The following is a 121,896-nucleotide window of genomic DNA, read 5'->3' as shown; positions in this document are numbered from 1 at the left end:
CGTAATCCCTTCCTCCAGTGATTTTACTGGCATGTCTGGGGTTAATCTGCTCATAATCCATTTTACTGGCATGGCTGGGGTTAATCTGATCATAATCCATTTTACTGGCATGGCTGGGGTTAAACTGCTCATAATCCATTTTTACTGGCATGGCTGGGGTTAATCTGATCATAATCCATTTTACTGGCATGGCTGGGGTTAAACTGCTCATAATCCATTTTTACTGGCATGGCTGGGGTTAATCTGATCATAATCTGTTCCTCCAGTGATTTTACTGGCATGTCTGAGGTTAATGTGCTCAATATCCATTTTGCATTGATTTTACCAACATGTCTGGAGGGGCTGCACTGTGGGAGGAGCTTCCCTTTCACCTTTGCATGACCCTGGGAGGTTGGTGACAGACAGCAGATGGGCTTGTGTTTGTGGGATGAATTCCCCACGTACCTCAGGCCGCCTGTCACTGTTCAGAATAAAAATGTTCCTTCTGATGGAATTATCACAGAAGGAAAATCAGATGTGAATAAAATAAAAGTTCCCGACGAGGATGGGATTCGAACCCACGCGTGCAGAGCACAATGGATTAGCAGTCCATCGCCTTAACCACTCGGCCACCTCGTCACATGCTTCCCCCTCCCCTCACAGTCTCCTTCTAAATCCGAAATCACACAGTGACGTATCTGACACGCCCACACTCCAAACCTGCGCTGCTTTACTGCAATGGGCCGTATCTGTGGCGCTAAATAGAACTTTCCTCTGAGGTTCCTGCTAAAACGGAAGCAACACGCACATTCGCTGGACCGGGAAGAACAGTGCAAAAAAATAAATTATAAAACGGTGTCGTTTCCTATGATTCGTGCTGTGTGCATAGTTCACCAGAGGGTGTCGCTCTAAGCAGAGGGTTGCCTGGGATTCTCAGCCTGTGTAAAGCCTAGCCTACCCCTAGATGTCGCTGTAGGACAGTATTAAACTTGGGCATGCGCATAGACAACTAGATGTCGCAATAGGCTGACAGTTCACCGCTAGAGGTCGCTGTAGGACTGTATTTGTAGGCACACTAGACGTCACTGTAAAATAGTATTTCGCAGCATCTGCCACGAGATGGCGCTACGGGATGACATTCCTCATTTATTTGCTGTGGAAGCGACACCAGCCTGGGGTTACCGACTGATAAATTGGGCTGTGTCTCTCGGTATACACGGACCTGACTCCTGCACCCCCTGCATTTATTGGTCAGAATCCTCCCCCGAGGAGCCCCTGGTACTCATGTAAACCAATTTGCAAATGCAAATATTTGAACAATTATGAAACCGCCGCCAGCCACAACATGGCTTCCACTAAAGCTTTCTGCCAATCGCTTATTTACCGGAAGTTGCTGTCCAGCCAACCGACTGACGCTTATGCCCGGAGGGGCGTGGTTTATCATTCACAACAATAACATTGCGACACAAGGGCCATTTACATAGAGCAGCGAGGAACGCGTGGCGGTTGCCGTGGTTACGTCGTTTTTCTCGCGCGCTTAGGAGCCCAGTGGGAGGAGCTTGGGAGTTAGTGGCGGCGCTCGGGTCTCGCGCGAGTGCCGGGGGGGAGCTGTGTGTGTGTTGAAGTCACCGAGTGCCGCGGAGTGGGACCGGAACTGGAGGGAGGAGGCGGCCCCTGCGGCTCATGGTAAGGGCGTCCTTCTGTTTTCTTGTTTGAGCCCTTTGCCCGCAGTTCTATTCGGAGAGGCACCTGTGCCATCTTTCTCTGACCCCCCCCCTCACGTTTCCATTCAATGGTTTCACCACCCTGATTGTGATATCCGGTGTATTTGCTTTTTGTCACATCCCGCCCTTGGCTTCACTTGCACAATTGCTCCTCCCCTCAGGCTTCATTATTAGCAGCCTCCCCTCAGCCGTATGAAATAATGGTTTATACACAACAATAATCTTGTGAAACATCAGTCACTGCCAATTGAAATCTTCCATCCCAGTTTTAAGAGAGTCTCCCCCCCCCAAAACATTGCTTTTGTTTTGCCTAATGAAAGAGAGTGTAATTTTAAGCAACTTTCCAAATATACTTTAAATACAACTTTCCACCAATTCCTCAGATATAGCGATGGGCCAGTTAATAGTGAATTCTGCACTGAAATCAATTTCTCAAAAGAACAAACAAATGTCTTTATATTTAATTTTGAAATCTGACATGGGGCTAGACATCTTGTCAGTTTCCCAGCTGCCCCCAGTCATGTGACTTGTACTCTGATAAACTTCAGTCACACAGTCACTCTTTACTGCTGTACTGCAAGTTGGAGTGATATCACCCTTCCCCCCCCCGGTAAATTTAGGGTAAAGACACACGTGGAGATCCAGCAGCAAATCACCTCTTCTTCGGGCGACTAATCTCCCCGCTGGCTAGAATTTAAATCACTGGTGGGATGACATTCCTTCAAAAGGAAACTTCGGGCGACTTCGGAAAACGAAGCGCTCCGAGTGCCACCCCACCGGCAATTTACATTCTAGCCAGCTGGAATTCAGTTCGAGGAGATTAGTTGCCTGAAGAAGAGGAGATTTGTCGCCGTGTGACTGAATCTCCACATGTGTCTCTGCCCTAACTGACTTCAGTCACTCTTTACTGCTGTACTGCAAGTTGGAGTGATATCACCCCCGCCCCCAACAACTCCCTAACACAAGATAACAGCTACCTGGTAGATCTAAGAACAACACTCAATAGTAAAATCCAGGTCCCATTGAGACATATTCAGTTACATCGAGTAGGAGAAACAACAGCCTGCCAGAAAGCAGTTCCATCCTAAAGTGCTGGCTCTTTCAGAAATCACATGACCAGGCAAAATGACCTGAGATGCACCTACACACCAATATTACAAATAAATAAAATACACTTGCTGGTTCAGGAATGAAATTTTATATTTTAGAGTGAATTATTTGCAGTGTAATTTAGAAATAAAAACTACATCCTAAAAATCATGACACAATCCCTTTAATCTATGCGGTTGCTGTTAGAAGTCCTATATACAACTCTCTGGTCTTTGGTTCTGCTTTCGGAAACCAGGTGACTAATTGAAATGCCTTTTTTCTCCAGGTCTGTTAATTCGCAGGCTTGTGCTGTATTGTTTCTGGAGTCAGAGCCCAGAGAACAGCACCGCTTTTGATTATTAATTACATTTTCCAATGTGAATAAAACTGCTGCAAATGTTTAATATAAATTGGAGAGTTGTTTAGAATCACATTTTAATTTTCAGGTGATTTTGGGTATGTGGTGGCGTTCCCCTTTATAACAATACTCAGGACCACTCCTGCCATGAGACAAGGTGCGGCAAAAAGCAAATTGTTACTTTAAGAGCCAAATTTCCTGGTTTTAACCAGACGTTCAGTTCCATTAGTGCAGAGAGCACTGTTCGCTCATTCCACTAGCAATGTGGCCCTTCTCTGATGTTAATGTGAGAGGGGGCGGCAGCAGCCCCAGGATCGCCCCTGACAATACTGCTTCCCAATTATTCTTTTCTACTCAAAGCAAGGTCTACTATCTATATAGTAATTGCAAACATAGCGATTTGTTCCCCGAAATCACCCATCTTTAGACGTAATGCTAAAGCCAGATAAGAATGCAGCCTCAAAATAAGCCGTACAGGAGAGTGTGGGACCTATTATTCAGTTATGCTCAGGACCTGGGGTTTTCTGGATAAGCAATTTTCTGTAATTTGGATGTTTATACCCAAAGTCTACTAGTCACATAAACATTATATAAACCCAATAGGCTGGTTATGCTTCCAATAAGGATTAATTATATCTTGGTTTAGATCGAGTGCTAGCTGCTGTTTTATTACAAAAATCCAAATAATCCACATTTTTTAAATAAAATGTGCATTATTTGGGCCTTTCAGTAACTTGGAGCTTTCTGGAAAATGGATTTCCAGACAACGAATCCCATACCTGTACTGGATTCCACAAGTTTGCGCTAGTAGATGACTAAAATGTGGATTATTTGGGTCTTTCTGTAATTCTGAGCTTTCCGGATAAAGGGTTTCCAGACTATGGATCCCATACTGGATGCCAGGGTGTGTAGTAGTAGTAGATGAGTAGCGTGGCACTGAGCTATGGGCAAGTCTGCGCTTTCTCTGCGGTGTCAGGGCTGATATGTTTAATGGTACAGCCGGGTGATTGCATTATTGGAATGTAGAATGGAATGCGCTTCTCCTGGTGATCCAGGTGATGGGATCTAAATTTACGCTGCAAAGATACATCAGACTTAAATAGATACTGACATGTAATATTACTTTTCTATTCTCCACAGGACAGTACTGTAGATGGTGGGTTTTCTTTAACTCTTTGTCCTGCTGGTTTTTCTGCCATGCAGTTGTCTGGTAGGTGGAAAGATTTTGGGGGGGATCTCATCTAACTACAGGTTTTGGCCCATTCATATTGGCATGAAGGAGGCATTGTTACATGAACCAATAACCGCTGCCTGTAAGCGCTAGGAACTAAGTAGTGATGTGTGGGTCAAGAATTTCTCGACCCGCACCGGACCCTAACCTGCCCCCTCCCGAACCGCACCCTGCCCTAACCTGCCCACTCCCGAAACCTGACCCCGGCCCACTCCTGCCCTCTTTTTATAGACCCACGCCCATCCGCCCTGCAGTGATGTCACAAAAGGGGCGGGGCAGGCGGAAGCCTATAAATTTTGGCGCTGGAAGCTGACCCGAAGATTTTATGCAGGAGTTGGCCTGACCCGTGGGTTTCGGGTTGGCCTGCACATCACTAGAGCCAAGATCAAACTACCAGCTCCTGCCCAATTGGTTTAATGGTAACCCAGGTTTGGGACCTGTTATTCTTGGGACCAGGGGTTTTCTGGATAACTGATTACAATTACAGAGAAAAAAGGAAATAGTTTTTTAAACATATGGATTATTTGATTATAATGGTGTCTTCGGAACACAGCCTTTCTGTAATTCGGAGCATTCTGGATAACAGGTTTCCCATACCTGTAGTTACTGAAAAAGGTATTGCTATATTCCTATGGCAGGGTTTTGTCTTGCTCCTTATAGATGTGTTTTTTTTAGTCTGATGGCACACTCTGCCTTGCCTCGGGAAATCATCTTTCTTTGTGCTTTATCTCCCCCCCCCAAGGCTTGGCTTTTCATGTAAGAGTAACAAACTCTTGCAACAGTTTAGGCCTCTTGTAGGAAGTACTGACAAACTGCCCGGCAATTGTATTCATTTTATAAAAAAGGAAATCTGCTCTGGGATTTCCACCCATTGCTCTGTGTATGTAGCTTCTGCCAATCTGCTTTGTGTTCAGTTGTTTTCAGTACAGTGATTACGGGATATTTGGCCTTTGGAGAGGGGGCAGAGATTGCACCAGAGCAGTATAGGGAAAGATTTAATTTTACTTTCACAGTTATGTGGTCCATTTTCCCCCAGCTTTAGGTCTTAAAGGAGTGATTTAACAGACAGAGTTCTCTCTTTTGCTTCCTCACTTCTTCCTGTTAGAGCTGCACTATTCCTGGTCAGGTGATCTCTGAGGCAGCACACAGACCATCACAAAATGGTGGTTGAAGGCAAGAGCTGTAAAAGGGCAATATTTACTTAAATATATATTCCAATTTGATAAGATTCTTTAATATGTCACTTAATTTGAAATAAACTATCAAATTTTGGGGGTTTAGTTTTCCTTTCATTTGGATCTTCATAAGTTGTCTACTAGAAAATCATGAAAACATTAAATAAACCCAATAGGCTGCTTTTGCTCCCAATAAGGGTTAATTATATCTAAGTTTGGATCAAGTACAAGCTGCTGTTTTATTATTACAGAGAAAAAAGAAATCATTTTTAACATTTTGGATTCATTCATTATAATGGAGTCTATGGGAGAAGGCCATTCTGTAATTCATAGCTTTCTGACTAACAGGTTTCCAGGTAACGGATCCCATACCTGTATACCCTATTCCTAGCTACTTTGCCATTGGTCTTCAACGTTTTTGTCATAGTTATTTATTTATTTTTAAATCATTTGCCTTCGTTTTCTACCTCGTTCCAGCTTTTAGATGGAGCCCACTGACCCCAGCAGAATAAAAACGATTTCTCTCGGAGGCTACAATTTTATTGTGATTCTTGCTTTTTATTACTTATCTTTCTATTTAGTCCCTTAATTACATTCTATTTTGACCTTCAAACATATTCCAGTCTCTCAGTCATATTACTGCCTGGTTGCTAGGGTAAATAAGACCCTAGCAACCAGATAGCTGTTGAAGCACTAAACTGGAGAGCTGATGAACAAAAAGCCAAATAACTGAAAAAAACACACAAACAAATAAAAAATGAAGATCAATTACAATTTCTCTTAGATTATCTTTACGTCATACTGAAGGTTAATTTAAAGGTGAACTAACCCTTTTAATTATTTGCATATTTGTGCACAGATATATGAAACATCACCTGCTGTCCACACAATTGGTAAACTGTCTTTTATGTAGCATAATTATTTACTTTGATCTGCTTCTCTACTTAAATTCCCGCTGCTTTGTACAGGTAATTTTGGATATCTGAAAATGACATGGTATTGCTGGACCTGTAATTCTTACTTTATCTGTGCCAGAATTATTTTCAGTGGATAATCTCTTATGCAAGTTTGCATAGGCACTTATTGATGGTGGGAAATCTATCGGTTTTCTTTAAGTTGCGCACATTTTTGTGTGTCACATTGATGCATTTTTTTTTTTCACTTTTTCTGCCAGTTTGTTAATTTTCCACTGAAATAGCAGACTTGCCTACATTCAGCTGTCTGTAATCTGTAATTGGAAGTCTCAGATTTCTCAGGTCTGTTAGTAAGGTTCCATTCCTAGATAAAATCTAAAATCAGTATGTACTGGTATAGGATCCATTATACAGAAACCTATTATTCAGAAAGCTCTGAATAACTGGAAGGCCACCTCTATTTTATAGAAATAAATTAAATTTTGGAAAAATTTTCCTTTTTATCTGCAATAATAAAACACTACCTTGTACTTGATCCAAATGAAGGTATAATTAATTCTTATTGGCATAGACATTGACATATAATTAATCTGTTTTAGAAGCAAAAGCCAATTCTGGATTACAGGTACCTATATATATTTCATGAGTTCTTTGCAGGCAGATATTGGGAGTGGAGGGGGAGCTTTTTTCCCGTGCTCATGAGCAGAATTTGGGCTATGTCACATGGGTTTTTCTAGGTCCAGCTATTAATAGAGCTTAATACAGTATGTCATTAATATTGCCAAAAAAACAGTATACAAAGGAGAAGCATAATGTCAGATCCTTTGTCATATCTGCCATAGTCTTTAAACCTTAAGAGGGGTCGGCTTGGGCCAATAGAACAATGGTTTTCAGAGTTGTTTAGGTTTAAAGGGGATTTAAACTCAAAAAAAAATAAAATTCCATTTTTACTTTCTTTAATGAAAAAGAAATCTATCTCCAATATATTTAAAAAATGTGTACTGTTTTTATAAGAAACCTGACTGTATGTAGTAAAATTCCCCCTTCATTTTACGTACTTTGACTTCTGTGGATAGGAAACTTCAGACGGTCCCTGACTGCTCTGCTGGGAAATGATCATACGTTCAAACGGCAGGGGGGAGCCCTCCACCTTACTTCCCAGAACTTGAGCAGCTTTGTTCGTTTCCCTGTAAAACAGCTGGCAACTGTGTAGAGAAATGTATCCGCAGACCCAGTGCAGTCTGCATATTCTGATTATTAATCAGTCTTGCTATATTGCCTTCTATGGCAGATATTATTTGACTTGTGCTGTTTTGATCATTTATGATGATCCCTAAGCAGCCCAGACCACACAGAGCATGTGCACAGTCTTGGTCTTGCAAAGATGTTTAACAAAGTTACAAGATGGTGAACCCCTGTGGCCAACTTTGAAAGCATAAATTATTTGTTTGATTAGGCTTCTGGTGCAGTAAGCTCATGTTTATTTTTATTATACAAAAAACAGCATTTCTAGTCTTATTCCATTTTAGACATTAGTTCCCCTATAAGTCCCCTTTTTAGCTGCCATGAAGCAGGACAGGACTGCTGATTACAATGGGGATCAGATAGGATCTGTGCAGCCACTGGGACAGAATGCTCTGTTATACAGATAGCTAGAATCTCAGCCATAAAGCAGGACAGGACTGCTGCTTACAATGGGGATCAGATAGGATCTGTGCAGCCACTGGGACAGAATGCTCTGTTATACAAATAGCTAGAATCTCAGCCATAAAGCAGGACAGGACTACTGCTTACAATGGGGATCAGATAGGATCTGTGCAGCCACTGGGACAGAATTCTTTGTTATACAGATAGCTAGAATCTCAGCTGCCATAAAGCAGGGCAGGACTTACAATGATCAGATAGGATCTGCGCAGCCACCATGTAAATGATATCTTTCGATGTATGGTTTATGGAAACATAACCTTTGCCTAAATGTCCTTTGTATTATAAAAGAAAACATAATCCACATAGAATTCAACGCAACACTATTTTAAGTCTGTGACAAAAGTAATTAATTGAGTGTACAAACAGGAGAGAGCCTGCAGTGAGAGGGCCCCTTTAAGCTTATGTATACATTCTATTCTGAGTGTCAGACTGGGAAGGGCAGAATGGTTCATCTTATACAATGATGTTTTACTGGTTCAGATGGTCCTCCTTTCCACCTTGCTGCTAAGATTGTTAAATATTTACTATTTGTTTCCTAGGAGCCCACAATATCTGATATTGGCCGCATGCCTGCTGATTTGCTTCTGTGGTTACTTTGACCCTCGCATACCTGAGGATACGCCCTGGAAATTCCTTAAAGGTATTTCATGTTTGTTCCTTTTTATAAAGCAGCCTGTAATCCGATGTCGCACACCAGCATTGGCTTCTAATGATCATCTCTGCTGAACATTTAAGTATGCCTGTTTTTCCCTTCTTTTGTAGTTATATCGTTTTCTTCTTTATATTTGTTTCACGTCATCGGATTCTCTTCAGCAGTTACATATTGCTTTTTCTTCTGTGTTTTCTGTTTTTGTCCCTTGCAATCTGAATGTATAGCCGATAAACAAGAAACAGCCATAATAAATATTAGCCAGTTTTGTGTAATCATTGTACTGTGGATCAATGAAAATAGACTATCCCTGTGGCACACACGTGATATTGGCATGCATGCTGTTTATTGTGATTATTATGAATGATATACTTCCATTCTACAATTCTGGGTATCCGATATAACGATGGCTAGATTCTCTGCCATAAAGCAGGACAGGACTGCTGCTTGAAATGAGGATCAGATAGGATCTGTGACACTGGGACAGAATGCTCTGTTATACAGATAGCTAGAATTTCAGCCATAAAGCAGGGAAGGACTGCTGCTTACAATGGGGATCAGATAGGATCTGTGCAGCCACTGGGACAGAATGTTCTGTTATACAGATAGCTAGAATCTCAGCCATAAAGCAGGGAAGGACTGCTGCTTACAATGGGAATCAAATAGGATCTGTGCAGCCACTGGGACAGAATGCTCTGTTAAACCCACTCCCTAACATGGCCCTGCTCTACCATGCCTTCTTAAAGGAGACCCAAACGCTCATTAATAAAAAACCCTACCCCACATACACCCCCCCCCCCCAGCCTATGTGTAATCCTCTGTAATTGCCCCCAAGTCTTTGCTTACCTGTCGTTGAAGATTCAGGGCGACATCTTCTTCTCTTTGGTAATCTTCGAGTCTTCTTCCAGAGCTTCGGCAATATCCGTGGCTTTCGGCACAATGCGCCGATACACCACTCTCTTCCCGACGATTACCGAAGAGAAGAGGATGGCGCTCATGAAATTCGATGCCCTGTATCTACTTATCTGTTATCTACTGTGTATCCTGTGCTTAAATGGCTGCCCTCATGGCTACACAGCAGCTTGTTTATATAAACTATAGTAGTACTTATCTGTTATCTACTGTGTATCCTGTGCTTGAATGGCTGCCCCATGGCTACACAGCAGCTTGTTTATATAAACTATAGTAGTACTTATCTGTTATCTACTGTGTATTCTGTGCTTGAATTGCTGCCCCCATGGCTACACAGCAGCTTGTTTATATAAATTATAGTAGTACTTATCTGTTATCTACTGTGTATCATGTGCTTGAATGGCTGCCCCCATGGCTACACAGCAGCTTGTTTATATAAACTATAGTAGTACTTATCTGTTATCTACTGTGTATCCTGTGCTTGAATGGCTGCCCCCATGGCTACACAGCAGCTTGTTTATATAAACTATAGTAGTACTTATCTGTTATCTACTGTGTATCCTGTGCTTGAATGGCTGCCCTCATGGCTACACAGCAGCTTGTTTATATAAACTATAGTAGTACTTATCTGTTATCTTCTGTGTATTCTGTGCTTGAATTGCTGCCCCCATGGCTACACAGCAGCTTGTTTATATAAATTATAGTAGTACTTATCTGTATCTACTGTGTATCCTGTGCTTGAATGGCTGCCCCCATGGCTACACAGCAGCTTGTTTATATAAACTATAGTAGTACTTATCTGTTATCTACTGTGTATCCTGTGGTTGAACAGCTGCCCGCATGGCTACACAGCAGCTTGTTTATATAAACTATAGTAGTACTTATCTGTTATCTACTGTGTATCCTGTGCTTGAATGGCTGCCCCCATGGCTACACAGCAGCTTGTTTATATAAACTATAGTAGTACTTATCTGTTATCTACTGTGTATCCTGTGCTTGAATGGCTGCCCCCATGCTACACAGCAGCTTGTTTATATAAACTTTATTAGAGTTGCTGAAGCAAACAAATCATTGTTACAAGGGATGAGCGATTTTTTTGCTGAGTTTCACCACAGAAATTGTGATTCCAATGGCAAAAAAAAAAAAATTGTCGACCATAGACTTTAATGCATTGTGACAAATTATCGCCTGTGGCGAATTTTTGGCAAAGTAAAACAGGTCAAATTCACCCATCCCTTATTGTTATGAGTGCAGGCCAACAGTACATTATATTTTAATTGATTTAATACACTTTCATTTGTTGGTTGTTACCGTACCTTTAATACACTTATCCTGAAAATGCACACATAACATTATCTGCACTGAAACACCCTACAAAGAAACTGGTTTATTGATTAAAATAAATAGAACACCTATACAGTAAACAGCTAAATCAATTTATTATTGTAGTTGTTTCTTGGTCCTTGCCGAAAGAGAGGTAAAAACACATTTTATATTACAGAGAGTTCAGCAATACGGCAAATATATAAATTCTAGATTGAAAATATTCTTTTGCCCCCATGCTGTATGCCATCTCTTGTCCATATGAATGAATAAAAGTGAGCCGAGTATATTCTGTTCCCTGTTATTTCCCTTTATTATTATGTGCCACGCAGCTGCAAACAATAGAGGTAAGCTCATTTTACGGTCTAATATATGGAAGGATAAATGCTATTAATAGGGTATATTGCCCATTAAGGTTTCCTGCCTTTCAATAGACGGCTCACATCTGGAAATAGGATGCAAACCGAGACGACGATGGTCGTAACATTTTCACCAGCTCAATTCAGGGGAATTCTGAGAATTTCCGGGTAAGAGCATATTGTCTGCCAGGGCCTTCAACTGTTTTATGGGCAGAAAGTAAAAGGCAGCGGAAGTTTCAAGCCTCTATTCATTTTTTTTTTTAAAAGGTAAGTTTTATTTCGTTTTAAACATACACACATAACAGACAGTCAAGCAGACCGGTTCATATAGATTATACATAGGTACATAAAATCGGCTGAACGTACAAGTCAACTACAAGCACCATAAAAGAAACATTGCTATGAGACAATAATGGACTTCTGGGATAATCGAACACCCAAGGGACCTCATCAAGAATGCCTCTATTCATTTTTAGCAAAAATACTAATAATGAGACTGTCCCTTTTCTCAGAGCCCCTGTTCAACCTTGCTGGATGCTGCTCAGTCTCCTATCTCTCTTTCCTGCTGATGCAGGATGGGCAGTGTTTTCCGGATCCCACGGGAAACAAGTTAAAGGGCTTTGCCAAAGAATGGAAAACAAGGAAGGAAATCATTGATGTTTCAACGGACAGATCAGAGGAAAAACAAGTAGGGTGCAAGTCGATCGAATTTGATTCAAAGTATTTTCAAAAAAAAGTGCACCAATTGATTCCAAATAGGTTCTAGGAGGTCCCCCATAGGCTAAAACATAAATTTGGCACGTTTTAGATGGCGAATGGTCGAAGTCAAGAGCCATTACAAGATGAATTTCAATATTTGAATTTTAATTTTTTTTTGTTTCAAATTCAAATCGAATTTGGACTATTCCCTAGTCGAAGTTCACAAAAATAGCTCGAATTCGAATTTTCAAAAAATCTGCCCCTTTGTCATAGGCTAACTAAACAGAGCTCAGTACACAATATTTAAAAGAGTGCACCAATCTGGGAGCACTTCCCATTAATGAATCAAATTTTTACAAAACAATTTTTGTTCTTTCCTGAAAGATGTGTACAGATCACGTACCTTTATTTGTACCTCTTCTCGGCTATATTGTCCACATATGCACAACATGCTTGACCAGCTTGTAGGATTTTTTTTTTTTACCTTACTGGCTGTTAGTTAAATTGGTGGTTCACCTTTAAGTTTACTCTTAGGGGCCCATTTACTTAGCTTGAGTGAAGGAATAGAATAAAAAAACTTCGAATTTCAAATGATTTTTTTGGCTACTTCGACCATTGAGTTGGCTACTTTGACCTACGACTTTGAATCAAACTAAAAATCGTTTGACTATTCGACCATTCGATAGTCGACCATTCGACCATTCGATAGTCGAAGTACTGTCTCTTTAAAAAAAAAACTTCGACCCCCTAGTTCGCCACCTAAAACCTACCGAGGTGCCATGGAAGGTCCCCATAGGCATTCTAACAATTTTTAGGTCGAAGAAAAATCCTTCGATCGATGGATTAAAATCCTTCGATCGAATTATTTGCGGTAAATCCTTCGACTTCGATATTCGAAGGATTTACATTCGGCAGTCGAATATCGAGGGTTAATAACCCTCGATATTCGACCCTATGTAAATCTGCCCCTTAGTATACTATAGAATAGCCAATTCTAAGCAACTTTTCAACTGGTCTTAATTATTTTTTCTGAAGTATTTAATTATTAGCCTTTTTCTTCGGACTCTTTTCGGCTCTCAAATAGGGATCACCGACCCCATCTAACAAAATGAATAATGTAATAGTATTGCCTATTCTTATTGAAATCAGTGCATCGTTGCTAGGGTAATTTGGACCCTAGAAACCAGATTGGAGAAACTGGAAAGCTGCTGAATAAAAAGCTAAATAACTTAACAACCACCAGTAATAAAAGGTGAACAATCTATAACATAGGCCAGATTGCCCTCCAACTTGACACTTATCTGACCAAGCTCCAATTAGCTTTTGTTTGGGATGGATGTCATGTTCAGCCAATGGCTCAACCTTTATGCTCCCAACACTTAGGGGCAGATGTATCAAGGGTCGAATTGAAAAACTGAACTTTTAAATTATAATTTCGAGGTAATTTTAGTGTACTTCAACTAGGGAATAGTCCAAATTCGAATCGAATTTGAAAAAATAGAAAATCTAAATATTGAAATGTATCATGTACTGTGTCTTTAAAAATTCAACTTCAACTATTCACTTTGAATCGAATTTGATCGAATGTTACGAATTCGATTCAAACAATCGAATACAGCACACCCGAAGTTAAAAAATGAAATTTTTTTTTTTAAAATAAAGTTCGGTTGGTCTTTTTTTTATTTGAATTTCGAGTTGATGGGAGTTTAAAATTACTCCCATCAACTCGAAATTGCACCCTTGATAAATCTGCCCCTTAGAGACACATTTATTTCTAATTCATGTGAGTTTTTAAAAACTCCCCTAAACTCCCATAAATCCAACAATCAATTAAAAAAAAAATCAAATTTTTTAAACTTGGATGAATGGAATCGACTAGAAAATTCAAATCGAATTCGATTCAAATTTTAAAAAATCTTATCGGAGAAAGAACTTGTATGTCAGGAAGGCTGCAATAAAATACCTGCCGGGGCCGGTATTACAAATTTACCGGCAATGTAGCTGCCAGTAAATTTGTAATAAGATCAAAAGGAGCCCTCGGCCTGTCCCCAATTCCCTGCAACTTACCTTTTCTTTTGCCTCTTCTAGCGTCCGTGGGTCTCCGTTGTGTGGCCCCGCCCCTTTGATGTCACGCCCGCCCCTTTTGACATCACATCCCACCCATTTGAGGCCCCGCCTCCAGCAGCCGGTAAAATTTTTTATAAAAGGCGGCAACCCTAGTTCTTAAAGAGCCAGAGTATGATAAATCTCGAAAATAGAATTTTTTTTCAAAAAACTCAAATCGAATTTGAATAACTCTACCCCTTAGAGTAGCCAAGTTAGAAGCCCTTGTATTGCCGACTTTGCTACCATTTCTGATCTGAAGGATGTAGCAGAGTCTCATGTCAGACAGGAAGAATGCTTTGCCACAACCCAAAATTCATTTTTTTTTATCATATAATTTATTTTTTTCTATAAAAAGTAATCAAGTAAACCACAATTATTTTCACAGGCTATTTAAACTTCAAAATAGCATTTTTTAAGGATTTGGAACGCTCTCAGTGTTGGCATGCTAGTGCAACTTGAACCTTTTAAAATCACTTGCACATTAGCTAACAAATATAAGTATATAAGGATTTTTTTTGTTTGTTTTGATCTAATGGATTGCAAATGTTGCTTTGTTTTTTATTTTTTTGGTAAAATGGAAAAAAAAATGGAAAACGTTAGCTTTTTCTCTTTTATCAGTTGCTTTCTAGTTTAATGTGATGCCAGTTTCGGTTGTCTTTTGTTAGTTTTGCTTCAGCCGTCAAACAGCTGTGCTGGAGGCCATGACTATGCATGCGTCTTTATTTTGGCAAAAGACAAAATTAATATTTTGCAGCAGTTTGCTGGGGTTAGGAAACCATATCCTATTCATTACATGTTGCATCCAAGTATTTCTGCCTGGAAAACGTATCTCAATACAATAAGTAATGTAGTAATCCTAGCGGTGTTATAAGAACAGTTGTATCTAATGCTGGGAAAAAAATAACAGTCAAGCTGTTCTAAAAAGATAACACTTAGTTGGCCGTGAGGACGGGCAACTCCGATGACCAACTCATTCTTTGGCTAATAGAACTTGGAGCATGGAGAGTCCTTACTAGCTTTTAGCTGGATGAGCCTGCACCATACATTTAAATAATGACTCCATCTTTAGAATTGAGTACAAGCTGTTGATATATTTGTGTTTTTTGGGCCATGGCAAACTCTATTGGCATTTTTCAGTCTCTGGAGAAACCCCAAGATGAGGACACACAGCTATTATTTGCTTGAGTGGAATCCCTCACTAGTGCCCAGGGCTTTGGTCAGTACATAAATCCTTCTATGCCGACTCCTCTATTTTTAAAGGAACAGTAACACCAAGAACTGAAAGTGTATCAAAGTAATTAAAGGAGAATGAAAGGTTAAAATTAAGTAAGCCTTATCAGAAAGGTCCACCTAAATATACCAGTGAACCCTCAAAGTAGCGCTGCTCTGAGTTCTATGTCAAAAGAAACATTGCATTTCTTTCCTTCTGTTGTGTACTCATGGTATTCTGTATCAGTCTTCCTGCCTTTGGCTTAAAAGGAGAACTAAACCCCTTTGGCGCTATTATCCCTCCCCCTCCCCTGTGTTGTCCCTCCTCCCCCCTGGTCTACCCCCCCCTGGCAAATACCTCTAAGTTGCTACTTACCCCTCGGCGCAGGTCCTGTCCACGGAGCTCACAGGCCCCATCTTCTCCCGTGCGGTCTTCTACCTGGATTGCCCGGCGTTTGGTGGCGCATGCGCAGTAGGAGCATTTGCAGGTTCAGCTCTACTGCGCATAACACCATTGTATTGGGCAGGGCTTATCTGTTATGTAGCCTGTGCCTTTTTTCGAACTTGAATGGCTGCCCCCATGGCTACACAGCAGCTTGTTTATATAAACTATAGTAGTACTTATCTGTTATCTACTGTGTATCCTGTGCTTGAATGGCTGTCCCCATGGCTACACAGCAGCTTGTTTATATAAACTATAGTAGTACTTATCTGTTATCTACTGTGTATCCTGTGCTTGAATGGCTGCCCCCATGTCTACACAGCAGCTTGTTTATATAAACTATAGTAGTACTTATCTGTTATCTACTGTGTATCCTGTGCTTGAATGGCTGTCCCCATGGCTACACAGCAGCTTGTTTATATAAACTATAGTAGTACTTATCTGTTATCTACTGTGTATCCTGTGCTTGAATGGCTGCCCCCATGACTACACAGCAGCTTGTTTATATAAACTATAGTAGTCTTTCTGAAGCAAATTCACAGCTTTTACTAGTGCATGCTAACAGTATATTATGTGTTAATTACTTTAAAAAAACTTTCATTTTTGGTGGTACTGTTATTTTAATTCACTAATGTATTTTCCATGTTGATTGAAAGAAGTGCACAACATACACAGCAATTTTTAACTGCCAAGGCTCAAAAATATAAACCACATCCGTTAGTAACTCTAAACCAAAATCAACGTTAAACTACATAAACCAAAAAATGGACAACATAAAACAACTTTATGTATTAACTGAACCTGGCATATAACTATAGAATCATTGTTACATACAATCCACAAAGTCGGTGTCAGTACATTTTTGGTGACACCGACTCCAGATACCCAAAATTGCTTCTGACTCCACGACTTTGATTCCACAGCTCTGCTGGTGCCCTGGTCTCACATTGGCATGTCCTCATAGGGTTGCCACCTGGCCGGTATTTTACCGGCCTAGCCGGCATCATGTTCCCGCCCCCCACCAGCTGGTAACGTTTTTTAGAAAAGGTGTCACCCATAGCAACAAGGGATGCACCGAATCCACTACTTTAGGAAAGGACTGAATCGAAACCATCTTTTGCATATGCAAATTAGGCTAAGGAAGGGTTTAAAAGAACCACTCGCAGAAATACCAACTATTTCCTTGTTCATGTGGTACAAAAGTCACTTGCTTTTACCACACGCTTGGATTTGACCAAATCAGAATCCTCCTGGAAAAGGCTGAATCCCAACCAAATCCTGCATATGACGAGAACTACCTAAATATCCAACCTGCCATTTATTTGCACGGAATCCATTGCTCACTGTGTTTTTTGACTGAAATTCTGCCTATCTCTGTTGATCAGATTCGATTCAAGTAAATGCTGCTTTCTCAGTACAAGTATGGGACTTATTATCCAAAATGTTGGGGACCTGGGGCTTTCTGGATTTTGGATCTTCATACCTTAAGTCTACTACAAAATAACATAAACATTAAATAAACCTATAAGAGATGGCTCTGCTTTCAATAAGGATTAATTGTATCTTAGTTGGGATTAGGGTTGCCGCTTTTTTATTGTGCGTAAATGGGCAGGGAGCGGGCCGGTGACATTGGGGGCGGGGCAGGTGTCGTCGTGGGAGGGGTTTTCTGGTGCAGTTGGGGTGGGGCATGTCATTCACTTCAGTGTCCTGTCCGGAATTTCCTAATTTGGAAATTAGAAATTTTTACATGGGCAGCCCTTCCAAAAACCGGGCTGTCCGGACAGATGGCAACCCTATTTGGGATTAAATACAAGGTACTGTTTTCGTTTTATTATTAAAGAGAAAAAGGAAATCGTTTTTTAACATTGTGGATTATTTGGATAAAATGGAGTCTGTGGGAGATGGCCTTTCCATAATCCGGAGCTTTCTGGATAACTGATTTCCAGATAACGTTCGATTCCCACTAACCTCGCGATAATTTGACGGATTGCACTGAAATGCACTTTTTGAATGCGGCATTTCCCAGGCCAATAGAATCTCAATAGAATATGTCAGGCCAATAGAATCTCCCTCACCATAAATAGCCAATGTAAACCTAGCACAAATTCACCGATAACAAGTGGTTAATGGCTGCCAACAAAGCTATAGACAACTGGTTTGCATTTACAGGACTCCCAAGGATTTATATTAAAAAAGAAAGTTCCTTTGACATGTGGCTCAGACATGAAGAAAATCACTAACAGAACATCTGTTATCAGTTAGCTGGGAGGATAGACCAACGGGAGGAAAGATTATTTTAACCAATGAAAAAGAAAATCAATTTTGCAAGCAGTGAGCCAAGGGGATGAAAAAGCCTTCAGCACATAGTTCCTCATCTCTAAATCTGTCCTCTGTAATGAGCACCTGGTTAATAGGTGCAAAGAATAACAGAGCACTGTCTGTTCTGCAAGGTCACAGGGCAGTTGTTTGATCTAAAAACAAACTAAGTATTTCGGTCTGGGCGCACTTCATTATGTCCGTGGTCTTCCCCCTGCCCCTGAATGATTCTAAATTATTTATTTAACATTATTTATATGCTAACAAAGAATTCATATATTTCGTAGATTCCAAACGTCTCTTCCCAAATCTGAAAGACCAGCCTTTGTACAGATCACGGGCAGATGGGCCTAAAAAGGCAGAAGGAGTTCAGGCTTTCAATTCTTTTGCAACATTTTACAATGTAAATAGTTTGTTCCTATTACAACACTATTTAAAGTAGGTTTTATTCTCGTATGCTATTGAGCAGAGTTTGATGGAGGCCTTTGCCTATCCATTAGACAGTATAATATGAATATAGAGCATCTCTGTAGATTTGTATTTATACTAGATAATGCTGTTGCGTGCACAGTGCATTCCTTCTGTGCACACTTTAAATCAGGGGTCCCCAACCTTTTTTACCCGTGAGCAACAATCAAATGTAAAAAGAGTTGGGGAGCAAGTATGAAAAATGTTCCTGGTGGTGCCAAATAAGGGCTGTGATTTGCTATTGGTAGCCCTTATGTGGACTGGCAGCCTACAGGAGCTTCTGTTTGGCAGTACACTTGGTTTTTCTGCAACTAAAACTTGCCTCCAAGCCTGGAATTCAAAAATAAGCACCTGCTCTGAGGCCACTGGGAGCAACATCCAAGGAGTTGGGGAGCAACATGTTGGTCACGAGCTACCGGTTGGGGATCACTGCTTTAGATAGATAGATAGATATACATACAGGGCCGCCATTATAAATCACGGGGCCCCGTACAACACTGGGCCCTGCCCACCCCAAGCCCCACCCACCCCAGATCCCGCCCACCCACACCACAGTTAAGACCACACAGATATCAGCGCTAAAAAAGTAACACCCCCCCACGCACAAGTTATGAAAAACATTGGTGTCAGGGCCCCACATAAGTTTTTTTAAAAAATCATTGGTCGTCAGAGCCCAGCATAAAAGTTTTTTTTAAAAAAAACCTTAGTGCCAGGACACCCCCCCCCCCCCCATACAAGTTAAAAAGAAACATTTGGATCCCAGAGAATATTTTGTGACTTCAGGTGTTTTCGCGGCTTCTGGACTTCAACTTCGGCTCCTTTTGTGACTTCGGGTCCTTATGCGGCTTCGGGGCTTCAACTTCGGCTCCTTTCGTGACTCTGGGTCTTTTCGTGGCTTAGGGACTTCAAGTTCATCTCCTTTTGTGACTTCGGGTATTCTCGTGGCTTTGGGACTTCAACTTTGGCTCCTTTCATGACTTTGGGTCTTTTTGCGGCTTCAGGACTTTAACTTCGGCTCCTTTTGTGACTTCGGGTCCTTAGGCGGCTTCGGGGCTTCAACTTCTGCTCCTTTCGTGACGCTTTTGGTCTTTTCGCGACTTCGGCTCTTTGGGACTACGGCAGATGCAGCACAGCATCAGTGCGGTCAAGGACGATATGAATGGGAGCCTGTCACCACTATTTGTTGGACATCACTTTCATACGATTGTTGTCATGACCAGAACATCGTCTGATTTGTTCTTTTACTACAGTATCTGAATGGTTAGTGGCAGGTGAGAACATTGCGACATCCGATCGTTTGTCGGATATGAGGCTAAAATCTGCACGTCTATAGCCAGCTTTAGGCCAGTGTTTCCCAAACTGTGGGCAGTGACCGGGGGGCCCAAAACTGACAACCAGTTAGTTTTTCTAAAAATATTTTTTCTATTTGCTTTCCTTACTAACCCTGGTAAGCCAGCCTTGCTGATATTTGAAGTGATCACTTATTTCCCAGCAATACAAAAAAAGTGTATCTTTCTGCTCAAAAAAAGGAATTGAAAGAACTGGCCCTCACAGTTGCACCTTCCCATATATAACTTCCGAATTGATTTATATATGGGAAGGTGCAACTGTGAGGGCCAGTTCTTTCAATTTCTCTTCCTTTTTTGTATATAGTTATTTGGCCTTGCACATCATACACTGTGTTTGATGGTTGGTGCTCCCCAACACCCCACTTTTTCAGATCTTTCTGCTCATCCTCGCATCATGCTGTGATTTTAGTTTCCTTATTTCCCCCACATTTTAATGGTTTAAAGGACACGAAACCAAATCAAACCTCAGAGTGCATTAGCACTGCAAGCTCTTCTCTATATGGTTTTAAGTAAACGCTGCCTTCACGATCCATAAAACACATTCAGGGACCTTCACAACACTGCGCAGGTTTTTAACCCTTTAAGTGCCACAGAACGTAGAATCTACGTTCTGTGGATCAAAGGACCAAAGTGCCACAGATCGTAGATTCTACGTTCTGCAGCACTTCCGGGTTTGCGAGCGGAGGAGCGGCTGTTAGAGCCGCTCGCTCCGCTCCTTCACGATCCCCTGCCCCTAGACAACGAGCAGAGCAGGGGATCGTGTGGCCCCTGGGGCGCGATCGCCCAGGGGCCCCAAAGCAGCAGCAGGGACGCGTTTCCTATGCGTCCTGCTGCTGCCTGCACTGCACTTCCGCCCAGCTCCGCCCCCCCATGGCTGCTGACCGTTGGAGCTGGAGATCTGCTGCGTGGGACCCTTTCTCATCGATCTGATGCATCTACCCCAGGTAAGTGTAACATTTACACACACAAAAACACACAAACACACCAACACACACTTATTACAGTAATATACACTTACATTCACACACACTCACACATAGATTTTTGGGGATTGGCGGGGTCACACACACTCACAGCACCCATGTACACTTGCACACGCGCACACGTGCAAATAACATGCAATTTACCCGTTGTGCACACGCATATGTACATATATGGCTTTGTGGCTTTTTTTTTTTTTTCTTATCGCATCGTATCTTTTTGGGCTAAAAAAAATGTTTTATTGCCGTTCCGAATAGCGTATTCGCTAACCGTACTGTGCAATAGCTTTTGTATGTTATTTTGGTGGTTATATTGCAATTTTGGGTATTTTGGTGCATTTTTAGCCATTTTATTGAATTTTTAGCCATTTTATTGCATTTTCAGCTCTGCATTTGTGTTTACTGGGGTCTCTGTACTGTTAGGGGGGTCTAATGTCGCATATTACACACACCGGGTGCTTATATTGAAGCAGCCAGCGCGCGTCAGCCGTGAAAATGTATATACACTATTGTCATTTGGGGGTCTCTGTGCGCCACATAGTTTGGTATATCTAGGCATATTGGGCATCAAAGTGTTCAGTAGACCCCTGGCGTTCATATTCAGGATGTTTTATGCTGATAAGTTACGAAATGTGGGGCATATAATGGGGTAAAATTCAAGCTTTGTGACGATTTTCAGAAATTTGATAAAAACCGTTATGTTCAGCATTGCTTTGCAGTTTGGCAGTTTGCAGTAGAAACACTTATTTACCCATATTGGATTCGTCAGAATGTGTACTTTCTGAAAATATATGGTTTTCTGGGGTCTCTGTACTGTTAGGTGGTCTAATGTCGCATAATACACACACCGGGTGGTTATATTGCAGCAGCCAGCGCGTCAGCCGTGAAAATGTCTATACATATTGTCATTTGGGGGTCTCTGTGCGCCACATAGTTTGGTATATCTATGCATATTGGGCATCAAACTGTTTAGTAGACCCCTATGTTTATATTTAGGATGCTTTATGCTGGTAATGATACATGGACAATACGATGCTGGAAAGTTGAAGCTTTGAGGCAATTTTCAGAATATTTTACCAAAACCGCCAAATTTGGCAAAGCCTTGCGACTCAGTAGTTTGGAGCAATAAGGCATGGGTACCCATTTTAGATTCTGTAGAATGTGTACTTTCCAAAAATGTATGGGTTTGGGGGGTAAACATATATTTCTGTGTTTTTACCCCACAAAAATGCAGTCAATGTGTTGATCTTTCATTAGCTGAAGTTACCCACAGGACTATTTGTATGCGCTAACTTCATTTTGGGGCCTCTAACTGCCAGATACTTTGGTACACCTATGAACAATGGCCACCAAACTGTTCGGAGGAACCCTGGCAATCATATTTAGGGTGCTTTTTTTTGGTGCGTAACGATACATGGGTGATATGGTGCTGAGAAGTTGAAGCTTGGAGGCAATTTTCAGATATTTCACCAAAACCGACAATTGTGGGAAAGCCTTGCGACTCAGTAGTTTGGAGCAATAAGGCATGGGTACCCATTTTAGATTCAGTAGAATGTGTACTTTCCAAAAATGTATGGGTTTGGGGGGTAAACATATATTTCTGTGTTTTTACCCCACAAAAATGCAGTCAATGTGTTGATTTTTCATTAGATGAAGTTACCCACAGGACTATTTGTATGCGCTAACTTCATTTTGAGGCCTCTAACTGCCAGATACTTTGGTAAACCTATGAACAATGGCCACCAAACTGTTTGGAGGAACCCTGGCAATCATATTTAGGGTGTTTTTTCTTGGTGCGTAATGATACATGGGTGATATGGTGCTGAGAAGTTGAAGCTTTGAGGAAATTTTCAGATATTTCACCAAAACCGACAATTGTGGGAAAGCCTTGCGACTCAGTAGTTTGGACCAGAAAGGCATGGGTACCCATTTTATATTCGGTAGAATGTGTACTTCCCAAAAATATATGGGTTTTGGGGGGTAAACATATATTTCTGTGTTTTTACCCCACAAAAATGCAGTCAATGTGTTGATTTTTCATTACCTGAAGTTACCCACGGGACTGTTTGTATGCGCTAACTTCATTTTGGGGCCTCTACATGCCAGATACTTTGGTAAACTTATGAACAATGGCCACCAAAATGTTCAGAGGAACCCTGGCAATCATATTTAGGGTGCTTTTTCTTAGTACGTAATGATACATGGGTGATATGGTGCTGGGAAGTTGAAGGTTTGAGGCAATTTTCAGATATTTCACCAAAACCGACAATTTTGGGAAAGCCTTGCGACTTGCGTAGTTTGGAGCAGAAAGGCATGGGTACCCATTTTAGATTCTGTAGAATGTGTACTTTCCAAAAATATATGGGTTTGGGGGGTAAATATATATTTCTGTGTTTTTACCCCACAAAAAATGCAGTCAATGTGTTGATTTCTCAGTAGCTGAAGTAAAGTCCTGAACAATTTGGATGTGCTAACTTCATATTGGTGTCTCTAAATGCCAGATACTTTGGTAAACCTATGCATAATGGGTATCAAACTGTTCAGTGGACCCCTGGCAATCATATTGCAGGTGCTTTTTACTTGGTACCTAATATAGTTTGGGATATGCGGAGCAGCAAAATAAAACCTTTGAAATGATTTTTCAAAATTTTGAATTTTATTTTGAAAAACCGCTATGTTCAGACAAGCTTTTCTGTTTGGTAGTTGGGAGTAGAGAGACATAGTTACCCATTTTGTAATCGGCAGAATGTGTACTTTTCAAAAATGTATAGTTTTCTGGGGTAAACCTATGGTTTCAGGATTTTTTGCCTTGGAATCTAAAGCATGCCGTTTTCTGCCTTAGTGCTTTCAAAATTCAGTAATATACTGCCGGGAGTTTTTGCTGTACAGAAATCCTAAATCTCCCTAAAAATATACATATCTGGTATTGGCACGTTCGAGAGACATAAGGCTTTCCAAATCAGTTGGATTTTCATCTGTAAAATGAAATATTTTTCTGGTATAAATTGATATACGATGAAAAATGGTAATTTTTCAATTTTTTTTGGTATTTAGCACAATAAATTTTTTTGCACAGGTGGAAATACTTGAAAACTCAGGTAGATTTAGAAAGCTCAGTTTCTACCGAAAAAAACAATGTATATTTTTCCTAGGTAAACTATAGGTTTCCCCTCAGAAAATGCCCCTAAAGTGAGAGAGCACAAAATGCTTAAAAACGGCTGGCATTTCGCGTAACCAAAATGTGAAATTCTGCTGGCACTTAAAGGGTTAAAATGGGTCTCCAGCATATGCAGTGCAACATAAGTGACCCGAAAATGCTTGCTTCATAAAAATAACATCTGTTTAATCACGATTAGCTCTTAAGAATAGACTTCACTTTCTTTTTCCTTTTGAGCAGCCGTAGTGTTTGGCTTTCAGGAGAAAGGGCAGCTTTTTGTCTTTGACAAAATCAAAGATCTTGGGATTTGTCTCTGGAGGTAAAATTCACTTATTCGTTCAGGTGTAGTAATGTATCTCTAAAAAAATATTTTTGTTTTGTTTTTTTTTAACAGTCCCAGTTACAGGTCTCTTTCACTTACTGATCTAAATTGTTCAGATGAAACACGAAGTGAATCCTTTGCTACTTTTTTTTGTGTGTGTCCTGGATTCATTTATAAGGTAATTTCACTTCAAACTTGTTTGGGGATGATCTTTTCTATTCAAGTTCCCTTTTCCCTGAAGGCGTGAGAATACATCTGGACTGTCAGAGGGCTCCTGAAATCTACACTACAAAGAGACAACTTGTCAGTTTAGTAATCTGGGAAGGGTAAATATTTAGCAATGGCATGACAATGGCAGCAAAGCGAAGAACAAGAGTTTGGCAAAATCATATGGAGATTTGGGTTGCTTTGCTGATAAATGGGAATCCTGCAAATGTAAATGGGAAAACCTTCTGCCTTTGTTTTTTGCAATCAACATTCCCTGATTCTTTAGGCCCTTTGTGACTTGGACAAAGGATAAATTTTGTATCTGCTGCTGACCTGTCCATTTCTGTTTCCAGTCTTGTTATGCTTTAAGTATTGGCAGAAAATGATCATTTATTTGCATCTTATTAAGATGGATGGAGAGGAAATCTCGTGGTTAATAAATGAACAGCCCTATTCTTACTTTAGGCTATCTCTGTGCACAAGGTATGTTAAAAGCACCACCAGAACCTGCAGCAGCAAACCCAGTTTTTGGATCCAGACCCGTGGGTATCTGATATAACCACACATCTCTAATCTCGCTGTACAGTCTATAAGCAAATGTAGTTACTTGACTGTTCCTGCAAAATTGTACTTCACTAAAAACTCATACCCAATAAAGGGCCCTATGAGTCCATCCTTATCATGGGATGGAGACTTAAAGGCGACCCGTCACCCAAAAAAAATTATTCCAAATCCTATTTTGTCAAATAAGTCAAGCAAAATGAACTTTAACTACACTGTATAAATTATTTGAATCTTGTTTCCTTCGGTCTGGGAACTCATAATTATAGCAAGCAGGCAGGAGCCATTTTGTGGACACTGTTATTAAGGCAAGTTTTGCATCATCTCAGAATCTTGTTTGTGCACCAGAATGGGGGACCAGATGTCCACCCCCATGCCCTGGATACACAATTAAATGGTTAAGAGAACTGGGGGAATGTGGGGAGAGCAGTGACATGTAGGAAGTGCTGAATGGAAAGTGAAAGTAATTGCCTGCCCTGCCTCTATGCCTAAGGCATAGAGGAGGGGCAGCAATATTTGACAGCTGAGATTTTTAAATGAATTATGAATGCTACGAATGCTTTAATAAAAAAAAAAGAAATTGGATTTCATATTCGATTTGAAAAGGACTTTTATTATACAGCTTTTTATGTCTGGGTGACGGGTCCACTTTAAGAAAGAATGAAACTGCAAGCCAAGTCAGTAATGCTTATATAGAACTTATATAAAACATTGCCAGGTAGGATTTATCCTTTATTTCTTTCAATATTTTCTTTGGTGGAACAAACTTTGAAGAAAAAAAAATTAAACAAGATTGCAGTATTTTATGGATGTTTTTTTTAAAGGCAGAAAATACAGAAATGTTCCTTAAAGGGGAATGCCACAAAAACATAACTTGAGCTTTTTGAAATGTAAACATAATTTCAAGCAACTTTGCAATATACATCAATTAAAAAATATGCAGACGTTTCATGATTTTTAATGGTTTCTGGCAGTCCCCTAAGCTAAGCCCCCTGCTCTTCTGCTGATCTCTCTGACTACTTTGCTGAGCTGGCTGACTACTGTTACTTTGTATTAACAGCATATGGCTTCAGCCTGCATCCTCCAAACCCCACAATTCCCTGCACAAGTGATTTCAATAAGGAAAGGAACATCACAGTGCAATGCATTGTGGGTTATGTAGTTCCTGCATGCTGTCTGTAAGCTGTGAAGAAGTTGTTACAATTTGTAACATCAGTGTTTAGTCCCTCGCCAGGATTTCAAATGATGCAGAAAGAGAAGAACTGTTAAACAGCTGGATTTCAGCATAGAAAATGGCATTTATTCATAGTATTTGAAGAAACCAATAACGGTGATGGGTATATTAGAGGTTTCTGAGTTATGTGGGCCGAAGTTCCCCTTTAATTTGACTTGCTAGATTTTATCCAACTAAGGTCCATTTATCAAAGGTCGAATTTCAAATTCATGTAGGAAGTTAAGAAAACATTTGAATGACTTATATTCGATTGAATCAAATCGTATTCAATTCATACAAATCAAATTCGTACGGATGAAGGCTGCCAACATCTCCAAATGGCTCAACGGTCCTCTGCTATTGACTTGTACATGAACTCGACAGGTTTTAGGTGCGGAATATTTCGAATTAGAACTGTTTCCATGGTCGAACTGTGATAAAGCTCACATTCAAATTTACATTCGAATAGGGGGATTAAAATTCGAATTTACAATTCGACTCTTGATAAATCTACACCTTAGGGGCACATTTACTAAGGGTTGAATTTCGAAGTGCTAAAACTTTGAAATTCACCATCGAATTGAAAAAATCTTTTTTTTTTGTTTACATTTAGCTGTTTTCAATCTAATTAAAATCGTTTGATCGTTCATAGAAATAGTTTAAATCGAACGATTTCATCGATCGATCTTCAAAAAAAAACCTTTGACTTCTAAAAACGTAGCTAAATGTTGGCTATAGGTTCTAGGAAGTCCCCATAGGCTAACATAGCAATTCGGCAGGTTAAAGGAGGCGAAGTGTCGAATTCGAAGTTTTTTAAAGAGACAGTACTTCGATTTTCGAATAGTCGAATATTCAAAGTTTTTTCAATTCAAATCAAATTTTGGCCTATTTGATGGTCGAAGTACCCAAAAATTATGAAATTTGAAGTTTTTGAATTTGAAAATTCACTTTGATTTCACTTTGACCCTTAGTAAATGTGCCCCTTAAGGTCCAATGCAGATTTTGGGGGATATTTTTGCTTTATCTTTTGCCTGACTTGAAACCTTCTTCAAAATGTTGGTGTGACTGTGTGCTCTCCCCAATCTTTGCCACACTGTGAAATACCTAGCAATCCGTCTGAATTGATAGTGTGAAGCAACACGTTGGTTTGTTTAATCCTGCTGCTTCTCACATCCTTGTGTGTAAATGAGACATTCTGTATGGAGTGTACTTCTTGCTACAGCGGTGCCTGTGAGTTTTTTTTTTACCAGAGAGAGAGAGAGAGAAAGTGAGTGTATGCTGAGGATTTGTGGTTTTCTGGGTAAGGGATCTTTCCATAGTTTGGATCGCCATACCCTAAGTTTACTTTAAAATAAATACATTAACCCAATGGATTTGTTTTGTCTTCCGTAATGGTACATTGTATATAGGTTGGGCTCAACACACACTTATCCAGAAACCTGTTATCCCGAAAGCTCTGAATTACTTAAAGGAGAAGGAAAGCTACAGAGGCATTTTATTGCCAATAGATTAGCTGCAATAGTGCAAGCTGGAATGCTATATTTATTCTGTAGAATGTTTTACCATACCTGAGTAAAAAGCTCTAGAAGCTCTCTGTTTGTTTAGGATAGGAGCTGCAGTATTAATGTGGTGTGACATCACTTCCTGCCTGAGTCTCTCCCTGCTCTGGGCTCAGATTACAGTAGAGAAGGGAGGGGTGGGGGGAGAGGAGCAAACTGAGCATGCTCTTGCCCAGGGCAATGAGGTTTAAGCTGAATGCAGGAAGTCTGATACAGAAGCCCATGTGTACACAATAGAAGGAAAGAAATGCAGTGTTTCTTTTGACAGGGGACTTCAAGCAGCACTACTTTGGGGGTTTACTGGTATATTTAGATGGACCTTTCTGATGAGGCTTATTTAGTTTTAACCTTTCCTTCTCCTTTAAAGGCCGTCTCCCACAGACTCCATTTCTAATCAAATAATCCAAATTTTTTAAAAATGATTTCCTTTTCTCTGTAAAAATAAAACAGTAGCTTGTATTTGATCCAAACTAAGATATAATTAATCCTTATTGGAAGCAGAACCAGCCTATTGGGTTTATTTAATGTTTACATGTTTTTTTAGTAGATATAAGGTATGAAGATCCAAATTACGGAAAGATCCATTATCCGGAAAATCCCAAGTACCATACACAACACAATGGACAAATACAATCCAAGATTACGAGCTCCTATGGTCAACTAAAGCTTGGATTATTTTTGTTATAGGGCTGCTGAACTTCTGGGGAAGTCCAGTAAATTCAGTAAATAAAATATTGTGTTTGTAGCCAGACTGTGTTCTGTTAGGCTTTCGTTTTCCTATAACTAGCCAACGATTTAAATTACACTAGCACAGAAGGTGGCCAAGGGCACCTCTCCACTGGCAAAAAAAAATGCTGGCTCCATATGACTTTAGCCTTTAGCTTCTCAACAGCCAATCAGAGCCCACTGAGCATGTGAGTGTCACAGACACTTTCCAAGATGGTGACCCCCTGTGACAAGTTTGAAGTCCTGGATCATTGCTGCTATTGACAAGCTGACACTTTAGGCTGGTGCAATACGTCCAGTATATAAAATATGCCATTTTTAGCCATATTCATTTTTAGGATTTAGTTCTCCTTTAAATTGCAACATTTTTTTCATCTCTCAAACCCATGTATTCATCGGCAAACCATTTGGGAGGCAGAATCATGCTGCATTTTCTGTCTGGACCCACTTAAGACTTAGGCTTTTTGTACTAATAAAAAAAAAAAAAACAGCGCCGTATAAGTTTCTTTCTTAGAACTGTGACGTGTTCCGAAAGGCCTTGCAAGTTAATACTCCAACTCACTGTGGGCAATTTATCTTAATATTCCCACTTTGCCATGTGTCTGGCAAGGACGCAAGAAAAAGGTGTGACTCAGTATGGCAGCTTCTGCTATTGGCTGATTTTTTTTTTTTTTTTTGTATTATTTTTTTCTAACAAAAGAGAAAAGAAAAAAGCCAGACGAGTGACTAAACTCTGAATTTGTGCTCTAATAAGATTTTCTGCTTGCTTGTCGGCTGGAGCCTTCAATAGCGTTCCGACAAAGCTCTGATCAAATAGAACACGCACTGCAATCCCGCGCCACCCGTTTACTCAGCCTCTCAGAGCTCTTTTGTGAGAGAGAGAGAAAGGGGAGTCGGATGCTTTGTTCATTTCCGTGAGCAGGAAAGGTGCTGGGCCGAAAGCTGAGCCAGAGAAGTGTCCTTTGTGCTTTGCTGAAAAGTTAGTATACACTCCGCTTGCAAATCCCTTTGAAAACAAAAGCAATTAAGGCTGTTGTACAATTTGGACTGGAGGACTCACCTCCCAAGTTGAAGCTTTTTTTTTTATTTTGGTAAAGCAGCCGTTGGTGTGAAATTTCCTAGTTAATTGTTCCAGTTGGAAACTTTTTTTTTTTTTTCCTTACTTTGGGTGGAATTTAAGTAAAAGTATAATTAACTGCTTAAACTGTGTTTCTTGGTACTGACTTAATTGATGTCATAGACAAGAGTAGCCACTTGAGGCTCAAAAGCGACATTGTTTAAAGGATTCATAAATGATGGATCTGCCCAAACCCGTTTCCTGGGGCTGTGTTTGCAGCTTTGTGGTGTGTCCCAAACAGTCCCAATATTGGTCACAGCGAGGACTACCCATAGTTGTACTGACATTATTCTAAATATGCACTGGGCAGTGTATATTATAATATATAATGGGCTTGTTTTGCCTCCAATGAGGATTAATTATATCTTAGTTTGGATCAACTACAAGGTACATGTATGGGATCTGTTATCCAGAATACTTGGGACCTGGGGTTTTCTGGATAAGGAATCTTCTGTAATTTTGGACCTTAAATCTATTAATAATTAAGCATTAAAGGAACAGTAACACCAATAAAATGAGTGTTTTAAAGTAATGAAAATATCATATACCGTATAGGATTGCCACCTTTTCTGAAAAAAATACAGCCTTCCTATATTCTTGCCGTTTTTTCCTATTAATGACATTGGCATCATATTTACCAGCCAGGACGCAACCCTAATCATGTACTGTTGCCCTGCACTGGTAAAACTGAATTGTTTGCTTCAGAAGCACTACTATTGTTTATATAAACAAGCTGCTGTGTAGCAATGGCGGAAACTGAAAAAAGGCTATATGGCACAGGTTAAATAGTGGATAACAAATAGCATCATTATGTTCTACAGAGCTTATCTGTTATCTACTGTGTATCCTGTGCTTGAATGGCTGTCCCCATGGCTACACAGCAGCTTGTTTATATAATCTATAGTAGTACTTATCTGTTATTTACTGTGTATCCTGTGCTTGAATGGCTGCCCCCAAGGCTAGCATAATAGAAGAAAAACTGGCACTCAGAGCTCGATGCATGCGGGCAAAGCCCTGCGTGTTTATTACAATGTAACGTTTCGGGGGCGGGCCCCTTCGTCAGACAGCGACTGACTGACTGTTATCTACTGTGTATCCTGTGCTTGAATGGCTGCCATCATGGCTACACGGTAGCTTGTTTATATAAACTATAGTAGTGTTTCTGAAGCAAACACAGCAATTTTACCAGTCAAGAGCAACACTGCATTATATTTGTATTACTTTAAAAAGCTTTTACTTTTTGATATTACTGTTCCTTTAAATACATCAAATAGGATTGTTTTGCCTTCAATAATGATTAATTATATCTTAAGGTTGCCATACAAGGGCAGATTTAAGCTGCCGATTCGGGTCCTTTAGACCAATTCAGCAACTTATCTGCCAGTGTATGGGGCCCTCTGACAGGCCTACCCAATTGAAAATCGGCCAGATCTCTATCGGGCAGTCTTGATTATTCTGTCAAATCGAGGACCACATTGGCTCATTGATGCAGTCTAGTTATATGCCCTTCTTTGTAGGGCCAAATGATTGCATTACCACGGTATCGCCCACCCAAGTTGGGTGTGTCAGGGGAAAGATCCTTACAGAGTACAGTCACCTTTAGTTTGGATCAAGTACAAGGTACTGTTTTATTATTGCAGAAGAAAGGGGAAATCATCTTTAAAAATTGGAATTATTTGCTTATAATTGAGTCTATGGGATATAGGTTTTCTGGGTTTTTGGATAACGGATACCATACCTGTACTGTTCTATTGCAATCTTTTCAATTGGTTGGATAATATGAAGCCCATGGGAGATGACCATCCCGTAATCTGGGCTTTCTGGATAACCGTTTTCCATATAATTTATCCCACACCCATAATAATCTTTTTGTTCAGGTCCTCTCTTCTATATTTTCCCGTGCCTAATCCAATCACTGGTTGCTGGGGTCAATCGAACCCTAGCAACCAGTTAGCTGCAGACATTTCAAACTGGAGAGCTACTGGCCGAAATCATTAAAAACTCCCAAGATTTAATTATCTAAATAAGACTCATTCTTGTGCATTTTAAGGTTCCTTTAACCCCCTCCTGTCAAATCCTTTGCACAACTCCTGTTTTTAACCACTTCTGACCAGTCCTTTGCTACAATTCCTCATAAATTCACATTCGTTTCTGGAACTTCAGTCGATCACTTAATTATACCGTGTTAGTTGGAGCAATGTTTGTTTTTGGTGTGTCTGGCTGTGTAGCAGTATTGGCTTTTCATAAACTTGGCCTTGGAGATTTATGAGTCTATAAGCCAGCTGTGCATAGTGAGCAATGAACTTTCATAGTGGGCTCCAGTTAGCCGTGTCACTGGCAGGGGGCATAGGCCAGGAAGTAAAATATAAATTATTCACTATTAAAATATTTCCTGCAATTTCCAATGCAGGTTGAAATCTTGTTAAATTCTGCAATTAGGGAGTATGACAGAATGTTTAAAGAAACACTAAAGCCAAATGAACAAATTGCTTTATATTAAAAACTGCCACTAGAAAGTATCCTAAATATTTATATCAGGGTTTTATAAGCGTGTATGAGATTAATATATCTGAGATGAGGCTATTATATATAATAGACGAGGCAGCCTGCTTTTCTAAGTAGTAGTTGTAGGTGTTTGCATATTTCTGATACAGGTGTGGCATCTGTTATCCAGAATGCTTGGGGCCTGTTTTCCAAATAACTGATCTTTCTGTAATTTGGATCTTCATACTTTAAGTCTACTACAAGTATGGGACCTGTTATCCAGAATGCTCGGGACTGTTGTTTTCCAGATAATGGATCTTTCCATAATTTGGATTTTCATACCTACTAGAAAATCATATAAACAATAAATAAACACAATAAGCTGGTTTGCTGCCAATAAGGATCAATTATATCTCAGTTTGGATCAAGTACAAGCTACTGTTCTAATTAGGGATGCACCAAATTTGGTATTTGGCCATTTTCAGCAGGATTCCGTGGAATCCTTGTGCCTGGCCGAACCAAATCCGAATCCTTAAAATCCCTCCACCTCACTGATTTGCATATGCAAATTAGGGTTTGGATTCGGTTTGGTATACAGCCGAATCTTTTACAAAGGATTCGGGGGTTCAGCCGAATCCAAAATAGTGTATGCGGTGCATCCCTAGTTTTGATATTAAGGCGAAAAAGTAAATTAAAAAAAATTGGATTATTTGATTAGAATGGAGTCTATGGGAGAAGTCCTTTCCATAAATCGGAGCTTTCTGGATAACAAGTTTCTGGATAAAGGATTCCATACCTGTACAAAATAAGAGGGGCAGTAGAGTCCTGCGCTGGTCCATTTTTTGGGACCCGAACCTGCAATCCGCAACCCGCATTCTTACCCACTTGGACCCGCTACCCGACCCTACCCGTAAGTACCTTAGCCGCAACCCGGACCCGCTGACCATCAAGAATCAGGAAGTGCTGTCATTGAAAACCGGAAGTGACATCATCGGAAGTAGATGTGATCAGGGGAAAAAGGAGTAAAACAGGAAGTGCTGTCATTGTAAACCGGAAGTGACATCATCGGAAGTAGATGTGGCCAGAAGAAAGGAGTGAATATCGATATTGAGAAGACCCGCAAACCCGCAGAACCGCTGACCCGCGGGTATACCCACACCTGGAACTACTTAACGCAACCCGCAGGGTACCGCAGGTTTTTGCGAGTAACCCGCGGGTACCCGACCCGCTGCAGGACTCTAAGGGGCAGACAATATTTGATTGACAGCTGAGATGTTTAAATGAGCTCACAACAGCTATGAATGCTTTAATAAAAAAATAGAAATTGGATTTCATGTTTAATTTGAAAAGAACTTTTATTATACAGATTTTTGTGTCTGCGTGACAGGTCCAGGGCATCTGCAATTTCTCCTGATTCGCATTCACTTCTTTGGGGACCGGTTGAAAACAATTAGATGTGGTGTTTGCACTGATGACAGCCAGAACATGACATGTACCATTCGTTGGATATAAATCCCTTTTAGCCTTTGTCTCAGCTATGCAAATAAATTGATGGATTCTTCCAGTAAATACAATTACGGTCTGCTTTGCATTATTTATTAGAGCATTTGTCTTGCTAAAAGTGTTGAGTCCTTCATCAGGCTGTTGTAATAAATATGCCTTGTTTAAAGGCCTGTGAGCCCCAGTAGTTCTCCTTGTACATACCAAGGCAGCATGCACTGGGCGGACGTGGGAGTATCACATTGCAACAATAATGAACCTGGTCATTCCAGTTTTTCTTGGACCTTCTCTTAAATTTTCCTAGCGAGGTGCGCAAATATGTGTGTTCTATAGAAACCCATATGGATTAACATAATATGCTACACACACACAGGAAACACAAGTACCAGAAGATGACCTCACAACATAGCTCTTTAGCTGTGCCACTCTCACTCACTGGGACTGGAATAATACTTCGAGCCAGGGAAATAATTTAAAAAACATGTGGCATGGGGCTGTTATCTGTCATATCGGCTGAGGTGCTGTCATGGGAGCTGTCAGGAGTGAGAAATTCAGTTTAGTGTGTTTTGGGGCCTGGGGTGCAGAAACTTAAGTAGAAAGCAGAGGAGATAGATCATCTCTAGTGGAGGAGGGGTCTTAAAGGGGAAAAGTGCTAACATCCCCTTTATAGAGAGCATTATGTACCCCTACTGTAAATTATACTGATATTAGAAGTTACTGGGGGGTTCAGTGACCACATAAAGGCACAAGGCTACAGGATGAATTATACAGGGAACTCTGAGTATCTCTCATGTATTATAAGGGATAATGTACCCCCTACTGTAAATGATAAGGATATTAGAAGTCATTGAGGGGATGTTCTGTGACCATATAAAGACACAAGGCTACAGGCTGAGTTATACAGGGAACTCTGAGTATCACTCATGTATTATAAGGGATAATGTACCCCCTACTGTAAATGATAAGGATATTAGAAGTGATTTAGGGTTTCTGTGACCATATAAAGACACAAGGCTACAGGATGAGTTATACAGGGAACTATGAGTATCATTCGTGTATTATAAATGATAATGTACCCCTACTGTAAATTATAAGGATATTAGTCATTGAGGGGTTCTGTGACCATATAAAGGCACAAGGCTGCAGGCTGAGTTATACAGGGGTATTCTACCCCCAGAGTCTTGTTTTTCTGCCCATGTGCATTCCTATGGCTGGCAATTGCTTAGCTGCTTTTGCTGTTACTGTATGGGACCTGTTATCCAGAATGCTCGGGATTGGGAGTTTCCTGGATAATGGATATTTCCATAATTTGGATCATTATGTCTTAATTCTAGAAAACCATTTAAACATTAAATAAACCAAACAGGAAGGTTTTGCTTCCAATAAGGATTAATAATATCTTAGTTTGGATCAAGTACAAGCTACTGTTTTATTATTACAGAGAAAAAGAAAATCCTTTTTAAAAATGTGGATTATAAAAAGAAAATCCTTTTTAAAAATGTGGATTATTTGGTTAAAATGGAGTCTGATGGGAGACAACCTTTCCATAATTCGGAGATTTCTGTATAACGAGTTTCCGGATGACAGATCCCATACCTGTATTGTTTTTTCACCCAGGAACATAAAGCTGTGCCCTCCAGTTGACAGATTATTTTAAAAATGGTAGAAAACTTGCTTGGCTTCAGTGAAGAGATAATTTAGAAAATACCTTTATATTTAGCTGCCATACAAACCTTCAATTGTTCCTGGTTGTCTCTAATGCTTGTGTCGAATGCAGTGCTTTGAACATTATGGGGTTATTTATCAAAATCTGAAAAGTTTTCACAATTTTCTAAAAACTACTGCTACTGCTGACCAAATCCACACAGATGTTTCCCCCTATTTATCAATAAATGTTCCCAAAAAAAATTCTTGTGTCGGGGAAAAAAACTCTTTAAAATTGTGAAAAAAAACAGAATACCGTAAACTTTCAATTTGACACCTTAATACCACAATTTTTTTCGAATCTGACTCCCGAATACCGCAACTTACAAATCAGGATATCTTCGGGACATCTTCCATTGACTACTACATGAACTTGGCAGGTCTGAGTTGGAGTACTTTTTTTATGCGGACTTTTAGGGTGGTGACATATGGGAAGATTTAGTTGCCCAGAGACACATCTTCTCTAATCGTCGGCGGGATGGCAAACCAATTTGGATTTCCGAAGTCGCCCAACATTTACTTGTGAAGTGTTTTGCAAGATTAGTCGCACGCAGTAGAGAAGATTTGACGCTGGGCAACTAATCTCCCCATCTGCCACCACCTTAACACAATCAGGGTTTAATAAATAACGAAAAATTAGAGGGTTTTTTTCCCCAAGAAATTGGGGTTTTCCGCTTTTAAAAGTGTCCAATCAGAACACATCAGTTAATAAGTGCCGCTCTAGCAGAATTCTGCACTGAAATCCGTTTCTCAAAAGAGCAAACAGATTTTTTTATATTTAATTTTGAAATCTGACATGGGGCTAGACATATTGCCAGTTTCCCAGCTGCCTCCAGTTATGTGACATGTGCTCTGATAAACTTCTTTACTGCTGTACTGCAAGTTGATATCACCCCCTCCTTTATGCCTGGTAGATCTAAGAACAACACTCAATAGTAAAATCCAGGTCCCACTGCGACACATTGTTACATTGAGTAGAGGAATCTACAGCCTGCCAGAAAGCAGTTCCATCCTAAAGTGCTGACTCTTTCTGAAATCACATGACCAGGGAAATTACCTGAGATGCACCTACACACCAATATTACAACTAAAATAAAATACACTTGCTGGTTCAGGAATGACATTTTATATTGTAGAGTGATTTATTTGCAGTGTAAACAGTGTAATTTAGAAACAAAAACGACATCATAAAAATCATGGCAGAATCCCTTTAATAAATAACCCCCTATGTGCCTCTCGGGAAGGAGCATAGTGACCAAAATGCCCTTTCTGTAGCGGCTTCCCTTTAACTGGAATGGGAGTTGTACTGCTTATAGCGGTCGGCTGAAGGTTAAGGTTAAAATTAATTTTTTCCTTTAGCTTCCCCTTCAATTTCATTTTTTTCCTTTAACCCATATGGTCGTAGCATCCCCCTTCTTGCAGTTTTTGCCTTGTGCAGTGTGTATATATATATATATATATATATATATATATATATATATATATATATATATATATATATATATATATATATATATATATATATATATATATATATATATATATATATATATATATATATATACTGTATATATAAATCATGTATTTATCTATTCTGTGCTGTAAGATTTTTTCCAGACTTTGAATGTGTAATTTTTTTCAATTTTTATTTTTTCAATGCCATCTCCCCATCTCTGTACAGATAGAATTATTAACTCCTCTCCAGCCACAGGATCAAAGGCAAAAATAACAGAAACCAGCACTATGGATTTTTTTCGGTGTGTCCCCCCCCCCTGTGGAAGCAGGAAGAGGCTAGAAATTACATGTCACCTTCATATCCTGACTCGCTGACCTTGTGCTCGCATGAAGCTCTCCCCATTCCAGCTGTTACCACTAAATAAGCAGCCCCAGGGGTTAAATGAGAAAAAGGAGGGCTTTCTGCTTTCTGATTGGCCGCTGAGTGCACATCTTTCAGCCCCTTTCATGAGCAGTTCAAGCAATCAACATGTGCTTGTCAGTCAGTCTCCACTCGGCAGCGCTGAAAGGACGGCTCCTCTTCTGCTGCTCTGCTCTTATACTTTGGGGTTTTCTCAGCACTTCTGGGGGGAATCAAATTGAGATTTGAAACTTTTTTTTTTTTTTTTAAATGAAACCATTGATGACTTGAAGAGATCCGTCTTGTCTTAAAGGTACAGTTAATCTGCGGCAGTTGCAATATTTATCTGGGTGTATTGAGATGTAAGGCTGTACCAGATTCCTGTTTGCAGAGGGGGAAAGCGTTTTAGGAATGCAGTCATGGAATGGCATTGTGTGTATCTGTGATATGCCTGTGCTTCTTTCTCTTGGCCTCGCTAAAGTTAAATATTGAATGGCCTCGCTGTCATTACACTAGCAGGCATTTTTTTTCTTCCTTTTTTAACCAACACTATATTTACCTTTCTTTTTCCCTGGGACTATAATCTCCCCGCTGTGCTGCTTTTGTTGGCGTGAGTATCTCTGACACAGACACAGCTAGGGAGATTTAAGGGTTTATTTTATGTACAACAATTGCACTGAAAAGCAATTTGCTCCTCCAGATTGACTGAGAACTTTTCAAACCAGCAGCTAGAGATTGATGCAATTCTACACTTTAGAAAAAGTGTGAATAGCCAAATACAGTAAGTTTAAAATTCTTAGTAAGCATGTTATCCAGAATGTTCAGGACCTGGGGCTTTCCAGATAACAGATTTTTCCGTAATTTGGATCGCCATACCTTGTCTACTAGAAAATTATGTAAACATTAAATAAACCACTAGGTTGGTTTTGCTTCTATTAAGGATTCATTATACAGGTATGGGATCTGTTATCTAGAATGCTCGGGACCTGGGGTTTTCTGGATAACTGATGTTTCCATAATTTGTATCATACCTCAAGTATACTAGAAAATCATGTAAACATTAAATAAACCCCAAAACCTGGTTTTGCCTCCAATACAGATTAATTATATCTTAGTTTGGATGAAGTACAAGGAACTGTTTTATTATTACAGAGATAAAGGAAATCATTTTTAAAAATTTGGATTATTTCATAATAATGGAGTCTATGTGAGACCGCCATTCCGTAATTCTGAGCTTTCTGGATAATGGGTTTCTGAATAACGGAGCCCATACGTGTATCTTCATTTAGATTAAGTACAAGGTACTGTTTAATTATTACAGAGAAAAAGGAAATCAATTTTGTAAATTTGGTTATTTAGCTAATTCGTAGCTTTCTGGATAATGGGTGCATATATATATATATATATATATATATATATATATATATATATATATATATATATATATATATATATATATAGCAACAAAAAAAACGCACTCACAGGACTTGATTAGTGCAAACAAAGTGGTTTTATTCCGATGTTTCGGCTCTAACACTCGAGCCTTCTTCAGGAAGATTTTTTTGTTGCTATTTGTATCATTATATAACCAGCACCCAGGCAGTTGCCTTTTTTTCATGTGAGTGCTCCAGTTTGCTTGTTATATATATATAAATATATATATATATATATAGGCGATGCACTATTTTGGATTTGGCCGAACCCACGAATCCTTTATGTAAAATTCGAACAGCGAACCAAATCCTAATTTGCATATGCAAATTAGGGGTGGAAGGGGGGGAATTGACTTCCTTCTTTTGTGACAAAAAGTCACTGATTTTCCTCCCCACCCCTAATTTGCATATGCAAATTAGGATTCCGATTCGGTTTGGCTGGGACAAAGGATTTGGTTGAATCCAAATCCTGCTGAAAAAGGCTGAATCCCGGTGCATCCCTAGTAAATATAAGCTCTGTCTAGCACTGAGTAATGTCAGTTCATTAAGGGCTCATACGAAGGAGCGATTTTCCTTGCGCTCCCCAGCGTACAGGAGCGCAGGAAGGAAGTAATGTAAATTATTTAAAGGGCCCCATACTGACACAGACATATGTAAGCGCTGAATGCAGGTGGAACACAGCCTGTTGCGTTCCACCTGCTTTCAGCGCTCAGGTGTGTCTGTACAGGGCCAAGGCTTTTGTAGGACGGTGCCTGATCGACAAACCACATCCTACAAGTCGGATGTTTTCATATGGGTTAGAACAGAGGTCCCCAAAAGGTAGATCGGGATCTACCAGAAGACCTTTAGCTGGTGATCAGTAGATCTCAAGACACTGTCCACAAACCGCTTGTCTAAATCACCCTCTTTTTTCATTCACATATTTATTGTAAATATACATTTATAAATAGAGCAATATACACTTTCTTCTAAATCAGAATTAAGTAATATTTTCCAGGGAACAGAATGCTAACAATGCTTTTATGGATGTAGATCATAATGGGACAGTATCACTAAAAGTAGACCTCACATTAGTAAAGTATGGGCACTCCTGGGTTAGAATATAATGGGACTGATACAAAAATCATATGTGTAAACTACATGTGAAATTTTCCATCCGACACTGTTGGATGTGAATGCTGCGTCTTCATCCGACATGAATGGTGTCGGAAAGACTTTTTTTCCTCGTTGAAATATATTGACTGTCTGATGTAAACGCATGAACTAAAGACTGCATCAGACTTATCTGATCTGACTTTACATTCTAGCCCAGGGGCATCAGATTTTGTAGCATCCTACAAAAGCTTGTGTTGTTGTGCGGCATAGCGTGGTGTTGCATGGAGGATCAGATAAAATCTGACTCACAAAATGCCACTTCCCTTCCAGCAGCAGCTGTTCTATTGTAATTGCCGACTATCAGTGTCGTGTAAGTAAGTTTTTGAATGTATGCAGTGATCAATGTGATTGACAAAAAATTTTAGATTTTCCCCTATTTTGGTTCGTCAGATTAGAGATGGCAGGCCCTGCAGTTCTCAGTTGGCCAATGACTTCATGCTTGTCCAAGTTAAAGGGACAGTTCACCTTTAAGGTGACTTTTAGTATGTTATAGAATGCCTAATTCTAAGCAAATGCTTAATTGCCTTTCATTTTTTATATCAGTTTTTTAAATATTTTCTGTCTTTGAACCCTTTTCAGGTTTCAGATGGGGGTCACTGGCCCCATGTAAAAGCAAATGCTCTGCAAGGGCAGGGGCACACGGGGAGATTGTCGACTAATCGCCTTTTCTTTGGGGCGACTAATCGCCTTTTCTTTGGGGCGACTAATCGCCTCTTCTTTGGGGCGACTAATCTCCCCACAAACTGCTTCCCTGTGTCTTCCGCCTGCTTCAATGAAAAAACTTCTTTGGCAATGCACTTGCAGCGCTTCGATTTCCAAGTTGCCCGAAGTAGGAAACTTCGAGCGACTTCGGAAATCGAAGCGACCCAAGTGCATTGCCGCAGGTGTTTTTTAATTGAATCAGGCGGAAGACACGGGGAAGCAGTCGCCCCAAAGAAGAGGTGATTAGTTGCCGGGCAACTAAATCTCCCCGAATCTCCAGGTGTGCCCTTACCCTAAGGCTACAAATGCATTGTTATTGCTACTTTTTATCATTTATCTTTCTATTCAGGCCTCTCCTATTCATGTTCCAGTCTCTTGTTCAAATCAGTGCATGGTTGCTAGGGACCCTAGCAACCAGATTGCTTAAATTACAAACTGGAGAGCTGCTGAATAAAAATCTAAATAACTCAAACCACAAATAAAAAAAAAAAATGAAAGCCAAATGCAGCGGTCTACATCATACTAAACGTTCATTTAAAGGTGAACAACTCCTTTAATCATGGAGCATCACAATAAGGATCATGCAGTTCTGTTGGAAATGAGTAAATTGTATAAAACAAAGGGACAGTTTAATATGCTAATTAAGATGGGTGTGGATGAAGAGCAGGAAAGACCAGCAGATTGTTACTTAGTGATTGGTATCGCCAGTTGCTTTCAGACTTAACCATAGGGTAGGTCACATGGGGAGATTAGTCGCCCGCAATTTTTAAAAAGGAAGTCACAGCGACAAGGCGTTTGTTTTGTGCCGGAAAGATTTTGTGCGATTTTTGATTCCAACAGATTAATATCCCATAGTGCTTCACGCTACGTTCTTCTCTCACACAAGAGCCGGAAGTCGTCTCTGCATTCATTCCCTCGGCGTGTTGTCTCCACGTCGTCATGCCAGCGCAAGAATTTACATACTATCGCGGCTACTAATCTGTGTGTGTGCGCTTGTAGGAGATTTCAGTTCTTCTCTATGTACATGCTATTTCTGACAAATCGCTCCAAAAAAGTTCTCTGTGTGTTTAGTGCGTGTTGATAATAGCTGGCGATTTGCATGTGGCTGCATGCAAAGACAAAATGAACGACTTGTCGCCAGAACTCGCTTTTAGTGTAAGGGAAAGGGCACGTGGGGAGATTTAGTTGCCTGGCAACTAATCGCCTCTTCTTTGGGGCGACTAATCTCCCTGCACGGCTTCCCCCTGTCTTTCGCCGGCTATAATGAAATGTCGCCTGCGGCATGGCACACACGGTGCTTCGAATTCCGAAGTCGACCTAAGTTTTCTGCATGAGGCAACTTCAGGCGACTTCGGAATACGAATCGCTGCTTGTGCCATGCCGCAGGCGACTTTTCATTATAGTCTGCGCAAAACAAAAGGTAGCCATTCGGGGAGATTAGTCGCCCCAAAGAAGAGGCGAATCTCCCAGAATCGCCAGGTGTGCCCTTACCCTTAAAAATCGCATACTGTATAAACATTTGCAATGATACTATTATATAACTGTAAGCAACATTTCAGTCATATTGCATTTAGACACATTGTTTACACATTTGCAATGCAGATATTGTACAATTGTGAAAGTATGATTTTTTTTTTATTGTGTGAACTGGAGGTAAAATAAAAAAAACGTTTTGAGTGCAAAAAAATCGCAGGCGATTAATCTTCCCGTGTTTAGCCCAGTGGGATTTGAAGGGATAAAGGAATAACACCCTTGAAAACATGCAGCACCTTAATAGCCCTCTTTATTTTCTAACAGACAGAGAAGTTGTAAATCATGTTATTTTATTTACCCTTCCAGACTTTTCCAGCGGTTTATCTGTTGACAACATCCCACTGGGATTAAGCTGTAAAGGTGGCGATATCTCTCCCCGATATGCCCACATTGAAGTGGGAGATATTGGGCTGATCCGATCTTGGGCCCTAGGGCCCAACGATCAATCATAATGCATCCGAAATGGGCGGTTGGATTGCAGGACCGCATACTCGCACAGATACAGCTGCGTTCCGGCGGGATTTTTTAAACTTGCCCGATCGGGAAAGCCCGTCGGATGGCCCCACACATGGGCCAATAAGCTGCCGACTTGGTCTGCCAGCAGCTTTTATCGGCCCGTGTATAGGGGCCCTTAATAGCTGCAGTTTCTTGCAACTCGATTGTCCTCTTGAAAAACTGCAAGGCTCGGTACCCTTACACAATCAGGTGGTGCACTTTCATATCAAACACATTTATTGCAAATGCTCTTTTTGTTGGTTGAAGGTCCGGGCATGAAAAATGTACATTTGTTACAGTGGGCCTACAGCTGCTACAGGGGAGGAAAAGTTCTGTAATTATCTTTGATGTAAGTGGACCTACACCCAGAAGGGACCCTAATGCGTCTTTCCTGCTGATTTAAAACAGCTCTTCAGTCACAGTGTGTCCTGCATATATTTTCTGGAAATAGCTGCTAGAGTTCTTTTTTTCTCTTCTCGTATTTAAAGAGTGACGTGGAAACTTCAGGTCACGGATTTCAGAATTTGGTTCTATTTTCTCTTTCTGGCTGCCAGTGAAGGAAGTTAAATCATATTCAAGTGCTAGACAGGCTGGCACCGTGCCATGTGTAATGTAAGTGTTGTGTTTTGTGGGAGGTCATTTTGGAGTTTTCTACACGTCCTTTCATAGAGTGTATTCTAGAACGTTGCTGTATTCGGATTTTTTTGTGACTTGAAAGAGGCCAAATTCTTACTGAAAGTTCTCTTAATGCATTTCCTTACAGAAAGACCATTCATTTCCTAGACTGGAAAAAAAGCATGCTCTACGGAGAGCAAACACACAGCTGCCAGACCAACTAATATGGTTTCCATACTGCCCAGGGAGGCTGCTGAACAATTTTCAGTAATCATTAGGGCTGTACTGTGTTTGTAAGATATTAACACTTTCTTTACTCCCTAGAGCCATTCTTAGTTCACTCTTACATATACGGTTCTTTGCTCTGGTTGTTCGAGTTCATTGGATAATGATTTAGGATGATTGTAGGACATTCTTGTTTTGTTCTTGAGTCACCCCAAAGTTACTTGTCTGTTTTTTGTATTGTTGTCCTGCTGAGTGAAACCCACAGTAAAGTATGGTGGTGGTGGCATCACCCTATGTTAGAGTCCTGCATAGGGTTGCCACCCGGCCGGTATTTTACCGGCCCAGCCGGTAAAACACCTGCCGGGGCCGGTATTACAAATTTACCGGCAATGCAGTTGCCGTTAATTTGTAATACCCTTTAAAAAAAGCCCTCGGCCTGCCCCCAATTCGCGCAGAACATACCTTTTTTTGCAGTGTTCTTGACATCGGGTCGATGTTGCGCCGCCCCCTTTCACGGCACGCTACGTAGCCCCACCCACTTTTACGTCATGACCCACCCCTTTTTGTTCAGGTAGCTGTAGAGTAAATCGCACACCCACGACAGACGTCCAATATAGTGGTACCTGGTGCCCGGTGATGAAGGAATCGGCAAACCTCTCAAGTGGATACGAAAAAGCACACCGGCACACAGGATTTGAAGCTGCAGGGCAAGCCCTTGCAACCCCTTTTTGTGCCCGCCCCCCAACGGCCGGTAATTTTTTTCAATAAAGGTGGCAACCCTAGTCCTGCAGCAGGTCAGGTACCCGCGGGTTACCTGCAAAAAAAAGTGGGTACCCTGTGGAACGAGGTGCGGGTATAGATGTGGGATCGGGTTGTAGGTCTCTTCTTGCTGCGACTCTCTCCCAGTAGTTCGCTTCTGTCACTCTCGGCTATCGGGCACTTTTGATGGTGTCACTTCCGGTTTGCAGCAACATCACTTCCGGTTTGCAGCAACGTCACTTCCTGTTTGAAGGGAGGTTGCAGGTCGGATTGCTGATAAGGCAGTTGCTGGTCCGGGTCGGTTAGAGGATCAAAGTTGGTAAATATGTGGGTTGCGGGGTCGTGTCCGGATCTTAGAATTTGGTTCCGCGCACGACTCTACCCTGTGTCATGAGACTTCTGCATGGACTGGGCATCTTGTTAATACAGTAAGAAGAAAGATACGGCACAATCACTTGGTTTAGTCTTCTAAAAAGCTGGATCTTGGGCAATTATTCTTCATATAGTAGGACAGTGATATCAAACACAAGCCCAAAGTAACCCAGGAGGCTAAAGAACAGAAAGGTAAATGTCCTATACATGATCAAAATCCCGAATTCTAATCCAGCTGATAATGCATGACACTATTATGTAAAATAAATTAGAATTAAATAATGTCTTAATCACTCAGAAGCTAGTAAATACATACATACATACTGATGAAATGAAAGGGTTGTTTGCATGAAGGTTATAATAATATAGTTAGTGCGTTACTGCAGTTGCCTGGTTTTTCCCCATCTGTTCCTGCATTGTAGCTGTTTTTTTAAAACTGAAGAGAAGCATTTGTAGAATTTCCGTGTTATTGCAGACAAAAATCCGTTCTCATTAGGGATGCACCAAATCCACGATTTGGTTTGGCCAAGATATGGCCTTTTTTAGCAGGATTCGGCCATATCCAAGTGCTTGTGGTATAACTTCCCATTCGTGCTCAACTTAGGGTTTGGATTTAGTTTGGTATTCGGCCGAATATTTAACTAAAGATTTGGGATTCAGCTGAATTTAAAATAGTGAATTTGATGCATCCCTAGTTCTTATGTCTGACATTGATCTATAATCCATAATTATATGGACATGGGCTGTATCCTTTTGGATTCAGAAACTGGAGACATTTCAGCCAAAATGGTTGAATACATTCTTGTCCTTTAATGCTTTTTAAATGTCAGGTAATGAATATGAATATGGTATAGTTCATGTTTTAATTAACAGGGGGAAGGGTAATCTCACTAGGATCAGCCCATGGGGGAAGTTCCTGGGGGTGTATGTATTATAAATATCGGTTAGCACACCCTTCTCTAGTGTCGAAATGTTGACATGCCACAATAAAGAAGTATTTTTGGAAAATCTAGAGTGCAACAGAGCACCCACTGCTGGTGGGTGCATGGTGCAAAGGAGCCGTATACATGCCAATTATCGTATGCCACAACAATAGGGTTACGGTGTGCCTACTTCACTGTCCACCTCACAGCAGAGTTCTAGTCTGGTGTAGTTTGTTAAAAAAAACGAGGCCCAATTTCTCTGAAAATTTTTATTCACTGTATATTAGTAACTCTGGTTCGTAGTAGGCAGTGTATTGTGCAGCATCACTCCTTTATATCTTGTCACATGGGTATTTCCTACTGTAATGTCTCTTACTCTGTGTATAGTCAAATTTTACACTGAATAAAGCAAGAACCAGCTCTCCTGTGGACTTAATCCATCTGTAGCCACCAATAACAATTTAAGAGTTAAAGGAAAACTATACCCCCAAAATTAAAACTTGAGCAACAGATTTATATAAAATTAAGTGACATATTAGAGAATCTCATGAAACTGGAATATATATTTAAGTAAATCTTGCCTTTTTACATCTCTTGCCTTGAGCCACCATTTTGTGATGGTCTGTGTGCTGCCTCAGAGATCACCTGACCAGAAATACTGCAGCTCTAACAGGAAGAAGTGTGGAAGCAAGAGACACAACTCTGTCTGTTAATTGGCTCATTTGACCTAACACGTATAGTTTGTTTGGTATGTTTATTTGCACCATGAATCATACGATCCCAGGGGGGCGGCCCTTATTTTTTTTTAAATGGCCATTTTCTATTTATGATTACCCAATGGCACATACTACTAAAAAAGTATATTGTTATGAAAATGGTTTATTTACATGAAGCAGGGTTTTACAAATGAGCTGTTTTATGCAATAGCTTTTTATAGAGACCTACATTGTTTCAGGGGTACAGTTTTCCTTTAACACAGCCAACTAGAATAAAATGTATGTGTGAAAGTCACCCTATATGGAGCACAGAAGCTATGCCCACATGCAACACATTTTCTGCGTTCCTTACATTCCCACTAATGTCTCATGCAGCTGCAAGGTCATTTGATTGCATTTGTCTTTGTCCAGGAGATTAATCGCTAGCGATTAACTGCTTCTCTGGGCAACTAATCTCCTGCACTCTCCAGTAAAAAGCTTTCCCATAGGCAATAATGTGAATCACTGCTGGTAAAACATATGTGTCGCTCCAGTTTCCCAAAATCGCTTGAAGTTTCCTCTTGTATCGATTTTGGGAGACTGGAGCCTATGGGAATGCCTTTAGTGCAGGAGATTAGTTGCCTAGAGAAGCAGCGATTTATAGCTAGCGATTAATCTCCTGGTGTGTCACTGCCCTTTGAGATTTAGCAAGAAACAAGAAAATTATTCCCTGATTTGTACATTACCCATTAAAGGGGTTGGTCTCCTTAGTATGATGTAGAGATGGACATTCTGAGACAATTTGCAAATGGTTTTAATTTTTTATTATTTGTGGTTCAACAGTTTGCAGTTTCAGGATTCTGATTGCTAGGGTTCCAAATTGCCCTAGCAACCATGCATTGATTTGAATAAGAGATTGGATTATGAATAGGAGAGAACCGGAGTATAAACACAAGTAATAAAAAGTAGCAATAATTTACATTTGTAGCTTTACAAAGCCTTTGTTTTTAGACGGGGTCAGTGTCTCATTTGAACACTGGGAAAAGTCAGAAGCAAAAAGCAAATAATTTAAAACGATAAATAATTAATGAAGACCAATTGAAAAGTTGATTCTTTCTAGAGCATACTAAAATGTAACTATATAAAATCATCGTGACCTGAGGACCCACAACCCCTCAAAATGGAAGCTCAACGGATTCACTGGCATTCTGAGAAAAAAAGCCACAAAATGTGTGGATAATAAGTATTTGTGTCTGTAAATAAATTGTCGGATCCAGCTTTTGTTTCAGTTCAAGGGAAGCCAACCCATGTGCTTAAATCTTGTCTCCATTCTTAGCACAGTAGCAAAGAAGAGATTATCAATTTCTTGTGTCTTCTGACTTTAAAGCTTCATAAAATAACCTTTTGCACAGGGATGCACCGATCTTTATAAATTGCAGAGAAAAGAGCAAATGTTAGGCTTAAGAATTCTTCACATTTTTCTTGCAGCGAAGATTGAAGAACTGCTTACGTTTGAACCCAGTAGTAAATATTGACCAGTTGGTAACAGGCAGTTAAAACCATTTTTGGAATGAATCCTCCCCCATCCTCAGTCTCTAGGGAACTGCTGTGTTTTCTTTCTTTAAGTCACTATTAGAGTCCATAGGATAACAGGTGGTGCCTGATGTTTGGGATGGGCTTTGTAGATGGCTCTCTGACAATCTATCAGGCAGGCAGATTTCCATGGAATGCGGCCTATGTTCAGATGCTTTGAGTGTTTCTTCATGTGGCATTTACTTGTACTTGTTTGCAAAGTTATGCCTTCTGGAATCAGAAGGTATTTACTTGTCTCATGCCATACACACAGCACTGCCATACCTCCCAACTGTCCCTTTTTCGGAGGGACAGTCCCTCTTTTGACAGCTCAACCCGCAGTCCCTCATTTGTACTGGAAAGTCCCTCTTTTCTATGCACTGAACAGCCAGAAAAAGAAACAAAGTTTCTCACTTAATTGGCTTTTAGCAGAGGCCAGAACAGGGAACAGGTGCAAATAAGATACTTTGTAACAATTTTGAGAACAAAAACACAGTTTAGATAAGGAGAAATATTTTCAAACTTTCATAACCTGCCAAATTTTGTAAAACAAACATGGTAATTAGGGGGTGTGGCCACAGAAAGGGGTGTGGTCAAAAATTGCTGCGCTACGTGCGGAAAAAAAATTTTTGTCCCTCTTTTTACTTCTAAAATGTTGGGAGGTATGCACTGTCTAGATACCAAAAATGAGAGTCCCATAAGGCATTATGGGCAGAGACATGCAAATCACTCCTTTGTGTCCCTTTGGCCAACTATGCATCCAGAACTGCTGGTTTATAGCACAGATAAAGCCTAATAAAGCTGGCCATAGATGCAAAGATCCGATCGTACGAATCATCGTACGATCGGACTTTCCCATCTCCCAACCCGCCACAAACCCTTCAGATCAAAGTCTTACCAGTCAGATTAGTTAAAGAACAGATCAGCCGATGTTCTGCCCCTGACAGCAATCGTACGATAGTTATGTCCAACCAAAGCTAGTGACAGTCTCCCACTGAAAATCGTACGATCGGCAATACACGCAGAGATATTATCGGCAGCCGACAGAAATTTTCTAACCTGTGTTATCGACCAAACGACCGATCTCCGCCGGACGAAAAATGTCGGGACTCTCCACACACGGTTCGAAAATCGTACGAATCCTCGATTCGTACGATCAGATCTTTGCGTCTATGGCCAGCTTAATTGTTCAGAGCTATATATCCAAAGTTGCAGACAGCCTGTTTCAATCTTGTTAGATCTCATCAGTGCAAGATATTGGAACATGGCTTCTGAGAGGTAGGACTTGGAGAGTAGTGAAATGGGAAACCAAATCTGGTTATGGTGAGAAGGGCTGAAAGGAGCCAAAAAGCCCTTGGCTAGCAATTATATGCAAAGTTATGCCTTCTGGAATCAGAAGTTATTTACTTGTCTCATGCCATACACACAGCACTGCCTAGATACCACAAATGAGAAGGCATAACTGTGCATATAATTGATAGCTATTTTTTAAAATGGCAATTTTCTATTAAGGATTACCCAATGGCACATACTACTAAAAAAAGTATATTATTATGAAAATGGTTTATCAACGTGAAGCAGGGTTTTACATATGAGCAGTGCCGGGCCGAGTCGTCTGGGTGCCCAAGGCAACCCAGCCGACTGTTGCCCTCCTCCACGAGTGTGCGCACAAACAGGCGCGCGTACATGAAGTAGAATGAACTGCTGGAATTGCTGCCGCAGGTAGGGACACAGGGGTCTGAACTAGGGGGAATCCAACAGAAGAGGTACCGTGCCTGGGGCCCCTTCAACTTTGCACCCTGGGCACGTGCCTCTTCTCCCTACCCCTAGTTCCGGCCCTGCATATGAGCTGTTTTATGCAATATCTTTTAATAGAGACCTACATTGTCTAGGTGGGTATAGTTTTTCCTTTAATTATCTCTAAATTTCCTTTGCTATAGTTGATAAACTAATCTCAATGTATTAAAAAAAATCTCACTGTCAAAGTAATTTTACTCAAATAATTTGTGGTAATTGCAGAAAATAAAATCGTAAATGTACCCATAAAATAGTATCTGTCTAGTAGTTTAACCATTATTTTTTTTTCTAACTTAGACCTCTCCTTGCTCGCTACAGATTGGGAGAATGGCATTGAACAGCAGAAACAGTGAATTTTTGGCTCTTAGCAATGGCAACATCCCATCCAAACCCCTGTCAGCAAGCCATCCCGCAGCCAGCGATGGAGACCAGCAGCACCCTTCCACAGACGAAGGAAGACTTAAAGTGAGTCCCAATGGATGCCTTTCACATAATGGGGCGGTGAAGCCTTGTTCTTTGTTTCTAGACAACCAAAGAACTCCAGTTATTTCCCAGTGCTGCCAGCCCTGCTCATACCATCATTCTTTACACAACCATAACAACCTACAAGACTGTGTTCCACGAACTGGTGGAACTGCTGCTTCTGCACTGAATTCTGGCTGCCTACAGCAACGCACAGAGTTCTCCCCAAACTCAGGTTGCCAAAACCATCCACCCATATATCACCCTGCCTGTTGTCTTCAACCCTCACAGTCATTCTGCCTTCATCAGTGCCGTGATCATTTTCAGCATCAGCAAGTGCCACACCATTTAGTAAATTTAAGGTTAGTGATATCTTTCTACCCACATTTTGTTGGTATTCTACCACTTTTGGCGGTACTTCTACCACCATTTTCAGTGGAAACTTTATTACATAGTAATACATTTGAACTTCATATGAGAACTTTATTTTAGAGATACACAGAATCCAGCAGTTATGCTGAAAGAAGAACTATTGTGAAAATGAAAATGTAATATAAGCTTCCTCATACTGAAGTAAGAAACTTTCTGAATCCAATCAATAAAAATTCTGCATTGTTTCGGAAATAATCAAGTTTATATTCACTATTCCTCTCTCAGCATCTGTTTCTCTTCATTCTGTCTTCATGCAGCAGTTGGGTGTCAGATGAATGATCCAATATATCTTATAGGGGGCTTCCTTTCCTAGCAGATGTACTAGAGCTCACTCAAATAACTAATTCCAGTACAAACAAAATCTAACAATAACTGCCTTTTGCACAAATTCTGCATGTAGAGAGACATGCCTACTGGTGATTTAGCTCTAATATATCTTCTAGGCAAAAGGAGCCCCCCTATAAGATATATTGGATCATTCATCTGACACCCAATTTCTGAAAGAAGACAGAATGAGGAGAAACATGCTGAGAGAGGAATAGTGAAGATAAACTTGATTATTTCAAAAACGGTACAGAATTTTTAATTGCCTGTATTTAGAAAGTTTCTTATTTCAGTATGCTGAAGCGTATACTAAATTTTGATTTTCACGATAGTTCCCCTTTAACAAACAGAACCTTTTAATTAATGAGACTTTAAAGCACTGGCTGACTAAAGGTCATACGATTGGCTTGTGTATTCCGATTTAAGGTAGAATCAGTGAGTTAGACCAGGCATCTTTTTACATTAAAAGAAGCAATCGTTTGACCAGGTTGCCTCGATTTGATCATTCAAATGATGTCATACTGGGCTGATCCCATAGACCCCCAAGCCAGTGATTACATTGCATCAGGGGCACATATACAGTTCATCCTGTGCCTCCATATATAGATATTGATTGAGGAGGTAATTATTTTGGTCCATACAGAGGCTAATAGAATGCCAGGTTGCACATGATGTCTTCTCATATCTGGACCTTATCTGGCTGGTTGTCCAGTTTGTTACCATTTTTAGAGGTATCTTGATAGTAATCCATATTTTGATGTCTTAATTGTAGCTGGGGTTAAAATAAAATGTCTCTTTTATCCAAGGACAGCAACTACCTAAATATTTCATATGCTTTTTCTGAATTAAGCGCAATAAGAACAAGGCCTAAAATGAAAATGGTTTGTTTATTATGCCTTGTGAATATTTGATGTACACTTAAAATGCTTGCTTAGTTGCCATCCAACCGCAATGTTTTCATGTTTAAACTTTAAAATGGAACATTTTTTTCCACTAATCACCCAACACAATACGTGTACCAGTAATACACGTCTGTAGGTGGTTTGTTTTATAATGTGATGACACAGTTACAGCTCCTTATCACATTCACACGGTAAATTTGGGTCAATTTTATCTATATCCTATTGTAAACAGTTATGGGACCTGTTATCCAGAATGCTCGGGACCTGGGACTTTTCGGATAATGTTCTTTCCATAGATCTCTATACCTTGAGTCTACTAGAAAATCATGTAAACATTTAATAAACCCAATAGGCTGGTTTTGCTTCCAATAAGGATTAATTATATTTTAGTTGGGATCAAGTACATGCTACTGTTATATTAATACAGAGAAAAAAATTGGATTATTTGGATAAAATGGAGTCTATGAGAGATGGCCTTTCCGTAATTCGGATCTTATTGGATAACAAGTTTCCGGATAACCGATTCTATACCTGTACTTGTTTTGGCTGGTGGGTGAAACCCATATAGATGTGGGGAGAACATACAGATTCCTTTTAGATAGTGTCTGCATATGAATCAATCTCAGGACCCCAGCCCTAAAATGCAGACGTTCAGGTATCGGGTCCATTATATGGAACCCCGGTATTCAGAAAGTTCCGAATTACGGAATAGGTGTCTCCCATACACATTTTATCCAAATAATCCAGATTTTTAAAAATAATGTTGTTTTCTCTGTAATATTAAAACAGTAGCTTGTACTTGATCCAAACTAAGATATAATTAATCCTTTTGGGAAGCAAAACCAGCCTATTGGGTTTATTTAATGTTTAATGATTTTCTAGAAGACTTATGGTATGAAGATCCAAATTATAGAAAGATTCGGCCGAATACCGAACCAAATCCTAATTTGCATATGCAAATTAGAGGTGGGAAGGGAAACATTTTTTTACTTGTTTTGTGACAAAAAGCCACGGATTTCCCTCCCCTAATTTGCATATGCAAATTCAGATTCAATTCAGCCGGGCAGAAGGATTCAGCCGAATCTTGCTGAAAAAGGCAGAATGCTGCCCGAATCCCAAACTGAATTCTGAATTCGGTGCATTCCTAATAGAAAGACCCCTTATCCGGAAAACCCCAGTTTTCGAGCATTCTGGATAAAAGGTCCCATACCTGTACTAACTAATGAGCCTTTGTGTCACCCCTCAATGAAATCTGTGAATGAAGCTGTGGATAGTCTTGCACTGTAATGGCAGCGTTCAGGGGATAACCAAATAATACTTTGACCCAAGCCGTCTCCAGGCTAGGACTTTTTGCGGGAAACCTTAATGGGGAAAAAAAGGCTTTAAACTACAATAGAGGCCTAGCATTGGCGAAGAGCCTTTAACATTTCATCATATTTTAAATTATTTATTTTCTAAGTAATGTAATTCTGAAACATGTAAGAACATAAAGAAACAATTTGATGTATGTGTCTCATACATATAAAATTAAATTTTATATGTATTTTTATACATTTATTTTTTAAAATAACATTTTCATTACTCTAAACACGCTTGTTTATTGCGTTCACTTGCAGGAATGCATATAGTCCTTGGCGGGAATTTAAATAATGAAAACTTTAAATCTGTCTTAGTTGTCTCCATCAGTCCAACAACATTCAGAGCAACCTCAGGTCACCTGCTGCCATTAATCACTTTTAAATGAAACCTTTATACATATCATCTCAAACATTTTACTTGGCCTATGAAGAGTAAGGAGCTTTTAAATGCTGAGATTTGCTTTGTAGAAAGTCTTTTATTTTGCTTTACCCCAGCAACAAATCTTGCAACTCCCTTTTTCTGTAGGCACATAGCAATTTGTATTACTTAAAACTATTTAAAGCTTTCAGAGTCCAATGTTTGTATGTTGACTTTACTACAATAGCAAGTGAATTAGCTGTTTACTCGATGATGAAAAGACTTTGAAAGGATTAGTCGAAACATTTATGATAAAGCATTTTATTTTATAGTCTTCACTTTGAAACCGGGCTGGTTCTTGTACATGAGAGTGTTTGTTTCTTTGCCAAAGAATGTGAGTTTTAAGCATGTTCCACAAGAGAATGGGAGATATAACCTCACTTTATTCTGAAATAGAGACAGATTCCTTTGTCTCCCAGGTAGTATTTCATTTTATTTGTAGTCTTGTTTTACAACATGATGATTCCCAAGGTGAAAAAACCCTCAATCCTTTTACCTCTAAGACCATAAGGAAGGCAAGAGGGGCTAGAAGAGCTGGATTCGGGAAGTTCGGCAAGACAATCTGACAGTTTGCACTGGGTTAAAGGAACAGTAACACCAAAAAATTAAAGTGCAATGAAAATATCATGTACTGTTGCCCTACACTGGTAATACTGATATGTATGCTTCAGAAACACTACTATAGTTCAACAAGCTGCTGTATAGCCATGTCAAAAGGCTATATGGCACAGGTTAAATAGTGGATAACAGATAACACCATTATGTTCTAGAAAGCTGATCTGCTATCTGCTGTGTAACCTGAGCCTTTTCTCCTTTGAATGGCTGCCCCTATTGCTACGCAGCAGCTTGTTTATATAAATAAAAGTATGCTTCAGAAACACTACTATAGTTCATATAAACAAGCTGCTGTGTAGCCATGTTGGAAATTGAAAAAAGTCTATATGGCACAGGTTAAATAGTGGATAACAGATAACACCATTATGTTCTACATAATGTAACCGGAGCCCATACCTCCCAACTGTCCCTTTTTCGGAGGGACAGTCCCTCTTTTGACAGCTCAACCCGCAGTCCTTCATTTGTACTGGAAAGTCCCTCTTTTCTCTGCACTGAACAGCCAGAAAAAGAAACAAAGTTTCTCACTTAATTGGCTTTTAGCAGAGAGCCCAGAACAGCTAACAGGTGCAAATAAGATACTTTGTAACAATTTTGAGACACAAGAACACAGTTTAGATAAGTAGAAATATTTTCAAACTTTCATAACCTGCCAAATTTTGTAAAATGAACATGGTAATTAGGGGGTGTGGCCACAGAAAGGGGTGTGGTCAAAAAATGCTGCGCTACGTGCGGAAAAAACATTTTTGTCCCTCTTTTTACTTCCAGAATGTTGGGAGGTATGGGAGCCTTTTTTCCTTTGAATGGCTGCCCCCATTGCTACACAGCAGCTTGTTTATATAAATTATAGTAGTGTTTCTGAAGCAAACACTGCAGTTTTATCAGTGCAGGGCAACACTGAATTATATTTTTATTTCTCATTTTTTTTATTTTACTGTTCCTTTAACTGGTCCTTGTGCTGTTAATTTGGATCACTGTGCAGTAGTACAGTTTTACTCAGTTGATGGAGCTCTTAAATCAACCCGTGTTCTGTTTTATTCACTGAAATATGGCTCAATCACCAGATTTAATATGGCCAAATTGCACATTCTAGGTGCCTGCACACAAGCTGTTGATTATACAGTTCGCCTTTAATTTACCTTACTGTATAATATGAACTGTGATTAAAGGTAGTTAGAATTTTGCCCACAAAGGAACACCTCACATGAACTACTTTTTCTTTTGTTATAAACTATGCCCACATATTCCAGTCTTTGATCAGTGACATGTCATTGCATGCGAACTAAAGCCAATCGTATTGATTGATAGCAGAACTAATGAGATCATTTAGGTTTGTTTTTTATATGAAAATTCTGAAGTATCTGAGCCAACTCAGTTTTTTTTTCTTTGTTTGCATTGTGTCACCCCATACGAGGATTCCCAGGGTAATTATAAATGATTCATTGTTCACAGCAAATGGTAGATATCTAATTAAATTGCGCAGGAAAAACAGTGACAGATTGCTTATTGGAAAAGGAGCTTTTAATGACCTTCGTTCATACTCTTGTTGATAGAAACCTTTTGTTAAAATATTGATGAAAAACATATGTATTGTATAGATAGTTTGACCAAAAAACAGATACAACACGGCCATCCTTTTAATGAGATGACACCCCTTCATTCAACTAACCAATAACGAAACCAGAGTATCCATGGGATATAATGCAGACTCTCTTTGGATATTTCTCTCATTGGGATCAAACACAATACTCCGTGCTAACCACCGCACTACCATACCGAATCCAAAAAATGTGGTTTGTGTATATCCCTACCCTAATTACTGTATACGTTTCTGCATTATGTCAGTACAGCTATAGGACCTGTTATCCCGAATGCTTGATACCTGTCGTTTTCCGGATTAGGGATCTTTCCATATTTTGGATCTTCATACCTTAGGTCTACTAAAAAATTATATACACATGAATTATACCCAATAGGATTGGTTTGCCTCCAATAAGGATTACTTATATTTTAGTTGGGATTAAGCATAATGTATTGTTTCATTTCTACAGGTATGGGACCTGTTATTCAGAATACTCGGGACCTAGGGCTTTCCAAATAATGGATCCTTCTGTAATTGGAATCTTTATACCTTAAGTCTACTAGAAAATTCACGTAAACATTAAATAAACCCAATAGGCTGGTTTTGCTTCCACTAAAGATTAATTATGTTGGGATCAATTACAAGGTACTGTTTTATTATTACAGAGAAAAAGCAAATGATTTCTAAAAATGTGGATTGTTTGGATAAAATGCAGTCTGATGGGAGACGGCCTTTCTGAAATTCAGAGCTCTCTTTATAATGGGTTTCTGGATAACAAATCTCATACGTGTACAAGGAAAAGGGAAATCATTGTTTAAAATTTTAATTACTTGATTATAATCGAGTCTAAAGGACACTGCCTTTCTCTAATTCTGAGTTTTCCGGATAACTATACAGGGATCCTATACAGGTATAGGATCCCTTATCCGGAAACCTAATATCCAGAAAGCTCCGAATTACGGAATGGCTGTCTCCCATAGACTCCATTTAATCCAAATAATCCAAATTTTTAAAAATGATTTCCTTTTTCTCTGTAATAATAAAACAGTATCTTGTACTTGATCCAAACTAAAATACAATTACTCCTACAAACCAGCCTATTGGGTTTACTTAAAGGGGACCCGTCACCCAAAAAAATGATTCAAAATCCTATTTTATCAGATTAGTCAAGGAAAATGAACTTTAACTACACTATATAAATTATTTGAATCTTGTTTCCATCAGTCTGGGAATTCATAATTATAACAAGCAGGCAGCAGCCATTTTGTGGACACTGTTATTAAGAGAAGTCTTGTATCATCTCAGAATCTTGTTTGTGCATCAGAATGGGGGACCCGATGTCCATCCCCATGTACTGGCTACACAGTTCTATGGTAAAGAGGACTGGGGGAATGTGTGGAGAGCAGTGACATCTAAGAAGTGCTGAATTGAAAGTGAAAGTAATTGCCTGCCCCGCCTCTATGCCACGGGCATAGAGGAGGGGCAGACAATATTTGATTGACAGCTGAGGTTTTTAAATGAGTTTACAACAGCTATGAATGCTTAAATAAAAAATAGAAATTGGATTTCATGTTTAATTTGAAAAGGACTTTTATTATACAGATTTTTGTGTCTGGGTGACAGGTCCACTTTAATGTTTAAATGAATTTCTAAGGCATGAAGTCCCAAATTACAGAAAGATCCATAATCCAGGAAACCCCAGGTCCCAAGCATTCTGGATAACCGGTCCCATGCCTGTATATTGAGTTAAGAGAAATTCATACCCTGTATAAGATATATAACAGGAAAACCTTTCCTGTAATTGTGCGATCGCAAGAACAAGATAGTGAGCAACTACATTTAATTCCCCACACTATGAATAATAAAGGTATGTTAAAACACTGAAAACCTGTTTCCTGAGTCTTCTGCACTTAATGGAAATTATCATCAGTAATTACTTCTCTGAAAAGTCAGTATAAGCTCTGCAAAAGATGATCTCAGACTCCTTCTGGAACGGACTGAGTAATGCACTATTTAGTCCCTAAAATAAGAGACCTGCCCTTTATCAGCCTGTAGTCTTCATCAGGATTTAGATAAATGTGGTTTATAGACTTTAATGCGAAATACGCCTAATAAAGAAAAATATTTTTTATTGTGAATTATGAGCAAATCTCCACATTGCAAACTCCTCCATGTTGATTTTTCTGGCTTGTTTTCAAAGAATGAGTCATGTAGTCCTTCCTTCCAAGAAGCGTTTTATTGTCCGGCTGAATACTTCAAAAGCTTTTATTTGACTTCCAAAACAGCGTCAGCTTCCCCAATGAAATCAAAGCATCTCAGAAATGACAAGTTTCCCTGTATGTACTCAGAGACATTGACAGAAGGCTTGGAAGGTGACAAGAATCAAACGTCCGTGCCAGAAATGGCTTTGGCTTTTGTTCCATTTGTGTGTTTTCTTGGTGCAGTTGAAAATTATTCAATTACTACAGCCTGAGGTGGGTGGTTAATGGTTCTTCATTTGCATACTATTTATTAAGTGCTCATTAAATGACCTGCTCTTTTAATGGATTTGGAGGGGGGCTTCCTTTCCTAGCAGATGAATTAGAGCTCACTCAAATAACTGATTCCAGTATAAACAAAATCTAACACAATAACTGTCTTTTGTACAATTTCTGCATGTAGAGAGACATTATGTCTGGGGATTTTAATAGAGGGAGCTCTACTACATCTTCTAGGTTAAAAGGAGCCCCCTATAAGATATATTGGATCTAAAGGTGGCCATACACGGGCCGATATAAGCTACCGACAGACCGAGTCGGCAGCTTATTGGCCGTGTATGGGGGCCTCTGACGGGCTTCCCCGATTGAGATCTGGCCGAAAGTCGCCCAGATCTCGATCGGATGGGACTAAAAATCCCGTCGGATCGCGGCCGCATCTGTTCGTTGATCCGACCGCCCTTTCACGTTCGCTAGGATTCGTTCGTCGGGCCCTAGGGCCCACGATCAGATCAGCCCGATATTGCCCACCTCATCGACATCGCCAAACGAGCGAATCTCTCCATGTATGGCCACCTTAACTGTCAATGAAATCTGACACCCAACTCCTGCATGAAGAGAGAATGAAGAGAAACAGATGCTCAGAGACAAGTAGTAAAGATAAACTTGATTATTTCATAAAGGGTACTCATTTTTTATTGATTATATTTAGAAAACTTCTTATTTCAGTATGCTGAAGCTTATATTAAATTTTAATTTTTGCAATAGTTTCCCTTTAATATTGGGGTGGTAATTCAATGGCAGAGTCTTCTGCCTACCTTCTAACTAAAAGGCTGTCTGTTACCAATATCAACCAATATCTTCTACATTATGGCCACCTTTCAGCAAGCTAATGTGGGACACAGAGACTTGGTAACCCGTTATTAAAGGTACGGGTATAGGATCAGTTATCCAGAAAACCTTTATCCAGAAAGCTCCGAATTACGGAAAAGCCTTCTCCCATAGTCTCCAAGTAATCCATATTTCTAAAAATGATTTCCTTTTTTTTCTGCAGTAATAAAATATTAACTTGTATATGATCCAAACTAAGATATGATTAAAGGGGTTGTTCACCTTTGAGATAACGTTTAGTATGACGTAGAGTAGAGTGATATTCTGAGACAATTGGTTTTCATTTTTTATTATTTGTGGTTTTTTAGTTATTTAGCTTTTTATTCAGCAGCTTCAATTTGCATCTTAACCAATCTGGTAACCAGGGTCCAAATTCCCCTAGCAACCATGCACTCGAATATGAATAGGAGAGGCCTGAATAAAAGGATCAGTAATAAAAAGTAACAATACATTTATAGCCTTACAGAGCATTTGTTTTTTTTAGAAGGGAGTCAGCAACGCCCATTTGAAAGCTGCAAAGAGTCAGAAAAAAAAGACAAATAACTATAAAACTATAAAAAAATAAATAATGAAAACCAATTGAAAAGTTTCTATGAATTGGCTCTTTTATACCATAATAAAAGTTACCTTAAAGGTGAACCACCCTTTAAGCCTAATTGGAAGCTAAATCAGCCTATTGGGTTTATTTAATATTTACATGATTTTCTAGTAGACTTAAGGTAGGAAGATCTAAATTACGGAAATATCTATTATCCAGAAAACCCCAGCACCAAGGTCCCATATATATATATATATATATATATATATATATATATATATATATATATATATATATATATATGAATTACAAGCTCCAAATTATTGTTTGAATTAATCAGGTGAAATGCAGCCTCTGCCTTTTGATTGACCAAAACAAAATATTAGAAAATATCTGTGTGCTTGTGCGTGTTTCACACGTAAAACTGCAGGATAAACCAGTAAATTTTTCAATGTTTGGAAAATACATTTTGGTGTAAGTTATTTTCCCCCACCTGTTCCCCTTCACCCCCCCCCCCCACTCAATGGCCATGACAAATGGTAGAATGTTCTTTAGGCCTGACTATTACTACTGATTGCTTCTGAACAAGGGATCTCTCAGACATAAGAGTGCCCTTGTTTTACTCTGCAGGAACATTTTTGTTTTCAGAATTTAGGACAAGATCTGTATATTCTGCCATTAAGTTGGAGCAATCCGTCATTTTGACTTAAACTAATGTGAACAAATCCATTTGCTAATAAAGTGTGCGGCTGAAACAGGAGTGAAACTTTAGCTCAGCTTCTACATTAACATCTGGGATCTGTTATGCTCTGCAAAAGGCTCTTACAAAAGACCATTCTGCTTTGCTACGTACAGTTAAGTGAAGTGGGGACATGCATCAATGTTGGACTCTTTGGAGGAGAAATTAATACAACCCCCTACCTTTAACTGCCACATAGCTAGTAAGTGATATCCCACTCAAATTTCCCTTATACATATAAGGTAAAAGGTAAAATATAAGGTAAAAAACACCTATTATCCTGAAATGTTTCCTGAGCTGGAGCTACACAACCTGCCCTTTGGATGAGGAAGACTTGCTGTCAATGACAAGTGCACAATTGTTAATGTGCAGCCATAAGGGCAAGGCCAGACGTGGCGTTTTTTGCGGCATTTTTATGTTGCGTTCTTAAAAAAAAAAAAACAGCCAGACGTAAATACGCCACTAAAACCACATGCGACCGTCAACATGCGTTTTTCAGCATGTAGGATTCTTTTCCCAACATGCACTTCTCATTGTTTTCATTCTTCTATTGAGAATTTGGACGCCATATTTAAAATACGCTGCATATTAACACACAGTGTGGTTTCAAAAGTGCAGATCCCATAGAGTGTATTGATTTGGTAGTTTCTTGACTTCTTGGCGTTTCTGCTAAAAAACGCCAATACTGGTGTCCTGTGGCAGATTTCAGCTTGCAAGCGCCCTTTGTGAATTGCCGTAGTGCGTTTTCATTAGTTTCTGTGGTAGGGCAGTTTATGCGTATTTACACCTGGCTGTTCTTTTTAAAATACGCAACGTAAAAACGCAGCAAAAACACCACGTCTGGCCTTGCCCTAAAAAACATGGGTACTCTCTTGTATTAAACAGGAACAAACCCAACATGTTCTGTTAATAACTTAATAACCATTAAACTTTAACCTTTATAGATCTCCAATCTCCCATTTAAAAAAATTGGACATTATATAATGTTGCAGCTGCAGGCTGAGTTTTACAGGGAACTCTGAGTATCACTCATGTATTATAAGGGGTAATGTACCCCCTACTGTAAATGATAAGGATATTAGAAGTCAGTGAGGTGTTCTGTGACCATATAAAGGCACAAGGCTGAGTTATACAGGGAACTCTGAGTATCACTCATGTATTATAAAGGATAATGTACCCCCTACTGTAAATAATAAGGATATTAGAAGTCACTGAGGGGTTCTGTGACCATATAAAGGCACAAGGCTGCAGGCTGAGTTATACAGGGAACTCTGAGTATCACTCATGTAGTATATGGCATAATGTACCCCCTACTGTAAATGATAAGGATATTAGAAGTCACTGAGGGGTTCTGTGACCATATAAAGGCACAAGGCTGCAGGCTGAGTTATACAGGGAACTCTGAGTATCACTCATGTATTATAAAGGATAATGTACCCCATAGGTACATTTTTTTTTTTTAATTTCAGTATATATATTTTTTTTTTTAAACGCTACATTATTTTTTTATAATAAAGGTCTCTGGTGCCATTTCTGTTGAGGGAAAAAGCCTTTCTGTGCATGACAGTTGAGGATGGGGAGGCCCCCATCTCCTTTCTCTCAGCAGTTTCAAGGAATTGTTCAGTGTAAAAATAAAAACTAGGTAAATAGGCTGTACAAAATAAAAAATGTTTCTAATATAGTTAGTTAGCCAAAAATGTAATGTATAAAGGCTGGAGTGACTGGATGTGTAACATAATAGCCAGAACACTACTTCCTGATTTTCAGTTCTCTGAGTTTCCATTGGTTACCAGGCAACAACCAATCAATGACTTGAGGGGGGCCACATGGGTCATAACTGTTGCTTTTGAATCTGAGCTGCATGCTAATGATCAATTGCAAGCTCACTGAACAGTTATGTCCCATGTGGCCCCCCTTAAAGTCGCTGGAAAGCAGGAAGTAGTATTCTGTTCAGTTATATTAGATATCCGCTCACTCCAGCCTTTATACATTACATTTTTGGCTAACTAACTCTATTAGAAACATTTTTTATTTTGCACAGCCTATCTATTTAGCCATGTTTTATTTTTGATCTGTCCCTTTAATCGTTTTACACAAAAGCAAAGTTGTGTTCCCATACTTTAACTCGCCTGTTAACAGGTGCAGGCAATAGAAGCCCCGAGAATTCTCCAGTGTCTGGGACGACGCATCGTTATGTGAGATGCTGAAATCTGGGTTTATGTGAAGTGTTCGCAGCTCATAAAAATGTGTGAGATGTCGCAATGCAAATTTTTTTTCAGATGAGGTACTGGAGACTTGGCATCGCTGCCTGTGATGTAATGCCTGCTTTACTGCCATACGTTCCTTGGTACCAATTTATGCTCTCGCACTTATGAGAGTTCCAGTGCCAAGTGTTAGCAGATAGCAATATGGCACATGAATTATTAAATTCATATTTTAAGGTGAAAAGCCCTTGGACGCCAGCTCTGGAAAAATTTGGTAGGTACTAATTTTTTTTAATTTTTTTTTTTTGCACAGTCTTGCTGTGACTGTGTAGTTTTTATTAGCCCTAAAGAACTGTAAAATTATTCAGCGTCCCCTTGCAGAGATGTCAGAACAGCGAGAATTTGATCTTGCAGACATGACTGCAGCTTTCCTCTGTATGTGATGTAATGGGGCCTTAACGTTTTATTGCGAGGGGCTTAGTTCATGAAAGGCTGCAGTGGAACCATACCTCTCTTTAAGCTGGTAGAGAAGAACTAATAATGTGTTATTTTTTTTCCCCATATTTAACTGCAGGGGGATAGTGAACATTAATTATGGGTTCAGCATTTAAGACCAAAATTATTATTTTGGTTATAAAGCATGAAGTCAATTGATTTGCAGGAAAGCAAACTGGTTATAGGGCCCTTCGGGTAGGACGACATTTTCAAAAACGCCTGCATCAGATCGCATGCGACGGAAATAAGTTAAGTAATGGAAGTGTTGCATGGTGTCGCATCGTTCATCCGACACGACTGTCGGATGCAGACAAAGCAGACAGTCGTGTTGCGGCGGATTAAAGGAAAACTATACCCCCCAAACAATGTAGGTCTCTATAAAAAGATATTGCATAAAACAGCTCATATGTAAAACCCTGCTTCATGTAAATAAACCATTTTCATAATAATATACTTTTCTAGTAGTATGTGCCATTGGGTAATCATAAATAGAAAATTGCCATTTTAAAAAATAAGGGCCGCCTCCTGGGATCGTAGGATTCACTGTAGTCGCAAACATACCAACAAACCATACATGTTAGGTCACATGAGCCACTTAACAGACAGAGTTGTGTCTTTTGCTTCAACACTTCTTCCTGTTACAGTTAGAGTTGCAGTATTTCTGGTCAGGTGATCTCTGAGGCAGCACACAGACCATCACAAAATGGTGGTTGAAGGCAAGAGATGTAAAAGGGCAATATTTACTTAAATATATATACCAGTTTGGTAAGATTCTTTAATATGCCACTTAATATGAAATGAACTATCTGTTGCTTAAGTGTTCATTTTGGGGGTATAGTTTTCCTTAAACGCTGCGACAATGCATTCACTTACCTTATTTCTGTTGCATGCGATCTAATGCAGGCGTTTGGTTGCAGCGCGTTGGATTGCACCGAAAATGTCCATGTATCCCTACCCTTATACACTGGCGTTTTTTCCTGCAGTGTTTGTGTTTAACTCGCTTTAAAACACAGATTTGAGGACAAATAAATAAATTCACCATTTATTCCATTATGTTCTGCCTGATTATACTCATGAATGTTCTATTGCATTTGTTTAGATGCAGTAAGCATTTTCTTGCGCTGGATGTGCGTTCAGCTATCAATAGAATAGAGGGTCGGTTTTGGAAAGAAGAAAAAACACGCTTAGATAGTTACAGTACACCATTTTTGCACTGTCCCTGGAAAACCTAAAATTGGGGTTTTACTGTATTTATGCTGGAGCTTTACAGCCCTCCTGTAAATAAAAGAAACCTGTTGAATGCATCTAAACCTGTTTTAAGCCTAGGGGCAAACATTCTGATTGGGACAGTTTGCTCCTTTGCAGTGAAGTGCCCAAATACCCCATATTACCTGCCATTGCTGTTGCCTTTCCCTGTGGCTCATAGTTGGAATTGAGTACAAAACAAAAGCACAGAAGGTTTAGCACAACTGTCACATGAAAAGAGCATGGGTGAGATTTACATGAAGAAAACTGTATATTATTTGCGGGTGATTCCAGTTGACAGTAATGCAGTCAATGTTTATTAAAAAAAATTGTCTAGAATTTATATCATTATTCAAAAACTAAAAATTCTACCCAGCTCCCAACCATGATTTGGCTTAAAGGAACAGTAGCACCAGAAAAAATTGTGTTTTAAAGGAATGACAATGTAATGTAGTGTTGCCCTGCACTGGTAAAACTGGTGTGTTTGTTTCATAAACAACTACTGTGTATCCTGTGCTTGAATGGCTGCCCCCATGGCTACACAGTAGCTTGTTTATATAAACTAGAGTAGTACTTATCTGTTATCTACTGTGTATCCTGTGCTTGAATGGCTGCCCCCATGGCTACACAGCAGTTTGTTTATATAAACTATAGTAGTACTTATCTGTTATCTACTGTGTATCCTGTGCTTGAATGGCTGCCCCCATGGCTACACAGCAGCTTGTTTATATAAACTATAGTAGTACTTATCTGTTATCTACTGTGTATCCTGTGCTTGAATGGCTGCCCCCATGGCTACACAGCAGCTTGTTTATAGAAACTATAGTAGTACTTATCTGTTATCTACTGTGTATCCTGTGCTTGAATGGCTGCCCCCATGGCTACACAGCAGCTTGTTTATAGAAACTATAGTAGTACTTATCTGTTATCTACTGTGTATCCTGTGCTTGAATGGCTGCCCCCATGGCTACACAGCAGCTTGTTTATAGAAACTATAGTAGTGTTTCTGAAGCAAATACATCAGTTGTACCAGTGCAGTGAAAAAGTACATTACATTGTCATTCATCTGAAGGGACATTGTTCTGAGCACCCCATAGTATGCCATAACATTTTGCTTAAAGGAGCTGTAAAGTAATAAATAATATTTTATAATATAAAAGGAAATATAATTCTAAGCGACTTTCCAGTGTCAATCAAAAGTTTAATGGTTTTAAAGTTATTGGTAAATGTAATTGCATTAATGTTGCGTTAATTTTCTGTTGATTTTGTGCCTTGAAACACAGAATTTACATGGCATGCTTCTTTTACAGACCTGCTCACTCATTTCAAAAGTCATAACCACCAGAGCAAAGGATAGATGCTGCTTTCAATAGCAATTAAATTATCAAATATCTTCAAGATCATAACGTATTTGTAAAGAGTGTAAATTGTAAAAAAAAAAAAAAAAAAAAAAATGCCTGGAATCTCCATTCTTTTTAGTTGGTAAATTTTTATTTTTGGATTTGCATCTCCTTTATGTGCTTCAGACATCAACAGTAACAAGATGCTGTAGCAACACAGCACAGACTGTGTAACTAAACATTGTTACTAAGCTCATAGAATGTGGTAAATGGAACTCTACAGTGTAGTTTTGTACAGCACACGAAACAGCACGTAGATGGGAGAGTCTGTTTGAGCACACACATGCCTTTTCCTCCAATATTTGTGGGTTACGTTAAATAGGGTTGATTTTTTTTCTTAGCAATTTCTGCAGTTTCTACACCCCGGAGAGTCCCCGATTTGCACTGTTCTCCGGGACATAGAGATGTTGTGTAATGATCCATGTCACGAACAAGAAAACCGTGACTAGTCTTAAAAACGAATTCTAGGAAAATGTGTAAAAAAAATTTTTTCAAAATTTAAATGATGGGTCTCTCTCTCTGAAGTCCTTGCCTAGAGGCATGGATTCTCTAACAATCCATTAATGTGGCATGTGACTACAGAAAGAGTTGTCATTTTTATAGCTTCACTCGAGCTGGAAACCAAACAATCTCTGAAACTGTCCCATGACTTGCTAGCGTGAACCTGATGTCCATTTTTCGGTTGTGCCCTGAGTGCAGAACGTTTTTGCCAACCAGAGCACGTCCAAGGATACATTGGAAGGAACGTGGAAAGAGTCCTGCAGCAGGTTGGGTACCTGCAAAAAAATTGAGCACCCTGCAGAATTAGGGGAGAATTTTCAGGTGCGGGTATACCCATGTGTCTGCGGGTCGGGTTGCGGGTCTAATCTAAATTACTTATTTTATGTAATATTGTCTATATTTTACTCAAAGTTTTACAAAAGTTGTTTCTGTCCCCGCCCACTTTTTATGATGTCACTTCTGCTTTGCAGCACCATCACTTCCTGTTTGATGGAGGTCGGTGGGTTGCGGGTCGGGTTGCGGATAAGGCAGTTGCGGATCCGGGTCGGGTAGCGGATCAAAGTGGGTAAAAATTCGGGTTGCGGTTCAGGTCGCGGGCTGCAGGTTTGGGTCCTGTCTGGGCCTTAGAAAATGGTTCCGCACAGGACTCTACCTCTTGGCATGTAAAGCAGCCCTGCTGTCACTTAACACACTAAATGATTTTGGACTTGATCTACAGTAGTAATTAAATTGTTAGCGTTCTTTTGTTTCTCTGGGATCTATAATAAATCACAAGCAAGCAGTTTAACTGTTGCAGTATAAAAATATTTACACAATTTCCAAATGAAAAAGAAAAACATGCTGTAATTTGGAGGCCAAAAATAGCTAGTTTCAGTAGTGCTCCAGCTGTTTAGCTTTACCAAAAAAAGCTTTGTTTTAGAAGCGAGTAATGTAGAAAAGGCTGATATTTTCACTTGTGTACGTGCTGCTGTGGGCTCCTGTTTGCAGAATTGAAATTATTTAGGAGAACCGTTTAAGATACCTAAAATGATATATTTCAATATAATGCCATTTCAAGATCCTAGCGTGGAGGAATAATGTAATCCTACCCCCCTTCACCACTGTTTACGCTTGTATGCACATCGGGCTGCTTCTGTACAGGATACAAGATATAAAGATGAAACAAATATTTAAAAAGGGAAATCTAGGCATTCAAGTATACTTTTATCTAATAAATACTAGTCAGATTTCTGCAGCTGAATGCAGGTTGCAAAAAATTAATTTTAAAAACTGCTGTGGTGTGCTCTGATTAATACTGTTCAGCACCATAATAAAATCTCTGGCATGGCAGATATATTTATCATATATATGTATGTGGGGGTCTTGTTTTTTTATATCAGTCCCTATACTAATTAAATTTGTGTTAACTTTTAGTAGATCATAGAAAAGATTTATTTTTATGGTTACATTTTATTAATTTTCTATTCAGGCCATCTCCTATTCATTTCCCAGTCTCTCCTCCAACCTACTGCTGAGTTACAAGGGTAAATTGGACCATAGCAACCTGCTTCTGCACAAAAAAGTTAACAAAAACCCTAAAATCAAAAAATGAAGGCCAGTTGTAAACAATTTCAGACTTGTCACTGTCTGCAGCATATTATAAGTTTCTTTAAAGATGAATTATTCCTTTGATTCTTAAAGGAACAGTAACACCAAAAACTCAGTGTTAAAGGAATAACAATATAATGAATTCTTACCCTACACTGCTAAAACTGGTGTATTTGCTTCAAAACACATATATAGTTTATATAAACAAGCTGATGTGTAGCCATGGGGGCAGGCATTCAAGTACAGGATACACAATGGATAACAGATAAGTTCTGAAGAATCCCATTATATTCTACAGAGTTTATCTGTTATCTGCAGTGTATATTGTGCCTATACTCCTTTTTAAGCTTTGAATGGCTGCCCGCATGGCTACACAGCAGCTTTTTATATAAACTATAGCAGTACTTGCCTGTTATCTACTGTGTATCCTGTGCTTGAATGGCTGCCCCATGGCTACACAGCAGCTTGTTTATATAAACTATAGTAGTACTTGTCTGTTATCTACTGTGTATCCTGTGCTTGAATGGCTGCCCCCATGGCTACACAGCAGCTTGTTTATATAAACTATAGTAGTACTTATCTGTTATCTACTGTGTATCCTGTGCTTGAATGGCTGCCCCCATGGCTACACAGCAGCTTGTTTATATAAACAATAGTAGTACTTATCTGTATCTACTGTGTATCCTGTGCTTGAATGGCTGTCCCATGGCTACACAGCAGCTTGTTTATATCAACTATAGTAGTACTTGTCTGTTATCTACTGTGTATCCTGTGCTTGAATGGCTGCCCCCATGGCTACACAGCAGCTTGTTTATATAAACTATAGTAGTACTTATCTGTTATCTACTGTGTATCCTGTGCTTGAATGGCTGCCCCCATGGCTACACAGCAGCTTTTTATATAAACTATAGTTGTCTTTATGAAGCAAATACACAAGTTATACCACTGCAGCATAACACTACATTATAATTTAATTACTTAAGGACACTTAAATTTTTTGGTGTTCTGTTCCTTTAAGTTAATTAGTGGGTTTTCCTCATTAATAAACCTTTACTGCTTGTAAAAAAAAAATATATATATATATATATATATATATATATATATATATATATATATATATATATATATATATATATATATATATATATAGCAAGCAGAATGGAACGCACTCCTACAATAGTAAGAAAAACCTGGGTGCTAGTCTGTAGGTCAGAGATACAAAAATGCAATAGTTGACAGCACTCCAAGGAAAATACACGATGCTTGAATAATCAAATAGTGGAGGTTTTATTGAAATCCAACGTTTCGGCTCCACACAGGAGCCTTCGTCAGGGAACCTGACGAAGGCTCCTGTGTGGAGCCGAAACGTTGGATTTCAATAAAACCTCCACTATTTGATTATTCAAGCATCGTGTATTTTCCTTGGAGTGCTGTCAACTATTGCATTTTTATATATATATATATATATATATATATATATATATATATATATATATATATATATATATATATATATATATATATATATATATATATATATATATATATATATATATATATATATATATATATAAACATATGCTTCACCGGCACTCACCCTCAGTAGATCAAATCCCGGGTGCTCCTCAGAGGAGAACAAATAGATGCAATTAGGAGCACTCACGGCTGTAGTGATAAAGAAATATCTTTTATTGGAGTGTTACAAACTACCCCACATCAACGCGTTTCGGTTCTCTCAGAACCGTCGTCAGGTTATATATATATATATATATATATATATATATATATATACTTTATGTCCAGTGTTCGCACTGGTTCAAGAGTGATTGGGGGTGCAGGGTCAAAATGTGTCCTACAATTTAGCAGAAGGGCCCCACACTCCATATATAGTGAATCAAACGTGTTTATTGATGCATATCCAATGTTTTTGCACACATTCGGGCCTTTCTCAAGGAAGCCTAGTTTTTCTCAAACCATTTTAAAGGTGGTGTAACCAAAAGTGCTCAGGAATCTGAATTGCTTTGGATTCCAGAAACCTTGAGCCCATGTTGCACAATTACTTTATCAATCTTGCATGGAAACAAGTTACCTTGCTTGTAAACCATTACAAAACTGTTGATAACAGGGGGACACAAACTATTAGGGGGCCCCTAAATAATTGATGGACAGGACCCCTCACTGAATAGCTATAGCTTGAGTATATTCTATCACACAGATTTGGTTTATTAAGTTATAAATAATATACAGCATATGTATTTCTCCTTTTACCAAATAATGATATAATTTAATTTCCCTCTGTTTTTATTAATGCCGTAGAATGGAATCTTTAAACACTGTAGCTCTTCTGTGAATGAATACTCATTCTTCCATCTCAGTTATTTCCTCTGTCTGTTAAAACATCTGGAATTTCATTGAGAACTTCACTCTTTATGGTCAATCTTTGCGTGACTGATTCCCCCCTAAAAAAAAAAAACACTTACAAAAGAATTAATTCCAAAATTACAGTTCAAGTAAATTGCTGAGAAGCCATGTTTAGATTGAAATACATTTATGCATAAAGGCTGCTTTTGAAATGCGGGAACCCGGCGTTCCCATTGCTTGTAAAAAGCAGTTAAAGATTGTTATGCATTTTTAACTTAATAGCATGGCAAAATAATTTTTGTAGATGGTTTCAGGGGATAGTATTGCTTATTGACTAGCATAATAAAGTCTTCATCGGAACAGCTGCAGGGTATTGGTTTCACTGCTGGAATTCCTTTGGTGTACGCAAATTGTTATGCATGCTTTTTGAAGCAAAAATATTTAATGATAGCAGGTGTGACCTTTAACCCTCTTAAGTGTTAGAGCTTGCTTTACTTAATAAAAATACAGTTTGGGATACATAAATAGCACAAACAACATATGAAGCCTAGAAACATGGCACTGATCACTACATTTGCCTTTTAAATATTACATAAATAGAGATGTGTACTTTTATTTTTTTATTAATTTTATGACTAACAATATATAAATACTTTTGGACGATATAAAATGAATTGATGATTCCCTTATGACTAGTTGACTGAACTAAAAACAAGTTTATATTTATATTACTAGGGTGACCGCTAGGTGTCCAGTTAACCAGGATGAGATACAGGTTGTTGCGTATTAAGGCCAGTGGTTTTGTCAGGAACAAGGCCTTAAAATATATAACCATGGCGAGGAACCATGCATCACTTGCAAACAAAAAAGTCTCTGTTTTGGAGCAATACACATTTACTGGTAACAGGGCCAGTATTAGGGGAAGGCAGAAGAGGCACATGCCCAGGGCACAACAATGGAGCGCTAGACACAAGCCTCTTCTTTCGCCTTCCCTATTGTCTAGACATTGACGGAACAGCACATTGACGACAGGAAAGAGTCTTATAAAGAGACGAATAAAATAATATAAGATGATAATATATTCCACCTGCTTGGAGTCTTGTAAATAATAAGGTTCTGGTAAGCAAATTACCAACAGCATTTGTTCCTCTCACTGCCACTGTTCACCGCCACTCACCTGTGAAAACTCCCACCCCTGTGCTTCCTTAGAATGTGTGCATGCTCCCCCCTGTGCGTCCTCTCAGCTTGTGCACACACCCCAGTGCGTCCTCGCAACTTGTGCACACACCCCAGTGCGTCCTCGCAACTTGTGCACACTCCTCCCCCTGTGCGTCCTCGCAGCTTGTGCACACTCCCCCGTGCTCCCTCAAAGCGTGTCCATTGCGCATTTGCACATGGGTTCTGCACATATAGTGACCCTTGTTAACAGTTGTAGGTAGAACATGGGAAGGCTTAAAGGCTTATTTATCAAGGTTTGAAATTTGTGTAATGTTAGAGGCTTTTTCTACGTAGGGAGGGGGCGAGATGGCCGGCCGGATTGCCTAGGACGCCTGTCTTGGCTCGGCTCTGACTGGTAATACAGTGAACAATAGGGCAGCTCTTTTGGCATTTAGTAGAATGTAAAACTAGTATCTGCCCCGAGTCAGTGGCCTGAAGTTGTCGCACGCTGAGTCTGTAGAACTCCTAATAGCACGTTTCCATTTAATCCAACAAGTAAATCTGGTTTGAGTTATTGGTCAAAATATGCAAAGGTTAAGCCACAATTCTATAAAGCAGGGGTCCCCAATCTTTTTTTTTTAACAGTGAGCAACATTGAAATATAAAAAGAGTTGGGGAGCAACACAAGCATGAAAACTGATGCAAAATAAGTGCTAAGATTGGCCTTTTGGTGGCCCCTATATGAGCTGGCAGCCTACAGGAGGCTCAGTCTGGCAACACACCTGTTTTTTTGCAACCAAAACTTGCCTCCAATCCTGGAATTAAAAAATAAGTATCTGCTTTGAGACCACTAGGAGCAACATCCAAGGTTTGGTTAGCAACATGTTGCTTGCAAACCACTGGTTGGGCATCACTGTTGTAAGTGGGTCTGATTAAACAGGGTGGGTAGAAAGATTTAACTGGTTTCTGCACATATGGTGACCCTCATTACCTGTGGAAGGTAGAACAGGGGAAGGCTTAAAGGCTTATTTATCAAGATTTGAAATTTATGTAATGTTAGAGGCTTTTTCTACTTAGGAAAACTAAAATTATCAACTTGAATGTCTGCTTATTTATAAAACAAAAATCAGAATATAAGTTTTTTTTTTAATAAAATCATTCAAAAATATCTAAAATGTTAACTGTTTATATTTTTCAACATTCAAAATATCAACAACTTGCATTGCAAAAACGCTTTAAATGTGCCGTAGATGGTTCCCATTAATGTCTATGAATTTCTTGTGCTTAATAAATCTTGTACATCCGAGCTCTTGAAAAAATAATTTGTGAGTTTTAGCAAAAAAAAAAATTCAATTCACTGCAAAAAATCTATATGGCTACTCCTTACCTCTGGAATTCCATCCCTGAATTCCTCCATAAGGAGCACTCTCAATCTTTACAAGAAAAAACGAAGTGTCTACCTTTTAAAACACTAGAATTTTAGTCTAGGCCTAGCAATTAAGGTACAGTGCCTTTTCTTTATGCACTTTGCCCCACAAATTTGTGCCTTTATGTTATCCACCCAATTAGATTGTAAGCTGTCTGGGCCAGGTACCTCCTTCCTACTGTCTCTCTTACCACATGCTACATAAACTCTTATATAAGCTCTGTGTACTCTGCATATATTTATTGTTTTTATTATGTTTCATTAATGGAGTCTTATTTTCTATCCTGGACCCCAGTGCCACTTAAGGGCTATTCCACACGGGGAGATAGCGACGCATTTGCGGTCGCGGCGACAAAGCGCCGCGACAGTCGCCGCGTCCGGCGCAGGCGACAGTTTTGTATGGGCGCCTATGTAAAAACGCCTGTGCTAACCACACGAGGCGATGCGCTTTTCAACAGTCGCCTGAAAAAGCCTGGCGAGGCATTTTCAGGCGACTGTTGAAAAGCGCATCGCCTCGTGTGGTTAGCACAGGCGTTTTTACATAGGCGCCCATACAAAACTGTCGCCTGCGCCGGTCGCGGCGACTGTCGCGGCGCTTTGTCGCCGCAAACGTGTCGCTATCTCCCCGTGTGGACTAGCCCCAAAGCTCCTTAATCTTGGCTGTCCTCAAACAAAAGACTCATGTCGGTCATTTCTTTTAATTACAGAACTTCTGTTTCCAATATTCATTTTTCTGGGGAACCTCCCAGCAAAGCTTCAGTTTGATTTTGCCATGTTTATGAAACCCCTAGTGGGCTTGAACCAGCTGAACCATGCCTACATAAAATAAATGCAGAGTTTAAGTAGTTTAAATAATAGGTCAGTGTTGAGCAAATGCTGGGTTTATTAATGTGCTTTGTTAGGACCAAGAGGATCTGTTGGATGACAATCCGTTACTTGGCTTGGTTACAGCGCAGATAAAAGTAAACACTTCTTTTTAGTACATCTGCAAATTGTTACCTGATTATAGATACCTAAAATAGTTCCCAGAAACCTATGTTTTTCCAGTAGGTAAAGATTCTGAGTAGCAATATATTATCTTTTTATTGAGAGCCATGATTTTCCAACAGATAAGTAATGAAGATCACTTTCAGGCATATTATTATTAGTTGGCCTGAGTGTAATTATTTGTTTTGCATTCCATGGGATATTTAATAGAAAACATACTCTATTTAGGCTGTTTTTTCCTTTTATTCTCTCTTAAAGGGCCACTCTACCTTTATTTGGTGTCTGTTAATTTTTTTAATGGAAATGTGCAGAACGTGTATTTTTTCACTTTTGATTCATCTCTTCACCTTCCATGAAGGTGTTGCTGGTTCGGCATGCAAATTAAGGTTAACATTGCATGATGCATTTTCTCTGCCTCCGGCAAAACCAAAATCCTCGGAGCAATCCATTTTTCCTCTGGAGGAGAAAACACGTTGTGTGCCACTGACTAAACTGCCATAGTTCCACACTCTTGCTGGACACAAGCTTCTTATGAGCTAACAAAGGTCTCCTGTTATGTAGGAGGAGGGGGCTGGCCTAGAAGGAGGAGGGGGCTGGCCTAGAAGGAGGAGGGGGCTGGCCTAGATGGAGGAGGGGGCTGGCCTAGATGGAGGAGGGGGCTGGCCTAGATGGAGGATATGCTGGCCTGGAGGTGAAGTGATCAGCCTTTGATGTGGGATCTCATACTAGAGACCCTGGATCAATTCCCTATGGTAACTCCTTGTGACACTGGACAAGTCACTTAATCTCCTGGTGTCCCTGTTACTTAGTGTGCTTATAATGACTGAGCGCTTTGAGTCCCCTGGGAGAAAAGCACTATATAAAATTTTCCCTTTTAATCTACCCCATTACAAAAATCCACAAGGGTCAAGAACTAGCAGTGCTCGACAAGAAAGCTTGGTTCGAAATTTAGCAACAATCTACGTGTACCCACCTCATCCATCTAACATGGGTGGATAAACTACATCGCAGGATAATTCATGCTTCACATCCGTCATTAAACTATACTCTAGAGATCTGGGACTCATTGAAAGCAGGCACAAAGTTCACAACCTTACCGTCACCTCTTACCCCAATTACTAACAGTCCAGCATTCCCTCCTGCATTATATCCAAATGCTTACAAGGAGTGGCTAGTAGACGGACACCTCCAATTCCTACATTTACAAGAGGATGGCCAATTACCAGCCTAGACTTGCTGAGACGAGTCTGACCATCCAATGCTCTACCGGAATTCAAATACCACCAAATAATCATAATTTTTATGCCTAACTGGGTGGCAACACTACCATGGGAAAAAATCTAACACCCTTTGCAGTAGTTCTAACCCCCAGAAACATACTATTTCATCCTTATACATTAAGCAAGGTCCTCTGTGCGACAGAAAAGCATTGAACTTTGTTAAATCCTGGGAAAGAGAATTAGCTCTAGATTTCACGGAAAGCAATATCGAGAAATGCATGAAAGCATTACTTTTTAGCTCTAGACGCTGCAAAATTGCTGCATACTATAAGCTTCTATCCAGATGGTATTACACACCACAAAAATTGAAACAGATATATCCAAATGCAAGTAATCTATGCTGGAGGTGCAAAACAGAAATCGTCACCCTTCTCCACATCTTCTGGGAATGTACATTACTCCGGCCATATTGGGGTCAGATACTTAGCTCCTGCTCACAAATTTTAGGAAGGGAAGTACCAGATACACCCGCACACGTCCTGCTCTTTTGGGACACAGAACCCGATGAAGAGCCATCTGATTCCACATTGGAAACATTTTTATTAAATGCAGCAAAACTGCTTATCCCAAACAAAAGGAAAACTTCATTGACCCCATCTCTAACCGAATGGATAAAACAAAAAAATCGTGAAATTTGAGGAACTCTAAGCACAAACAGAGAAACAAAGGAAATGTTACAGAGACACTTGGCTACGCTGGTTTTTATTTAAGGAGACAGATATATATAAACAAAATTGCATCTTATAACATGCAGGAGACATGTTACATATGTTACATAGATATCACATAGCCCAGCTCAACACAAATTGCAATCTAAAGTGAGGACTTTTTTGGCATCTTTTTTGGTAACCTAGTACAAAACTCTCATTTAAATGGGAGTTCAGCGGGCAGATATCCTTCTTATGTTGACCTTTAACCTGTTCACTAGTCTATGTTTAAAAGAAGGCTATTTTGCTGTATATTATTCCTGTAGTTGGCTTTATAACTGCTCTACCTATGTTTTCTGATGGATATGTGACCACCCCTACCCCTCCTCTCTTCTGTACCCCATTCATATGTCTGACAAAATGTTCAATAAAAACATATTGAAAGAAAGAACTAGCAGTGTAGGGGTCATGGCCAACTCCAGAGTGAGTCCCTATCCCAGCCATAGAGCTTTGTTTTCTTATTTGCACTACCGAGGCCTACCAGATAAATTCTGCAGAAAATTAGCTGAGCCCCTGAGAAACCTTATTAGTCTGTTCTATTATTCCTGCACACAGGGCAATTGTACTCTGTTCCATGTAAGTAGATTACTACAAAATAACATCTATGTGCTGATCTTTCCCCAACTTGCTTCCCTCTCTGACTCTCATTTTTATGCCCTACCATAAAAAGCAAGACCAAATCCCCTCAAGGCCCATTAACATTTACCTCATTTGGAGACACCTGTAGCTTATTTACCAATGAGGGTATAAAAGAAGGTAAAAAGATATGGTGTTATTATGGCAAGTGTTTTGCTAGAATCCAGTAAAATATTTTAGCAGTTAGATGAGAAGCAGAAAAGAGTCGCCAGACCATTAATTAAGCCCAACAAATTTCAGTCCCTCAGTGGGCATGAAATGATCATATCTGTAGGTGTATGTGGATTCAGAACGGTACTTTTCATGTGCTTCTGGGTGGTATTTCAGATCTACACCGTTGATTTTACAACTCGAGTAAGGACTCATTTATGAATGCACCCACTAGTAATGCATAAAAATTTGGTGCAAAATTACACACGTACTAGCCCAATTAAAAAAAGGTACTTTGGTCCGTAACTTTGAGTACTTGTTGGGGGTATATGTGCCTGCTCAACCTCTTAGAATAGTGCGCAAGTGCTTGCATTGACACTGGCAAACCCTGAATTACCTCCAGCCTGGACATGGTCATAGTTCCAGGATTTCCCTAGTAAGTTGCAACAATAGCTGCTACTGAGGTAGAGCAAGCGAATCTCAAGTTTATTTGCATCACATAAGAAGTAACACCCTACTCTGCAAGTGCTAACAGTATGAGGCAGAGTAATAAGTTGCAAGTCTCTATGTGACAGCAAATACCACAAAATGTAAGCTTGTGCTGCCTACAGTAATAGTGGGATAATAGTCTCTGGGAAGGGAGTGTAACTGTGGGATAGCAGGTATAGCAGGGAGAGATGGTGCCTATAGTAACAGTGGGATAATAGTCTCTGGGAAGGGAGTGTGACTGTGGGATAGCAGGTATAGTAGGGAGAGATGGTGCCTATAGTAGCAGTAGGATAATAGTCTCTGGGAAGGGAGTGTGACTGTGGGATAGCAGGTATAGTAGGGAGAGATGGTGTCTATAGTAACAGTGGGATAATAGTCTCTGGGAAGGGAGTGTGACTGTGGGATAGCAGGTATAGTAGGGAGAGATGGTGCCTATAGTAACAGTGGGATGATAGTCTCTGGGAAGGGAGTGTGACTGTGGGATAGTAGGTATAGTAGGGAGAGATGGTGTCTATAGTAACAGTGGGATAATAGTCTCTGGGAAGGGAGTGTGACTGTGGGATAGCAGGTATAGTAGGGAGAGATGGTGTCTATAGTAACAGTGGGATAATAGTCTCTGGGAAGGGAGTGTGACTGTGGGATAGCAGGTATAGTAGGGAGAGATGGTGCCTATAGTAACAGTGGATAATAGTCTCTGGGAAGGGAGTGTGACTGTGGGATAGCAGGTATAGTAGGGAGAGATGGTGCCTATAGTAACAGTGGATAATAGTCTCTGGGAAGGGACTGTGGCTGTAGGATAGCAGGTATAGTAGGGAGATAATCACCTCCAGGAATGGGATGGGATGGCAAAATACTCAAGGCCATAAATTTGACATTCCTCTATTATATATGTAATGGGCTTCTGCTACCACTAACAACAGCTTTGACTATAAGGCAATAAGAAAACAGAAAGGAACTGTTAGAATAAGAACCTGTGAATGGTTTTCATTTAGAAATGTGAGAGAGAAGAAACAGGACACTTAAAAGTTTTACCTAAAGCTGTTGAACATCTGTTGGCTCATTCCCTTACATCTTCAAAAGAATTTACAGCCTCTGCAGGAATAGTCCCAGTCATCATTATGTTTCTCGTGTGCTTTATCTGTTTTATTACCTGAGTAATTGGAAGCAGGCCTGCACCGGTGATATTGCATCTTGTGTCAGAATGGATTTGTCATTTAGTGGCAATGGGCCTGAAGATTTTTCCCCACTTATTTGTGTGGAAGCTTCTGGGTTTATTGCGTGTTGTGAATTATCAGCGCCGAGGGTACCTTTATCCCCATTCTATGGTTATTAGATTACATTATGTCCTTTGCTTCTTTGTAACCTTTAGTCCACAGTTAGAAGTGTTGGGTAAGCCAGTGTCTTTCTTCGGTGCCAGCCTCCATCCAGCCTGTAGGAGAAAAGTGCTTAATAGACCTAGAAAGCTCTAGGTCCAAGTACAGCTTTGAAATGTTAAATGCCCCCATATAAATTACATTAGATTATCATTAACTCATAGGGTCAGAATTATCAAGGGTTGAATTTGTTTATGGTCAAATTTGACTAGGGAGTTAATCAAATTCTAGTTTTTAGAAAAATGTAAATTTATTTTTTGATATTTCTCATACTCTGGCCCCTTAAGAACTCAAATTCAACTATTCGCCACCTAAAACCTGCCAAATTGCTGTTTAAATCAATTGGAAACGTCCAGAGATCAATTTGGAGTTGTTTGCAGCCTTCCTGACATTCAAGGTTTTTTTTTCAGAGATATAAACTCAAATCGAGTTTTTAAAATTCGATTCAAATTAGAGTTTTCGGATCGATTTAATTCATCCGAGTTTGAAAATTTGATATATATTTTTTTAATACATTTTGATTGGTCAAATTCTGAATTCACAGGAGTTTAGGGGAGTTTTTAAAAACTTGAATTCAAAATTTGACCATTGATGTGCCTCTATAATGTTGACTGTTTTATTAACATTATTTGCAGGTGGTCTTCATTTTTTTTTTTTTTGTGTTTCCCCCCCTTCCCATTCTGCAGCTTTGAAGAGCAGGACAAGGAAGGGCTACTTTATTAAATACAATATTTTTTCACTTATATACTTTGACAGATATTTATTTCAATAGGTTGTTGAGTGACGAGAACCAAGGGATTTCAGGCGGCTGAGGCTTTAGCACATGGCAATTTTGGGCATTTTGAACACTGCAATTGTTAAATAGCTGCGGTAGTTTCGGGTTCCTGGTGCCACCTGTTTGGTCTACTGAAAAATAAAACAGTGCTCAAACCATCACCAAAGCGCTAGAGAAAAACACTACTTTTAAATAAAGGGCTGGTAAAGGAGAAACATATACTAATATATTATAATATATAATACTGGTGTGGGACACCTTATCTGGAAACCCATTATCCAGACAGGTAAGTAGAACATAAACCTAAGCATCAGGGTAAACAGGCAGATTCAGGGAGATAAGTCGCCCAGCAACAAATCTCCTCTTCTTCGGGGCGACTAATCTCCCCAAACGGCCTACCCTCCAGATAAAATGTAAAGCACCGACGAGATGGAACTCGGCGACTAATCTCCCCGAATCTGCCTGTGTGCCCTGACCCTAAAAGCCGGTTGCTGTGACCTTGCCACAAATCACTGGCCAACAAGGTTTAACCCAGGGCCTGTGTGACTACATTATTTGGTAGCCTTAGGAATTCTGAATAGTTCTTTCTATATATATATATATATATATATATATATATATATATATATATATATATATATATATATATATATATATATATATATATATATATATATTTGTGTTCAGGGCCCATACATTGGTGCTATCTCGCCCGAATAGGTAAAAGTTACACTATACAATCAATAAAGGTATTAGTCCAATGTTCTTTCCATATCAACTGATGACCTAGTTACATATGTGCCAAATATGTTCACATACGTGGGACCATACTGTCCATGTCCAGTTAATATGTATGTTATGATAAATAAGTAGGTGTGGTCAGCGCAAGTCTACTGAATTGTAATTTTTACTTCTCTTTCATTTTTTGGAGGGTTTGTCAGAAATGTAACTTTAGGTTTACTTAGCTCATGTAAGTGCGTGCTGCCAAAATAATTCATCACATGTTGTGTGTAGGTCAGAAAAGCTTTGCATTACGTGCATATCAGATCGAATTAAGTGAAACTGAAAAGAAAGCAGAACTGACTCAGGAATGCAGGCAGGAGAGTGTAACAAGCTTTAGCCTTGCTGCTCATGAAGTCTTGACCATCATGTACTGTAATGACATTAGACATCTGCGTCTAGCATATATAAGTTATCTGATTTTGAGTCATTTTCAATTTTCTTTCAGTGCTTATAGTTTTCTAGACTCATATCTAGAGTGGTACACATACATAAAGGATCTGTGCCCACTGTGACAAAATGTTCATGGTGATAGAAACTCATCCAAAAAGCTGGGCACTACTGCTGCTTATAATGGTGATCAGATAGGATCAGTACAGCCACTGGGACAGAATGCTCTGTTATACAGATAGCTAGAATCTCAGCTGCCATAAAGCAGGACAGGACTGCTGCTTACAATGGGGATCAGATAGGATCTGTGCAGCCACTGGGACAGAATGTTCTGTTATACAGATAGCTAGAATCTCAGCTGCCATAAAGCAGGACAGGACTGCTGCTTACAATGGGGATCAGATAGGATCTGTGCAGCAACTGGGACAGAATGCTCTGTTATACAGATAGCTAGAATCTCAGCCATAAAGCAGGGCAGAACTGCTGCTTACAATGGGGCTCAGATAGGATCCGTGCAGCCACTGGGACAGAATGCTTTGTTATACAGATATGTAGCTACAATCTCAGCCATAAAGCAGTGCGTGACTGCTGCTTTCAATGGGGATCAAATAGGATCTGTGTAGCCACTGGGACAGAATGCTCTGTTATACAGATAGCTAGAATCTCAGCTGCCATAAAGCAGGACAGGACTGCTGCTTACAATGGGGATCAGATAGGATCTGTGCAGCCACTGGGACAGAATGCTCTGTTATACAGATAGCTAGAATCTCAGCCATAAAGCAGGGCAGCACTGCTGTTTGCAATTGGTATTGGATAGAATCTCTGACAGAATTCTTACTACAGTACAGATATAATTATTATTTATAATGCCCAAGCGGAGCTGACAATCTATGGTCGCATTCAAACAACACATTAGGGCTGGTTTTATGAGGAGCCACCTAACCTTTGTATGTCTTAGGAGTATGGTTTAAAACTGAAATACCTGGAGGAAGCCCTCCCAGATTTGGGGGAGCTTTTGTTTGATACCCCCTGCATTTAAAGTGTACCGAGTAGCCAGATAATTTGACCAATGGTGTACTATAAAGTCGAATTAAAGTGAATTGTAAACATAGGACCAATTCCAGAGGCCAACACCTCAGCCCCACCATTCAGGCTGTAGAAGTTATGAGCTGCAAAGGGGTTTATCAGGCCCATAACATTTTCCCTTTACTCTGTTGGCATCTGTCTTGGGGACAGTCTTGAAAGTCATTGGAAGTTCTTTGCCGCATAATTTATTTCTTGATTACGTTCTTTTAATTTGTAATTGTAGGGTCTGATACATAATTAGAAAGGTTTTCAATTGAAAGCACCCTGAAGGATCTGCTGCCGCCTCTGAATGCGTAGGAAGAGAGAATTTGCAGCGTTTGTGTTCAGTGAGTTGGCAGGGTCTATTATTATCAAAGCTGGTGTTTGCTCACAAACCGCTGCTGAATTACCATAATTAAGTTTAGCTTTGCTGCTGATAGACCCGCATCTTTACTGCCTACTGTTTTGTTTTCTTCTGATTTATACTGGCACTGTGTAATTGGTATCACTTATAAATCTGCTCAGTTGGTAAAGCTTAAAGAGGGAGTTTTGTGCTCTGATTTCTTTGTCATTTTGATGCATGATAAAATGCATTTAATTAAATGTTTGTGTTGTATTAAATGCATTTCAGTAAACATTCTTAATTTACTGTATTTTCTGCATATTCATTATTCATTTACAATATGCAAATGAGTCCTGCACAGAAGGCACCTAAACTGTTGAGTTGTGACTGATAGCAGCCTGCCCTTCATTCAAGATAACTAGACTTAATCCTGTAGGTGCCAGGAAGCCTGCAGGGGAGCAAGCTATCATTCACTTGTTCTGCTAAAAACAGGCAGTTGTCAGTCAGAACTGCCACATTCACTCTGCCTAGCTGTCTAATTGTACAGGTGCCTACAGGCATTAACTTAATGGTGCACATTCCTGTGCAGGCAGCAGTACTTGCCATGAAGGCACCCATATATAAGATGCACACAAAATAAGAATCTGTCACCTTTACATTAACTTTTAGTATTGTCATAGAATGGCTAATTCTAAGTAGAGATGCACTGAATCCACTATTTTGGATTCGGCCAAACCTCCGAATCCTTCGCGAAAGATTTGGCAGAATTCCTGAATCCGAACCCTAATTTGCACATCAAATTAGGAGTGGGAAGTTTACAAAAAATCACGCATTTTCCCTCCCCACCCCTACTTTGCATATGCAAATTAGGATTCGGTTTGGCCGGGCAGAAGGATTCAGCCGAATCACGCTGAAAAAGGCCAAAAACCGAATCCTAGATTCTGTGCATCCCTAATTCTAAGCAACTTTTCATTTGGCTTTCATGGTTTTTTTTTTTTTTTTTGGTTTTTTTTTATAGTTTTTGAATTCTTTGCCTTCTTCTTCTGACTCTTTCCAGCTTTTAAATGGGGGGGCACTGACCCCATGACCCCATCTAAAAAAAACTAATGCTCTGTTAGGCTGTAAATATATTTTTATTGCAACTTTTTATTGCTCATCTTATTTATATTCCAGCCTTGAATGCAAATCAGTGCATGGTTGCTAGGGTAATTTGGACCATAACTACCAGATTGCTGAAACTGCAAATTGGAGAGCTGAAAAAGCTAAATAACTAAAAAACGAAAAACAATTGTAGCTTTTTTCAGAATATCACTCTCTACAACATACTAAAAGTTCATTTAAATTGTGAACAACCCCATTAAATTACAATGACTTATCAATGTGGTAAACTATTTCTGTAATGAGCAGGTGATGGAGGCTTCAGCAGATCTGGAATTGAGACTGACCATAGCTCTCTGCCGTTCTGCTCAGATCTACTGGGTAAAGTCTATGTGGTTATCCACATGGATGGCCAAATTAGAGAATGGAACTTCCGTTTGTCACAAACCCAAGTGTGTTCATCTTAAGAAGGTGTTTATTCCAGTTTTTGTACTGACCTTTTTTTTATTTTTATTTTTTCCAGGGCTGCCAAACCATTCCAGTTACCCAGAAGGTATGTATGTAACCACTCTCTGTCTGTCTGTTGCATTGCATGATCATTGTTCTGTAAATCTCTCTTCTGTTTCTATCCATATCTGGCTTTTGAGGGTTTTTTGTCATTTTTTCAGGGTACTCACAGGGTCTGTAACACAGAACCTCACAAATCTCTTCCCACAAGCTCCATACAAGACTTCAGTATTTAGTGCAGCAGCCTAACAACAGAACAATAGGGAAGTAACCAGCAGCTCCCTAACACAAGATAACAGCTCCCTGGGAGATCTAAGAACAGCACTTAATAGTAAAATCCAGGTCCCACTGAGACATATTCAGTTACATTGAGTATGAGAAACAACAATAACAGCCTGCCAGAAAGCAGTTCCATCCTAAAGTGCTGGCTCTTTCTGAATGCACATGACCAGGCAAAATGAACTGCAATGGCTTCCCACACACCAATATTACAACTAAAAAAATACACTTGTTGGTTCAGGAATGACATTTTATATTGTATTTACATTATATTTGCAGTGTAAACCGTGTTATTTAGAAATAAAAAATAAAAACACCATAAAAACCATGACAGAATCCCTTTAATAAAAGTTGATCGACGAATGCTCAAAGTCACCAATGTAATAAAATTGAAACATTGTAACATAGTAGCATGCTTGGCCCTGAACAAAGACAGACGGGGGGATGCTTTATGTGTTTGTGGCTTTGCCCGGGCCTGTACACGCTACTATGTTGCAATGTTTCTATTGAGATTTTATTACAATGGTGACTTGTATCCTGGTCCTCATTGATCTTTTTCCTTTGAGCGGACTGGTATGTTCTCCTGAATGTGACCTAATAACTTTCTTGTAATGAGCTTGTTGCATGTACCCTGCGCCTGCCATACCTGATATGGTACATTGCAGAGTTACTCCTGCCTGCTCATTGGTTTTATGACTTGGTTGGGTTCCATGTTTGAGTTGTGTCAATACGATGGGGTCTTGTGATTCTGTTGCAACATCACTCTGTTTATTTCCTCCCCCTTGCTAATGCAAGCCTTTACTGGTCAGGGCATCCTGGAATTTCAGTAACCCACAGCGAGGCTTTATAAACAAATGTTTTGGTTTTGGCTAGCTTTCAGATATTTCAGATAACTCCTTTGTTTTGATTGTTTTATATTCCCTGAAGCTTACATTTCCATGGCAGTAATGGCAAAGGCTCCTTCAAAGTTACTTAGTCTTTGGCATTCCTTTTCACCTTGTCATGCTGAAGGTCTGAACAGATGGAGGTTATAATGAATGTGCCTCGCAGCTGCGTTCCCTGTCAGTCTGTCCACTTAATCCTGTAAAGAGGCACAGACAGCGTACTTCCTCTGGGCTTACTTAGAAAAACCCTGGAAAGAGCATATATTTAAAATATACATATGAAAATTCATAGGTGTTGCACTTAGTAAGTAAGTAAGTTTTGTCAGGTATTTCCAACCATTGCAATCTCTGAGCCAAAATTTCCACATTTTCTATCTTCATATACATCACTACCCAGTTAGAAAGAAAAAATGAAAATACGCCATACATAGGGTTGCCACCTGGCCCGTATTTTATTTATTGTTATTAATAGGGAAAAAAGATAAATATATAGGAAGGTCGGTATGTTTTTCCAGAAAAGGTGACAATCCTAGCCATACATAATTGTGAACTTTAAGCCCGGATTTGATATTGTTTTCATCTTCAGCTGATACAGGTATAGGGTTGCCATCCCACCCGGTATTTTACCGGCCTAGCCAGTAAAACACCTGCCAAGGCCGGCATTACAAATTTACCGGTAGTTGCTGGTAAATTCGTAATACCCTTAAAAAGAAGCCATCGGCCCACCCCCAATTTGCTTAAAACTTCAGCCTCCTGGTCATCGTGCAATATTGCTCCGCCCCTTTGGCAGCACTGTAAGTGCACCTTTTGCATAACGGACCGCCCCTTTTGTTCCCACCCCTACCGCGCCCCCCCCACACACACACACACAGCGGCCGGTAAAAGTTTTCAGAAAAGGTGGCAACCTTATACAGGAATGGGACCTGTTATCCAAAACGCTCTGGACCTTTCTCGATAACTGATCTTTCTAAAATTGGGATCTTCATACTTTGTCTACTGTAAAATCATGTAAACATTAAATAAACCCAAATAGGCTGGTTTTGCTTCCAATACAACTCCAGTACAAGCTACTGTTTTTAGGGATGCACCGAATCCACTATTTTGGATTTGGCCGAACCCCCGAATCCTTTGTGAAAGATTCGGCCAAATACCGAACCGAATCCGAACCTTTATTAGCATATGCAAATTAGAGGTGGGAAGGGGAAACATTTTTTACTTCCTTGTTTTGTGAAAAAAAGCCACGAGATTTCCCTCCCCACCCCTGTTTTGCATATGCAAATTAGGATTTCGATTCGGCTGGGCAGAAGGTTTCCGTATCCGAATCCTGCTGAAAAGGCCGAATCCCGAACCTAATCCTGGATTCGGTGCATCCCAAAGTGTTTTATTATTTCAGAGATAAAGCAAATCATTTTTAAAAATGTGCATTATTTGGATATAATGGAGTCTACGGGAGACAGCCTTTCTGTAATTTGGAGCTTTCTGGATAACGGGCTTCTGGACAACGGATCCCACACCGATATACACTTGGGGGCAGATTTATCAAAGGTTGAGGTGAATTTTCGAATTCGAAAAATTCGAATATCGATTCATTTTTTGTGTATTTCGACCCGGAATAGTCCAAATTCAATTCAAATTTGAAGAAATTCGAATATAGACAATTATCATGTACTCTCTCTTTAAAAATTCAGCTTTTGACCATTCACCATCTAAAACCTGCTGAATTGCTGTTTTAGCCTATAGGGGACCTCCTAGAGCCTATTTGGAGTCAACTGGTAGACTTTGAAAAATCAAAGTGTTTTTTTCGATTTAAATTCAATTCGATTTTATTTCGATCGAATTCGCTATTACTTCGATTCGTACGATTCGAATCCGGCCAAATAAGGACCTATTTGATCGAAAATCGACCTATTTGACCAAAAAAAAGTTTTTCAAATTCGAAATTTGACCCTTGACAAATATTCCCCTTGATGTTGAACACAAGCACATTACAGCCATATTGGAAAATGATTAACTATGGCATTTTCTACACTTAAATAAATTGGGCCTCCAGTTTAAATATCACAGAGATTGACTGCTATTGCAGGAATGTAGGACAGTTGGATGTTTTTTCTTACACCACAGCGAAACCATTTAGGATACCGGAATCTAATATAAGGCTGGACAATTCCCACAGAAGGTGTTCCCTCCTGCCCCCTTGCTGTTTTGGATATATAATATATGTTTATACTCATGCAGCTCTCCACCTGGTAGTGTCATTATGTTGTACATTCATCCCCACCTGCTGTTAGGGAAAGGCAGTAAAGGCCATAAAGAGCTTTAATGTTTTCAGTCAACAACTGAAAAAATAAACAATCACACTATTGAGCACATAATGAGTGGCATTAATAAAAAGAATATACAAAAGGTCCTGTCATTCACATGGAGGAAAATGTCCTCTCTCACCTCTTGTGGCAGGTGGATTTCTATCCAAAAATGCACATTTGCACTTGGTCGCTGTTGCTTGCGGTGATATGGTTTCCATTCGTGCGAGTTACAGTGGCAGAGAGGGGTATTGAATATTAAATGTACAATAAACCCAAACTCTTGTAATGACCTCTAAATAAACATAAAACTTCCATATTGACTATTAAGGATATGCTTGCAACAATAGAAGATTATATTTTACAACCATGTTTTCTGTTTTGAAAACCAATTTTGAGCTAAGGGGAACCTGACCAAATCCTGGAGTGTAAAAAAGCTCTTGAACCCAAAAAAGACTGAAGATCTCTAAGCTATAGGCATTCATAAAGTTCCTTGATCCCCCTAGGAGGCCATTGGTCACACTTTGTGCAACTTCCCCCAGCATTAAATTCTACTGGAATTTGCTCAGTGGGGCATTTGTTACTTGGGTAATTCTTTGTCCTTGTGTGTGTCTATAAATACGTGGGACTGAACTTCTTCTTGAGGACTGTTAAAGGGGTTGTTTACCTTATTAAATTACAATTAAAAGTAACTTTTAATATTGTGTAGGCAGCAGAATTCTAACACAATTTGCAGTTTAGTCTATTGCTGTGCTGTTTTCTTGTTCAGTTCAGCTGGAAGCGGTTTCATTGCTTTACAAAAATCCCCAGCACTGAATGTGTATGCACTTGCAGTACATGAATTGGCAAAAAAAATTGTGCCTCTCTTGACCCTACTCAGGGAGCCCCAGAGAGTCATTCAGAAGGGAAGCTAAAAGGAGAACTAAAGCTTAACTAAAGTAGTAGCTAGAAATGTTGTACATTATGTTTTGAGCTTTTGTTCCAGCCCAAGGCAACAACAGCCCTTTAGCAGTAAAGATCTGTGTCTCCAAAGATGCCCCAGTAGCTCCCCATCTTCTTTTCTGCTGATTCACTGCACATGCTCTGTGCTGCTGTCACTTACTGAGCTTAGGGACCCACTCACAATATACAGTACACATAGAATAGAAATGTCACAATATAAGGCTGATTAGTAATTAATACAGATAATTACTACATGGCAGCACAGAAACCAGTGCAATTAGCATCAGAATTTAATAATCAGCAAACCTGTAGCATCAGCTTATATTACAGGGGAAGCTCATTTTCTGCTGGATAATTAGTGACGAGCCCTAAGCTTAGCTTCTCAACAGCTGCTCAGAGCCCACTGAGCATGTGAGTGTCACAGTCACTTTCCAAGATGGTGACCCCCTGTGACAAGTTTGAAGTATTGGATCATTGCTGCTATTCAGAAGCTGAAACTTTAGGCTGGTGCAATAAGTTTACTATGTAAGATATGGCATTTTTAGCCACGTTTATTTTTAGGGTTTAGTTTTCCTTTAAGTGTCTGTGGCACTCAGGACCTCCATCATAAATCGCAGGGCCCCATACGACAAAATTTCCTGGGCCCCCTGGGCTGCACCCACCGCAAGTCCCACCTACAGGTCTGCCCTCCCCACCCCCACAGGTCCGCCCCCCACCACACAGTAAAAAAACAAAAAAACATTGGTGGCTAGGGTTCCCACATGTTAATAAAAAATAAAAAGATATTGGTGGCCAGGGCCCCCCATTAAAAAATATTGGTGGCTAGGACCCCACATGAGAAAAAAAATAATTGGTGGTCAAAATTGGTAGCCAGGGCCCCCCCCCACATTTTGAGAAAATTGGTGGCCAGGGCCCCTTAAAAGTCCATGCCAAAGTCAGCAGCTCTCAGAAAGATGGGGGGCCCTAATCAAGTAAGTGTGGCGTTGCCAGGCCCCCCTTACCCTCGGGGCCCCCTACAACTCTCCCCCCTGTCCCCCCCCTGATGGCTGCCCTGGTGGCACTGCCCAGGCCTAGGGTATCAGGTTAGTTAGCTAGAATGTAGAGGAGCCTAACCAATTGATTATTCTTTTTATAACATGGCTACTTTTGTCTAACATAATGCTGTTTAATTCTGTCCACATGTTTCCAGTTAAATGCCTAGATATATAATTCAGTCCCTTATCCATGTAGAAATTGTGCAAGCCCTGATCTACTTTTTAAAATATGTAATTTAACAAATATTATTTTCTTTTAGCTACGCTGCTTTGATAGCTGACTGGCCTGTTGTGGTTCTTGGCATGTGCACTGTAATTATAGTGGTTTGTGCCCTGGTTGGCATCCTCGTGCCAGATCTTCCTGACTTTTCTGATCCACTTCTGGTGAGTTTTATGTCTCTGTGGCTAATGTTTATTAACATGTACAGTATGGCAGGCTGTTTTCTTGCCTTATGTTTTATAAACGGAAAGTAAAAAAAAATGAGGGATTTGATTAAAAGAAAACATTTGTGACCTTGTCTCAAGTGAAAAGTTTTCTTCCCGTAATTATGATTTTGTTTGATAAGCCTGTCATCTTTACGCAACGTCCCTCCTGTTCCAATTTTATTTAATATGGAACAACATTTAAAGGAAAACAGTCAAAAAAAATTAACTTGCATCGGACAGCAATGTGTAATGTTTCATCAGCTCAAAATGAACGGTGGCTAATCTTTTTCCTAAAACCATGACCTGTTGTAGCTTTTGTTCTTGAATCTGAGTAAGATAACCAACTGTAGAGTGAAGTACTTAATCAACCAATGACAAATTCAAATAGTCAGGAACTGCACTAGAACCTTCTCTGTACACATTTGACTGTGTGAAATGTTGTTAAATGCAATAAAGTTCATAAATCTAACTTGTTATGTAGTCTCTAGTCCTTGCTGGGTCCACCACCATGTGGTTAGTATTTGTGCCCTCAGCTAGTCTCCAGTCTCTATCTAGTTAGTCCTTTAGGCTAGCGCGACACTGGTGCTGAAATCAGTTAACCAAAATCCACTGGCTGATTTGAGCCCTACCACGGACAGTAGCCTCCTCTCCTTTCCACATTGAATGAGCTTGGCTTGTTGCGAACAGACTACACAAGTTTTGACGAAGAACTGCAAGTTGAGCTGCATTTTGAGCTGAAATTTGCCAAAGTCTGTAAGCGACCAGCCTATTCAATGCGAAAAAGAGAGGAGGCTACTCCCTGCAATAGGGCTGAAATCAGCCAGCTGATTTCAACCCCCATGTGACCCCAGCCTTAAAGGAGAAGGCTTGGGGGTGCCAAATGTTAGGCACCCCAAGTGATTGTATTGACTTACCTGAAACCCTGGGCCTGTGCTCCTATCGACAGAAAACTGCACCGGCCCGTGGTTATACCAGTGAGCACAACGGAGCAATCTTCTTTCGTCTTACTCCTTCTTTGTGCGGCTGCACATGCACAGTAGAACGAAAAGCACTTTAACTAAAAAGTCGTTAAACTTTGCATGTGTTTGCCCCAGGAAATTTTAAGAAAGAAGAAGACGGAAGTGGATTGCTCCATGGTGCTCACTGGTATAACCCCCGGGCCGGTGCCGTTTTCTGCTGATAAGAGCACAGGCCCGGGGTTTCAGGTAAGTATATACAATCACTTGGGGGTGCCTAACATTTGGAACCCCCAAGTGTACCAAGCCTTTCCTTCTTTAATTCTACCCTCAACACAGAATGCCTGGGTTTTCTCAATTATCCTACACTTACTCTATCAGCATTTAGGTAAGAAGACATGAGAAGTAACATTTATCTGCAACAAAACAACTTCATGCCAGAAGGGAAACCAACTGTTCAAAACAATATAAATCTGTTAATTGTTTCCCCCTTTGCGAACATTACCAAAAAAAACTTGTATTTAAGTGAGCGAATATATGTGGAGGCAATAGAAGTATAGCCACAGGCTTTGTCATTAAAAACAGCTTATGTTAAAGAGAAACGTCCTCCAAAAAAGACTTCAACTTTGTGTCTCAGGTCTAAAAGGTGTATGAGATAATATCGCTGAATGGCATCCGTAGCCCAGGGGTGTGTAATATACAGAGGAATCTGTATCCAGCCCGGAGCCATCAGTTGTCATCCACCTGTTAGGATGCAATGACCCTTGACCTGTACAATGTGACCTTTCTTTGTAGTGAGGGTCTCTGCCTCCCCTTGCTATTTGGGTTTCTTTTATTACATTGATGCCTGGACAGGCCACTAGGATTGATGACATTCTTTCATTTTCAATTCAAGGGTTTTGAACCCAGAGGGACAGCCATCGGACAAAGACTGGTGACATGGAATAACATGGTGAAAAACACTGGCTACAAAGCAACCTTGGCCAACTATCCGTTTAAATATGCAGACGAGCAGGCAAAAAAGTAAGTTAGTATTTAAGTAAGTATTTAAGTAAGTTGGTATTTAAGTTAGTATTTATATCTTCTTAAATATGTGAATGTATTATTTCTCCTTTCTAGCTTTCAGTGTCAACTTTAAGCTCTGTTTTTCTTAATTAAACTTTGAGGGTGTAAGTGGTAATTGTTGGCTAAATTGAAAAAGCAGGGCAGGTTGTCACTTATGTGCCAGTGTATGGTCAGCTTTAGGCTAATGGTGGAGAAACAACCAGTTCTTTTTCACCAATTCCTGTGCTTCCTCTGTCATTGACATGAATGTCTTTTTTTTCCCATTCATGTACATGTTCATTTATAATTGTGTCTAAAATTACTTTTGTACAATGTTATTGTGGGGTAATAGATAAATACAATACTTTTATGTTTCATGCCAGACCCATAAGAGCATGCCGCCCCAGAAATGACCGAACATGTGTAACTTTATGTTAGAAATCATGTGTTTTATGTCTGCCTTAGCCATCAAGATGACAGGTGGTCAGAAGATCATTATGAGCGAGAGAAGAGACAAGCAGACTGGAACTTTCACAAGGACAGTTTCTTCTGTGCTATCCCAAGTGAGTGAGCAGATGTTGGGGTCAAGCTTTGGTTGAGGGGAGCAAGCCTTGTTTGAAGGGGGGTGTCTACTGCCTATATGATCTCTGAACATTGCATTTTCACCTCAAAACAATGTCATTATCACAGCCAGCATTTTCTGTTCAGCAGATCTGTGTTAAAATAAGAACTCAGGATTTAGATGAGAATAAGAACAAACGGATTTAGAGGTCATCATAATTTAAAGGCATTGTTAATTTGACTTACTGCATTTTCTGTGTATCCGTTTTAATTTTATCTATATCATTCACAGATGACCATTATTCTCGAGTAGTATTTACATCTGTGGAAGGAGAGGATCTGTGGAACCTGCGATCGATTAAGTCCATGTGCAGTATAGATAATTCAAGGGTAAGTAAGCTGCATATTTAAATGAGACATCAGTGTTATGAGTAACTGGCTTAGAGTTTTAGGCAGGTACATTCACTCTAAAGCACAATGTTGAGTTGGCCATACATGGTCCAGTATTGTCTGCTTCTTAGGCCAGATTTTGATTGAGGGATACTGTCATGGGAATTTTTTCAGTTCAATTCTGCTGGAGCAGCATCAGTTAATAGTGCTGCTCCAGCAGAATTCTTTCTCAAAAGAGCAAATGGATTTTTTATATTTGATTTTGATATCTGACATGGGGCTAGACATATTGTCAGTTTCCCAGCTGCCCCCCCCCAGTCATGTGACTTGTGCTTTGATAAACTGCAGTCACTCTTTACTGCTGTACTGTAAATTGGAGTGATATCACCCCGCCTACCCCCCCCCGCCCCCGCAGCCTAACAACAGAACTATACCAAGATAACCAGATAGCAGCTGCCTAACACAAGATAACTGCTCCCTTGTAGATATAAGAACAGCACTTTATAGTAAAATCCAGGTCCCACTGCGACACATTCAGTTACATTGAGTAGGAGAAACAACAGCCTGCCAGAAAGCAGTTCCATCCTAAAATGATGGCTCTTTCTGAAAGCACATGGCCAGGCAAAATGACCTGAGATGTCTTCCACACACCAATATTACAACTAAAAAATACACTTGTTGCGTTAGGAATGCAATTTTATATTGTAGAGTGAATTATTTGCAGTGTAATTTAGAAATAAAAACATCATAAAAATGTCAGAATCCCTTTAAAGGGGTGGTTCGCCTTATAGTATGTTATAGAATGGCCAATTCTAAGCCCCTTTTCAATTGGTCTTTATTATTTATTTTTTTATAGTTTTAGTTATTAGCTTTTTTCTTTGGATTCTTCTCGGCTTTCAAATGGGAGTCAGTGACCCCATCTAATAACCAATGCTCTGTAAAGCTATACATTCATTGTTATTGCTACTTTTTATTACTCCTCTTTCTATTCAGGTCCTCTCCTATTCATATTCCAGTCTATTCAAATCACTGCTTGGTTGCTATGGTCATTTGGACCTTAGCAACCCGATTGCTGAAATTGCAAACTGGAGAGCTGCTGAATAAAAAGCTAAATAATTCAGAAACCACAAATAATAAAAAATGAAAACCAATTGCAAATTGTCTCAGAATATCAGTCTCTACATCATACTAAAAGTGAATTTGAAGATGAACAACCCCTATAACTTAAATATGAAATATGACTTAAAATATGAAATAAAATGTTTCTTAATTAAACTGTGGGGAGATGAGGGGTAGTTGGTGGCAAAATTGAAAAAGCGTGGTAGGTTGTCCCTTATCTTCCACATATCCACTGAGGCCAAAAGGTAGGAAACAGGCGGCACTGCAACATTTTACCAATTCCCTTTAAACCAGGAAGAAAACTGACAAGGAAATTGTTTAAAATTACTGTTTCATGGTATTATTGCACCTGTATTCTGTTTCTTGTATCAAAGGAAAACCATGGCCACTCAGAGTGAACAAACGGGCTCTTAGCCACATTGTATATAAAGGCTCAGGATGACATTATTGGGGCAAGTCAGTCCGTTCAAGAGGCTGTGAGGGTGGATAAAGCCTTGTGTATGGGTGTGTACAAATAGTTGTGTCCTGAGGGAACATATTAGCAGCAGTTTTATAAGAATGGTAATTGTGACATGCACACTAATGAAATTCAGATGTCCAATGAGTATTAGTTTTACATTTTAATCACTATAGGCCGCACAGGCAATTACACTTGAAATACAAACTGTGCAGGCCTTTTTGTTACGGTTCACATCAAGCAATAAAAAGTGTCTCATTAAAGAGGGCTGTTGAATTACAGTCTGTTTATACGAGGCATTATAGGAGTAAAGAAAAAGCAGCGGACCAGTGTGCACAGTTTTTCTTTCCTCTTTTAAACCAGAGTAATTGAAATATGCTCGGGGACTCTCCACTTGAGTCAGATGAAAATCGCTTGGCAGAACAATTTGCCCGTTATTAAGCTTTATTAATACCTCTTAAGAATGTATACATTTCCTAAATTAGTTATTTGTGCATTTTTTTCTTCCATTTTTAACCTAAGTATGTTCAGCTTTTAGCCTAAGTATGTTCTGAGGATTTTTTTTTAATTAGGACAGATTAGTTTTTGTAGATGAATTATTGCAATGTGTAAAAATTTAGGTCCACTTGCAGCTAACATTAAACATAGCTAATATTTCCTTTTGAGAAATGGCAGGAGCTTATAGGAGCTCAGTGAGGGAGAATTTTGAGATACAAAAATCTGACAGTTGCGGAGCACTTTCTATGTAGGAAATATTTAGCTGCATCTTTGCAATGCGTCTTTAATGACCGATTCCCTCTAGTGATATGAATGGGTGATCATGGACAAAACGCCTAACATTGATTATACAGGTATGGGATCTGTTATCTGGAAACCCTTTATCCAGGAAGTTCTGAACTACAGAAAGGCTGTCTCCCATAGATACCATTATAATCAAATAATCCAAATCTTTAAAAATTATTTCTCTGTAATAATAAAACAGTACCTTGTACTTAGATATTATTAATCCTTATTGGAAGCAAAACAGGCCTATTGGGTTTATTTAATGTTTACATGATTTTCTAGTAGACTTAAGGTATGAAGATCCAAATTATGGAAATATCCGCTATCCGGAAAACCCCAGGTCCCGAGCATTCTGGATAACAGGGCCTATATCTGTATATAAAATAATTTGCATATGGCTGTGGGTCTTGGGTTTTGTTCCAGTTGGGATAGTGTGTGATATCTCAGTATTTTAAAAAGTTAAGGGCACATGACTTCACTGTTCTCCCTTTCTTGAACTGTTGCTCCACAGATCTGCAAGTGTCCAGGTTTCTGCATAATAGAATTCCAGAGAAAACATAAAAATAACTGTAGGCTGCATAGGTGGTAAGATGCAAGGCATGCAGCCACCTTTTATTACCAGGTCCAGTTTTGGTGCTCCAGTGTCCTTCCACAGTCTAGAATTTTACTAATAAACTAGTGTTTTATGACACTAGTACAGTGATTTTCAAACTTTACACTTTGTTGCCCAACATTGACCTTGTTAGTGTTTCCCTTTCCCTGGTTCGAGTTATACTACATTTACCTGCCAATTTCAACCCAGCTGCACTGCAGGCTGCTTCACTGAGAATGTAGACGAGTACACTGACATTTCTTCCAAATCTCTTCCCAACTGGGCTTAGCCATGCCTAGGAGGGTTTCCTTTGAGATCCACTGCCCTGTTTTGTGTGTGTGTGTGTCTGCAGTAACATATTTCCAACCCTCTCCCATCCTTATCCCTACAGTACATAATCGCCTACTCCGCTTGTTTGAATGTTTCCCTCTTGCACTGACCCCTCCACAATATATTTTTACTTTCCCCTCTCTCATCCTTTGAGTATATTTAACCCGCCACTTTCCCATTCCCTATAATATATTTAAAACCTCCCTTGTCTCACATTATTTTCTATCCCTATCCCGTACACTGCATATTATTCCTACGTTTGCCTGTAAAGAGACAGATCTTCATCTTCACTGGCAATCTGTTTTCTTTCCAAACCACATATTTGTCTGCATTTTGTGTGTTTTGTTTTTTTTTTTTAAAGGATTATTTGGCCAAGGCAATTCACTTATCCCACACAGTGCTTTATCACTATCTCATGCACTGTGGTAATGTGATCAAGTAGGAATGTTTGTGAGTGGGTGCTGTTAACTCTTTAAGGTACACAGCTGGATACATTAGGAACTTATTGCTTTCAATAACTAATTACGATTCCTCATCTGATCTTCTTATGTCCGTGAATAATTAAAAAAGCCAGTGGCAGGCTGCAATTAGTAGGACATTAGTGATACTTCGTGGCCTTCCAATCAGTGTCTGTATAGCTGAAATGTTTCCACTACAGACTGTGCTAGAGCAGATTTGTTATGTGCATGTGCCAGTTCAGTCTGAACTTTTTTGAAAGACAATAATATTATTTATTCATTCTATAACACTATTTTAGATATGCGCGGTGAGGGAATAGCTAATATTCGGAAACAACGTATCACATTATTTGACTACCTGCAAATGAAATGATGGGATAGGGTAATGGATAGATCATGCTTTCATCTGTGTTCTAGCAAACATACCCCAATCCACAATTGTTACCCTGTTGAAGCAAAGGCTGATGCAGACTTCTGGTTTCCAAACCTGTTGTCCACTTAAAGGGCATGTAAAGTCTAAAATAGAATAAGGCTAGAAATGCTGTATTTTGTATACTAAATATAAACATGAACTTACTGCACCACAAGCCTAATCAAACAAATAATTTATGCTTTTAAAGTTGGCCACAGGGGGTCACCATATTGTAACTTTGTTATACATCTTTGCAAGACCAAGACTGTGCACATGCTCAGTGTGGTCTGGGCTGCTTAGGGATCGTCATAAACAAAGCTGCTTGAGTTCTGCATGGCTGGGAAGTAAGGCGGGGGCTCCCCCTGCTGTTCATAAGTATGATTGTTTCCCTGCTCAGCAGTTAGGGACCATCTGACAATTCCTATCCACAGCAGTAAATGGGGGGAGAATTTCACTACATACAGTCAGGTTTCTTATAAAAACGGTACACATTTTTTAATTAAAGTATATTTGAGATAGGTTTCTTTTTCATTAAAGAAAGTAAAAATGCGATTTTATTTGTTTGCCTTTGCATGCCCTTTAACAAGCAGTGCATATTTTCTGGATAACCAGTTAGCAGCAGCAGAGGTGGATTATGGCCCCTAATGTGTTCATGAAATCCATGGATCATTGTGTACAACATTATTTTATAGGCTGTGAAATATGTTGGCGCTATATAAATACATGTTAATAATAGGCTCAAGCCCATGGTTGTAATAGAAACTGGACCCCACATCATTATAGAAGTCGTACACTAGTGACCATTACTGTACCAGTAGCTTCATATATTGAGTAACTTCCATTTTAGTTGAAATGGTTTTTTGGAAATAAACCAGACATTTGTTAAAACTTCTCTCTTTCAATCTCTTACAGATTAGGTCCCACCCCCAGTTTGCAGATTTGTGTCAGCGTACCTCCGCAGATTCCTGTTGCCCAAGCTGGACGTTAGGGAATTATATTGCCATCTTAAATAACCGGTCATCTTGTCAGAAGATCGTAGAACGAGATGTTTCCCATACACTCAAGCTGGTTCGCACGTGTGCCAAATACTATCATAACGGGACTTTGGGAGCAGACTGCTGGGATATGGCGGCCAAGAGGAAGGACCAGCTGAAGTGTACAAATGTGCCTCGCAAATGTACCAAGTACAATGCAGTTTACCAGATTCTTCACTACTTAGTAGATAAAGATTTTTTAAGCCCAAAGACTGCTGAGTATGTAATACCAGCTTTAAAGCATAGTATGCTTTTCTCTCCGACAGAAAAAGGGGAATCCATGATGAGAATTTATCTTGACAATTTTGAGAACTGGAACTGCTCTGATGGTGTCACTACTGTGACCGGGATTGAGTTTGGGATCAAACATAGTTTGTTTCAAGACTATCTTTTAATGGATACCGTGTATCCTGCAATTGCCATTGTAATCGTTTTGTTGGTGATGTGTGTATACACTAGGTCGGTGTTCATAACGCTCATGACAATGTTTGCCATAATTAGTTCACTAATTGTATCTTATTTCCTTTATCGAGTAGTATTTAACTTTGAGTTTTTCCCCTTTATGAACCTCACTGCACTAATAATCCTTGTCGGAATTGGAGCAGACGATGCTTTCGTCTTATGCGACGTCTGGAACTACACGAAGTTTGACAAACCCAATGCAGAAACCTCTGAAACAGTTTCCACCACTCTGCAACATGCTGCTCTGTCGATGTTTGTCACCAGCTTTACCACCGCAGCTGCCTTTTATGCAAACTACATCAGCAACATCACAGCCATCCGGTGCTTTGGTGTTTATGCTGGCACAGCCATATTGGTGAATTATGTTTTAATGGTAACCTGGCTCCCGGCAGTAGTTGTTTTACATGAGCGTTATCTCCTCAGCATATTCAGTTGCTTCAAAAAAACCCAGCAACGGCAATATAATAAGAAAAGCTGCTGGAATGTACTGTGCCAGAAGGCACACAATCTTCTCTTCACGTTATCCGAGGCTTCACGAATATTCTTTGAAAAAGTTTTGCCATGTATAGTTATAAAATTTCGATATATTTGGGTGTTCTGGTTTCTTGCTATAACTGTCGGTGGGGCATACGTAGTGTGCGTTAATCCAAAGATGAAATTGCCTTCCTTGGAGCTTTCCGAGTTCCAGGTGTTTAGGTCCTCCCATCCATTTGAACGCTACGATTCAGAGTACAAAAAAATATTTATGTTTGAACGGGTCCATCATGGAGAGGAGCTTCATATGCCTATAACCATTGTGTGGGGGGTTGCTCCAGAAGATAATGGAGATCCCCTTAATCCCAAAAGCAAAGGCAAGCTTAGGTTGGATAGTAGCTTTAATATTGCAAGTCCGGCATCTCAACAGTGGATTTTGCGTTTTTGCCAAAAGTTAAAGAACCAAACCTTTTTCTACCAAACCGATGAACAGGACTTTACTAGCTGTTTCATTGAGACATTTAAACAGTGGATGGAAAATCAAGATTGCGATGAACCTTCCCTTTACCCATGTTGCAGCCAGTCCAGCTTTCCGTATAAGCAAGAAGTCTTTGAGCTCTGCATTAAAAGAGCAATCATGGAGCTTGATAGAAGCACTGGCTATCATTTGGACAGCAAGACTCCTGGTCCAAGGTTTGATATCAATGATACAATCAGAGCTGTAGTGCTGGAATTTCCAAGTACTTACCTTTTTACCTTAGCTCATGAAAAAATGCACCAGTTTTACAAGGAAGTGAATGAATGGATTGCAAATGAACTTCAGTCTGCTCCTGATGGCCTAAGCAATGGATGGTTTGTAAGTAACCTAGAATTTTATGACTTGCAAGACAGCCTCTCTGATGGAACACTAATCGCTATGGGATTGTCTGTGGCTGTTGCTTTCAGTGTGATGATCTTGACCACGTGGAATATCATTCTGAGTATTTATGCCATAATTTCAATAGCTGGCACTATATTTGTCACTGTTGGTTCTCTTGTTCTTCTTGGGTGGGAGCTAAATGTGTTGGAATCTGTCACCATTTCAGTTGCCGTGGGCCTCTCTGTGGATTTTGCAGTACATTATGGCGTGGCCTATCGCCTGGCTCCAGATCCAGACAGAGAAGGAAAAGTGGTCTTCTCTCTGAGTCGTATGGGTTCTGCTATCGCAATGGCTGCTCTGACCACCTTTGTTGCTGGAGCTATGATGATGCCCTCTACTGTCCTAGCATACACCCAGCTAGGTACTTTCATGATGCTAATCATGTGCGTAAGCTGGGCTTTTGCAACTTTCTTTTTTCAATGTATGTGCCGATGCCTTGGACCCCAAGGAACATGCGGTCAAATACCATTGCCAAAAAAATTACAGTTCAAAGCCTTTTCTCAAGCATTATCATCACATACTACAGAAAGGGGCCAAAACAAATATCAGTTAGACACTAGAGGTACAAAAACAGATGTGGAACATGAACACTATGAATTGGAGCCTTTAGCATCACATAATTGTAGCACATCATAAGACTTTTTTTTTAATATAAAGAGACTATTTCTCAGAGTTATATATTGAAATATTATTGAATGCACCTGCACCTCCAAGTTCACTGTACTGCTCCATGGAATGAAAGCATCTGTGATTACATTTCTTGTACAGCAAGGTATCTGTCAAAGAGTCCGCATGCCAGTTTGTCTCTCAGATCCAATATTTTACAGGTCTATGCCATCAGGAAGGTTGAACTAAAATCAATGTGGCTTCTCTGCACTGATTATATGACTATATTATATGAGATTGGATAAACACTGATAATCTTTCTAAAGAACCCTTTACCTAGTAATCTTCATCAAGTAAGGTCCGGCGCAAGACAAAGCTTCCACTCGCACAGCTGCACAAAACACAAGACCTGTACCCCAAAACTACATTCTGCTTTTGCTTCATTTGCCAAAGTGTTGTTACTAAGTTAAGTTTTTTTTGTAATTATTTCTAAAGAATGCAGAACAAAAGCAGAAAAACCCCACTAACAGTTCCATTGTTTGTAAATGAAACAGATAGCACTTCATTCCTTAAAGATCAGACGTTTCGTTTTAACGAAAGTGGTGCACAAACTGCAGTCTTCTAGCTGGTGCTTAAAGACATCTGCTGCTGACCAGAGAGACAAGGGTGTTATGGTTAAACAGCTGGAGGGCTGGAGTGTGAGCATCTTTACCTCTAACCTGATGTGAATGTTTAGGAACCAAAATAATCAGAGCTTGACGTTAAAAAATCAACTTGGAAAAGCTGCTCCTTACCAGTGCCACAAGACACGACTGTTGTAATGGTTAAGTGCAATTCTTTTGATTGTCCTATGCCAAACATTGAAGCCAATGTGCCTGCTGTATTGAGAGGTTTAGAACTATCAAATAAAAGTTTATGTCAATAAAACTATAAAGAAATGTTGTATTTGGTGAGCTTCTTGCAGTTAATAATTTAAATATTTAAAAAGTCAGACCAAGTTCTGAGAAGTCTTCTATCAATCACACGAGAGAAAGAGCTTCCATGGAAAGAAACAGACTCTGACCTGGAAAACGTTCTGCAACATATTGGGGTTATATTATGTAATACCATAAATGAAGGGACTCTGAACAGTATGAAACCACAATAGTAACATAGTAAGTTAGGTTGAAAAAAGACACATGTCCATCAAGTTCAACCTTTTAACTTGTTTTAACCTGCCTAACTGCCAGTTGATCCAGAGGAAGGCAAAAAACCCCATCTGAAGCCTCTCCAATTTGCCTCAGAGGGGGGAAACAATTCCTTCCTGACAAAAATGGCAATCAGACCAGTCCCTGGATAAACTTGTACTATGAGCTATGTCCCATAACTCTGTATTCCCTCACTTGCTAAACACCATCCAACCCCTTCTTAAAGCTATCTAATGTATCAGCCTGTACCACTGATTCAGGGAGACAATTCCACATCTTCACAGCTCTCACTAAACATCCCCTTCCAAATATTTAGGCCGAACCTCTTTTCTTCTAATCGGAATGGGTGACCTTGTGTCAGCTGGAAAGACCTACTGGTAAATAAAGCATTTGAGACATTATTATATGAACCTCTTATATATTTATACATAGTTATCATATTACCCCTTAAATGCCTCTTCTCCAGCATGATCATCCCCAATTTAGACAGTCTTTTCTCATAGCTAAGATTTTCCATACCTTTTACCAGCTTAGTTGCCCTTCTCTGTACCCTCTCTAATACAATAATGTCCTGTTTGAGTGATGGAGACCAAAACTGTACAACATACTCTAGATCAGGGATCCCCAACCTTTAGAACCCGTGAGCCACATACAGAAGTAAAAGGAGTTGGGGAGCAACACATGCATGAAAAATGTTCCTGGGGTGCCAAATAAGGGCTGTGATTGGCCATTTAGTAACCCCTGTGTATATAAGCACCTGCTTTGAGGCCACTGGGAGCAACATCCAAGGGGTTGGAGAGCAACATGTTGCTTGCGAGCTACTGGTTGGGGATCACTGCTCTAGATGGAGCCTTACCAGTGCTCTATACAGTGGAAGAATGACCCCCTCCTCCCGTGAATCTCTGCCCCTTTTAATACAGCTCAAGACCTTATTTGCCCTTGATGCTGCCGACTGGCATTGCTTGCTACAGCCAAGTTTATCATCTACAAGGACTCCAAGGTCCTTTTCCATAATGGATTTGCCTAGTGCAGTCCCATTAAGGGAATAAGTGGATATTTTTACATCCCAGGTGCATGACTTTACATTTATCAACATTGAATCTCATTTGCCACTTAGCTGCCCAGATTGGCAGTTTGTCAAGATCGTGTTGCAAGTGCCACATCCTGGATGAAATTTATTGGGCTGGATAATTTTGCAAACACTGATACATTACTTACAATACCCTCCCCCAAGTCATTAATGAACAAGTCAAATAAAAGTGGACCCAATACCGAGCCCTGAGGGACCCCACTAAGAACCGTACTCCAAGTAGAGAATGTCCCATTAACAACCACCCTCTGTACCCGATCCTGTAGCCAGTTTCCTATCCATGTGCAAATGAATTCATTAAGCCCAACAGACCTTAGTTTAGAGGGGGTGAAAAGGAAAGACTTTAGAAAAAGTGAAAAGTTCTAAAGAAAGAGATATGAGATAATAAGGCAGTGGGAAAAATATAGCTAACAAAACAGTAAGGAAAACAAAAACCTAAACAGAAACACAAAGCAATGGGGGGGATAAAAAACGACAAAGTGAAGAAGCTACAGGTGGAAGACTGGACACAAGCTTAGAGCAAAGGATAAGTGGAAGAGGGAACAGAAAGGAAATTTGATTTGTGGTTTTTGAGTTATTTACCTTTTTATTCAGCAGCTTTCCAGTTTGCAATTTCAGCAATCGGGTAGCTAGGGTCCAAACTAACCTAGCAACCTTTTATTGATTTGAATAAGAGACTGTATTTATAGGAGAGGGTCTGAATAGAAAGATGAGTAATAAAAAGTAACAATAACAAAAAATGTTCAGCCAATAGAACATTTGTTTTTAGATGGGGTCAGTGACCCTCATTTGAAAGCTGGAAAAAGAAGGCAAATAATTAAAAAAAAAAAATGAAGACCATTGACAAGTTGTTGAGTTTTCTTTATATTTAGTTAGTTTTCTTTATATTTCCACAAAGTGGAACTTGATCGCATTAAAAAATTGTATCTGCATAATCGTTGCACAATAAAACTTGCCTGGTCTGTAGGAGGCATTTTCTGCAGAAATGAATGTCATTCTTTAGTGTGTGTTTAAACAGACCGTGCTACTTTTATTGCCAACGGTGTCCTTAAACTCAGGCACTGCCAAAATATAATCCATCAATCTATGGCTGAGTTGCACTTACTGGAACTCGGAGCCTGACTTTTCTTCTTCTATAAAGCAAACTTATGCCAGAAAGGGTTTTATTTTGTACGTTCTGCATGACTATTGATCCTTGCACATCTCAAAATTTGGAAGTTTAAGAGCTCATTAATTTGATATACAATCTGCTCCCCGGCAGGGATTAATTACCACACTGGCAAAACCCTGCAAAAGAATTAATTTAGCTCAACATGTTCTTATTTCCCCAGCAATGCTACCCCAGTAATTATGTGCTGGTACTAGCACCCAAATACTTACAGGCAAACTTCAAAGCAAATTAAAGGCTCAGAGCTCTCTTCTCTCTCTCTCTCTCTCTTCCCTAACCGGCGAAAATTCACCAGCGACGGCGCCTAAATTGGCTAGGACAACGCTAATTCACTAAAGTGTGAAGTTGCATCTAGGGCGCCGAACACTTGCGAATTTTCCCTAGCTTTGTTGCCTAATTTGCATACGGCTGGAAATGTTAAAGTTGAATGGACGTATATGTTGCAGCAAATACATTACATTACACAAGTCCAGGGAACCTTAATAAATAAAATGGAGTTGTTATATTGCCCTACACATGAGCCCAGTGTATAGTTTATGTTCCATATGTTAGAAAATGTATGGGGGAACCCAGTTACCCAAAAAAAATTTACAGACCTTTGCAGGTTATCACTCTAAAAAGAAAAAGAAGCCAGCGTTTTTTGGGACTTAGAAAAATTTTGCACTTAAAATTGAGGAAGTCCTATGCACTCCATTGCACTTTGCCTGGTCTGAGCTGGAGTAGGCAAGTCTGTCGAAAGAGGTAACGTTCAGTAGAATTCGCATCTTAGTGAATTTGCAGAGTTACGTCCATTTAACAGAGCGAAAATTCACCTGGCGATAGAGTGCGAATGATCGCTAGCGTCTGTCTCTTTCACTGGCAAAGTTACACCTTCGCCCGTTAGGAAATGTCACGCTGTTGAATTTTCGCTATTGTTAGTCACTTCGCACTTTAGGGAATCTGTCCCTAGTTTTCAAGATATTGGCAGTTTGTAGACACCAGCGCCACCTGCTGACTTTTGGACATTTTGTTTGGCTGCAGTTTGAAAATTAATTTTGTGAGAACAGACCAGTCTTGTGATCTTGCTCTGCTTAGAACTGACCAGAAGAGGAGAGTTAGTGACGGAGAAGCAACATTCTCTGGTCAGTTCTAAGCAGAGAAAGATCACAAGACTTTAATTTTCTCAGGAAATTCATTTTTAGGCTGCAGCCAGTCAGGCCGAAATGACCAGCAGGTGACCCTGTTTCAAATTAATATTTTAGAATTCAGAAAGCAACTGACCGGATTCCTTTCTACATCAACAGCATCCTAGGAACCTCTTAGAGGTGTCTATTTGTTAAACCCAGTGTTTATAGTATTGTTTTTTTTTAAACAAATCTGCTATTTGGCTTTGGGAAAATGACACGGCAGAATGTGTAGCTACTGTATGTCCAGGTTTATATATATATTAGGCATGCACCAAATCCACTATTTTGGATTTGGCTGAACCCCCGAATCCTTCACAAAAGATTCAGCCGAATACCAAACCAAATGCAAATCCTAATTTGCATATGCAAATTAGGGGTGGGAAGGGGAAAACATTATATACTTCCTTGTTTTGTGACAAAAAGTCACACGATTTCTCTCCCTGCCCCCAATTTGCATATGCAAATTATGATTTGGATTTGGTTCGGTGCGGGCATCCCAAATATATATATATATATATATATATATATATATATATATATATATATATATATATATATATATATATTCATGATCATCATTATTCGTGAAAAACAGTTTTCCCCGCATGCATATACATGTTGATTTGTGATGAGCCCGGCCCACTTAGCTTTCCAGCAGAAATGAATGGACTGGACTAAAAATCCTTTGGTGGGCTGGAGACGCTTTGCCATGGAGTATTGAGCAAATCCAGCCACTCAAATGATCCGTCTCCCTTTATGACATCATTTAGTAGAGTCTGGCATCTGTACATGGGGTGTTTTAAAAAATAAGCCCAGTACATTGAGAAAGTTGGACGGCTCTCATACAAAAAGCAATCTGTTTGTTTTCAGATATGAAGTTACGGTGTAAATTCCTGGATTACATACAGGGCAGTTTTCGCTGCGTTGACATAGAAACCCCTCCCCTGTGGAATTCTACAGCAGCAAAAAAAATATTTAGTATCTCCCCCCCCCCATGCAGGAGATATGGGCAGATGTATAAAGTATGTAAGGGGGTATTTGTTTATCTCTACTGCAGGCCTTTTTTTACATATTGTTTTTTGCAATATTATTTCTGAATTAAATAATTAATTCGTAACACTTGAGGATAATAACCTTCCCCGATACACCGTATATTGAAACTGTGTGTGATTTACGTGCCGCAAGGTGCTCCCTATGCTTCTTGGACCCCGGATCCATATTACATAGTTATTCAGGACCCCCTCTGCCTAATTGTAAGTAAAATAAAATTCATTCAGGTATGGGATCTATAATCCAGGCACCCCGTTATTCAGAAATCTTGGAATTACAGGAAGGTTGTCTCACGTAGTTTCCATTTTAATCAATTACAATTTTGTAAAAATGATTTTTCACTTTAATAATTAACCAATGCCTTATACTTGATCCCAGCTAAAATAAAATGAATCCTCGCTTTAGGCAAAACAACCCTATTGGGTTTAATTAATGTTTAAATTATATGTTAGTAGACTTAAGGCATGGAAATCGAAATTATAGAAAGACCCCTTTTCCCAAAAATCCCATGTCTGGATAACAGGTCCCATACATGTACCTCCATTTGTGTTGGCTAATAGAAGGACACCACTGCTCTTACAAAACCAAAATAGTGTGCATTTATCCCTTAGTTGCAGGACTGAGATTCAAAATAGGCCCTGGCATTTCAGGTACACAGAGACCCAACAGGCCACAGAGCAGCCCAAATAGCCCCCCACCAGCCCAATATATAGTGACTGTCTATGGCAATTTACAGCAGCCCCTCTGGCATTTGCCAGAACTCACAGATTGCCAGTCCGGGCCTGCTTAGTTGTGCACGTTACATAGACCAACAGTGTGTATCTTTGTGTGTGCACACAAAACAACCCACATTTAGGGGCAGATTTATCAAAGGTCGAGGTGAATTTTCAAATTCAAAAAATTCAAATTTCAAGCTATTTTTTGTGTACTTCGACTAGGGAATAGTTCAAATTCAATTCGAATTTGAAAAAAAATTGAAAATTTGAATATCGAAATTTAGCATTTGACATCTAAAACCTGCCAAATTGCTGTTTTAGAGTTTTTAGAGCTATTTGGAGTCAATTGGTTGACTTTGAAAAGATATTTTTTTTGGGAAAAACTTTGATTCGAATTTAATCGAATGCGCTATTACCTCAATTTGTACAATTCGAATTCAGCCGAATACTGACTGAATACTGATCGGACCAAAAAAAAAACTGACTTCATTTCGGTTGGTCTTTTTGAATTTGAGTTTCGAAGTTTTTCAAATTTGAAATTCGACTCTTGATAAATATGCCCCTTAAAATAAAAATCTGTTCGAGCTCACATCATTACCTGTCTAATATGCATTGATATTTGTTCAGACAATAGTAGTACCCATGCATGAGGTTATTGGCAACGGGGGTTGTCTGCTTGTCCAGTGACTGTCAGTAATAGAGCGGGGCTGCTGGTGAGTCGTTGGTTGCCAGTTGCTTTTATTTTCCAATTTGTAGTTGCACTGAAAATGAATTTATAAAAGGAAACTGTGCTTAGCACCTATGTTGGAAAATGAGTATTTAGAGCCAGTTTGGCCCTCTTTGTTTTTATAGTCAAATGAGCCACGTCTGCCAGTTAGGGTTGCTACCTGTCTGGTATTTTGCCGGCCTAACCGATAAAAATGATGGCTGATCCCAATGTTATTAATAGGGAAAAAAGATAAATATATAGAAAGGCCGGTATTTTTTTGCAGAAAAGGTGGCAACTGGCAGTTTAGCCATTAAATTAAAAGACAAATCTGCCCATGGATCCCCAACTACAATGGATTGTATAAGTAAATGTAAAGTCCCATAACTGCATTCAAACCTGGTTAAAAGCTGAGCTAAAGCTGTTTATTCTTTGGCCGCTTCCTTGCAGGCGCCCCTCAGTACAGCACTTTGCAGTTGGCCATTAATTACTTGTTGAACTGTCTTTCACAATTTCCTTTATTATAGCTGCTCATTGTCCCACAGCATATCACTATGGGACGGGGGCCAGCAAAGTACACAAATCTTAGAGCTGCCTAAGGGAGAAGGAGTGACTGTATTTTGTGCAGACAATGTAGCTGAAATGCATGTGAGAAAGTATGTAGCTTCAAGCAGGGGTTATAGTCAAGTTAATATCATATTTGGGTACCTCTGAAAGAGTAGTTCACTTTAAAATATTTTTCTCCATTATTACCCAGGAGCATACCTCCGTACTGTCCCGTTTTAAGAGGGACAGTCCCTCTTTTGACAGCTCAATACGCAGTCCCTCGTTTGTACTGGAAAGTCCTGATTTTCTCTGAACTGAACGGGCAGAAAAAGAAACAATGTTTCTAACTTGATTGGCCCAGAACAGCCACAGCTGCAGATAAGATACTTTTGTAACAATTTTGAGGTAAGCAAATAAGTAATTGTAACAATATAAAATAACAGGTCCCTTGGGAGAAGTAAGGGTCCGAGACGACTTCGGAAAACGAATCGATCCGAGTGCCATCCCGCCGGCTATTTACATTCTAGCCGGCGGGAAGGCAGTTCAGGGAGATTAGTCGCCCCGAAGAAGAGGAGGTTTGTCACCGGGCGACTAATCTCCCAGAATCTGCCTGTTTGTCTCTGCCTTTAGACTCACAGCTCACAGGGCAATTCACCTTCATTACCAAAACTGTAATAATTGCAAAAAAAAAAAAACACAGAAATATGTTCAAACTTTCATAACCTGCCAAATTTTGTAAAATGAACACGGTAATTAGGGGGCGTGAGTGCGGCAATTTTTTCGTCCCTCTTTTTATTTCCAAAATGTTGGGAGGTATGCAGGGGGAACACAGATATGGGATTATATTCATTTTCCAAAGGAGGCAGGGTGCTGCCTAAAAGGAAACATCCTAAACCTGCTTCAACTTATGTGTTTGCTATCTCTCCCTGTGTTTTAAGGGCAGAGCCTTAAAGGACCAGTAACATCAAAAAATGAAAGTGGTTTTTAAGTAATGAATAAATAATGTAGTGTTGCCCTGCACTGGTAAAACTGGTGTGTTTTCTTGATGATTTGCAACAATGCCTTAACTTTTTACCAGCTGCCACACACTGAGCATGTGCAGTGCCACTGACACGCAATCCAAGATGGCGACCCTCTGTGCATAGAAACAACACTGATTGGTATCCCTGTGTATATATATATATATATATATATATATAATCCAGTAAATGGACCCGCACTCATTCATATTAATGAAATAAATGTGTCTTTATTCACAGGTTCATTTCCAACATTTTGGTCCTCTCTGGGACCTTTTTCAAGGATCCTCAAGGATCGACAAAAATATATCCGGGAGGAGTGCGTTCACTGTACCGACATTATATATATATATATATATATATATATATATATATATATATATATATATATATATATATATATATATATATTTGATCCTTATGTAACCCAAACTATAGAAGTGGGGTTTCTTTCTTCTTAAACAATATTGACCCTCTGTGCATATCAATGGAGGCCTGTATCGACACTGTTATAGAAATCCTGGAACTTCAGGCTGGGACAGTAAGTTTACAACATAAAAGACGACATTTCTAGCTTTATTTGTGTTTAGGGTTTAGTTATCTGTTAATGCTAGTAGTGATAACAATGCCTCTGGATTTATTGATGACATTCAGCAATGTAATTCATGTAGGATGTCTTGTCCTTGTAGGTTGGTCTGGACTAATTGGCAAAGATAAAGTGACAGATGAAAGCTGATAATGTACCGGTACAGGTCTGGTCTTTATAAAACAAAATTGGGATTATGGATCTACAGTAAGTGCAGACAAATTTGGCTCCATTAATAAAGGTAAGGGATGTCTCAGTTTTGGCCATGTAGCACTTGCCTTGATATTAGAAGAAATTAAGGTTTATCGTTTCATACATACAAGGATTGGTACAGCTGTTTCTTATGGTTTGTATTGAAAACCTTGGGACATGGCTGAGTCTTCCCTATACTATAGTGGAACATGCAATAGATTCAAGAAAGGGGTGGATGTATTTTTTTATCAAACAAAAAAAAATCTGAGGCTACTTTTATTAATGTTCATAGTAGAAGAAGGATCCAAGGACTGGTGTGATTGATGTTATGGAGCCAAGTAGAACATTTTCCCACATCTGAAGCAAATTTGAGACTGGTGCAGATGGAGGCTTGGGGCAGGGCTATCCTAATATGGATCAGCTTGAAGGTAGGAATTCTCTCATTTTCTTTTTCATCTTCCCTCTTTTTTCTCTCCTGTGCCTTTTCATTTACAAGTTGTACGTTGCTATAGTCACTGACCTTAGCAACCATGTAGCAATCTACATGATCAATTAGATAACTAATAAAGAATTGTGGTTTTGCAATTAAGAGCAGCCTATTGGGGATTGCTGACGAAAAGCTACCGATACTGTACGTCTGCTTTATACACTATCACTAATATTCCAGCAAAAATCTGCTGACCTTCTGCTGCTTGGATCATTCATTTCTAATGATGATTAATGTTCCTCTAATGTACAAGATAAGGTACTTGGGGAATACATTAACCAAATGCTCTGAGCTTAGACCTTTCAGCCATTTACATACCATGGGGAATCCCACCAGGCTTTGGACACGATGGTACATATGGAAGACATTTAGCTGCGATTAGCAAAACTGATTAAGCCTAAAGCAGCCAAATAGTTTTCCTGATTCTCTGAGTGCAGACTTATTAATTGAAATGAATAATAATAATAATGACATTACACAGTGTGCATATTTTATCGATTGATCTAAATGTGCAAATGGTAATACCTTGCTCTGAAAATGCATATTCTTATAGGCGTTCTTTGTACTGCAATCAAACCACTAAAATTCAGAACAATCATAAATTGTGTTTATTTTAATAAATATAAAATAAAAAATAATTCCCATTGGTTGCCCATCTCAAAAAAAAAATGCTATAAACTGTGCAAAACATGTTTTTCATTTGACTTTTTATAAAAAGGGGGTAAAACAACACCAGTTTTATTAGAGGTACCAACTTTCAGTACATCTGCCTAATATATGCAATTTCTCTGGCTTTATTTCTAAAATACTCCATTTCTATTCCAACTTAGTATATAAATTTTCAAGACACAGCAGGGCCTGGGTCATGTTCAGTTCAGCATGATTGTGTCAGACCGGCTGATTCACATGCACTCGACTTTCTTAGAGATAATCTATCATCCCCTGCTGGGTAACATCAATCTGAGAGGAATTTTAGGGAGGATAAAAAGCTAAATGTTTATTTTTACTTCTGTAAGTTTGATATTCCTTGCAGGGATACTTCTACCTCTGTACAAAAATAAATATGCAAACAAAGATTATATATATAAATATATATATATATATATATATATATATATATATATATATATATATATATATATATATACACACACACACACACATACATATATACACACACAGAAAAACCTCTGTCACTATACAAGTCTTTACAAAAGAGAAGTAAACCCAAATAAAACAAAAAGCAAATTTAATTCCAACCAACTTTCCTAAGTTATTTGTAAATTGAACTGAAAACAGTATCTCTCTGTCCCTTGCTGTGTTCTGTACTGCTGGTTCTGACTTCTTTTACCAACCAGCCAAGACTTTAGATTCTGCAATGCCTTATACTGTACACTTCTGGCATGCTTCTTCATCTCAGGTCTCGTAAAAGGGGTTTTAGCCTTTAAATTAATTTTTAATATGATAGTGAGTGATATTTTGAGACAATTTGAAAGCAGGTTTCATTTTCTATTATTTGTGGTTTTCGGTTTTGAGTTACTTCGCTTTTTATTCAGCAGCTCTCTCTGTTTGCAATCTCGTTGTCAGGGCCGGATTTGACCGGACTTGTAGTAGCGCCCTGAGGCCAGCAGCCCCCCACAAACACACACAACTGCAATACAATGGGTAGACTTGCAGGACATCTCCCGCGCGCCAAGACCCCAGTTCCCCGTAAAAACCTACGATACTTCTGGGCAGCATGCCACCCCTAAATCTGTGCCGCCCTACACCCCGGTCTTTGTGGCCTTGCCACAAATCCGGGCCTGCTTGTTGTATGGGTCCAAATTACCCTAGCAACCATGCATTGATTTGAATAAGACACTGGAATATGAATAGGAGAGGTCTGAATAGAAAGATGAGTAATTAAAAGTAGCAATAACAATACACTTGTAGGCTTGTAGAGCATTTGTTTTTTAGATGGGGTCAGTGACCCCTATTGAAAGCTGGAAAGGGTCAGAAGAAGAAGGCTAAATGAAAAGTTTCTTAGAATTAGCCATTCTGTAACATACCTAATTACTAGGGACGCAACGAATCCAGGATTTGGTTCGGGATTCGGCCGGGATTTGACCTTTTTCAGCAGGATTCAGATTCGGGAGAATCCTTCTGCCGGGCCAAACTGAATCCGAATCCTAATTTGCATATGCAAAATAGGGGTGGCGAGGGAAATCGCATGACTTTTTGTCACAAAACAAGGAAGTAAAAAATGTTTTCCCCTTCACACCCCTAATTTGCATATGCCAAAGACTCTCATTTATACATCCCTGGCCTCAAAGGGTTAACTAAAGGAAACAGGAAACAGAAACAGAATTTGCATATGCAAATTAGGATTCGGTTCGGTATTCGGCCGATCTTTTGCAAAGGATTTGGGGGTATGGCTGAATCCAAAATAGTGGATTACTAACTAAATCATGCAATTCATGAGAGGGAATTAGAGTGTTGGCTTTAGGAGATCTCACTCTGGCTACAATGTATCAGTGGTGCATGTAGTCAGGACCAGCAGTGAAAACTGTTATAGAGAAAGTATGCACAGACAAATCACAGAAAATGTGTGACAATGCTCTGTGCATTATAACCCAAAAATCCCTTTAAAGATCAATTTATTTTTAGACGGGAGCCATTTCATTTCCCTTTAAAATAACCGACCTCTCTCCAGTTATGTGCAAAGAAAGGTCTCATTAAGAAGAAACAAGAAGCACAATTTGCTACTGAAACATAATTAGAACAAGGTTGTTTTGATCCATGCACTAAAGGGTTCTCATTCATTCTCTTAAACCAGGGGAAGGAAAGAGCGTCATGGCACTATAAATGCCAGCTCTGACCTCCTGCGGCCTGGGAGTTGGGCTGTTAACCACAGAAAGTGGCTGAGCCATCCACGTCACCGGCTACAAACTGGGACCTTGTGTGGAGGAGCCAGCGCAAACACAATAGAGCTTGGGGCAGCGCAAAAAAGTTCACCAAAGCTTCTCATTTATACATCCCTGGCCTCAAAGGGTTAACTAAAGGAAACAGGACAGAAAAGTGAATAATACTGTTACCATACTGACTGCAGGAAACAACGTGGCACCTCAATTTCTATCCATATACCTTATAAATGTCTAATATATATATTGAAATATGCTTTTTCTCTCTGCTTAAAGGGGTGGCTCACCATCTACGTTAAATTTTAGTATGTTATAGAATGGATAATTCATTTTTTACATTTCATATAGCTTTTTAATGACTACAGTAGCTTTTTCCAGCTTTTCAAATGACCCATTTAAGAAACAAATGCTCTGTGAGGCTATCAAGTTATTGCTATTTATTACTCATCTTTCTATTCAGGCCTCTCCTATTCATATTCCAGTCTCTTATTCAAATCAATGCATGGTTGCTAAGGTAATGTGGACCCTAGCAACCAGATTGCTGAACTTGCAAACCAGAGAATTAAAAGCTAAATAACTTAAAAAAACACAAATAATAAAAAATTAAAACCAATAGCAAATTGTCTCAGCTTTTTAAACCTTTAAAAAGAGGTTGCATATACAAATGCATATTTGTATATGCAACAGTAAATTCAAGCAGAGATGGTTATAGGGGTTCAGCAACAACTGTGGGAACCCCAAACAGGAGCCCTCTATACTTGAATATTCTCCAGCAGTTTTGGACTGGTGACCCTTGGGCCCACCGGATGACCTGAGCTTAAGGGCTCCTATGTTAATCTCCAGCCCAACCATCGATAGCTACCAGACCTTTGCTGATAAAAATGACAGTTCCCCTGCTCCGATGTGCATGAAACCCTTCCTAAACACACCCTTGCCAAATTCTGTGGGCAGGGCAACAGGGGCCCACCAGGATTTCTTTGGTATCCCACTGGGGACAGTTACACCCTGCTCCATCAGCTGCTTAGTCTGCCATCTCTTGATGATAAAAAACAAGGGCACTTATATATTGATCGAGTCTTAGCGGAAACATTATTGGTCTGTAAATCCAAGGAAGTAGTCCACCATTTGTCCTGCCACCAGGGGGCGCTATTCATTAACATCAGCTGCTCCTGTTATTAATACACAGAGATGCAAATTATTAGGGTTTACTTTGCAGATGAACCTTTGCAGATGAGCGACAATAATAATTATTGTACCATAGCATTTTTATCAAAATAAATTCTCTTTAGTATCTTTGGGTGTTTATTTTATAAATATGTATTACATATGGGTGAATCCATGACCGGTATTTTACAATATTTCTGGCCTTTCTACTATGACATTCACATCTTTATTTAAATGCCTGGAGGCACCTGGCTTGTTCAAAATATTGGCCAGTCGAACCGTTTGCCCTCTAACAGGGTAAAGAAAATAACAACCCTCCATGGGAAATAGATATGGGCATTAATGCTGATAAAAATTAAAAAGAAGGAAAAGAACTCTTGAATCCCAACAAAAAACAAGATCTTAATAGTTACACTCGAGGGCTGACAACCGTCAGAAGGTCAGTGCTCAAAATTTGTAAGAAAATATAGAAAAGTACCTCGACTGTAACGTCTTAATTAATATCCAGCGATTAATCGAATCCCTAAATTAAATAATAAACTTGAATTTTTTTTATTCAAGTTTATTATTTAATTTAGGGATTCGATTAATCGCTGGATATTAATTAAGACGTTACAGTCGAGGTACTTTTCTATATTTTCTTACAAATTTTGAGCATTAATGCTGATATTAAGCACTTGCAGCTCAAACCTAGGCTTGATGACAACCTCAATGTGTCATGGAGGCACCCATATGTAACAAACACGCATGCAATAAATGCACATAGATACATAAACTGAGAATGTGATTTCATTAAAATACAGTCAATGAGATATAGTTTATGTGCACAAGCTAGATCCCCTTTAATGAATATTAATAGGAATGTAGACCCTATTAGGGCTTATTATTATGTATTTTTTTCAAGGGCCAAAAGCAAACACCCTTCCAGCCTACCCCTACTGTGTGATAACTTTCCCTCAATTTTCTCTTTAAAACTCTTGTAGGCGTGTTCATACTTCATACAAAATATTCTGTCTACTCCACACTGGTGCCATAACTTGTGTGCACGCACATGAGCGCACTTCTCACAGGGAACATTGCTGGGAGGCTTTTCCTATCATATGTCACTTGGAACTAATCAAATCCTTTAATCTAATTAGAGCTAAACTGAGCCAGTCATATAGAGTGGAATATCCCCTACCAAGTGTGTGACGTGTCTGGAGTAACCACCACTGTTCCCTAAATAATGTTACATTTGAATTTTCCATAAACAAGGCTCAGAATAGGGCCGGTCTGGAATAAATTGTTCCACATGAACTTTGGAAATCTCCAGCCTGGCAAGAATGTGCCTCTGAGAAGGTAGAGAGGGACCAGCCTCCCTGTTCATGAATAGGCCCTTTCAGAGATGATCCCAGGATAGAAACTACCTCTTCTCAAATTTAGAAGATTTAATATGTCTAAACAAGGTTTATAAGCACACAATGTCAATGACATAAGAGAAAGCTTATTCAATAGAAAGAGAGTCCTCTGTAACTAACCCACCTTTTCATTTTATTGGGTTCCCTTCAGTTAGTGCAGAGGGAAGACTTAGCAATGCCCTACACTAGTTATCATGGAGGACCTACAATTGTCCAGCATGAGTATCCCATGTGGCCAGTTAGCATTTGCCACATTTTCTCTATAAAAGATGATTGATGGATATTAATGGATGGTTTATAGGAAGAATGCCCTGAACTCTCAAGTACAAGATGCTGCCCTCAATCTTTTTATGAATGCAATGATACTTGGACAGGCCCTAATTAATGATCAATTGCAATATATTTTGGTAAAACAGGACAACCTCTGGATATCCTCTCTAGCTCTAATCCTAAATTGGACAAAGTTATATCAGTGGATTTTCATAAATCACCATCAGGGCTGGACTGGGGGGCCTGAGGCCCACCGAGACTGCTGTCCAGGGCCCCCCTCTGGACCCCCTACTGTGACGCTGCGCATGGGGCCAGGAGAGAGGGAGTCTGGTCCGGCAGGGGCCCATTAGGGCCGGGGCCCAACAGGTTTTTTCCCGGTGTCCTGCAAGGCCAGTCCGACCCTGATCACCAGTCTTTTACCAGTCTGTGTATTACTGTAGTTTCATTTATGGCATGGAGGAAGGGTCATTTTTCTTTATTCTTCTATGGGTTCAGAAAAGAAGAAACAATAAATTAAGATCATATCTGATTTTCTTTATAAATCAAAGTGCCAGATATACAATGTTGGTACAGATTTTATATATCAGGGGATGCTTGAAATTGCAGTTTAGATTCCCTAGATTCCAGCATTGTGACCATTTCCGTTTCCTGGTTTTGCTCACGCCATGAGCACTGTCCCAACAGGCTGCTTCTACCCCAGAGACAAATACATGTCATGAAGAATCATTATTTCCTCCCGCTTGTATATATTCTAGTCTCTTTTACAAGAACAACACAAAACAATGGTATCGGAAGGAAAAGTCCGAGAGCGGCTCTAACCGGCCTGTTAAGAGAATGGGTCCTTTCCAATGCACGCTATAGCTTGTATCCTAAATATGTGCCGTCAGCAGGAAGGAGAAACTTTATTTTTAAAAAGGAAAGGAAAGAAATATTTAAGGAGCTGCCCATTTCTGAGTTTCCTTTCTCCATCAGATGGGGAAGAAGGGGGAGAGAGGCTCTTGGTATCCATCTAGAGTAAATCATATTATCTGCTATCCCGTAAAACTATACATACAGTATATATAAATATATTTATATAGAAATTCCAGGGCATAAAGCCTACCTACAGTACACACAGATAAGGGTCTTATTGTTGGTAAAATATAAAGTAACTATGTTCCAAAGATACAGTTCAAGGCATCCAGGGAGAAAAAATTAGAGAGGTTCTCTCCCAAAGAGCTTATTATTGTGAATTTTCTTTGTTTAATGTATACACCCATCTATTGTACAAAGTTGCAGAATATGTTGGCATTTTATAAATACATGTTAATAAGAATAATATTTGTGAACCCACTTATAACTAGAATTCTAGGGGTACTTTTGTGAAAACATGGTCGCAGGTTATGACAGTCCAACAGCACATAGCAACCACTCAGTAGCTAGCTTTTACTGGTGTATTGCAGTCAGAATAATGAAAGAAAATCTGATTTGCTGTTGCATTGAAGAGGTGGGCTGCAAAATAATGTAGGATTATGTGTTTAATCTTTAAATTAATACTTAAGGTGGCCATAAAAGTACAGATACGCTCGTTTGGCGATGTCGCCAAACGAGCAGATCTCTCGCTGATATGCCCACATTGAAGTGGGCGATATCGGGCTGATCCGATCGTAGGCTTTAGGGCCCAATGATCGGATCATAATGTACAGATGTGGCCGCGATCTGACGGGATTTTTTAACCTGCCCGATCGAGAAATCGATCAGGGAAGCCCGTTGAATGGCCCCACACACGGGCCAATAAGCTGCCAACTCGGTCTGTCGGCAGCTTTTATCGGCCTGTGTATGGGGGCCTTAACTCAATAGAAAGTCGCCCTATTGATCAGTATAACAGCAGAGTGCGTTTGATATATTGGAAAGCAAGAGAATATTCTGGCAATGTGTTTGTGTGGAAGTCTATGCAGGACAGGGCATAGGCAAGATTCTGCCATTAGGCAAATGGAACAAATTCTCTTGGGTTGTCAACAACTTTTGATATGCAGAAGCCTTGAATCCAATAGGAAAAAACAGGGGTTGTGGACAAACTGCTGATCTAGGTGGTCAGTGAGATTGGATCGGATTCTAGCGTTCGCAAACGGGCGGTCGGATCGCGGGACCGCATCAACGAACAGATGCGGCCGCGATCCGACGGGATTTTTAATTCCATCCGATCGAGATCTGGCCGACTTTCGCCAGATCTCGATCGGGGAAGCCAGTCGGGGGCCCCCATACACGGGCCAATAAGCTGCTGACTCGGTCTGTCGGCAGCTTTTATCGGCCCGTGTATGGCCACCTTTAGATTCATTGAAGAGAAATGTAAGGTATCACTTGGTATCTAGAATACTTATAACCTTATAAGAACTAAGATAGGAGAATCTATGAGTAGAGTAGGATCTAAGGGTACACAATCTGATCACTATGTTGGGAATCATTTCGATCCAACGGGATTATATAAACCTGCCCAATCGACATCAGATTTGGACGTGGCAACTTGTTGGAGGGCCCCATACCTTGGCTAATAAGCTGCCGAATTGGCAGTTTTTATTGTTATGTGTATGGCCACCTTAACATGATATTGGCCTGTATTAGATTCAAATCAGCAGAGGATAATTATTTTCCTTTACAAATCAGAACTAATGATCCATCTAGACAGGTGTATCTTTTGTATAGAGGCACTCTAGGGAATGTTCATTTTGCTAGTCTGTCATGACAAAGAGGCTGTATATATAGGTATATAAAATATGCAGTATACTTTAGAGCAGTGGTCCCCAAACTTTTTTTTTATCCATGAGCCACATTCAAATGTAAAAAGAGTTGGGGAGCAACACGAGCATAAAAAAGTTCCTGGAGATGCCAAATAAGGGCTGTGATTGGCCATTTGATAGTCCCTGTGTGCACTGGCAGCCCACGGGAGTCTCCTTCTGGCAGAACACCTGGTTTTATACAACCAAAACTTGCCTCCAAGACAGGAAAAATAAGCACCTGCTTTGAGGCCACTGGGAGCAACATCCAAGGGGTTGGGGAGCAACATATTGCTCACGAGCCACTGGTTGGGGATCACTGCTTTAGAGGATATCATGCCCAGATGCTTTGCTGAGACCTAGTGACTGGATAGCCTTAAAAAAATAATAATCAATGTTATCCTATTTGCCCCTTCAGAGCAGCACCACGTCCTCCATTGTCACAGGCACTTGAAAGTCCAAGTGATGGAATAAGGAAGAGAAAGAGACTGATAACTGAAGGGACAAATGAAGGAATGAGAAAGTCAGCTGTTTGTAGGAACTCTATAGGCAGAGGAGAGTATTCCAATGTAGCAGATATCTCAAGGGGCTAAAGAAGGAAGAATGGTATATTTAGATGTTTAAATGTCATCTGACATCTGATATTTTAGTCATCTTGGTCAGGGGCGTAACTGTAGAGGAAGCAGACCCTGCGGTTGCAGGGGGGCCCAGGAGTGTAGGGGGCCCAGTGAGACCCTAATTAATTAGCAATTTTAATATATCTTGGTAAAATAGGCCAACTTATAAATATTTTGGGGCCCTAAATTGAATTTGCTATGGGGCCCAGTAACAACTAGTTACGCCACTGATCTTGGTGTTTAGATTGGACATAGAGCGCATGCATCTGGAAGTTTCTCTAAGTTTATTCCAGGTGTCCACTTCAGTGTCGTAACTATAGAGTAAGCAGACCCCACAGTTGCAGGCTGGTGCCCGGGTTACAGGGGGGCCCGTCTTCTTTCTTTATAGCTAACAAGAACACCCCCTCCCCAGCTGCTCTCTTACCTGCAGTGGAGAAGGGGGCACAAGTCGGCACAGTGAGTGGGTGAAGGCAGGGCAAGAAGTGGGCGGGAGGGTTGGGAGGATGGGTTGGGATTGTGTCAGGCCCCACTGAAGATTTTTTGCGCACTGTGATGCATATTTAAACATATTAATGTAACTGAATTTTTATCTTGGTAGGCCATGATTACATCTGAATCATGACAAAAGCCATGGAGGCAGTGAAGCACGGTGGCCTGTATCTTGAGTCTAACTCTATCAAAGTAATGAGTAGCCCCTGAGATAAAGCAACAAACATCTGATCTCTAGTCTGATGTATAATAAGCATTTTAGGTATTCCTGCTCCTTTAAAGTGGACCTGTCACCCAGACACAAAAATCTGTATAATAAAAGTACTTTTCAAATTAAACATGAAATCCAATTTCTTTTTTTTATTTAAGCATTCTTAGCTGTTGTAAGCTCATTTAAAAATCTCAGCTGTCAATCAAATATTGTCTGCCCCTCCTCTATGCCCGTGGCATAGAGGCGGGGCAGACAATTACTTTCACTTTCCATTCAGCACTTCTTAGATGTCACTGCTCTCCATATATTCCCCCTGTTCTTTTTACCATTTAATTGTGTAGCCAGGGCATGGGGATGGACATCTGGTCCCCCATTCTGGTGCACAAACAAGATTCTGAGATGATACAAGGCTTGTCTTAATAACAGTGTCCACAAAATGGCTCCTGTCTGCTTGTTATAATTTTGAAATCCCAGACTGAAGGAAACAAGATCCAAATAATTTTTATAGTGTAATTAAAGTTCATTTTGCTTGACTAATCTGATAAAATAGGATTTTGAATAATTTTTTTGGGTGACGGGTCCCCTTTAATATAATCTAAAGCTATTCTAATGGGATCAAAAGCTTCATGTTTGGAATAAGGTGGAGTCAGTTTGAATAGTTTCTCTGGCCTTGTTACAATATGAAAACTGCTTCATGAATTAATATCTGCTAATGGGACTAAAGTATCCACATGCGCTCATATCATTCAGAATCCTTACAGTCAACGATTCTGGATCATTAGTAACATAGAGGAACCTAATTGTTGTCAATCATATGTCCTTAACTGGGAAGTGGATGGGGGTCAGCCCATAAGCAGGAAATAAAGCATAGAGGCTGCTCTGGATATGAGTAAGCAACTTCTGCTTAATTACCCATCTCTAATTGTGGTTCTTCAGCCTTTGCTAAACCACGGCTTTCAACATAATGGTTGGTAGGTCAAAGTTTGGGGATCACTCAAGACATTACTTGTTTTCAAGTATGAAGCATAAAAAGAGTGGCAAAAATAAAAGTATGAAAGTGGACAAACTGGGTTGGATTTTGGTGGCTGAGGATGTAGGGAATTGTGTGACCTACAAACTGCCCCTGAGAACAGAAGCCCAATATAAATGTAGGTGTTTCCTCTGGAAGCGGTGACTTGTGATTTGCAGAGTGAAGACATGGGCCCTGTGATGGTTTTGCCTTAAATACACAAAGCAGCTCCAAAAGGGGCTCCAGTTATTTTTGCCTCAAAACCATTTCTTCCGTTTTAGGTCAGACTAATTTATACTCGCTGGAAGCGTGCGGCTTCTTTCCACCGACGAGCAGAATTGGCTTCTGTCCCGGCTTATTAAAGAAACCCAGTGCTGTAACACAAATTGCTTCTATCTTAAAGAGAAGCTTGTAATGTTCACGAGTACATATGTCAAATTAACTTCAGCAGCCATTAATGTCAAAAAGGCTCCCTGCCCCCCAACCTCCACTCCCCCCAGACTCGTAGGATGAAATGGAATTTTCTAGAAGTTTTTAGCTGAAAACCAAAGAAGTGCATGAGGCATAAGTCAATGAGGCATCTAAGATGTCTGTCCTGTGCATTTAAGCATTTTGTGGCTGGGGAAGACTCCCAACCTAGCAATCTGGCCACAGCGGCTCCAAGTGTGTTTCCTTACAGTGGGTGAAGTGCATTTACAACATTTTAAAGTAGTGGTTACCAAATTGTGGGTTAGGCCCCCGGGGAGGGGGGCCCTGGAGCAGCGTCAGGGGGTTTCAGCCCAAAGGTTGTTAAGGCGAGATTTGAGAGTTATATCTATTTGCTCTTCTAGGTGCCCATGAAATCCCACCTAGAAGGTCACTTTGAGGCCTATTGAAGGTTGGATTTCAGTGGTTTTAAGGGTTTTGGAAACCACAACTAAACTCACAATCTTTAAAACCACGAATGTCATTGAATTTATGAAAAGATCTGAATATTAAAAGTAGGAACAAAAAAAAAAAACGCTGCACTAAGAGATTTTCGGACAATTGCTAGGAAAATAAAATCCAAACCCTCTAAAAGTCTGAATTGATTAAAAGCAGTCTAATAAGATCAGCACAGCTCCCACTGACTTCTGTAACACTTTGACAACTTTTAATTGGCAAAGTTTTGCATTACAGGTTTCTGTGGTTTTTAATAAACCACAAAATAATCCATCTAATGCTTTATTTGCCAGTAGGCGCAATGGCACCCATTCCGAATAGAAGAAAGGAGGTTCCGCCTAAATATTCAGAAGGGGTTTGTTACAGTGAGAGCTATGAAGATGTGGAATTCTCTCCCTGAATCAGTGGTACAGGCTGATACATTAGATAGC

The 121,896-nt window shown here is 39.7% G+C and overlaps 1 protein-coding gene and 1 non-coding gene across 7 annotated transcripts; one reads left to right on the top strand and one right to left on the bottom strand.

Moving 5' to 3' along the window:
• Nucleotides 1-536: 536 nt before the first annotated feature.
• On the bottom strand, nt 537-618 carry trnas-gcu. Its single transcript has one exon. It is a non-coding gene; the product is annotated as a tRNA-Ser (tRNA).
• An 832-nt stretch (nt 619-1,450) lies between these two features.
• On the top strand, nt 1,451-100,748 carry disp1.S (dispatched RND transporter family member 1 S homeolog). 6 transcript variants are annotated; one of them, XM_018264964.2, is made up of 9 exons: nt 1,451-1,665; nt 8,717-8,817; nt 49,989-50,494; nt 83,376-83,405; nt 89,059-89,182; nt 91,076-91,203; nt 91,690-91,787; nt 92,078-92,175; nt 97,239-100,748. In XM_018264964.2, exons 3-9 carry the CDS (start codon nt 49,998-50,000, stop codon nt 99,849-99,851), a joined length of 3,588 nt encoding a protein of 1,195 aa, XP_018120453.1. In that variant the 5' UTR covers nt 1,451-1,665; nt 8,717-8,817; nt 49,989-49,997; the 3' UTR covers nt 99,852-100,748. The 6 variants fall into 6 exon arrangements, with proteins under 6 accessions (XP_018120453.1, XP_041420175.1, XP_018120452.1 ...); XM_041564241.1 differs by having other exon boundaries at nt 8,717-8,911; nt 49,968-50,494; XM_018264963.2 differs by having other exon boundaries at nt 1,452-1,665; nt 49,968-50,494.
• The last annotated feature ends 21,148 nt before the right edge of the window (nt 100,749-121,896 follow it).

The sequence above is a fragment of the Xenopus laevis genome, chromosome 5S (assembly GCF_017654675.1).
Source record: "Xenopus laevis strain J_2021 chromosome 5S, Xenopus_laevis_v10.1, whole genome shotgun sequence".
Classification (NCBI taxonomy): domain Eukaryota; kingdom Metazoa; phylum Chordata; class Amphibia; order Anura; family Pipidae; genus Xenopus; species Xenopus laevis.
This window is presented reverse-complemented; position numbering and strand designations above follow the sequence as displayed.

Bases quoted from the DNA above. Each gene is read 5' to 3' on its own strand.
- disp1.S (XM_018264964.2), top strand. From the start codon at position 49,998: ATGGCATTGAACAGCAGAAACAGTGAATTTTTGGCTCTTAGCAATGGC. The intron at 83,406-89,058 runs GTATGTATGTAA...ATTTTCTTTTAG, and splicing joins CCATTCCAGTTACCCAGAAG to CTACGCTGCTTTGATAGCTG. The intron at 91,204-91,689 runs GTAAGTTAGTAT...TGTCTGCCTTAG, and splicing joins GCAGACGAGCAGGCAAAAAA to CCATCAAGATGACAGGTGGT.